Raw genomic sequence first — 144,179 nt, forward strand, 5'->3', positions numbered from 1 at the left:
GTGCCCCCAGGCCTGGAACGCCTGCTCCAGCCCGGCCTGCCCACCCAACCCCCTGCTGCTGCCAGCCCACACCTGGGAACGGCTGAACAAGAAACGCCCCCGGCCCGGGCTCTGCCGGCTCCGCGGGCGGCGCTGGGCGTTCAGGGGCAGCCTGGAGCCGGGCACACTCAGCACCCAGCGCGGTGACCCGAAGGAGCGAGGCCGAGCCCATTCCGCGGGCAGGGAGCTCCCAGGGCTTTTACCGGAGCGCGCCAGACTGGTACCGGGACTGCGGTGCCTACAGCGACCCTCCACCCGGCTGGGCAGCGCTGTGTCCGAGCCCTGCCGCCAGCCGCGCCCCGGGGAGTGTTTTGTTTGGGGTTGTTGAAAAGATACCGTAGGAGCAGCCCCCGAGGGTCCCCCGACACACTGGACCCGTCTTGGCGAGAGGAGCAGAGCTGTGGACCATCCTGGAGCTTTGGTGGATCTGTTCGAAGGCCCAGGGCCCAGACCTGGCACTTGAGTCTGTTGGCCGGGAAGCGGGGGAGGGAGCGGAGGGCAGGGTGAGGTGCTGGCGGGGCAGAGCGGGGGGCTGCCCTGTTCTGTACCAGTTGGAGTTTCCTGCAGGGTTGGCCACGAGGCGATTTCCCCCAGGGTTATTTCATAAGGCTTTTTGCTGCGCACATCGTACTGTTACATGCACTGTCCCAGCGCAGGGCCCACTGACTCCACTGGAAGCAGTGACAGGGCACCAGGGGACGATATCTAAGCTAGTCGATCAACTGTCCTGTCCATGTGACCCCCCGAGTGCCCCCTGGGATTAAAAGGAGACGCAATACCGTGTGCACATGTGATCCGGTGCATTCACTCCAGGACAGCTCAGCTGTTCCTAATGTCACACTGGCCAGACAAACGCTCCCTCCTTAGGGAGTCAGTGTGACACAACCGCCTGTGCAGTGCGCTCTCTGCATCTGACTCAGGCGTGGGCAGTGGGGACAGCTGTCCCAGCTGGCGGGGGTTGGGGGAGCTCTTTTCCTTGTTGAGGAGCTGGGAGACAGAAGCCCTGGAAGGGAGAGGGTGACACTGGTTCAGTGCATTCCACCTCAGCCACGGGGAGATAAAGGGTGTGGGGCTAATCCCTGGGGTGCTGACGTTCCACCCTCCCCTTCACCCCGTGATGGAACGATCGGGGGGAATTCTGGCAGGGGAACTGCACAGAATCTCCTCCCCTGCAGCCACGTGTTCGGTTCTTGGGTTTTTTTTAACATCAGCTAAAGTCCTACTAGTGAAACGAGTCTGATACGCTCAGCTGACCGTGTCCAGCAGGCCTTTGTGGCCTGCGACAGCAGAGTGGGAACAGGTTCATTGTGGACCCAGCGGGAAGCTGCGTGGGAGAAGCTGGCTTTGCACCCGGCATCTGGCTCACTCTGGTGTGATCAGAGATTAAAGGCAAACAGCTTGGAGCGACCGACACAAGTACAAAGCATCCGGCAGCTCAGGTCAGAGGATCGTGGGGCCCATAGCAGAGGGAGAACAATAATACTTTTTACAGTGTCATTTTGAAGGGGCACTGCTGACGTTGACTAGTTCATTCAGTGGCACAGGACACTGCTGTGCTGCGTATTGTGGCATCGGTTCAGGTCTGAATTGCTGACAAGGTTTAGAGTGGGGAAGCGAGGGAATCCTCACTGCAATCAAGGGGGAAAACGTACGACGAATCCATGGAAACCCAGGAATATGCTCGAAATGTGCAAACACAGGCCTGGCAGCTCAGGGAGGCGTGTGGCTGGATCCTGCAGGATCCTGAGTTCCCTCAGCTCCCGCTGGCTGCACTGGGCACTGAGTGTGCTCAGCGCCTGATGGAAGCTCTCTGAACTCTGCAGGATTGGGCTTTAGCATGTCTGAGAAAGAGTCTGATCATTGTCAACAGGCAGCTATTGTGGAGCAGGTAAAACCGAGGCTTTTATAACTGCCATGACGTTCCAGTGGCAACAGTGCTTGTTTCCAGAGCAGGTCCCTAGCCCTGTTTGGTTTGGTTTTCCTTAGGTAAGAAATGTAAAGCTTCCCCCACCATTTACATCCACTTCTCTCCTCAGTAGCCGCCCATTCTGAACGTACAGACAATGGCCAGGTTCTTGAATGCACTGGCAGAACAATGCACTTTTCATCCACCCAGACCTTCACGGAGCTCCCAGTTCTCTCCTGGCTGATGGGCTGGGCCGGATTTACACCCTAGGCACAGCATCTTCAGTGCCCCCCCCCCCCCCCCGCCTACAGCTGGCCTTCCTGGTGCACACAGTTTTAGAGAGGCAATCGCCCCCAGGCACGTGCCCACTGTGCCTAATTGGAAATCCGGCCCTGCTGATGGGATGCGAATGAATCAGCACATAAGAGCGTGTGCGTGTGTGCACACACATGTGGGGGCGGCGTAATGGTTTTTAGAGTAATAGTAAATAATATTACAGCAGAAACAAAGGAGAGACTTAAATATTGCTCATCCCCTATATAATCAACAGCAAACCTGAAGTTCAATGGAAGACCAGCAAATAGATCCTGATCAAAAACTCCTGGCGTAGTCAAGGAAACCCACTGACGTCAGTGGAGAATTGTACAGAGCCAGCACGAGGCTGGGCTGACGTGGGGTGTTGGTGAATTCCATCCAGCCCCGGCTCGGCTGAGCCGTGCCACTGACGTCGGCGGGATCTCTAGTGTGAATCAGGAGTGAGTTGCTTCAACAAGGGTTTGCGGGAGACATTTAGGAAGAACAGAGCGTATTAGAGCATTCAGGAAGTACAGTGATTTATTATAAATTATTATTGCTTAGGAAAGGGTTAGAAACACTTATTAGCCTACAACAGCAAAAAAAAAAAAAATCAGATGGAAGAGAAAAATGCCACTAATTAAAACGTGACTGATTTTCATCCCGATCAAATGCAGCATTGATCATGACGCTGTAGTCTGGCACGTGAGAGTTCTGGTCCAGCGCATCCCTTGACTGGGTCAAAGACGAATTCCTCCTTCTGGGGAATTCCACTGACTTTTTCCTGTTCATTCTGTAAAGACAAGTTAGCGAGAAGTACAAAGCTGCACCCCTCTTCTCACGGGCGGTGCAACAGAGACCAGACAGGGCTTAAAATGGCGCCTTCCATAGTCTGGCTGCTCTGGGTTTGAGGCGTGATGTAAGTCGGGGCAAACTTTCTGGCCTGAGGGCCGCATCGGGTTTCGTAAATTGTATGGAGGGCCTGTTAGGGGAGGGGGTCGTGGCCCAGCCCCCACCTCCTATCTGCCCCCCCCAGGACTCCTGCCCCATCCAACCTCCCCTCCCCCGCATTCCCTGACAGCCCCTCTGGGACCCCTGCCCCATCCACACATCCCCACTCCCTGTCCTCTGGCTTCCCCTGGACCCCTGCTGCCCCATCCAACCCCTCCTCTCATTCCTGACAGCCCCCCCGGGATGCCTGCCCCATCCACCCACCCCTTCTCCCTGGCCCCTGACTGCCCCCTGCCACCATCCAGCCCCTCCCCTTCCTGACTGCCCCCTGGGACCCCTGCCCCCATTCAACCCCCTGTTTCCTCCTGACCACCATCCACACCCCCGACCCCTGACCACCACCCCAAACTCCCCTGCCTTCTATCCAAACCTCCCTGCTCCCTGCCCCCTTACTGCGCTGCCTGGAGCACCGATGGCTGGCGGCACTACAGCCGCACCGCCCAGCTGGAGCCCGGCCATGCCGCCACCGCTGCCATGCAGCACAGAGACCGGGTCAGGCCGGCTCTGCAGCTGCGCTGCCCCAGGAGCTCACAGCCCTGCTGCCCAGAGCATCGTGCCGGCGGCAGAGTGAGCGAGCTGAGGCCACAGGGGAGGGGGACAGCAGGGTGGGGCCAGGGTGAGCCTCCCAGGGCAGGAGCTCTGGGGCCGGCAGGACAGTCCTGTGGGCCGGAGTTTGCCCACCCCTGATGTAAGTAGTGTGACTGCTCTGAGAGCTGACAAACCCTGAAGTGGGGGATATGTCCCTCGGCCCTGCTGAGCTGCAGCACAGCTGGGAAATGCCGTACCTTAACTTGGATCTGCACACAACCAGGGAGACGATCACAGCGAGGACGATGATTCCTGCTAAAACTCCCACAATGATATAGACCAGATTGTTGTCAGGTTCCGGTGTCTTTTCTGAATGAGAAATAGGAGCCCGGTTTAGTACACAGGAGAGGAGTGCAAGGAAAAAGTGCTGCAAATTCCATCTCAGCTCCATGATCCAAACAGCAAATGTGTCTGTCTGACTGACTGACATTGTGCAGATGGGCTTCTGGAATGCAAGCCTGGGAGAGATCCATGCCCACTGCCGCCCAGCACTGGGCTGGAGCATCTCTCCAGCGAGCTACCGGAGGTAACAGCTGTTCCCCATTTGGAGATCTAACTCCCTTCCCTCCAAACAGAGCACCCACGTGTGCACCATGGTAATCTGGCGCACACCCCTTCCGCAGCTACCGGGGTAGGGCTCTGCATAACCCAGCGCAGCAGCACTGGTACCTGGGCGTGATGTGAACTGCTCCCTGGCAGGGAGACTCGGAGCCCCATCACTGTGATGCCACCCAGAAGCAGGTGGGCCAAGGCCTCTCCGAAACCCAGCAGGGTGTGGTGCTGTGAGCCCAGCTAATGGTGACGAGCCGTTCTACTAAGCAGCTCTTCGGCTGGAACGCCTCCACCAAGCACTGCAGAGCATGCATCCTGCTCCATGCAATGGCAGACCTCCCATTGACCTCAAGGGGACCATGATGCCGGGCCTGATCCTGCAGGCGTTACACACTGGAGTACCCTAAAGGGCTTCAGTGGGACTACTCACATGAGCAAGGATTTGCAGGATTGGGCCCTTAGCCCGGTGTGGTTAAATCTAGTGCCCTAAAACTTGTGGCCTCGCTCCACTGACTTCAGCAGAACAACTCCTGATTTGCACAAGTGTAGCTGAGAGCTGTGTGTCCTGTCACGTGGCCTTTCTGTGACCTCTGGGCCACACTGCCCACACTCAGTGCACGAGGTTTTTACTGCTGGACACTTAACCTTTCCAATGACATTCAAAATAGCTTTTTTACCCGGTGTCTCAGCCTCACAGAGAGGCCCCTCGTATCCGTCAGGGCACACACAGCTGAAGTTGGAAGAGCTGTTGCTGTCCTCAATACAAGTCCCACCATTCTCGCAAAGATTCTGCAGACACGGGCCAGCTGGAGAAGTGAGAGAGAAACAGGTCAGCAGCTCAGAATTGCCGACCACGGTGACGCTTCCTGCTGTAGGCTCCAGCAACCAGCCCTGTATTTTTAGGGCACTTCCCTGTGGTGCCTGCCATCCCATATCAGCTCAATTCCGGGTGCTCGTCCTGTGCGCCGGTCGCAATGGTTTTTCTATACAAGGCTGGTGCCCCTGTCCCCACACAGCGAGACAAGCTGGGGGAGGGGATAGCTTTTACTGGTGAGAGAGACGAGCTTTGGGCCACACAGAGCTCCTCCTCGGTCTTCTTCCCGTATATGACCTCACCCACCTTGTCTCTCTACTCTCCTGGGACCAACACAGCTACAAGAACCCCTCACAGTGACGCGTTTCGCTGGCGGACGAACACTCAGCGAAGACTCACAGCACCAGAGACCAAGCAACGCAGTTAGTAATTGACTCACGTAGGTAGCATCCGCGAGTGAAGTTAGCGATGGCGCAGATCTCGCTGCGTGTACACGCTGCCCTGGTGCAGGCAATGCTGGAACTTGTTGTGCACTCACAAGTCTGAGAGCAGTCGTCAGTCACAAACGTTTCTCCAGCCTGGAAGGGAAGAGCTACGGATTAAAGGCATCTAATCAAATCAGCCAGGACAATATGAAGGATGCACTCGGGACCCAACCCTGTTCCCACTAGGTCTATACCAAATGTCCTGTTCGCTTCCGTGGGAGCAGGAGCAGGAGTGGGTCCTGTGCAGCTGGGTAAGGTATGTGCGGAAAGTAAACCAGCAGCCTAGGATCCCCAGTAGCCTGGGAGCCCTAGACCTACTCCTAAGGACACAAGGAGGACCCAAGGGAAAAGGTCCCCCAAGGGTTTGAGATTGAGTGATGGATCCTCACCCCAGCTCAGCGCCCTGCGCAGCCAGGCAACGTCCAATTAGAGCTTGGGACCAGGGATAGCAGCAGCTGCAGCCCGCTGCGCTCCTATCCAATGGGGGCTTATGGCCCGTAGCTCTGTGCCACGCCTCTGGCAAACACCTGCCATGTTCCTGTGACCCGCACAGAGAGCTGGCTTGAATGGTGATCTGTTCGGGCTTAGTCCTTGTGCACATCAGAGCTACAGCATTTCAACTTTAAGCTTCGAAGCAGCTTCCAGGATGTCTGAGCCTGCCACAGAACTAGAGGGTTCGCCTCAGTTTGCAGGCTCAGGCCCTATCTGCAGAAATCTTCATGCAGGGTCTAGTTCTGCAAGATTTTGAGCACATCCCATGTCAGTGCCACCTCACAGGATCGGGCCCACAGCGAGGGTACTAATCCGGACTTTCGTATCTGGTTTTTTACATCTCTGGAACCCCAGGGTGTAATCTTACCCTTGGATCCCCAGGGGTAATTATTCAGAGCAACAATGGGGCAGAATGGACATGGACTTCACAAGCAAGCACATGAGATCCCAAAGGACGCGCTCTCACTGCACTGCTCCGCGTGCTGCCCGCAGGCAGCGTGTCAGAGGAACCTGGCAGCGCTTGCTGTTCCCTTCCTTTGCCTTCCCTCTCTCAAGGGCCCAGAATGTCAAGGCACGAACTGCTGGTGCTGCTAGCCGAGAGCAGCAGGCTGATGGGAACGGGAAGGAATGGAAATCACTAATGGGGAGAGTAATGCTTAATGCCAGGTGCTGATCACCCCTGGCGTTCCTCAGGCACTTCCTACCGTACCGTATAATATGTGTTGAGGAAGCTGCAGCCACACTCCTTGTAGGGCACGCAGTCATAGCCACTGAGAACGTATCCAGGGAGGCATTCGCAGCCTTCGACACAGGGCGACTCGCACTCGGAGGAGGCTGCCAGGTTGCTGCAGGAATCAGGGCATGCAGTCATGCAGCTGCTGTACTTGCTGTTTGTGGGACACTGCATCTCTGCAAGAAAAATCAGGAGAGTCAAATTATATCAGGGTGCTATTACCACAGGGGGCATACACTGAGTCTCGTGAAAATCCCCACTGCTTTTAGCTGGAGAAGGCGTCCTTCCTCCTCAGTCCTGAACCACTGCTATGTGTTATTTAGATATTGCCTTTCCCACCCCAGAGGTGGCTGCATTTCAGGGGTAGGTGAAATGGTCCATATATGTTTTAGACGAAACGGCAAACTCTGATTTCTGGGTCCTATAAAGGGCTCTTCTATTCTCACCACAAGGCGTCTGTGCTCTCCAGTTTTCCAATGCGATCCCGTTCTCCTGACAGGCCAGCGCGTACTGCTCCAGGTGCCGACACAGCACAGCGTTGTTCTCAGCTTCCACACACAGGTCAAAGACACAGCCCCTGTGTGCAACATGAGAAAGCATTCATGCCAAATACAGTACTTACTGCTTTCGCCCGGATTCCAGACGGGGCCCTTGCAACAATGCCCTGGGCACGGCTGAGTAACTTGAGAGAGGGAAAAATGGTGGGGCCTTGGGAAGATGAGGTCATTTGTTCTACAGTGGCTGCTGCTATCATGCAGCATATGCACAGACACCCACGCAAGAAACAGGGACATGAGTATTTCAGAGCAGGGTCATTCCTTCGGCCTCTGTTCCTGTTGGGTGACCGAGCTGTTTCAGATTGTTAATGGGAGACGAAGGATTTCCTAGTGCAGCTCTGTTTGAGAGTACACACCCATGCACACACTCAGGGCAGGTCTACACGCTGCACCGGCGCAGTGAAGATGCGACTATCCTGACGGGATGGGAGAGCCTCTCCCTTCAGTGTAGTTAATCCACCTCCGGGACAGGCGGTAGCAATGTCAGCTTGAGACACTCTCCCATCAATCTCGCGCTGTCTACACGGGGGTTAGGTGGGTATAACGATGTCGCTCGGGGTGTGGATTTTTCACTCCCCAGTGATGTAGTTGTACTGATCTAAGTTTATAGTGGAGACTTGACCTCATACTACCCCCAAGACCCGTCCCATATGCACTGACCATTAACATTGATCCAGAGGTCTAGTTTATTGATTATCTAATGGTCAGAAATTGTGACCCTGTCACCTGACCTCATAATCTTGAACATTGGCCTGATTTTCGGAGTTGTCTAATGCCTGTAATTTCCTCTGACTTCAGTGGGGGTGGAGGCAGGTGCTAAACACCTCTAAAAATCAGGCCCTGACTGAGAACGCAGAGCAGGCCACCCAGGGAGGTTCTAAGGTGCTGAGTGAGGAGTTTCATTATTCGTTAGCAAATGAATAGGGGGCCTGACTCCTTGAACTAAGGCCCCTTCACACCACTCGGGCAGCACAAAGTGGGTGTTCACTGTGTTTGCACATCCGGGGTGTGCAGGGTTGTGGTAGATGTGGGTCCCATGACATTTACGGGCTGACAGAAGGATCCCAGCTGCAGGAGACTTGGCAGGCCTGTGACCGTACCTGTGATGGGATCAATCAATGGGGTCCCCAGAGGTTCCAAGTGAGTTACCTGCAAACTGCAGGATGCTAGCGGAGGCCCGAAACATAACCGAGGAAGTTCTCATTGTAGCCAACAGGGCAAATGACTCTGCTCTTTGGGAGACACCTGCGTGGTGCAGTCAAGAAGTGGCACTGACAGTTTCCGCCTTTTTGGCGGGAGCATAAAGGCTGCATTTTACAAGTCACTAAACATTACAGCTGGAATTTCCAAAGGGGCCTATGGGAGTTAGACACCCGAATCTCACTGAATTTTAATGGGAGTAGGGTTCCTAAATTCCTTTGACTCCTTTGAAAAATCCATCTTGTATGCTGTGTAGTTGTAGCCGTATCGGGCCCAGGATGCTTAAGAGACAAGGTGGGTGAGGTAGTATCTTTTCTTGGCCCAATGTCTGCTAGTGAGAAAGACAAGCTCTTGAGCCACACAGAGCTGAAGAAGTGTGTGGCTCAGAAGCTTCTCTCTCTCACCAAATACGCTGGTCCAATAAAAAATATTTCCTGCCCCACCTTGTCTCTCAGAAATTCAGCTTGCAAGTGTAAGGGTTACCAGTGCAGATGTGTCTGAGCAAGAAAAGAGGAACGCTCCCTTTCAGAGCTAGCTACAGTGCAAAGTCCTCATCCGACAGAGACACAAACACACCCTTTAAAAATGCTCAAGCAGAATCGTAGCTCTTGTTAATGCAAAACTTGGGCCTGATCCTCCAAGATCCTGAGTCGCCCTCAATTTCCAAGGAATACACTGGCAGCACTTCCCAGGATCAGGCCCTGAATGATTATGGAATCTCTCTGAAAACATACGGAGCGAATACCTGGAGAACAGCGTGGGTGTCTCTAAGGTACTCACAGCTGGAAGAACTCGACGGAGACATTGGACTGACACTTTCCAAAGGGACCTTTTGGATCGGTGAGAATCCCACACTTAGAAGTGGAGTTCACAGGGCTCAGCTCACTGGGATTGCAGCCTCTGGCGACCCCTGTGTTTAACTCGACATCATCAAGCTCCTCGTCTGAAATGACTTCTCGCCTGCAATGAAGAACAGATTGGCTGACCATCCGTTTTCTTGGTATGTCCAGCAGTCACCTGAATACGCTCTTGGTAGTACAGTGAGCTAGTGCAGTGCCATGGGCAGGTCTAAGTTTAAGCAGGTAGACCTAGGATCCTGGCACCTCCATTGAAGGAGATGGATGAACACATCACCAGAGGAGTATTATAGCGCCTCCCAGGATCTCTCAGATTCCTGGATTTTAAAGTCAGAAGGGACCGTTTTGACAATCTTGTTAGACGTCCTGCTTACAACAGGCCAGAGATTTCAGCCAGTAATTCCTGCCTCCAGCCCACTAGATGCCTCTCAAGTGGTGGCCACAATGACACAGCTGAACTAGAACAACTGTATCTCAAAGGTACCATCACTTTTCAGTGCCAAGGTGCTAATGGACCATTGGCAGGTGCTTGAAGGCCAACCTGACCCTGTGTATCTGACTCCTGGGACACATTTGGGTCACCCCTGGCCTATATATTGTTTGCTTATGTTCTACCAGACAGCCTGCTGCAACAAGCAATGCTTAACTCATTCCATCTGCTATTTGACTATCAGGGGAAAAAATCCTCTGGGTCAGGGACTTAACGGTGGGTCAGCACCATCCATGTGGCTGGGAAGGGAGCCTAGCTAGGGAAGTGAGGAGGTGCAATGAATTGACACAATCTCCACAGCAGCCTCCTTTGGCAGGGATCACGGCAGTCCCTGGCAGAATCCCAGAGGGAGGGCAGATGCTGGCAATGGTGCCTGCCCTCCCTTGGGTCATCCCGTCCAACAGGCATGGAGGAGTAATTGACACTTTCCTGCAGAAAGGCCTGAGAGTCCAGTTGGACACAGGGTCTGAGTCACCTCTCTATTCCTCTGGGTTTATGGGGTTGACTCCTTGGAAGTCAATGGCATGAAACTGGACCAATGCAGTGATGCCTCAGGCCCATGCTCTCCACACCCAAGGGCACTGTCACTTCCTTACCTTAGCAGTGAGCAGGACAAATACAGAAGTGGACCCAGAGGGAGAAGAAAGATCAGAGATGCACTACACAGTGCATTATCTCCGGGAACATTAACTAGGATTTAATGAACTACCTTTCAGGAGCCAAGTCTGGTCTGTATGTATGTAGGGCCAGTACCTGCGCCGGGAGACTGTTCTTGTGACGGGGACTTTCCAGCTCTCCCCAAACACATCCACGTCCCTCACGCGAGTGCCATCCGGCTTGGTAAAGTCGTTTTTATACTTCCCATCAAAGTTGCCACACAAGCCTTCGACTTTGCTCTTGTAGGTGTTGGCCAGGGTTATATCTAGTGGGGGCCAGAAGGAAAAGCGGATAGAAAGAAACCCGTAGCCACAAGTGCACAGGGGATATGGAATGGAATATCAGGCAGCCCCACAGCAGGAGCCATTCCATAGGCTGCTAATGTGGCAGGTGCCCTGTGCATGGGAGACAGACCTGCGTTCACAACTCCTGCAGGGCTAGGCCCACTTATACGGGCTACATGAAGGAAATCCCTGCTCGTTAATAATAATTACGTTTATTTATAGGGCACCTCTGCCCAAGGGCTGCTACACATCCCACATACTTGTGCACACATCTCATTTTCTCCCCCACACACCCTACAGACTGACATGTACCCTCGACTCACCTCTCCGATACAGTCCACCTGCTCTGGAATGGTGCGTCTACACTGCAGTACAAGACCTGCAGCATGGCCGTGGCTTGCCCGAGTCAGCTGACTCAGGCTTGCGGGGCTTGGGCTGCCAGGCTAGAAATAGCAGAGCAGATGTTCGCGCTCGGGCTGGAGCCTGGGATCTGAGGCCCTGTGAGGAGGGAGGGTCTCAGGGCTGGGGCTTCAGCCTGAGCCCGAACGTCTACACTGCTATTTTCAGCCCTGCAGCCCAGGCCCCGTGAGCTCGAGTCAGCTGACTCAGGCTCTGAAGCTCCGTGCCAGGGATTTTTTATTGCAGTGCAGATGTAACCTAAGGGATCTCCTGCCCTGCAAGGAGAATTCTATTGAATATCATTGAGTTCCTGGAAAACAGACCTTCCTTTCCTGCAGGACAGCTGGGATTTTAAGGCTTTGGGACTATGATTATGTGTATAAACACCCCACAGAGACACACACTCCCTGAACGTCTCACTATAATAATATGGCCTGATTCTGCTCTCCCTTACACCTGCTGCAAATCAGAAGTAAAGATGTTCAAGTCAATGGAGTTATATTCCTGTAAAATGGGTGTAAGGGAGAAAGGCCTAGAGAACAATTCAGGGGAGCCTGCTGAGAAGGGGAGAGGTAGTGAGGGACCCACACTGCAGTCCTGTGGCTTGAGGCAGAGCACCACAACTTCACTGGCGTTTTGGGAAATCAGCAAGGGGGCAGGTCCAACCTATGTCCCATTGCTCTAATGAGCAAACGGGGGGGAGTTTGCTTTTGCTAAACTTTCGCAGTCAGGTTTCGGTTTTGAATAAACAAAACTAGGAACAATCTGGATTCAGGTCCCATTCTACGCAAACCAGTGATGTTCTGGGGGATCCAGACAGAAGGTGCCAGTTTTGCTCTCTCTCTAGTTCCTGGGAAATAACTTGTCACCAGTTATCTGGGATTTCATATTACAGAGAAGAATCAGGCAGTTAGACAATGCAAGTTCACAATTTCCTTTGGGACTGAAGTCTCCTATAGGACATAGGATTCAACGCATTCTACAGTGAGTTCTCTTGGTCATTCTTACCTAAGTTTTCAGCACCATCAAAGCTGAGCGATAAGCCAAAATCTGTCTCCATGTAAATTCTCGTTGGTCTCTGGTATATGCGAAGACCTTCATGAGGCTGGGCAGGGGGGATGGTTTTCACTCCATCCACCTAACAGAGACAGAATTATGTAGAACTCAGTGGACAGATCAAATTCAGACCTGCTCCCAGGGAGGTGTGTAACACCCAGCTAACCTTTCCTGTTTTCATGTTTTGTAATGAAATTTTCAGACAGCGATAACCATAAACAACAGATGTTCGTCTCCTCACTGTAGCTAAATGCTCTATGGAGAGAGGCTGGACTGATCTGAATTTCAGTATTTTCCCACCACTCCAGGAGCCCTCTGGTTTTTGGCTAGAAAAGATGTTGACTTATATTTACATGAGCAGTATGTGCACTAGTACATGATGATGATAATGTGAGGAAGGCAATATAATGATTACAGCATCATTTATGTGCTTTCTCTCCCTTACTAGTGACACCAGATCTCACGGTGTTATTGTGAATCTCACGATATTTGGTATTGTTCTCGAAGCCCAAGCTCCAGGGGGCAGGTAAGCACACAGGAACCTCAGCTTTTAGTAACAAAGAAAGAAGTACATGTGCATCCCCCTGGAGAAAAGCTTGAAAATGTGACCCCTAAATCTTAAAAACCAGCAGGCAAAGCAAAATAACCCCAAATGTATTATTTTTTCAAACTACCCTGATTTTTAAGCCAATCATGTGATTTCTGGGGCCTGATCCCTGATTTCTGCACACTCGAGATTAGCCGTTCTGCCGCTGTTCTCCTCTCTCCTGCGCCATTAGTGATTCCATGCTGGGAAAGCACATCACGCTGTGCCAGGCAGAAATGTGATCCATTGTTGGGAATAGCTGACTTGAGTTCAGAGTGACTTGGGTTCAGAGTGCAGTGTTGTTTATTGACCTGCCTGAGCGAGACTGGGAGCCAGGAACTCAGGGATTTTAAACCCAGCTCTGACACTGATCAGGTCCCTTGGCTTCTCAGCGCTTCAGTTTCCCCATCTGTAAAGTGGGAACCGTTATCCATATTTCCCTACCTCACAAGGCAGCTGTGAGAGATACTTGCTTAATCTTTGCAAAGTATGATGAGAAGCTGAGACGCTGAGAAGCGTTGTGTGCTAGTTAGTTTTCAGAAAAGGATCGAATGCAGTGGTGCATATTCTGTGAAATGCCTATTTAAATACAGCCCTGCGTCTGCACTCAGACACTGTTCCTGAGGCCAGCCTCAGACTTCACTCTGAGCAAACACGAGACAGAGATTCCAGTGGTTACACTTAAAGTCCATTTGGAACCAGACAGCAGCATTTATGATCTTCATAGGTCCATTCAGAGATCACGAGACATTCTGCTGCAGTCTAGAAACCCTAAATGGCATAATCAGCACTCCTTATAAGTGGTTAGGAGTCCCTGTTGATCACTCCACATTTTTTGATGTTACAGGAAAAACAAATGAGCACTAGGAGTGTGCAGCTTAATGCACTTCTTACCACAAGCTGCTTCTTCTGCCTGAACCACACTGTGTGATTGTAAACACTGACACGGATCTCCTGGAGCAAAGAAATGTGGGACACTCTCGGGAAAAGCTTGTTCTTTCCTTCAATGCTGAAGGATGGCAGGCGGTCGGGGATGCTGGAGACAGTCTGAGACAGCATGTACGTATCTTTGCCTTGGAAGTGATGCATCAAGCCATCAAACGTCAGGTAGTGTGGATCTCCAATGACGAGGCACTTCCCAAAGCCTTAGAGAGAACAGTCACATTAGCCTCCAAGGTGTATGCAGAGGCCAGCTGAACAGGGCTGTGTCTGTACTGTGGCTCGGTTTAATACAGGGCTGGTGAGTTTTGACATGCTTTCCTATGAAAGCTACGATAGGTGCTCAGATACCACAGGACGGACACACAGACTCATCCCTGTGCCGAGAGCCAATGGAAGTCCTCTGGTTTGAGTGGTTCACAGGCCTTGTGAGATGTGCATGGCACATACAGTTCCTCTGCAGAGGGGTGAGTCTCACTGGGACAATGTATTGGGCTTAAAATGGCCTCTAAGAAGTGCCAGTTCGGTCATTGCCCAACAGTGGAATTTCAATAAGTTGCAACACAATGTTGGGGCGTTTACAGCTTGTGTCTATGTTTGAAATGACACTTCGTCCGGCTCTGACCCACCTCTCACCTACCTCTCAGTCTTTGTATTTATTACTGTGTTTGCGAGACCTTGCGACCAGTTTTTAATGTGTTGGATAAAAGCAATGAAGGGGTAGGGTGAGGCTGACCCCCATGAAAGCGCACAAAGGAGAAGGACGGGGGTGCAAGAAGGCTTCTCCCCTCTTCAATCTGCCCGGGCAGGGGCCAGCCACAATCCAAATCCCAGCACTCTCCTAAGCACAGGCCACAGGAGTGCTAGGACTGCTCAAATGGGGAAGGGAGGAGGCTGGAGTTTTATCATCCCTCCGCCCTGGTCAGCTGCACCGCAGAAAATATGCCACCCTGCTCTGCAAGTCACAGCTGGGGAATCATTTACTTGGCAATGAAATACAAGAGCGTCTCTAGCAGACCTGGTCAGACACCTGAAAAGCTGATTAATCAAATCAATTATTTGATGAGAAACAGCCCAATCCCTCGACAGCCACATTCAACAGGTAACATTTGTCCAGCTCTGACCCCTGGTGACAGCTTTTTTTCTCTTCTTTCATTGTTCTCAAGCTAGCCATGCACTGGAGGACAATGGAGTAATTGACAATGGCAGGGGTTCGCAGACTTCACATACCAAGTCTCAGAGTGCGACCCCTCTTCTACATTAAAAACACTTTTTTATACATTTAACACCATTATAAATGCTGGAGGCAAAGCGGGGTTTGGGGTTGAGGCTGACAGCTCACGATCTCCCATGTAATAAACTCGTGACCCCCCCAGTGTGAGAACCCCTGGCCAATGGATTCATAGGCACTAGTCTTTCATTCTTTTTTAATGCTCCATTCTCCGCTGTTAGCTGAATTTGACCTTTGGCAGAGATAATATAGGAACTCGTTGCCTTTTGCATCTTTGTTACCAACCAAATAGCAGGTTAGTTTCTATGTAAAAAATACATCTCAATCTGTTGTTCCATTTTCCTCCACAAATTTGATGTCTGTTAGGAGGACACATCATTGGAAAATGAGAAGTGAATTTTCTGTTACAAAAGCACCGGGGGCCAATTCTTGTTTACACTAGCACCCCTTTGCACAGCAGTGGCAGTGTAGCGCGGCCTTAGAGTGGGCAGGTGTCACTGTTACCTCTGCTCCTAAGGCTCCCTTGCACTGGTAAGTGGCTCTCCCTTGTGAAACCAGCAATGGCTGCCTCCTGCTTGGATACACTGGAGTGGTGCCCACCCCCGCCCCCACACCTGCCAGGCCCTAGACGCACCTACCTGTCGGTTTACATTTGTATTTCCCCTTGTTGTTGAGGAAACAGACCTCCCAAGCATCGCAGCCATAGGCCTGGCACTTGATGGTATTGTCCTTCTGACACGTGCATTTGTGGGTGCAGTGGGGTTTTATCCAGCTCTCCCCAGCCTGTGGGAATGCATGCTGTGTTAATGATACAGGACATCGCTCGTCAGCTGTGCAACACAAGGCCAGCAGCACAGGGAGTGAACTGTAATCTAGTGTTCAGGCCATTCCTTGGCTGCCTAATCAAGGCCAAGTCTCATGGCGAGCTCATGTAGGGATACCAGACTCCGCTGGCTGCGGGGGGGCCACAGAGAAATCTTGAGAGCTTAGCTTGTGCCCTGACAAACAAATACAACGTTACCTTTGGATTCACCGCGACAGCCTCTTGTCTTTTCTCTACCCTGCTACATCACCACAGTGACAACTAAGCTGGAGACCTGCTGGTCTTATTACCTTTTGTGTGCTAATTTAGACATAAAAAAAGACCGGGACAAACATCCAGAGTGACCTTTGGCAAATCACCAGCAGCCACATTTTCAAAAGGGGCCACTGATTCTGGAGGCCCCACCTAAGTTACTGTCTTAGTGTGGGGGACGGACTCGATGACCGCTGGAGGTCCCACCCACCCCTATGTTGCTATGATTCTGTGATCCCCTTGGTTCTAATTTGCCAAAGCGCTGAGCACCTGCAACTTCTACTGGCTTCATCTGGACCTACGGCTGCTCAGAAGCTCTGCAAATCAAATCCAAGGTGTCTCCGTTTAGTCACTGCAGATTTATTTCTATTTGACCCACCAAGCAGCAGACAGAAGCTCCAGCAGCTGTTTACAGCTGTTAAAGCCGATAATCACCTGGTACAGAAACTACTTACGCTGTAGTAGTTATCTTCATCGTCTCTGCAGCCACACTCGCTCAGTGGTACACACTGGTCATCGCTAAGCACGTAACCCTCATTGCAAACACAACCTTCTGTGCATTCTGTTGGCTTTTCACAGAGGGAGGATGCATAAATATTATTACATGTAGCTGGGCAGGGAGACGCACAGTCAGTGTAATAGCTGTTGGATGGACAAGGCAATGCTGTGTGAAGAGAATAAAAACAGCGTTATTACAAAGTGCAAGGGAACTTTTCGATGTTCCAAAGCAGACATGCCTGGTGCTGACTGGGAAGGACTTGGGTGGCAATAGAGCAGTAAAGGTTACTTCTTTAGGATGTGATGGTGATGGCATAGTTATGGATTCATGTATTGTTAGAAACAGGTAAGCCTCTCGGAGGCTGTCAATTCAATTCTAGCATGAGCATGTCTGAGTTTGTGGGCATTGTGTCTGCGATGTGCTTTTCTTCAGTCTAGTTCAGTATCACATATAGTCTTGGTCACCATTCAAAAAATAAACATACAAGAAAAGTGTGAGGGCCAGACCCACCAGTGTGCTCCAGCAGCTTTGCATTACTCCAGTGACGCAAAACAGCCAGAATCATGATTTAACTGACTGGCGACATTTGTATTTCTGTCTCTTGCACAAGCTAGCCAGAGCATGTCAGTGAATCTGGCTTTTAATATGCCACAGACCGTCCTTAGTCCTTCCTCTGGCAACGCTCCCATGGATGCCAAGAGGAGTTTTGGATGAGTCATGTACGGACGGCACTGCTAGGCCCAACGGACTCATGCAGTTGTAAGATTCCAAGTGCTCTCTAGTCGTCTTAACTCCCTTCTTCATTCTAGCCTCATTACTATGTCTAACTATGTCCTTTTGGCTGCTCAAACCAACCCACCCCAGAGTGGCTTTTCATAAGGGGCCTAGTTGTGAATGGTGCTGATCACTTTTAACTCCCATTGACTTCAGTGGGAGATGCAAATGTTCAGGATTTGGCCCAACTATGAACACAGGTCAGTGTTGTAACAGAGTCCGAACTGCAGCTAATGACACTGTATCTTCCTGGCATCTTTGATTTGTTAATTAACCACCCAGCTAACACCGCTAGTTAATTCTCACATCAGAGTCAGCCGTCCAAATGCCAGACTGTTCACTCTGAGTCTACTTACGGCAGAATGTGTTGGTCCTCCATTTAATAATGACTCCTTGCTTCTTGCAGGTGTCCACGTAGGCCTGTGTGATGGCACAGAGAGTGGACAGCATGCCATCGTATTTACACATGTCATAGATGCAGGTCTGGATGAAGAGGTCAGGCTCAATCAGATGGTGACATGGTTTGAAGGTGTCCGACTTTAAAACATTGCACTGGTTTTCAATCCCTGGCTTCTCCTCTGCGGTGCAAGGTGGGCCCAGCTCGTCTCGTGTGTCTGGCAAGCAGCTGCAAGAAAGCACAAACACGGCGTGTTTCAGTTTGGAGAGGAACACGCAGGCTGATGCCCAGGCTGGAATGTTGGCTGCTGGTGAGAGGAGTCAAATGAATAGTCCTGGAGGCTGCAGGGGTCTCTCTAGTCACCACATGCCAGCAGCACTGCCGGCTTTCACCACCCCATCAGCCTGTCTCAGCCCTGACACAGAGGGACAACCTCCCCGAGTTGTGCAGATGCAATGCTCGTGCAATCCTTGGCATTTCTGCTGGGACTGCCAGTTCATGCTAACTGGCATGCCCATTAGGGAATAACCAATACCACTAATTCATTTCACTTATGCAGTGACTTCCGATCATTATTGAATTGGACTGGATTTGACCTGACAAGATGCTGGTGAGTAGTTCTGTAGCTCATTGGTAAATCCTTGAGCCACCTCTACACACCCAATAGATTTCACTAAATTTCATCACAGAGGGGAAAAAAGCTTTCACCCTCTGCCTCTGTGACCTTTGAGACTTAAGAACCTCTTTTCTTCTGGGGCAGTGGCCTTGGCTGGAGCCCCAGCAGAATCCCAGCTTCTCAGAGAAGGTGCAGGAGATAAACCAGGCAGCATGGCCAGTGCTTTTTCCTCTACTTGGCATGTTTTCGAGCAGGGACGTGGTTAAAATGTCTGCAAGGGAGCATGTGATCTGAATCAACACAAGCGGGGGGATGAAAAAGAGCCAGGTTTACCCCGCGTCACTGTCAGCTTGCACTTTCCAGCTGTTTCCAAACTGCGTGATGTTCTTGGCCTGCACACCATTGGGCATAAGCAGCTCATCCCCACGCTGGCCGTTATAGTTACCGCACATGCCACAGACCTACAGCAGAAGAGAATAATGTCATAACCCAGGGGGTCTCATCCCACCCCTGCTGCTGACCAAGGAAAGACCTGGGCAAATACTGTGAGAAATCAGTTAGTAACTTGCACAGCGCTTCCCAGTTCAAGCTGTCACTGTAAAATCTTAATGCCTCAATGGGAAAATGAAATGATATTGCAACATATCTGTGGCTCCCTAGGACTTCCTTGCATTTGCCTTGGGAGAGGGCACGCACTCCCCCTAGTAGAGAGGAGGCTAACGAGCTCTTCTGGGCTGAGCCAGCACTAGCCAGTCATATCTGGAAGGCTTGGGCGGCCTGGAGGGAGAAAGCTTAAAAAGGGAAAGCCTGCCATAGACATGGGCAGTGACCAGAGACTGCTGGCTACGGGGACAGATCAGCAAAGGGGACGACACTCGCAGACCTCGCTGCCTCTGCAGCTGCATGGACCCAGTGTGAAGCAGGGCTGACCCAAAAGGAGGAGCTGGAGGCAATCCCTAACCCTGATTAAAGGCACTAAGCCTGCAGAGAAGCCAGACTGCCTCAGAGACTGATCCTTTTTCACTCTGATTCTCCCTCAGTTGTGGAAGGAGAGGGAAAGGGGCCTTTTTGTTTGTTTGTTTTGTTCGGAGAATCCCGTGTGCCACAAAGAGGGGAAGGACTCTGTAAACCACTAAAAACGTGGGGGACTTGGGGTGGGAGGCCACCCATCACATACCTATATAACCCAAGGGATAGTCTCTGTAACTAACTGCCGGCTATGCACCCAGTTCTGTCATTTTCTGTAACTATCTCTTTGAAACACCCGTAGATGGTTGTAAAAAGGAAAAGAGAAGAAAACAGCTTGTGTGTGCAGGCAGCATTGCTGCAAGCAGTAATAATAAAGCAAGAGAAGAAAATAAATTCCAATCACACCGTAAAGCAGAAAAGGAAAGTCCATGCGTTGAAGTGATGCCATTTATTTTCTTAACATACTGAATCTCACCTTGGAGAAGTAAGATTCTGGGAGGCTGATTTCCAAGTGCTGATTTCCATCATATTTCACTAGCAGTCCAAAGTCAGTTTCCACCACCATGTAAATGCCCACATTTCCTATGGACACGCCTCGTAATCGGTTCTTTACCGGAGTTCGGACTCTCTCCTTATTGAGCTGGTGACAACAGACGATTTGTCAGCATAGAACATAGTCGCCTAGTAAAGTTTTTTCTGCTCATAGTTTATTTTCTCCATGTGGTCTGGAGGATTCCCCGACAGAACTTTAGCCCCTTTACACTTCCAACCTTTGAGGTCTCATGGGTTGCAGTGACCACCCTTCTGGCCAAGGACTGGACAGAATTCCTGTGTCCTGCCTTAGCCAGGCAGTTGGAAGGGTCACTGTTGGGGCACAGGTCCCCGCACCTGCAGGGCTGAGTGTACATCTCCATATAATCTCCAGATCCTGGTTAGCTAATCCAAAATAATGTAATCCAGTCTCACCTGGTGCGGCTCTCTGTAACTGTAAGTGTCTAAGCCATATGGAGATGTTTGAGTCATAAGAACATAGAACGGCCGTACCGGGTCAGACCAAAGGTCCATCTAGCCCAGTATCTGTCTACCGACAGTGGCCAATGCCAGGTGCCCCAGAGGGAGTGAAACTAACAGGCAATGATCAAGTGATCTCTCTCCTGCCATCCAAGCTACAGCTTTTGACTGTGAACCCTGGTTCTTTAGCTAGTTCAGGCAGTGGAAACTTATATTAGATCCAGAGATTCTAGGATCAAGTCCTGTAGACAATGACTCATGCAGGGACATTGGTACAGCAGCATATTCAAAATAGGTGCCTCTTGCAGCTGGTGCTGCGAGAAATTACTTCATATCTCAGTATCACCATACTGGGATACACGTGGTGGGTTAGGCAACACCTTTCAACAACTGCACTGCACAGACCGGGATACACCTGGCTATCAATGAAAGGCATGCCTGTCCCTTAGTAAAATGTGAAGATCCCTTTTCCTAAGGCTGTCTTTATGTGATGCTTTTAAGATATCTGTTCTCAAAATACAACGGTTCCACTACGTACCAGGATCGCCTTATTCTTCTGAAGAGTGATTCGGTTGCCATAGATGTCAATGTAAACCTCTTTGAGATACGTGGCCCCTCTCTGTCCTCGATCTTCGTTTTTGCCACTGATGGTCACAGGAACGACACTGCTGCTGTTGCAGACTTGGAGCAGGGTGTAGGTGCATGTGCCCAAGAAGGTGTGCATCACCTTGTCAAAGGTGAAGTAGTGGGGATCTCCTGCCACCTGACAGGATGCTCTCCCTGAAGGTCAAATAAATGTCCAGTGACTTTGGAGGATTTTATAGTGACTTCAGCTAATTAACGACTTCTGTTAGTGTCAGGTGTCATCACTATGAAAGGGCCTGAAGTGGGCTCCAAAGGCCTGATCTTGACCCTCCTTACTAAAGCAAATTCCCACTGAAGACATTCCAGATTAAGGCCAATCACATTCCGGGGCAAATTTTTTGAATGAGATGCCTCAGCTGATCTGCACAAAAATGTACAAACTGGTAGCTGGGCAGTGAAAGGACCAACTGTTACTGCTGCTGTGGGCTCTCTGCACAGTGCAGATGACCTGTGCATACCCCTGAGTGCAACTACTTTACAAAAGCAATTTAGACTCCTGCTATCTTTTAATCTCTCCTTCCCTCTCAATATTTTCCTAAATCGACCCCTTGGAGTTCAGTTTTTTCATTTGTGGCACTGAGTGATTTGGGGCTTGATTCTGCATTCCCTACTCAGGCCAAACTCCAGTGATCCTGCAAGGATCTACACCAGCTCCACTCCCACTGCACGGGAGGGAGCTCAGTGACTGCCAGAGAGGGGATCTGTCTTTGAATGTCTCTCAGCACTGGCAAGATTCAGCCGTCAGCTCCTTCCTGTGCCATCACATAAGGGACAAGGTATCTGGAGAAAGCCCTTCTGGACCAGAAAGGTCTAATTACTGAACTCACATCTGGAACTTTTCGCAGGGAGAACTCACCAGGGGAGTAACAACCCAGCACCCCATCCTGAACACTGCATTTCTCCAGCACTCCACACTCCCAGCCTGTGCATGTGATGTTGTTTTTGCTGTTGCAGGTGCAGCGCTTGGTGCAGGTGTCGTGTGTGAACCAGCTTTCACCCAGCTGTTGGAGAAAGGAGAAGCACTTGAATATATAATAGTATAAGGTCTATCAAGTAATGTCACCCTAGTGGAAAATCAAAGGAATTTGGACTAGTTAAATGCCTGTGATACTCTCCATGCCATTAAGTGCCCCCACAGAAAGACAGTGTGACCTAGGAGATGGTATCCAGGCCTGGGACTCCTGAGACATTGGTTCTAGTCTTGGCTCTGTTGCTAGTTGATCTTAAACAAATCACTTGACCATTCTGTGCCTCAGTTTCCCCATCTGTTAAATGAAACTGACTTCCTTTGAAAAGTGCTTTGAGACCTGATCTTGAACAATGCTTTATACAGTGAAAGCCAGGAATTGTTATTATTTACATGAACAAATATATCTACAGAACCCACTGACCTGAGCCCAGCTGACGTGAATCTGTATTCATTAATTGTTATCAGTTACAGAGACATAGAACAAACCCCAGATTCTTTCAATCAGTTTCAAGATGCTTGGGGTAACTTGCCTGATGATAGTGGCTGTTTCCATCCACACAACCACAGCTGCTCTCCGGCACACAGGTGTCTCCACTCAGAACGTAGCCTTCCTTACAGAAACAGCCTTCCACTGCTAAGGAGCTGCAAGGGCTAAATGCAGAGGGAGTCACGCAGGTGGCAGGACACCTGCTCCCACAGCTCTCGTACTGGCTTCCTCCTGGACAGGAGATTGCTGCAAGGGATAAGAAAAACCCAGATCACTGAAAGGAAAAGATCCCAGAGCAATTCTCTTGAAACTTCCCCTGTTTCTTCCAGGACTGCAAAGGCTTGTCAGAACGCTCTGCATATGGTGACTGCTCTGTGCTGAGGTTTTTCTCCAGGGACAGAGTGGAAACCCTTTGTGCAGGGAATGACAGACAGGCAGGCAGACAAATGATGCCTGGTAGGGGACTGGTTGTATCCAGGGATCGGAAATAGGCAACAGGATACAAGTCCAGCCTTTCACCTATTGACGTGGCTCCGGTGGCTTGTCTCTCGCAGTGCACAGCTGGCTGGTGGCCCATGTATAAGCAGCCTAGGTGGGTCATCAGTGTCCAGTGGCTTTCCACACTCTGACTCCGGAGATTCCTGTCCTTCTGCTGGGACTCCCTCCCAGTGTCCTCACTTTCCCTGCCCTCCACACTCCTGGTCTTCCCCTTTTCCCCTCCTCCTCCCTTCCTCCTCCCTTTTCAGCGACTCCCCTCCCGACAAACCCAACCAAACAACCCAATCCCAGCAGGCCCCTGCCGGTTACAATCCAGACCCCTGCTCGCTCTGTGGGTGTCTTACTCCCTCCCTCACCCAGCACCTGTCCTGCCTAGACAGAGTGGAATGGGACTTTGGAGCAGGGGCTGTCCTCTGCTGCTTATACGGTACCCAGAGCAATGGGTCCCCATCTCAGCTGGGGTCCATAGGTGCTGCTCTAATAGACATAACAAATCATACAAACAATTTAGGGGTAAGGAGACTTTAGTGGGGGCAGAATGCCCCAAGTCCTTCTATTGCAGAGGTTTTTGCACCTTCCTCTGACGCAGCTGGTGATGAGCGCTGTCAGAGACAGGATCCTGAGTTTGCTGGCGCATGGCTCGGTTCTAATAAGGCCCCTCCAATGGGGACCGCTTAACACCTCGATAGCATCTCTCCAGAACAGAGCTGATGCACCCCGTGCACACAAGGTGGGGGAAGGTCGCCCTGCTGCTTCCTGTGCAGCACCTGTTCTATGGGCGACTGGAGCAACGGTGGCCCTGATTCTCCCCTGGCTTACTCCAGCTTTACACTGGAGTACCTCCATGGACTTCTGGGGCTACTGCTGATTCCCACCCATGGAAGTGAGTGGAGATACAGACCCTCCTCCTCTAAACTGCCAGGCTAGTACCTTTCACAAGGACTTAACATTCCTCCTCAACAATTACAAACAGAAGGGACTGTGATGAGTTTCACTCGAGTCGCAGGTACTACAGCTTGCAAGGCAGCTCCCCAGACTGTAGACGCTCTATGTATAAAGAGAGGATTTCAACCTCTCAGGCGCTCTGATTTTACCAGCACTAAACTCAGACAAATTAATACTCAGATGCTTTGTGAGGCTAGATCAGATTCAGTCTGAACATTATACCAAACCTGGCAGAAAGATGTGGAAAAATTGGAGAGTCCAGGGCAACTGGAGAGCAACAAAAATGATTGGAGGGCTGGAGCACATGACTTATGAGGAGAGGCTGAGGGAACTGGGATTGTTTAGTCTGCAGAGGAGAAGAATGAGGGGGGATTTGATAGCTGCTTTCAACTACTTGAAAAGGGATTCTAGAGAGGATGGAGCTCGGCTGTTCTCAGTGGTACCAGATGGCAGAACAAGGAGCAATGGTCTCAAGTTGCAATGGGGAAGGTCTAGGTTGGATATTAGGAAAACCTTTTTCACTAGGAGGGTGGTGAAGCACTGGAATGGGTTACCTAGGGAGGTGGTGGAATGTCCTTCCTTAGAGGTTTTTAATGCCCAGCTTGACAAAGCCCTGGCTGGGATGATTTAGTTGGGAATTGGCCCTGCTTTGACCAGGGGGTTGGACTAGATGACCTCCTGAGGTCCCTTCCAACCCTGATATTCCATGATTCTAGGACCCAGTGTAGAACTGGGCCAGACTCAGGACAAGAGAAAGGAGAGACCACCTTCAGAGCACTGCGGAAGAGGAAAGTCCATGCCATGAGGAAATACAGGAAGCTCTATTTTTAAGGTATCAGAGGGGGAGCCGTGTTAGTCTAGATCTGTAAAAGCAGCAACTTTTTGCTACTCTATTTTTAAAGAAATTGTTGCATTAAAAAAGTTGAATTCCAGAAATTAATAGATATAAATTACAACACTCACGGCACAAAGTATTATGTCTCCATTCTCTGCAGATCCCAGCATTTGTGCACGACTCTGCATATGCCTGCAGCCCATTGCATAGGGACACTGTCTGTCCCTCAGTCTGACACATGTCGTAAACACAGTTTTCCAAGAAATTCTCTGGAGCTACTGTGGCGTGGCAGTCCTTGAAGATACCTACGTAAGTCAAGAAACAAACAGAATCACAGAAAGAGAAGATGGAAGAAGCCAAGCATCACCACTAACCATCCCCCGTCATGGCAAGGTGTCAGTGCTCCTGGGCCGGTGTAGGCTGAGTAGGTTTCTATATTCAGCCAGACCAAAACCTGGAGCTGAAGACACCCAAACACTGATGAGATTTGGCTCTGTTTGGCTTAGGCCTGTCTCTTCCATTTACAGTGTGAGTACAACGTAACTCAAAGTGGATACACTTGTTCTTGATTTACAGCTAGCAACACCCTGCTAGTTACTGTCTCCGGAGGAGGGAGTGCCTAAACCACTTGAGAGACCCCTGTAATAAAGGGGGGGAATGGGGAATGCTGCATTATGTCTCTGCTGCAGCAGAGTGCAAGTCAACGGAAGCTCTGGGCAGGCAGGAGCTGCAGAACTAGGCCCTCAAAGTGCAATTCCCAAATAATCTTCACATCCTGGTGCCATCTCAGTGCAAGATCCAGTCTGAGCAGGTAACTCAGCGCAACCCCTGGGGTTTCTAGTGCGGCTTTTAGTATTGGGGGCTGTACACATTTCAAGGGGGACTCAGCGCTGTGGGCGCCAGGGAGCAGGGGCCAGGTGGAGGCACGTGCATGCTGTAATTTGGAGTGACTTCAATCCGTTTGCCCAGGACTAAGCCACTGCCATAGTACCTGCGGGGTCGGTGATGATGCCACAGGCTGTGTTCTTCCTCGCTTCACTCTCCAGCAGGGGGTCACAGTCTGGTACTGGCTGAGGGGAGCATCTGAGCAAGGCAAGGGAAAGAAAATCTTTTGATGTTTGTTTCTTTATCTCCCCGGGCCAGAACTGCAAAGGACGATGCCACGTCTGCACAGCAGGCACCATTTTATTACAGCCACCGAGCGGAATCCAGGCTCCCTGACAGGCTGAGTTCTGCCCCCACTCCTACAACACAGGAGGGGGCTCCCACTCCTGCACTGGCCACTGTGGGGTGCTCCACAGCTCAGATGGAGTTGAATTAGGGGTGGGACAAGCTGCTGCAGGAACCAGTGAATCTATCTGGCTCCTGACGGGGACAGCAGGTGACCTCCCACCCACCAGCAGGTCTTCCTGGATTGGGAGACAGCAGAGCCTGAAGACAGATGGTAGCAGGCCAGCCACTCACTCCTTGCTTATGGGCAACTGGAGAGGGGGTTCCTGGGTGTACTGGACAGGATGGGAGTTGTGCTCAGCCCTAGCAGGACACTGGCTGGTGGAGTCACGGATGGGCGCCCTGTGGCTGAGTATGCAGCAGGCTTTCCTAGAGCTTTTGTAGCAAAGACCAACTGATTAGCTCCTCTCTGTACATACATGGTGTTATTCTCTGCCACTAGCCAGCTGTCTCCAAGCTCAGTGGAATCTCCTGCAGTGCTGCCATTCGGCTTTATGTTGTCATCCTTTGCATCACCATTGTAATTACCTATAAAAAATGAAAAACGTGCAGAATACTTGAAATTCACAACTTCAGAATGCACATTAGCGTGTGGTTGTCCAAGATATTTTAAGGAACTGGCTAGCGTGTATGTGCACGAGTGCCCTCTCCAAAGAGTAAGAATTGCTCCCTACGCGTCTCAGATGCCGTGCTGTTAACAGCTGATGAAGATTCTACTTTAGATTAAATGGTAGCGGTCTGTGTTTTTGGAGGAAATGGTTTGGCTTTCTGATTGTGTCACATCACACGGTGACTCGGGTAAACAGGTTACAATACAATAAGAACTAACCTGCACCCTTACACTCAAACTCCATCATTTCTGAACCTTAAAAGCCATCTGGATAACAGTCTGGAAATAGGAAAATACTCAAGGAAATGTCATCCGACAGGGAACTTCCAGTCCATCCAGATCCAGGGAGAACCAGAAACCTCACAACACAACGTGCTCTTGCAATTTAATTCCACGTCTTGGGTGTAATTGAAAAGCTCCAGATCATATGACTTGAAGGTTCTCAAGAACAGGGATACTCACCACACAGACCACAGAGCTGCCCCTTGTAACAGCTGGAAACTGAGACCTCTACATAGTGATTGCCGTCAAATCTGACCCAGAGTCCGAAATCAGTTTCCAAGAGCACATAGCCCCCGCTGATCTGGACCTTGATCTTGTTTTCAATCACCACAGGCAGGTTCCTTCTGGTGCCATTCACCTGTACAACACGTTGGGAAAATCTGGTCATGACTAAGTACCCCCATAATTCCCAGTGAATGGCCCATGAATAGTCTAGCCAACTAGTTCCCTGGCAGGACTGTTCTCACTCACACTGGGAATTTGGAGGAAATATGACAGAATGTTCACAGAAAGCAAGTTTCAACTGCCAATGCTGAGTATTCTCAGTGGAAGCCTAATTCTAAGAAGCCACCCGACCAATGAGGAAACAGAAACCCACCAGGAGACCTATACAGCCAATCAAATGTCTCAATTTCTGCAGGTCTCAGTTGAAGGCTGTCAGATTATTAAAATTCTCCTTTTAAATAACACGTCACTTACATTCACTTTCCTGTTCTTCAGCAAGGAAATCTGACTTCCATAGACATCCACGTGCACTGCCTTTACATAGGAAACTTTGGTATTGGAGCCCCTGTGCTCATTGGTGGTGGACACGTCAAAGGGTGGAAGCCCCCTGGAGTCGTTGCAGACTTTGGAGAGGGTGTAAGTGCAGTTTCCCATGAAATGGTGAACTCTGCCGTCAAACGTGTAGTAATGCGGGTCCCCTGAGGCACTGCAGGTGGCACGGCCTTAAAAGGAAGAAATGTGGAGTAATCCCATGCAAATCCCTACCCCGTTACTGCAGCGCTGTCGCTTGCGCTCCACCAAGCACGTCACGTTGGTGCGCGCTTCCTGCTCACGCCACTTGAGAGCTAACAGGAACAGCATCAACCGGGCACAGAGTGGGGAGGAGCCAGGACAGCTGCCCCATCCCTAAATGCCATCTTGCTGTAACTGGAAGTCATCTGCGAGGCTCCCTGGAAACTCAGGGAAGTCATCCTCTCTGATCTGGCTCTTGAACTGGTGATGTGGAAACTAGGCTGAGACCTTCCAAACTCATTTTCCCTTGTGATCAGAGACAAGATCTGAACCCTGCTCTCACAGGGGGAGTGGGGCTTGGGAAGAAGCCAGGAGTGATCACTGGCAGGTCATGTTCCTTTCTGTTTGTGCACTCTCCAGAGAGGAAGCTCCCATGTAAAGCAACCCATTTCACCACTTGAGTAGCTAAGGGACGAACCCAAGGCTCTACTGCAAGTCAGTGGCGTCTCAAGGTAAACTAACAAGATAACTTGACTCCCTGTATCCTGCTTTTGCCAGAAAAAACCACTTCCTTTACAACCAAGACAGTGATTATTCTAATCCGTACGCAGTTCACATTCCTATTCCATACCCAGCAGTGTGATCTCTGAACACACACGAAACTGACAATTGCATTGTGGTTGTGTGCAACGCTCTGGAAATACGTTATGGATTTTTCAACCTGTATTACTTAGAAATGCAGAACCCAGAACCAAGCAATCATTTCTAAAAAGAGCACTCTTTGTATAGGCTGCATCCCCTAGTCCCAGCTCCAACACTACGGCTTTGGTTCTAAGTTGGAGCCAAACCCGGAAGGGACGTAGTTAATGGAAGCGCATAAGATGTGATTAAATGCCCCTGAGAAGAGTTTGCAAGAGTTTGCTCTGTCCGGTCTGACCCCAAACACTAGGGCTGGCCCCAGGTTGTCCTCCAGCAAGACTCAAAAGCTCAAACAAACCTGGACTAGTTCCACACCTGGCTAGAGCTACCAGTTGCTTTACCATGTGTAAGGGGGAAAGGATTTGGGTAGCACCGATGGAATAACACTACCCGAGGGGCTGGTCTGCATTCCAGTTGGACTGGCCTTCCTAAAACGGGATTGTGGAGTTTTCAAATGGTTAGACTGGTCTACACCTAATCTGCATTCTGGCACCAATTTCTCACCCCACATGTGAATGGGCAGGAGATTTGTCCAATATGGAGGAACTCACGTTACCTGTCTGACAGGGCTCTACTGTAGTTGGAATTGCAGTGGTCGGGGATTTTCCTGGCAAAATATACAAAGGAAATAACATTAAGAGGTTGGTCATTGTGTTCTGTGAAGAATAGAATAGGAAAACTCTAGTGCAGTTTTCTGTGAGACTGGAATTCATCGCGTCTGAGAAATGTGGTTCTAGAAACACAGAGCACATGGCATATATCAAAACAGCAACAGCTCTAAGAATTCCTCACAATCAACAGATTGAATGTGTCTCTACCCCCTCCCCCCACCCCCAAGTACTAGGCTGTGAGCAAAGAGAAGGGTTTATTCTCAGCAACAGTCTCCTAGCAGCTTTACCTGTGGTACTTTCTTCTGCTGTGGTGCTTATTGTGTGGGGCGAAGAGGTCTCCGAAGCAGGGGTTGTATCTTGCACTGTTGTAGACTCTAACAAGAGATGATCACAGCGTTGGTTAGTGAGAACCAAGAACCCAGCGTGAGGTTCAGTAACATACATGGGGAGAACTGTGGCCTCTTCTTCAAAATGGACCCTTCATTCTGCATCCCAAATGTTACGTTATCTGAACCCTCATCTGAAAGCAGCCACCAAGTTCACAGCCACCAGGAAATGTCAAGGAGATTGAGAAAGCACTGAGAGATCCACGTTACCTGATGGACGGGTGCCTACTGTAGTTGGACTTGAAGTAATCGGGGCTCCTGGAAAAAGATACAAAGAAATTTACGTTGAGAGGCTGGTCATTCTGTTCTATGAAAAGTGCCATAGGATAACCCTTGGATAGGTTGGATAGAATCAGCCATCAGCTCCTTCCTGTGAGATCGCATAAAGAACAAGGTATCTGGAGAAAGCCCTTCTGGACCAGAAACACTTAATTGCTGAACTCACACATGGCACCTTTTCTCAGGGAGAACTCACCAATGGGGTGACAACCCAGCTCCCCATCCTGAACACTGCATATCTCCTGCGCTCCACACTCCCAGCCTGTGCACGTGATGTTGTTTTTGCTGTTGCAGGTGCAGCGCTCGGTGCAGGCGTCGTGTGTGAACCAGTTTTCACCCAGCTGTTGGAGAAAGGAGAAGCACTTGAATATATAATAGTACAGTATGAAGTCTATCGAGTAGTGTCACCCTAGTGCAGTGGTTTTGAAACTGTGGGTCGGGACTCTGAACTGGGTCGCAGAATGTCAGGCACTGGGTCGTGGCGGCTCTGGTCAGTACCGCCCCCCGGGCTGTTAAAAGTCCCGTCGGCGGTGCTGCCTGGCGGAGGCAGGCTAGTCCCTACCTATTCCGACACTGCACAGTGCCCCCGGAAGCTGGGGGAGCGAGGGCGGGAGGGTTCTGTGGGTGAGAGCCACGTAGAACCGCTGCCATGCCTCCACGTATGAGACAGACGTGCTGCTGGCCGCTTCTGGGGTGCAGCGCGGTCCATGGTGCCATGACAGGCATGAAGCCTTCCTCTGCACCCGGCTGCGCTGCTCACTGGGAGCCGCCGGAGTTAAGCCCGTGCCCCAACCCCGCGCCGCAACCCCCTGCCCCAGCCCTGAGCCCCTCCCACACCCCAAATCTCTCATCCCCAGCTCCATTGCCTCGTGGGCATCAACAATTTTCTTCAACTGGCTCACCAAAAAAAAAAGTGTGAAAACTACCGCCCTAGTGGATAATCAAAGGAGTTGGGAACGGTTAAATGCCTTTGACGCTCTCCATGCTACGAGCTCCTTCCCCAGCGAGACACTGTGGCCCAGGAGGAGGTGTCCGGGACCGCGACAGGTGAGACCTGTGTTCTATTCTCAGCACTGGCCTGCTGGAGGAGCTTATGCAAGCCACCTGACTGCTCAGTGCCTCAGTTTCCCCCTCTGTAAACTGGGCATAATGATACCCACCTCCTTGGTTAAGCGCTTTGAGATCTGCTCTTGCGAAGAGCTAGGAATGGTTAATATTTACATGAAAATTAGATCCACACAGCCCACTGACCTGAGCCCAGATGAAGTTCGTCTCTGTTCATTAATTATGATCAGTTACAATGACACTGAAAGAATCTGGGATTGTTGTTTCTGTTTCTAGGTGCTCAGGGTAACTTGCCTGATGATAGTGGTTGTTTCCATCCACACAACCGCAGCTGCTCTCCGGCACACAGGTGTCTCCACTCAGAACGTAGCCTTCCTTACAGAAACAGCCTTCCACTGGTAAGGAGCTGCAAGGGCTAAATGCAGAGGGAGTCACGCAGGTGGAAGGACACCTGCTCCCACAGCTCTCGTACTGGCTTCCTGCTGGACAGGAGATTGCTGCAAGGGATAAGAAAAACCCAGATCACTGAAAGGAAAAGATCCCAAAGCAATTCTCTTGAAACTTCCCTTGTTTGTTTCAGGACAGCAATGGCTTGTTAGACCACCTTCAAAGCACTGCGGAAGGGGAAAGTCCATGCCATCAGGAAATACAGGACGCTCTATTTTTTAAGAAATTCTTGCATTAAAAAAGTTGAATTGCAGAAATCAACAGTTATAAATTACAACACTCACGGCAGAAAGTATTATTTCTCCATTCTCTGCAGATCCCAGCATTTGTGCACGACTCTGCATATGCCTGCAGCCCATTGCATAGGGACACTGTCTGTCCCTCAGTCTGACACATGTCGTAAACACAGTTTTCCAAGAAATTCTCTGGAGCTACTGTGGCGTGGCAGTCCTTGAAGATACCTACGTAAGTCAAGAAAGAAACAGAATCACAGAAAGAGAAGATGGAAGAAGCCAAGCTTCACCACTAACCATCCCCCGTCATGGCAAGGTGTCAGTGCTCCTGGGCCGGTGTAGGCTGAGTAGGTTTCTATATTCAGCCAGACCAAAACCTGGAGCTGAAGACACCCAAACACTGATGAGATTTGGCTCTGTTTGGCTTAGGCCTGTCTCTTCCATTTACAGGGTGAGTACAACGTAACTCAAAGTGGATACACTTGTTCTTGATTTACAGCTAGCAACACCCTGCTGGTTACTGTCTCCGGAGGAGGGAGTGCCTAGAGCACTTGAGAGACCCCTGTAATAAAGGGGGGGAATGGGGACCACTGCACTATGTCTCTGCTGCAGCTCTGTGCAGGCAGGAGCTGCAGAACTAGGCCCTCAAAGTGCAATTCCCAAATAATCTTCACATCCTGGTGCCATCTCAATGCACGATCCAGTCTGAGCAGGTAACTCAGAGCAACCCCTGGGGCTTCTAGTGCAGCTTTTAGCATTGGGGGCTGTACACATTTCAAGGGGGACTCAGCGCTGTGGGCCCCAGGGGGCAGGGTCCAGGTGGAGGCACGTGCATGCTGGAATCATTTGGAGTGACTTCAATCCGTTTGCCCAGGACTAAGCCACTGCCATAGTACCTGCGGGGTCGGTGATGATGCCACAGGCTGTGTTCTTCCTCGCTTCACTCTCCAGCAGGGGGTCACAGTCTGGTACTGGCTGAGGGGAGCATCTGGGCAAGGCAAGGGAAAGAAAATCTTTTGATGTTTGTTTCTTTATCTCCCCGGGCCAGAACTGCAAAGGACGATGCCACGTCTGCACAGCAGGCACCATTTTATTACAGCCACCGAGCGGAATCCAGGCTCCCTGACAGGCTGAGTTCTGCCCCCACTCCCACAACACAGGAGGGGGCTCCCACTCCTGCACTGGCCACTGTGGGGTGCTCCACAGCTCAGATGGAGTTGAATTAGGGGTGGGACAAGCTGCTGCAGGAACCAGTGAATCTATCTGGCTCCTGACGGGGACAGCAGGTGACCTCCCACCCACCAGCAGGTCTTCCTGGATTGGGAGACAGCAGAGCCTGAAGACAGATGGTAGCAGGCCAGCCACTCACTCCTTGCTTATGGGCAACTGGAGAGGGGGTTCCTGGGTGTACTGGACAGGATGGGAGTTGTGCTCAGCCCTAGCAGGAGACTAGGTGGTGGAGTCATGGATTGGCGCCCTGTGGCTGAGTATGCAGCAGGCTTTCCTAGAGCTTTTGTAGCAAAGACCACCTGATTAGCTCCCCTCTGTACATACATGGTGTTATTCTCTGCCACTAGCCAGCTGTCTCCAAGCTCAGTGGAATCTCCTGCAGTGCTGCCATTCGGCTTTATGTTGTCATCCTTTGCATCACCATTGTAATTACCTATAAAAAATGAAAAACTTGCAGAATACTTGAAATTCACAACTTCAGAATGCACATTAGCGTGTGGTTGTCCAAGATATTTTAACCAAGTGGCTAGCGTGTATGTGCACGAGTGCCCTCTGCAGGAAACTGTAAGAATTGCTCCCTACGCGTCTCAGATGCCGCGCTGTTAACAGCTGATGAAGATTCTACTTTAGATTAAATGGTAGCGGTCTATGTTTTTGGAGGAAATGGTTTGGTTTTCTGATTGTGTCACATCACACGGTGACTCAGGTGAACAGGTTACAATACATTGAGAACTAACCTGCATCCTTACACTCAAACTCCATCATTTCTGAACCTTAAAAGCCATGTGGATAACAGTCTGGAAATAGGAAAATACTCAAAGAAATGAACTTCCAGTCCATCCAGATCCAGGGAGAACCAGACACCTCACAACACAACCTACTCTTGCAATTTAATTCCAGGTGTTGGGTGTAATGTGCAGGTGGCTGGGTGTGTTGGTGGCCCCTGACCTGCAAGAGGTGAGAGTAGATGACGTAGTTTGTCCCTTCTGGCTTAAACTCTAGCACTCCAAATTTCATAGCCCCATTTTCATCCCAGAGAAAAGTGGATGAGCGTCTGGGCTGCTGGATGGGTATTCCACGTAACGGGGTACACTGGCCCTTTAAGCCTAGAGGCAGCCAGAAGACTCCGTTCCAGGAATACTGCAAGGAACAAAGACAAAGGAAATGGCCTACGCCAGAAGAGAGGAAGCGGTCGCAAGGGAATGAGTAGTTGGATGGGAAAACCCAGGACACTACCCCATAAGGGCCCGAGCCCGGTAGCCCTGTAGTGCCGGGCGGGGCAGGATTCCTCTCTCTCCCAGCCAAGTGGGGGGAGCTCTGCCGAGGAGGGCAGTACATATGGTGCCTTCTCCCTCAGAACACGGAGAGGCTGACAGGAGAAGGAAGCCAAAGCCAGAAGGCTGAGCTCCAGCTGGGAAGGGCTGGGAGTGGCAGCTTCACCAGGAGCAGACGGGCACAGAAGGAGAGCCCCGGGTGTGGTAGAAGAGCCAGAGCTTTGCACTGTTTCTTGTTTTGAAACGAACCCCAGAGGGGAGTGCGCACAGCCAGAAGGGGGCGCTCAAAGGGCAGATGCCCTGATACATCCCTGTTGAACCTGCTGAGGTTCAACTATTGCCAGGCTTCTCTGCTGGCAATCTAACTGGTCTCTGCTCGCTCCAGAGGGGAGTTTCTCCCTCGTCACCCACGTGCGATAAAAGCTGGAGTCTCTTTTGCTGTGTCACTGGGTCAGAACTGGGTCTCTTACATGCATCAAACACATGCCTCTGACCTGTGTCTGGCATCTGCTCTATTCTGTCTTGATGGACTCTCAAGGGCTCGCTGTGGTTTCCCTGCTGCACAGCACCCAACACTTGGTTGCGCTTGACAAAGAATGTCAAATAATTGTGGTGATTAGACGTGAAAAGGACGTACACTGGGTTATCTAGTCCATCTCCTCGGCTACTTCAGCATTGTTCCCTAGGGGATATTTCCTAATGCTTTGTCTTGCAGCAGACCCACCTCCACTTCAGCTGGACAACAAAAAGCAGCTCTAAAAAGAAGGCTCGGTGATCAGAGGAGCTATGGCCTGTGCTCGGTCTGTAACTACGACAGTGCTGAGACAGTATGGATCTGCGAGTCCAAGGAACAAGACAGCAGAACAGAATAGCTCAGGACAGCTGGTAAACGGTGACTTGGAAATCTCTCCTTAGCCACAAGAACGGCCTTAAAGTTTTATTGTTGTTTCCAAGTTTAAAGAAATGAAAAGCATAGATTAGGCCGGATAGTCCCAATCAGAGAGAGACAGACACACTGCGATGCAAGTGAGAGAAAAAAAGATATGAGGGGACGTTGACCAGAGGCATCCAGGGCAGAACTGGGATACTATTTAGACTGTAGTTTTGAATGTGAGATTCCTCTCCTGTTAAAAATGACATCTGCAGTTGTCATTTCTGACACTCGAGTTAACTCCTGGGTAACCAGAGTTCTTATAAGTTACGACTGCCAGGTACCCAAACAATAATGGTTCCTTTTCTCCAATGCCCTAAATGGCAGCCCATACAAGACAGACTAGCTTACTCTGGGATAAACATAACACCATACAAAAACCCCAACCAATCCCCAAACTTCATGATTAATTGAAAAGCTCCAGATCATATGACTTGAAGGTTCTCAAGAGCAGGGATACTCACCACACAGACCACAGAGCAGCCCCTTGTAACAGCTGGAAACTGAGACCTCCACATAGTGATTGCCGTCAAATCTGACCCAGAGTCCGAAATCAGTTTCCAAGAGCACATAGCCCCCGCTGATCTGGACCTTGATCTTGTTTTCAATCACCACAGGCAGGTTCCTTCTGGTGCCATTCACCTGTACAACACGTTGGGAAAATCTGATCATGACTAAGTACCCCCATAATTCCCAGTGACACGCCCACAAATTGGCTAGCCAACTAGTTCCCTGGCAGGACTGTTCTCACTCACACTGGGAATTGGGAGGAAATATGACAGAATGTTCACAGAAAGCAAGTTTCAACTGCCAATGCTGAGTATTCTCAGTGGAAGCCTAATTCTAAGAAGCCACCCAACCAATGAGGAAACAGAAACCCACCAGGAGACCTATACAGCCAATCAAATGTCTCAATTTCTGCAGGTCTCAGTTGAAGGCTGTCAGATTATTAAAATTCTCCTTTTAAATAACACGTCACTTACATTCACTTTCCTGTTCTTCAGCAAGGAAATCTGACTTCCATAGACATCCACGTGCACTGCCTTTACATAGGAAACTTTGGTATTGGAGCCCCTGTGCTCATTGGTGGTGGACACGTCAAAGGGTGGAAGCCCCCTGGAGTCGTTGCAGACTTTGGAGAGGGTGTAAGTGCAGTTTCCCATGAAATGGTGAACTCTGCCGTCAAACGTGTAGTAATGCGGGTCCCCTGAGGCACTGCAGGTGGCACGGCCTTAAAAGGAAGAAATGTGGAGTAATCCCATGCAAATCCCTACCCCGTTACTGCAGCGCTGTCGCTTGCGCTCCACCAAGCACTTCACGTTGGTGCGCGCTTCCTGCTCACGCCACTTGAGAGCTAACAGGAACAGCATCAACCGGGCACAGAGTGGGGAGGAGCCAGGACAGCTGCCCCATCCCTAAATGCCATCGTGCTGTAACTGGAAGTCATCTGTGAGGCTCCCTGGAAACTCAGGGAAGTCATCCTCTCTGATCTGGGTCTTGAACTGGTGATGTGGAAACTAGGCTGAGACCTTCCAAACTCATTTTCCCTTGTGATCAGAGACAAGATCTGAACCCTGCTCTCACAGGGGGAGTGGGGCTTGGGAATAAGCCGGGAGTGATCACTGGCAGGTCATGTTCCTTTCTGTTTGTGCAGACTCCAGAGAGGAAGCTCCCATGTAAAGCAACCCATTTCACCACTTGAGTAGCTAAGGGACGAACCCAAGGCTCTACTGCAAGTCAGTGGCGTCTCAAGGTAAACTAACAAGATAACTTGACTCCCTGTATCCTGCTTTTGCCAGAAGAGACCACTTCCTTTACAACCAAGACAGTGATTATTCTAATCCGTACGCAGTTCACATTCCTATTCCATACCCAGCAGTGTGATCTCTGAACACACACGAAACTGACAATTGCATTGTGGTTGTGTGCAACGCTCTGGAAATACGTTATGGATTTTTCAACCTGTATTACTTAGAAATGCAGAACCCAGAACCAAGCAATCATTTCTAAAAAGAGCACTCTTTGTATAGGCTGCATCCCCTAGTCCCAGCTCCAACACTACGGCTTTGGTTCTAAGTTGGAGCCAAACCCGGAAGGGACGTAGTTAATGGAAGCGCATAAGATGTGATTAAATGCCCCTGAGAAGAGTTTGCAAGAGTTTGCACTGTCCGGTCTGACCCCAAACACTAGGGCTGGCCCCAGGTTGTCCTCCAGCAAGACTCAAAAGCTCAAACAAACCTGGACTAGTTCCACACCTGGCTAGAGCTACCAGTTGCTTTACCATGTGTAAGGGGGAAAGGATTTGGGTAGCACCGATGGAATAACACTACCCGAGGGGCTGGTCTGCATTCCAGTTGGACTGGCCTTCCTAAAACGGGATTGTGGAGTTTTCAACTGGTCTACACCTAATCTGCATTCTGGCACCAATTTCTCACCCCACATGTGAATGGGCAGGAGATTTGTCCAATATGGAGGAACTCACGTTACCTGTCTGACAGGGCTCTACTGTAGTTGGAATTGCAGTGGTCGGGGATTTTCCTGGCAAAATATACAAAGGAAATAACATTAAGAGGTTGGTCATTGTGTTCTGTGAAGAATAGAATAGGAAAACTCTAGTGCAGTTTTCTGTGAGACTGGAATTCATCGCGTCTGAGAAATGTGGTTCTAGAAACACAGAGCACATGGCATATATCAAAACAGCAACAGCTCTAAGAATTCCTCACAATCAACAGATTGAATGTGTCTCTACCCCCTCCCCCCACCCCCAAGTACTAGGCTGTGAGCAAAGAGAAGGGTTTATTCTCAGCAACAGTCTCCTAGCAGCTTTACCTGTGGTACTTTCTTCTGCTGTGGTGCTTATTGTGTGGGGCGAAGAGGTCTCCGAAGCAGGGGTTGTATCTTGCACTGTTGTAGACTCTAACAAGAGATGATCACAGCGTTGGTTAGTGAGAACCAAGAACCCAGCGTGAGGTTCAGTAACATACATGGGGAGAACTGTGGCCTCTTCTTCAAAATGGACCCTTCATTCTGCATCCCAAATGTTACGTTATCTGAACCCTCATCTGAAAGCAGCCACCAAGTTCACAGCCACCAGGAAATGTCAAGGAGATTGAGAAAGCACTGAGAGATCCACGTTACCTGATGGACGGGTGCCTACTGTAGTTGGACTTGAAGTAATCGGGGCTCCTGGAAAAAGATACAAAGAAATTTACGTTGAGAGGCTGGTCATTCTGTTCTATGAAAAGTGCCATAGGATAACCCTTGGATAGGTTGGATAGAATCAGCCATCAGCTCCTTCCTGTGAGATCGCATAAAGAACAAGGTATCTGGAGAAAGCCCTTCTGGACCAGAAACACTTAATTGCTGAACTCACACATGGCACCTTTTCTCAGGGAGAACTCACCAATGGGGTGACAACCCAGCTCCCCATCCTGAACACTGCATATCTCCTGCGCTCCACACTCCCAGCCTGTGCACGTGATGTTGTTTTTGCTGTTGCAGGTGCAGCGCTCGGTGCAGGCGTCGTGTGTGAACCAGTTTTCACCCAGCTGTTGGAGAAAGGAGAAGCACTTGAATATATAATAGTACAGTATGAAGTCTATCGAGTAGTGTCACCCTAGTGCAGTGGTTTTGAAACTGTGGGTCGGGACTCTGAACTGGGTCGCAGAATGTCAGGCACTGGGTCGTGGCGGCTCTGGTCAGTACTGCCCCCCGGGCTGTTAAAAGTCCCGTAGGCGGTGCTGCCTGGCGGAGGCAGGCTAGTCCCTACCTATTCTGACACTGTGCAGTGCCCCCGGAAGCTGGGGGAGCGAGGGCGGGAGGGTTCTGTGGGTGAGAGCCACGTAGAACCGCTGCCATGCCTCCATGTATGAGACAGACGTGCTGCTGGCCGCTTCTGGGGTGCAGCGCGGTCCATGGTGCCATGACAGGCATGAAGCCTTCCTCTGCACCCGGCTGCGCTGCTCACTGGGAGCCGCCGGAGTTAAGCCCGTGCCCCAACCCCGCGCCGCAACCCCCTGCCCCAGCCCTGAGCCCCTCCCACACCCCAAATCTCTCATCCCCAGCTCCATTGCCTCGTGGGCATCAACAATTTTCTTCAACTGGCTCACCAAAAAATAAAGTGTGAAAACTACCACCCTAGTGGATAATCAAAGGAGTTGGGAACGGTTAAATGCCTTTGATGCTCTCCATGCTACGAGCTCCTTCCCCAGCGAGACACTGTGGCCCAGGAGGAGGTGTCCGGGACCGCGACAGGTGAGACCTGTGTTCTATTCTCAGCACTGGCCTGCTGGAGGAGCTTATGCAAGCCACCTGACTGCTCAGTGCCTCAGTTTCCCCCTCTGTAAACTGGGCATAATGATACCCACCTCCTTGGTTAAGCGCTTTGAGATCTGCTCTTGCGAAGAGCTAGGAATGGTTAATATTTACATGAAAATTAGATCCACACAGCCCACTGACCTGAGCCCAGATGAAGTTCGTCTCTGTTCATTAATTATGATCAGTTACAATGACACTGAAAGAATCTGGGATTGTTGTTTCTGTTTCTAGGTGCTCAGGGTAACTTGCCTGATGATAGTGGTTGTTTCCATCCACACAACCACAGCTGCTCTCCGGCACACAGGTGTCTCCACTCAGAACGTAGCCTTCCTTACAGAAACAGCCTTCCACTGGTAAGGAGCTGCAAGGGCTAAATGCAGAGGGAGTCACGCAGGTGGAAGGACACCTGCTCCACAGCTCGTACTGGCTTCCTGCTGGACAGGAGATTGCTGCAAGGGATAAGAAAAACCCAGATCACTGAAAGGAAAAGATCCCAAAGCAATTCTCTTGAAACTTCCCTTGTTTGTTTCAGGACAGCAATGGCTTGTTAGACCACCTTCAAAGCACTGCGGAAGGGGAAAGTCCATGCCATCAGGAAATACAGGACGCTCTATTTTTTAAGAAATTCTTGCATTAAAAAAGTTGAATTGCAGAAATCAACAGTTATAAATTACAACACTCACGGCAGAAAGTATTATTTCTCCATTCTCTGCAGATCCCAGCATTTGTGCACGACTCTGCATATGCCTGCAGCCCATTGCATAGGGACACTGTCTGTCCCTCAGTCTGACACATGTCGTAAACACAGTTTTCCAAGAAATTCTCTGGAGCTACTGTGGCGTGGCAGTCCTTGAAGATACCTACGTAAGTCAAGAAAGAAACAGAATCACAGAAAGAGAAGATGGAAGAAGCCAAGCTTCACCACTAACCATCCCCCGTCATGGCAAGGTGTCAGTGCTCCTGGGCCGGTGTAGGCTGAGTAGGTTTCTATATTCAGCCAGACCAAAACCTGGAGCTGAAGACACCCAAACACTGATGAGATTTGGCTCTGTTTGGCTTAGGCCTGTCTCTTCCATTTACAGGGTGAGTACAACGTAACTCAAAGTGGATACACTTGTTCTTGATTTACAGCTAGCAACACCCTGCTGGTTACTGTCTCCGGAGGAGGGAGTGCCTAGAGCACTTGAGAGACCCCTGTAATAAAGCGGGGGAATGGGGACCACTGCACTATGTCTCTGCTGCAGCTCTGTGCAGGCAGGAGCTGCAGAACTAGGCCCTCAAAGTGCAATTCCCAAATAATCTTCACATCCTGGTGCCATCTCAATGCACGATCCAGTCTGAGCAGGTAACTCAGCGCAACCCCTGGGGTTTCTAGTGCGGCTTTTAGTATTGGGGGCTGTACACATTTCAAGGGGGACTCAGCGCTGTGGGCCCCAGGGAGCAGGGTCCAGGTGGAGGCACGTGCATGCTGTAATTTGGAGTGACTTCAATCCGTTTGCCCAGGACTAAGCCACTGCCATAGTACCTGCGGGGTCGGTGATGATGCCACAGGCTGTGTTCTTCCTCGCTTCACTGTCCAGCAGGGGGTCACAGTCTGGTACTGGCTGAGGGGAGCATCTGGGCAAGGCAAGGGAAAGAAAATCTTTTGATGTTTGTTTCTTTATCTCCCCGGGCCAGAACTGCAAAGGACGATGCCACGTCTGCACAGCAGGCACCATTTTATTACAGCCACCGAGCGGAATCCAGGCTCCCTGACAGGCTGAGTTCTGCTCCCACTCCCGCAACACAGGAGGGGGCTCCCACTCCTGCACTGGCCACTGTGGGGTGCTCCACAGCTCAGATGGAGTTGAATTAGGGGTGGGACAAGCTGCTGCAGGAACCAGTGAATCTATCTGGCTCCTGACGGGGACAGCAGGTGACCTCCCACCCACCAGCAGGTCTTCCTGGATTGGGAGACAGCAGAGCCTGAAGACAGATGGTAGCAGGCCAGCCACTCACTCCCTCACTCCTTATGGTCAACTGGAGAGGGGGTTCCTGGGTGTACTGGACAGGATGGGAGTTGTGCTCAGCCCTAGCAGGAGACTAGGTGGTAGAGTCATGGATGGGCGCCCTGTGACTGAGTATGCAGCAGGCTTTCCTAGAGCTTTTGTAGCAAAGATCAACTGATTAGCTCCTCTCTGTACATACATGGTGTTATTCTCTGCCACTAGCCAGCTGTCTCCAAGCTCAGTGGAATCTCCTGCAGTGCTGCCATTCGGCTTTATGTTGTCATCCTTTGCATCACCATTGTAATTACCTATAAAAAATGAAAAACTTGCAGAATACTTGAAATTCACAACTACAGAATGCACATTAGCGTGTGGTTGTCCAAGTTATTTTAACGAAGTGGCTATGTGCACATGTGCCCTCTGCAGGAAAGAGTAAAAATTGCTCCCTACGTGTCTCAGATGCTGTGCTGTTAACAGCTAATGAAGATTCTACTTTAGATTAAATGGTAGCGGTCTATGTTTTTGGAGGAAATGGTTTGGTTTTCTGATTGTGTCACATCACATGGTGACTTGGGTGAACAGGTTACAATACAATGAGAACTAACCTGCATCCTTACACTCAAACTCCATCATTTCTGAACCTTAAAAGCCATGTGGATAACAGTCTGGAAATAGGAAAATACTCAAAGGAATGTCATCCTACGGGGAACTTCCAGTCCATCCAGATCCAGGGAGAACCAGACACCTCACAACACAACCTGCTCTTGCAATGTAATTCCAGGTGTTGGGTGTAATGTGCAGGTGGCTGGGTGTGTTGGTGGCCCCTGACCTACAAGAGGTGAGAGTAGATGACGTAATTTGTCCCTTCTGGCTTAAACTCTAGCACTCCAAGTTTCATAGCCCCATTTTCATCCCAGAGAAATGTGGATGAGCGTCCAATAAGCATCTGGGCTGCTGGATGGGTATTCCACGTAACGGAGTACACTGGCCCTTTAAGCCTAGAGGCAGCCAGAAGACCCCGTTCAAGGAATACTGCAAGGAACAAAGACAAAGGAAATGGCCGACGCCAGAAGAGAGGAAGCGGTCGCAAGGGAATGAGTAGTTGGATGGGAAAACCCAGGACACTACCCCATAAGGGCCCGGGCCCGGTAGCCCTGTAGTGCCGGGCGGGACAGGATTCCTCTCTCTCCCAGCCAAGTGGGGGGAGCTCTGCCGAGGAGGGCAGTACATATGGTGCCTTCTCCCTCAGAACACGGAGAGGCTGACAGGAGAAGGAAGCCAAAGCCAGAAGGCTGAGCTCCAGCTGGGAAGGGCTGGGAGTGGCAGCTTCACCAGGAGCAGACGGGCACAGAAGGAGAGCCCCGGGTGTGGTAGAAGAGCCAGAGCTTTGCACTGTTTCTTGTTTTGAAACGAACCCCAGAGGGGAGTGCGCACAGCCAGAAGGGGGCGCTCAAAGGGCAGATGCCCTGATACATCCCTGTTGAACCTGCTGAGGTTCAACTATTGCCAGGCTTCTCTGCTGGCAATCTAACTGGTCTCTGCTCGCTCCAGAGGGGAGTTTCTCCCTCGTCACCCACGTGCGATAAAAGCTGGAGTCTCTTTTGCTGTGTCACTGGGTCAGAACTGAGTCTCTTACATGCATCAAACACATGCCTCTGACCTGTGTCTGGCATCTGCTCTATTCTGTCTTGATGGACTCTCAAGGGCTCGCTGTGGTTTCCCTGCTGCACAGCACCCAACACTTGGTTGCGCTTGACAAAGAATGTCAAATAATTGTGGTGATTAGACGTGAAAAGGACGTACACTGGGTTATCTAGTCCATCTCCTCGGCTACTTCAGCATTGTTCCCTAGGGAATATTTCCTAATGCTTTGTCTTGCAGCAGACCCACCTCCACTTCAGCTGGACAACAAAAAGCAGCTCTAAAAAGAAGGCTCGGTGATCAGAGGAGCCATTGCCTGTGCTCGGTCTGTAACTACGACAGTGCTGAGACAGTATGGATCTGCGAGTCCAAGGAACAAGACAGCAGAACAGAATAGCTCAGGACAGCTGGTATACAGTGACTTGGAAATCTCTCCTTAGCCACAAGAACGGCCTTAAAGTTTTATTGTCGTTTCCAAGTTTAAAGAAATGAAAAGCATAGATTAGGCCGGATAGTCCCAATCAGAGAGACAGACACACTGCGATGCAAGTGAGAGAAAAAAGATATGAGGGGACGTTGACCAGAGGCATCCAGGGCAGAACTGGGATACTATTTAGACTGTCGTTTTGAATGTGAGATTCCTCTCCTATTAAAAATGACATCTGCAGTTGTCATTTCTGACACTCTAGTTAACTTCTGGGTAACCAGAGTTCTTGTATGTTACGATTGCCAGGTACCCAAACAATAATGGTTCCTTTTCTCCAATACCCTAAATCGCAGCCCATACAAGACAGACTAGCTTACTCTGGGATAAACATAACACCGTACAAAAAACCCAACCAATCCCCAAACTTCATGATTAATTGAAAAGCTCCAGATCATATGACTTGAAGGTTCTCAAGAGCAGGGATACTCACCACACAGACCACAGAGCTGCCCTTTGTAACAGCTGGAAACTGAGACCTCCACATAGTGATTGCCGTCAAATCTGACCCAGAGTCCGAAATCAGTTTCCAAGAGCACATAGCCCCCGCTGATCTGGACCTTGATCTTGTTTTCAATCACCACAGGCAGGTTCCTTCTGGTGCCATTCACCTGTACAACACGTTGGGAAAATCTGGTCATGACTAAGTACCCCCATAATTCCCAGTGACACGCCCACAAATTGGCTAGCCAACTAGTTCCCTGGCAGGACTGTTCTCACTCACACTGGGAATTTGGAGGAAATATGACAGAATGTTCACAGAAAGCAAGTTTCAACTGCCAATCCTGAGTATTCTCAGTGGAAGCCTAATTCTAAGAAGCCACCCAACCAATGAGGAAACAGAAACCCACCAGGAGACCTATACAGCCAATCAAATGTCTCAATTTCTGCAGGTCTCAGTTGAAGGCTGTCAGATGATTAAAATTCTCCTTTTAAATAACACGTCACTTACATTCACTTTCCTGTTCTTCAGCAAGGAAATCTGACTTCCATAGACATCCACGTGCACTGCCTTTACATAGGAAACTTTGGTATTGGAGCCCCTGTGCTCATTGGTGGTGGACACGTCAAAGGGTGGAAGCCCCCTGGAGTCGTTGCAGACTTTGGAGAGGGTGTAAGTGCAGTTTCCCATGAAATGGTGAACTCTGCCGTCAAACGTGTAGTAATGCGGGTCCCCTGAGGCACTGCAGGTGGCACGGCCTTAAAAGGAAGAAATGTGGAGTAATCCCATGCAAATCCCTACCCCGTTACTGCAGCGCTGTCACTTGCGCTCCACCAAGCACTTCACGTTGGTGCGCGCTTCCTGCTCACGTCACTTGAGAGCTAACAGGAACAGCATCAACCGGGCACAGAGTGGGGAGGAGCCAGGACAGCTGCCCCATCCCTAAATGCCATCGTGCTGTAACTGGAAGTCATCTGCGAGGCTCCCTGGAAACTCAGGGAAGTCATCCTCTCTGATCTGGGTCTTGAACTGGTGATGTGGAAACTAGGCTGAGACCTTCCAAACTCATTTTCCCTTGTGATCAGAGACAAGATCTGAACCCTGCTCTCACAGGGGGAGTGGGGCTTGGGAAGAAGCCGGGAGTGATCACTGGCAGGTCATGTTCCTTTCTGTTTGTGCAGACTCCAGAGAGGAAGCTCCCATGTAAAGCAACCCATTTCACCACTTGAGTATCTAAGGGACGAACCCAAGGCTCTACTGCAAGTCAGTGGCGTCCCAAGGTAAACTAACAAGATAACTTGACTCCCTGTATCCTGCTTTTGCCAGAAGAGACCACTTCCTTTACAACCAAGACAGTGATTATTCTAATCCGTACACTGTTCACGTTCCTATTCCATACCCAGCAGTGTGATCTCTGAACACACATGAAACTGACAATTGCATTGTGGTTGCGTGCAACTCTCTGGAAATACGTTATGGATTTTTCAACCTGTATTACTTAGAAATGCAGAACCCAGAACCAAGCAATCATTTTTAAAAAGAGCACTCTTTGTATAGGCTGCATCCCCTAGTCCCAGCTCCAACACTACGGCTTTGGTTCTAAGTTGGAGCCAAACCCGGAAGGGACGTAGTTAATGGAAGCCCATAAGATGTGATTAAATGCCCCTGAGAAGAGTTTGCAAGAGTTTGCTCTGTCCGGTCTGACCCCAAACACTAGGGCTGGCCCCAGGTTGTCCTCCAGCAAGACTCAAAAGCTCAAACAAACCTGGACTAGTTCCACACCTGGCTAGAGCTACCAGTTGCTTTACCATGTGTAAGGGGGAAAGGATTTGGGTAGCACCGATGGAATAACACTACCCGAGGGACTGGTCTGCATTCCAGTTGGACTGGCCTTCCTAAAACGGGATTGTGGAGTTTTCAAATGGTTATACTGGTCTACACCTAATCTGCATTCTGGCACCAATTTCTCACCCCACATGTGAATGGGAAGGAGATTTGTCCAATATGGAGGAACTCACGTTACCTGTCTGACAGGGCTCTACTGTAGTTGGACTTGCAGTGGTCGGGGATTTTCCTGGCAAAATATACAAAGGAAATAACATTAAGAGGTTGGTCATTGTGTTCTGTGAAGAATAGAATAGGAAAACTCTAGTACAGTTTTCTATGAGACTGGAATTCATCGCGTCTGAGAAATGTGATTCTATAAACACAGAGCACATGGCATATATCAAAACAGCAACAGCTCTAACAATTCCTCACAATCAACATATTGAATGTGTTTCTACCCCCTCCCCCCACCCCCAAGTACTAGGCTGTGAGCAAAGAGAAGGGTTTATTCTCAGCAACAGTCTCCTAGCAGCTTTACCTGTGGTACTTTCTTCTGCTGTGGTGCTTATTGTGTGAGGTGAAGAGGTCTCCGAAGCAGGGGTTGTTTCTTGCACTGTTGTAGACTCTAACAAGAGATGATCACAGCGTTGGTTAGTGAGAACCAAGAACCCAGCGTGAGGTTCAGTAACATACATGGGGAAAACTGTGGACTCTTCTTCAAAATGGACCCTTCATTCCGCATCCCAAATATTACGTTATCTGAACCCTCATCTGAAAGCAGCCACCAAGTTCACAGCCCACCAGGAAATGTCAAGGAGATTGAGAAAGCACTGAGAGATCCACGTTACCTGATGGACTGGTGCCTACTGTAGTTGGACTTGGAGTAATCGGGGCTTCTCCTGGAAAAAGATACAAAGAAATTTACATTGAGAGGCTGGTCATTCTGTTCTATGAAAAGTGGCATAGGATAACCCTTGGATAGGTTTTTATTAGACTGCAAATGACCATGTGTGAGAAATGTGATTCTAGTAACACAGAGCATATGACATATACCCAAACAGCAACCAGGATCCAGGGACACGTCATCCACAGAGACCCACGTTCGATTGTCCGTGCCAGTCACACCTTCCAACACAACCTGCAGGAAGAGTGAAACAACATCTTGTTATATTAAGTCTCACAGAATTGCACCACTGGCATTACCTTGATTTCAGATCAATAAGGACACGCGCTTCTTTCCTGCCTTGGGCAGGGCAATTGTAAGTTGATTACCATATATCTACAATGCAGTTTCAGAATTTTTTAAAATATCCTAATTTTGTTCTGTGACATTGTGACGGGTGTACACATACCATTCAGTACTGGCCATGAAAGAGTTAACATTCTCTCTCTGACCACAGACAGTGCCACAGCTCTCTGTCCTCACTGCAGACATTGTCAGGCTGGGCTCTGCTGGAGGGAGTGGCTCTAATATCTGGCACTTTGTCAAAGGCATTGGGAGCTTTTCTGGCAGTGTGTATTGAGACAGGGACTTAGGGAGTCAGAGTGCTTTGCAATATGAGGAAAGTCGGGCTGCAGGCTGAAAAGCTGATTTTAAAGAGTGCTGTGTGGAAGTGCAAAGAGCTTTTTCTTTTCTCTGGATCCATAAGCTTGTGTAATTTTTTGGACTTCCACTGGGCTGTGGGTTCCCTGCCAGTCTAATGACAGGTCTATCAATTCTTGCATTCCCAAATGTGGTATAACACATATAAACATCACAGGTTTCCAATGTCAATTCCTGGCCAGCACCTCTCTCCGACTTAGACTCAGGGACCTTTCTTACCTCAGTAATCACAAAGATAACACCAAGGATGTTTTTTGGTTGTATAATCACCTGAAATCTACCAGAAATGTGCAAATCCACTTCTGCTAAAAGCCAGTTGTCTCCCTTGTTTCCAGTCGTTAGCCACAGCAGAAGGGGTTTGCTGTCCCCTTCCTGAACCAGGTACACCTTCAGTGCCCCATCCTCTGCTACTCCTGCTATGTGGTATCGGAATCGGAAACACGCAGTCTGGCCGGTAGTGCACTGAGGGCTTATTAGCTGGCCGTTCTCCTCTGGGTGGGCATATCGGCTGTCGGTGGATATGTAATAGCCATCTGTGAATAAAAGGGTAGCAGGGAACAGTCAGACCACGTGCACATTCTCCTCAATAGGTATCAGTTACAGCGTATCGAGAAAACACTTGCCACATGATAAATTTCCACAGGGAGGTGTCATGGAGATGCGTCTCCAGTCAAAATCATCAGAGGTGGACTGTCTCCATTCACAGAAGTTGTCATCGAATGAGCAGTTGAAAGGACACTCCCAGTCACTCTCTGAAAAGAAAAGTCATTATTTATTGTGTTATTTGCAGAGACACATATGTAATCAGGTTTCTTCATCACCAATTTCAGCTGGCAGCAATGTTCCAATGAATATTTTCAATGTATTGTCAACCCACTTCAAAACTTTAGATTCTGCATCAAGGACCAAATCCATCCTGACATAAACTAGTGCAACTCCCAACAAATCTATGGCAAAACCTACAAAGAAATTAATTATAATGAGAAATGTACAGTGATCTCAGGAGTAGTATGGCCGAATAACATCCTAAATATCTAACCTTCAAGGAGTCTTTGTGGCACCTTACAGACTAACAAATTTATTTGGGCATAAGCTTTCATGGGCTAAAACCCACTTCATCAGATGCATGGAGTGAGCTGCAGGTTCTCTGCACAGTGCAGATGACCTGTGTTTACTCTGTGTGCGAGGACTTTGCAGGAGCAGTTTAGAGACTCTTAGTATTTTTTAATTTGTCTCTCCCCTACCCCCCACATCAGTATTTTCCTAAATCAACCCCTTGGAGTTCAATTTTTTCATTTGTAGCACTGAGTGATTTGGGGCTTGATTCTGCATTCCCTATCAGTGAATAAACTCCAGTGACCCTGCAAGGATCTACGCCAGCTCCACTCCCACTGCAGGAGAGGGAGCTCAGTGACTGCAAGAGAGGGGATTTGCCTTTGAATGTCTCTCAGCACCGGCAAGAATCAGCCATCAGCTCCTTCCTGTGAGATCGCATAAGAGATAAGGTATCGGGAAAAAGCCCTTCTGGACCAGAAACACTTAATTACTGAACTCACACATGGCACCTTTTCCAGGGAGAACTCACCAAAGGGGTGACAACCCAGCTCCCCATCCTGAACACTGCATATCTCCTGCGCTCCACACTCCCAGCCTGTGCACGTGATGTTGTTTTTGCTGTTGCAGGTGCAGCGCTCGGTGCAGGCGTCGTGGGTGAACCAGTTTTCACCCAGCTGTTGGAGAAAGGAGAAGCACTTGAATATATAATAGTATAAAGTCTATCGAGTAGTGTCACCCTAGTGCAGTGGTTTTCATACTGAGGGGCATGACCATGTGCTGGGTCGCGGAATGTCAGGCACTGGGTCCCATCGGCGGTGCTTCCTGGCTAAGGCAGGCTACTCCCTACCTATTCCAACACTGCGCAGTGCCCCCGGAAGCTATGGGAGCGGGGGTGGGAGGCTTCTGCAGGTGAGAACCACACGGAGCCACTTCCATGCCTCTGCCTATGAGCCAGACATACTGCTGGCTGCTTCTGGGGTGCATCGCGGTCCATGGTGCCATGACAGGCATGAAGCCTTCCTCTGCACCCCGGCTGCGCTGCTCACCGGGAGCCGCCGGAGGTAAGCCCGTGCCCCAATCCCGTGCTGCAACCCTCCGCCTCAGCGCTGAGCCCCTCCCACATCCCAAATCTCTCTTCCTCAGCTCCATTGCCTCATGGGCATCATCAATTTTCTTCAACTGGCTCACCAAAAAAAAAAAGTGTGAAAACTACCGCCCTAGTGGATAATCAAAGGAGTTGGGAACAGTTAAATGCCTTTGATGCTCTCCATGCTATGAGCTCCTTGCCCAGCGAGACACTGTGCCCAGGAGGAGGTGTCCGGGACTGGGACACGTGAGACCTGTGTTCTATTCTCAGCACTGGCCTGCTGGAGGAGCTTATGCAAGCCACCTGACTGCTCAGTGCCACAGTTTCCCCCTCTGTAAACTGGAGATAATGATACCAACCTCCTTGGTAAAGCACTTTGAGATCTGCTCTTGCGAAGAGCTAGGAATGGTTAATATTTACATGAAAATTAGATCCATCCAGCCCACTGACCTGAGCCCAGATGAAGTTAGTCTCTGTTCATTAATTATGATCAGTTACAATGACACTGAAAGAATCTGGGATTGTTGTTTCTGTTTCTAGGTGCTCAGAGTAACTTGCCTGATGATAGTGGTTGTTTCCATCCACACAACCGCAGCTGCTCTCCGGCACACAGGTGTCTCCACTCAGAACGTAGCCTTCCTTACAGAAACAGCCTTCCACTGGTAAGGAGCTGCAAGGGCTAAATGCAGAGGGAGTCACGCAGGTGGAAGGACACCTGCTCCCACAGCTCTCGTACTGGCTTCCTGCTGGACAGGAGATTGCTGCAAGGGATAAGAAAAACCCAGATCACTGAAAGGAAAAGATCCCAAAGCAATTCTCTTGAAATTTCCCCTGTTTGTTCCAGGACAGCAATGGCTTGTTAGACCACCTTCAAAGCACTGCGGAAGAGGAAAGTCCATGCCATCAGGAAATACAGGACGCTCTATTTTTTAAGAAATTCTTGCATTAAAAAAGTTGAATTGCAGAAATCAACAGTTATAAATTACAACACTCACGGCAGAAAGTATTATTTCTCCATTCTCTGCAGATCCCAGCATTTGTGCACGACTCTGCATATGCCTGCAGCCCATTGCATAGGGACACTGTCTGTCCCTCAGTCTGACACATGTCGTAAACACAGTTTTCCAAGAAATTCTCTGGAGCTACTGTGGCGTGGCAGTCCTTGAAGATACCTACGTAAGTCAAGAAAGAAACAGAATCACAGAAAGAGAAGATGGAAGAAGCTGAGCTTCACCACTAACCATCCCCCGTCATGGCAAGGTGTCAGTGCTCCTGGGCCGGTGTAGGCTGAGTAGGTTTCTATATTCAGCCAGACCAAAACCTGGAGCTGAAGACACCCAAACACTGATGAGATTTGGCTCTGTTTGGCTTAGGCCTGTCTCTTCCATTTACAGGGTGAGTACAACGTAACTGAAAGTGGATACATTTGTTCTTGATTTACAGCTAGCAACACCCTGCTAGTTACTGTCTCCGGAGGAGGGAGTGCCTAAACCACTTGAGAGACCCCTGTAATAAAGGGGGGGAATGCTGCATTATGTCTCTGCTGCAGCAGAGTGCAAGTCAACGGACGCTCTGGGCAGGCAGGAGCTGCAGAACTAGGCCCTCAAAGTGCAATTCCCAAATAATCTTCACATCCTGGTGCCATCTCAATGCACGATCCAGTCTGAGCAGGTAACTCAGCGCAACCCCTGGGGTTTCTAGTGCGGCTTTTAGTATTGGGGGCTGTACACATTTCAAGGGGGACTCAGCGCTGTGGGCCCCAGGGAGCAGGGTCCAGGTGGAGGCACGTGCATGCTGTAATTTGGAGTGACGTCAATCCGTTTGCCCAGGACTAAGCCACTGCCATAGTACCTGCGGGGTCGGTGATGATGCCACAGGCTGTGTTCTTCCTCGCTTCACTCTCCAGCAGGGGGTCACAGTCTGGTACTGGCTGAGGGGAGCATCTGGGCAAGGCAAGGGAAAGAAAATCTTTTGATGTTTGTTTCTTTATCTCCCCGGGCCAGAACTGCAAAGGACGATGCCACGTCTGCACAGCAGGCACCATTTTATTACAGCCACCGAGCGGAATCCAGGCTCCCTGACAGGCTGAGTTCTGCCCCCACTCCCACAACACAGGAGGGGGCTCCCACTCCTGCACTGACCACTGTGGGGTGCTCCACAGCTCAGATGGAGTTGAATTAGGGGTGGGACAAGCTGCTGCAGGAACCAGTGAATCTGTCTGGCTCCTGACGGGGACAGCAGGTGACCTCCCACCCACCAGCAGGTCTTCCTGGATTGGGAGACAGCAGAGCCTGAAGACAGATGGTAGCAGGCCAGCCACTCACTCCCTCACTCCTTATGGTCAACTGGAGAGGGGGTTCCTGGGTGTACTGGACAGGATGGGAGTTGTGCTCAGCCCTAGCAGGAGACTAGGTGGTGGAGTCATGGATGGGCGCCCTGTGGCTGAGCTTTTGTAGCAAAGACCACCTGATTAGCTCCCCTCTGTACATACATGGTGTTATTCTCTGCCACTAGCCAGCTGTCTCCAAGCTCAGTGGAATCTCCTGCAGTGCTGCCATTAGGCTTTATGTTGTCATCCTTTGCATCACCATTGTAATTACCTATAAAAAATGAAAGACTTGCAGAATACTTGAAATTCACAACTACAGAATGCACATTAGCGTGTGGTTGTCCAAGATATTTTAAGGAACTGGCTAGCGTGTATGTGCACGAGTGCCCTCTGCAGGAAAGAGTAAGAATTGCTCCCTACACGTCTCAGATGCCGCGCTGTTAACAGCTGATGAAGCATCTACTTTAGATTAAATGGTAGGATTCTATATTTTTGGAGCAAATGGAACTAACCTGCACCCTTACACGCACACTCTATCATTTCTGAGGCTTAGAAGCCATGTGGGTAACACTCAAGGAAATGTCAGCCCATGGGAACTTCGAGTCCATCCAGATCCAGGGACACCTCACAACACAACCTACTCTTGCAATGTAATTCCAGGTGTTGGGTGTAATGTGCAGGTGGCTGGGTGTGTTAGTGGCCCCTGACCTACAAGAGGTGAGAGTAGATGACGTAGTTTGTCCCTTCTGGCTTAAACTCTAGCACTCCAAGTTTCATAGCCCCGTTTTCATCCCAGAGAAAAGTGGATGAGCGTCCGATAAGCATCTGGGCTGCTGGATGGTTATTCCACGTAATGGGGTACACTGGCCCTTTAAGACTAGAGGCAGTCAGAAGACCCCGTTCCAGGAATACTGCAAGGAACAAAGACAAAGGAAATGGCCGACGCCAGAAGAGAGGAAGCGGTCGCAAGGGAATGAGTAGTTGGATGGGAAAACCCAGGACACTGCCCCTGTAAGGGCTCGGGCCCGGTAGCCCTGTAGTGCCGGGCGGGGCAGGATTCCTCTCTCTCCCAGCCAAGTGGGGGGAGCTCTGCCGAGGAGGGCAGTACATATGGTGCCTTCTCCCTCAGAACACAGAGAGGCTGACAGGAGAAGGCAGCCAAAGCCAGAAGGCTGAGCTCCAGCTGGGAAGGGCTGGGAGTGGCAGCTTCACCAAGAGCAGACGGGCACAGAAGGAGAGCCCAGGATGTGGTAGAAGAGCCAGAGCTTTGCACTGTTTCTTGTGATCAGAGGAGCTATGGCCTGTGCTCGGTCTGTAACTACGACAGTGCTGAGACAGTATGGATCTGCGAGTCCAAGGAACAAGACAGCAGAACAGAATAGCTCAGGACAGCTGGTAAACGGTGACTTGGAAATCTCTCCTTAGCCACAAGAACGGCCTTAAAGTTTTATTGTCGTTTCCAAGTTTAAAGAAATGAAAAGCATAGATTAGGCCGGATAGTCCCAATCAAAGAGAGACAGACACACTGCGATGCAAGTGAGAGAAAAAAGATATGAGGGGACGTTGACCAGAGGCATCCAGGGCAGAACTGGGATACTATTTAGACTGTAGTTTTGAATGTGAGATTCCTCTCCTGTTAAAAATGACATCTGCAGTTGTCATTTCTGACACTCGAGTTAACTTCTGGGTAACCAGAGTTCTTGTATGTTACGATTGCCAGGTACCCAAACAATAATGGTTCCTTTTCTCCAATACCCTAAATCGCAGCCCATACAAGACAGACTAGCTTACTCTGGGATAAACATAACACCGTACAAAAACCCCAACTAATCCCCAAACTTCATGATTAATTGAAAAGCTCCAGATCATATGACTTGAAGGTTCTCAAGAGCAGGGATACTCACCACACAGACCACAGAGCTGCCCCTTGTAACAGCTGGACACTGAGACCTCCACATAGTGATTGCCGTCAAATCTGACCCAGAGTCCGAAATCAGTTTCCAAGAGCACATAGCCCCCGCTGATCTGGACCTTGATCTTGTTTTCAATCACCACAGGCAGGTTCCTTCTGGTGCCATTCACCTGTACAACACGTTGGGAAAATCTGGTCATGACTAAGTACCCCCATAATTCCCAGTGACACGCCCACAAATTGGCTAGCCAACTAGTTCCCTGGCAGGACTGTTCTCACTCACACTGGGAATTTGGATGAAATATGACAGAATGTTCACAGACAGCAAGTTTCAACTGCCAATGCTGAGTATTCTCAGTGGAAGCCTAATTCTAAGAAGCCACCCAACCAATGAGGAAACAGAAACCCACCAGGAGACCTATACAGCCAATCAAATGTCTCAATTTCTGCAGGTCTCAGTTTAAGGATGTCAGGTGATTAAAATTCTCCTTTTAAATAACACGTCACTTACATTCACTTTCCTGTTCTTCAGCAAGGAAATCTGACTTCCATAGACATCCACGTGCACTGCCTTTACATAGGAAACTTTGGTATTGGAGCCCCTGTGCTCATTGGTGGTGGACACGTCAAAGGGTGGAAGCCCCCTGGAGTCGTTGCAGACTTTGGAGAGGGTGTAAGTGCAGTTTCCCATGAAATGGTGAACTCTGCCGTCAAACGTGTAGTAATGCGGGTCCCCTGAGGCACTGCAGGTGGCACGGCCTTAAAAGGAAGAAATGTGGAGTAATCCCATGCAAATCCCTACCCCGTTACTGCAGCGCTGTCGCTTGCGCTCCACCAAGCACGTCACGTTGGTGCGCGCTTCCTGCTCACGCCACTTGAGAGCTAACAGGAACAGCATCAACCGGGCACAGAGTGGGGAGGAGCCAGGACAGCTGCCCCATCCCTAAATGCCATCGTGCTGTAACTGGAAGTCATCTGTGAGGCTCCCTGGAAACTCAGGGAAGTCATCCTCTCTGATCTGGGTCTTGAACTGGTGATGTGGAAACTAGGCTGAGACCTTCCAAACTCATTTTCCCTTGTGATCAGGGACAAGATCTGAACCCTGCTCTCACAGCGGGAGTGGGGCTTGGGAAGAAGCCGGGAGTGATCACTGGCAGGTCATGTTCCTTTCTGTTTGTGCAGACTCCAGAGAGGAAGCTCCCATGTAAAGCAACCCATTTCACCACTTGAGTAGCTAAGGGATGAACCCAAGGCTCTACTGCAAGTCAATGGGAAGGAGATTTGTCCAATATGGAGGAACTCACGTTACCTGTCTGACAGGGCTCTACTGTAGTTGGAATTGCAGTGGTCGGGGATTTTCCTGGCAAAATATACAAAGGAAATAACATTAAGAGGTTGGTCATTGTGTTCTGTGAAGAGTACAATAGGAAAGCTCTAGTACAGTTTTCTGTGAGACGAATTCATCGCGTCTGAGAAATGTGATTCTAGAAACACAGAGCACATGGCATATATCAAAACAGCAACAGCTCTAAGAATTCCTCACAATAAACAGATTGAATGTGTCTCTACCCCCTCCCCCACCCTCAAGTACTAGGCTGTGAGCAAAGAGAAGGGTTTATTCTCAGCAACTGTCTCCTAGCAGATTTACCTGTGGTACTTCCTTCTGCTGTGGTGCTTATTGTGTGGGGTGAAGAGCTCTCTGAAGCAGGGGTTGTTTCTTGCACTGTTGTAGACTCTAACAAGAGATGATCACAGCGTTGGTTAGTGAGAACCAAGAACCCAGCGTGAGGTTCAGTAACATACATGGGGAGAACTGTGGACACTTCTTCAAAATGGACCCTTCATTCTGCATCCCAAATGTTACGTTATCTGAACCCTCATCTGAAAGCAGCCACCAAGTTCACAGCCCACCAGGAAATGTCAAGGAGATTGAGAAAGCACTGAGAGATCCACGTTACCTGATGGACTGGTGCCTACTGTAGTTGGACTTGACGTAATCGGGGCTCCTGGAAAAAGATACAAAGGAAAAAACATTAAGAGGTTGGTCATTCTGTTCTGTGAAAAGTGTCATAGGATGAGCCTTGGATATCTTTTTATTAGACTGTAAATTATCAGATGCATGGAGTGAAAAATTCAGTAGGCAGGTAAAAATATACAGCATACGAAAAGATGGGAATTGCCTTATAAAGTTGGGGTCAGTGCTAACAAGGGCAATTCAATTTGGGTGGAGGTGGCCAATTCCCAACTGCTGAGAAGAAGGGGTGATTTTCACTCCATGCATCTGATGAAGTGGATTATAGCCCACGAAAGCTGAAGCCCAAATAAATTTGTTAGTCTCTAAGGTGCCTCAAGGACTCCTCGTTGTTTTTGCTGATACAGATTAACATGGCTACCCCTCTGATTCCTAAATGTCTGAAACCTGTTACAGTCAGATATGCATACTCACTGATATAACTGAGATAGAATCATGAGAGAAGTGTTTAAGTTTCATGCCGAATGTAAATTTGATTAAGCCATATGTATATTGCTTTTTAATATCTGTTGGAGATGGAGTTTTTTTGAAAATGTTTTAGACAATGTCAAGGTGAAAAGGAATTTTTTCCCCTTAATATATCTCCTTCCATTCTCTTCAGGTTTCTAGTGCACAGCTGTGTCCTGGTGCAACCTAATTGCCACTAAAAGTTGTTTTTTTGTTTTCTACTTTTAATCATAATGTTTTTCTGATAGGGATTGTCTGTGAGCACGTATGCATACAGAACAAAATCCGGGCCTGTAAATGCTACTGCAAGATAAATAATTGTTAGACAAAATAAATTACATTAGAACATTAAGTTTCCAAAGTCAAGCACTGTGAAGTTAGGAAAATGCCAAAATTTAGAGTGTCTTCCACCTGGCTTCAGACCCCTTTTGAGTGAGCATTATTGTTACAGCTGGACAAATAAATATTTTTTTTATTCCCTGGAAATTCCAAAATAAAAATAAAACAATATTTTGTTTCTGGCTGAACTGAAAATGACATTAAAAAAAATTCAGCAAATCCAAAAGTAGAAAAAAATTGAGTCAAAACAAAGCAAAACATTTTGGCAACATAAAAAAATGGTTTAGCTTTTCTGGCATTTTGACAAGAGCACAGGAAATGTGGACTGCTCTGGCAAAATAGATGGAGAAGGTGGTTGTGGTGGGGTGCCTCTTTGATAAGCTTTAGCGCAGGGGGCAGTACTATGTATCGCTAATATGTAATGTCCAATAAAAGATATGACTTCATCCACCTTGTCTCTCTAATTTCCTAGGATTGAGATGGCTACAACAACATTGCTATTTGCCTGGATCCTTTCTAAGCCTGTGGGACATATTCTGCCCTCCCATTCATACAGAGTAGGAGCAGAAGAGCTGACCAGAATCTGACGATTGGCGTGACATGCCAATTAACTGCAGATCTTTAAGGAGTCATTTATATCAGAGAAATTCAGCTGAACTTCTGCCTTCTAAATGCTATCCCCCCCCCAAATGCTGTGGGCATTTAATTTGGCATATACACATCTACTGATACTAGGGTGACCCGATGTCCCGATTTTATAGGGACAGTCCCGATTTTGGGTCTTTTCCTTATATAGGCTCCTATTACCCCCTCCACCCCGTCCCAATTTTTCATATTTGCTGTCTAGTCACCCTAACTGATACCAGCTGAAATTTACCACAGATAGTGTCTGCAGCCCATTCTCCCAGAGCGACTCCTGCCGCTGCACAGGCTGCCGCATAGGATTCCAGATCATTGCAGAGCTGCTCAGAGCTTCCTCCTGTGGCACACTGGTCATAGACACAGCTCTCAAAGTACAGAGCGGATGGCACCGCAGAATGGCACGGTGCGAATGGGCCCTCGCGGTCCGTTAGGATTCTGCACCGTTCCTCGGCTGCCTGCTGCTCGGAGGGAGTGCACATTACAGGTGGGATGATAGTTGAATTGCAACTAAAATACAAAAAGCAGAAGGGTTAAATACTCAGAAAAGCGCAGTGATAGTGATAAGGCTGAATTGGACACCAGGCAGCCACAGCTACTGCAAAGCAACCCAATTCCCAGCTTAACACAAAACAAAAACATAAACACCTGTGTTCATGGAATAAAACTAGAGATGAGACCAAAATAAAACTCTGGATCCAAACTCCCCTCCACCTTGTGAAGTTTACCAGTTGGATTAATGTTCAGGTTGGTATCATTGTATATGGGTGATTCCAATATACGTACCCAAGTCTCAGTGATTCCAAGGACAGCAGGTTCCCTTAATTTCCTAATTAAATATATGGACATACTATATATCCCTCTACTCACGGCCACTCGTCGTCAGGCACCCTCCAGCTGGCTCCAAATTCATTGACGTCTGCCACCACGACCCCATCAGGTCTCTTGAAGTCGTCCTGCTGGGTTCCCGTGTACGTCCCACACAATCCGCACAGTCTCCCTTTGTACTTCTCAGTCACTCTTACAAAGAGCTCGTGGTCCCCGTTGAACTGCAGCTGGACGCCCACGTTGGTCGTAACTTGTACGTAGCGTCCGATGAGTGAAACGGTCACTCCAGGAAGAGGAGTTTCAGGGAGAGAGGCCAGGGCACCATTAATCTGAATGGGAAAGAAAGACGGAATGAAACTGGGAAGAAGCACCAGAGTGAAAAGTGTATGTTCTGCACTGTTACGTTCCCAAAGACCCTTTGTTTTTTGGATCTTGCACATAGTGCAGAATGAAGAAAAATATTCTGGGGCACAGACTTTTCTAGACATGGCATATGAAAAATATAAACAAAACCCATTTGTAGAACATTTCTTGGCTTTTAAAAAGCAATGGAATTTATGGAGATATTTACCACATCAAAACTACTCAAGCCCCCTAGCGTTTTCAGGGATCTTCTCTGCACCCTCTCCCCTTTTCGTAAATTCTTTTAAAAATGTGAGCACCAGAACTGGTGTCCGCAGGCCTCTGCTATCAGTCACGGGAATGCCGCACTCACCGCTAAAATCACCTCCCTGCTTCAACTCACTACTTCCCTCGGTGTGTATGACCCCAAAACTACATTTTGTCTGAGTGGGCCCCGCTTACCAGGATCCAGATGGCTCTGTGTGACTGCCCTGTCCTGGTCATTATTTTATTACGTCCTCAATCTTTGTGTCATCCGCTATTTGAACCAGCTCTCCATTTATATTGGCTTTCAGATCATTGATAGAAATACTGATTAGTGCCAGGTCTAGAACTGATCCCTGCAGAACCCCAATAGATGTCACCCCAAAGGATGATGATTCCCCACATCATTACCAGGGTCACGCCACTTGTCACTTTTAACCCTTGGCCCAACTTTCTCACTTTCCAGTCTTCTGGGATTTCCCTGGTCGTCCAAGATTTATTAAAAATGAATCTCAGTGGGCCAGAGATCTCTCTCAGCCATTTGAGAACTCTTGGCTGCAAGTGATCAGGGCCTCCGGATTTAAAAACCTTTGTCTCCAGTACATGCTCTTTTACACCCTCTTTAGTTATGAATGGCCTGGAAAGAAATTCCCTATTCTCAGGCAATATGAATCTCCAATCACGTCACTTCACTAATCACTGGGAGGCGAGAATGAATTTTTATGCTGACTGTACAGGTAGGTGCACTGAGATACAGAAAGGGGAAGCGGGTCACCCAAGCTCAGACAGTAATCAGGACTCCAAACTCCAAGTTCCTAATTCAAATCTCTAGACAGTGTTTGCTGACCTGGATTCTAAGATAGCAAGGGGTCTATTTCCTCTAAGGCACTGAGAGTTTAAGACAGACTGTAGGCTGGTTAAAGCAGATTCACATGACATGAAATGCACACAATGGAATACATTTGGATTAGGATGAGAAAGGTGCTTACGTAGACAATTCCTTTCTTCCCGAGTGCAATGTGGATGCCATCCAGAGTGAGGGCGACGGAGTTAATGGCTGTCCAGCTGGGGCTGCCACGGTGTTCATTTCGGGTGGTAACCCTAAAGCTGCCAGAGGCGTTATCGCAGGTCTCCACCACAGTGTAGTTGCAGGCACCCTGGAAGTGGTGAAGTTTCCCATCAAAGGTGGTGTAATGTGGGTCACCGTAGATGTGGCAGGTAGCGGTGCCAGCTGGATAACATCCCCGCAGGCCAGTTTGAATCTTGCAGATCTCATCTGGACCACAAGACAGCTCACTGCACGTCATGTTGCCATTTCCCAGACACTCACACCGGCTCGTGCAGTTCTCCGTCACGACGCTCTCTCCTTCCTGCAGAGAGACACAGGCAAGAAATACATAAACGAATGCCATTAAAGAGGGTGATGCTGGCAGATAAGTTTGCCACCCGGTGCATTCAGGTCAGTGGTTTCACTCACGCTGTAGTATCTGTCCTGGAACACACAGCCGCACTTGTCCTCCGGCACACAGGTGCCTCCGCTGAGAACGAATCCAGAATTACACGCGCAGCCCTCGACACAGGGCTTGCTGCAGTTCTCGGGGGCGAGGCGATCCAGACATGTGGCAGGGCAGGCAGTCATACAAGGCTCGTAGTGGCTGTTGGGAGCAGAGCACGTGGGAGCTGCAAGTGTAACAAGCGGAAGAGAATTAGAACCAACAAAGCCCCATCGGAAACACACCCCACAGGGAGACAGTCACGCTGACAAGGGTTCTTCACAATCACGTCAGGTCATTAAAGTACAAATTTGGTTGCTGAACAACGACTGGATGCTCCAGATTTGCTACTCACGGCAGAAGGTGGCATTTCTCCAGGGGGGGAGCATCACCCCAGCTTCCCGACACGCATCAGCGTAAGTCGCCAGAGCGCTACACAGGAGCGCCTCACTCCCATTCAGCGCACAGAGGTCATAGACACAGCTCTCAAAGATGCTCTCAGGATTGATCACGGAGTGGCAGATCCCAAAGGGGCCAGGCCTCTTGGTTATCATGCCACAGAATCTGTCTGTTCTGTAGAGGTTCTCCTGGTCTGCAGTGCAGATGTCATCAGGTGGGACAATGACATCACAAGAAGGATCATCATCCTTGACACGCCAGCTGTTTCCCAGCTCATTAGAGTTCTTGGCTTGCTGCCCATCTGGCATCATATAGTCATCCTCTCTCCGATTGTTAAAGTTACCGCACATGCCACAGGTCCTGTTGAAATAGGTGGTGGGCACCTTCACTTCCACCGAGTGATCGGTGTCATAGGAAACCCTCAGTCTGAAATCTGTCTCTAGGATAACGTAGCGTCCACTCCTGCTCACTGTGATTGACCCACCAGCTGCGCGGACAGGAAGGGTTGTTAACACCTCATTGACCTAATGGGAAAAGGAAGGAAACATGCCACGTGATTTCCCCAGAGTGAGGGCCTACGACACTTGTAAGGGAGAAATTAGCCGTCAAATTGACTCATTCATTGCAAATATTCATCTAAAGTTTGAAAGACCAGGAGTCACGGATTCCTGTTCAACAGAGGAGAGTGACAAACGGTCACCTGTACAGAAGGACACAGAACAAAGCTCGGTCCCTATCGGGAATCACCCTACTGAGGAAATGCGCCTTACCAGCACTTGGCTCGGATGGTTTCTGAGAATTTCTATGTGTTGTCCATAAACCTCCACCAGGACTTTCTGCACATAGGACACAGTGGGGTTCCCGCGATGCTCGTTCTTGGCTTCTACGTTGAAATAAGGCAGAGAGCTGGAGTTGGTGCACACTTTGGCCAGTGTGTAGGTGCAGACCCCCATGAAGTGGTGAGTCTCTCTGTCAAACGTGTTGTAATGAGGGTCGTTGTGGACTCGGCAGATCCCGTACGTCTCACGGTAGCAGCCAGGTTCCCCGTTCTGAACCCCACAGTAATAATCGGCTGGGCAGGCTGCGTTAGAGCAGGTTACTTTGCTCCCCCGAGAGGGACATGTGCATTTAGAGGAGCAGGTGTCATCGGTCCAGAATTCAGCGCCAACAGGGTAGTGTTTGCCGTTGTGCCAGCACCCGCACTGACTGCTGGGGACACAGCCATCGTTGTAGAGAAGATAACCACTGTCGCACACGCATCCTTCCACACACGGCAGGCTGCAGCTGGCAGGAGCCATCGGGTTGACACAGGTGGCAGGGCAGGCTGCTGTGCATGCTTCATAGTGACTGTTGGCTGGACAGTCAATTGCTGCAGAAAACAAAAGCTTTGTAATTAGACGAGGAAGTATTATACTAATCAATGCTCTTTGCCCTCTGATCACATGCCAATTATTTCATATGCAGTGCGATGATATGCCAGCTTCAGTTCTCCTTAGTTACAGTATCAGCTGCACCAATTGATGCCATGTTGGTTTCTCGGAAATGAAAACTCCCAAGGTGCTACTGCAACTGCGGAAGAGCATGATGCCCAATGACACCTAAAACAATGAGTAAGCATGTGCAATGCTTTCCAATTGCCCTGGTTCCAAACAATTTATTTTCTTGAGCTATGAAAGCCGTTCCAAACACGCCCATGAAACTCGCAGTGGAAAATCTCATGTTTGCTTGTACTTACGACAGAAGGTAGCATTCCTCCAAGCATCTATCTCAGCTCCCCTGGACCGACAGGCATCCGCGTAAGACTGCAGACTTTTGCAGAGGGAGTCAGGATCCATTTGCAATTCACACTGGTCATAAAAGCAGCCGCTGAAGTAAATGGTAGGATCTAGCACCCGGTGGCACTTTTTAAATGGGCCATTCACATCTGTCAGGAGACCACAGAAAGCACTGCTGGCAATGATTTGCTTATCACTCTCGTCGCAGACTGGATCATGGCCCGTTCCTGGAAGACAACTGAGAGAAAAGAGAGAAGTCCTTGGTTTGTTGGGTGGCTTTCCCTTGACATTTGATACTTATCAGAGAATTCCACCATGAGAGCTACAAACCTGGTGTGATTGGAGACCTGCCAGCTGTTGCCAAGGCTGGTAGAGTCTGCCTCCAGCACCCCATCTGGATTCAGAAAGTCGTCTGCTGCGTTCCCGTTGTAGTTCCCACACATCCCACAAACCTTCTCTTTAAAGGAGCTCAGAAGAGTCACTTCCACTCGATGGTTCCCATCAAACTTCACGGTCAACCCAAAGTCTGTGCTGACCACGACATAAAGCCCGCTGGAGGAGATTTGCACACCCGACGATGGGGCAAAGGGGATGACAATCTCTCCCTTTCCATTCACCTAGACATGAAGAAGGTAAGCCCTGCTTGTAAATAAATGATCTTCCAAGCTCATTCTCAGCAAGCTACTCGGCCTCCCTCCCTGAACCTACCTTCACGACTCCCCCTTTCTCTAGTGTTATCCTCACGCCATAAACATCAACATCCACATATTGGACATAGGACACGCGAGTGTTGCCTCCTCTGTGCTCATTCGCTGCTTCCACATTGAAGTAGGGCAGCGTGCTGTTTCCATCACACAGCTTGGACAGGGTGTAGGCGCAGGTCCCCATGAAGTGATGGGTTTGTTTATCAAAGGTGTAGTAGTGTGGGTCCCCTGACACCACACAGGACTCTGGGGGGCAAAGCACAATAAATCACAGCTTTAATTCAATCACTTCCACAATCGCTTCTCGTCCTGTTAGCATCGGACAACTTGGTTTGGAAACATTCGTTCCAGGCCTGAGCTTTTCACCGGCCACCAGCCATCGTGATTAGAATACTTCCTATTGTACCTGCTGCCTGGATTTCCTGATGGGAATTATGCTATTCACCTAGAGAGACAAGATTTGAAGGCCAAGACAATAACAGGGTTCAAAAAAGAACTAGATAAGTTCATAGAGAATGAGTCCATCAATGGCTATTGGCCAGGATGAGCAGGGATGGTGTCCTTAGCCTCTGTTTGCTAGAGGCTGGGAATAGGCCACAGAGGATGGATCACTTGATGATTACCAGTTCTGTTCATTCCCTCTGGGGCACCTGGCATTGGCCGCTGTCAGAAGACAGGATACTGGGCTAGATGGACCTTTGGTCTGACCCAGTATGGCCGTTCTTATGTTAATAGGGGTGAGGTAATATCTTTTATTGGGCCAACTTCTGTCAGTGAGAGAGACAAGATCTTGAGTATACACAATGCTCTCTTCAGCTCTGCCAGACTAACTCAGAGTGTCACTGTAGAATAGAAGCTGAAATGTCCAACACTTGTCTCTCTCACGAACAAACGTTAGTCCAATAAAGATATGACCTCACCTCCTTTGTCTCTCCAATATCCTGGGATCGAGACGGCTACAACCACACTGTTATTCACCTAGATGATTTCTACACCTTTGGGACATGTTTTGCCCTTATATTTATATAGAATAGGAGCAGAAGAGCTGTGCGGAATCTGACGATCAGTGTGACATGCTAATTAATTGTCATTTATGGCAGAGAAATTCACCTGAACTTGGCAACGGAGGTGACGTGGTGGTTCCTGTAGAAGAGGGAGTGGTGACTGATGTGGGGCTCACTGTTGATGTCGGTCCATCGCCTACAATGAGACTATGTTATAGAAATTTGCTGCAACTCACATCTTCTTGGTCCAGACAATGGTAACGCTGACCATTATTACCACGTAGCCCTGTCCATAAAAACAGGAACTCTGACGTGATGCACTGTACCTGGGCAATATCCGTCTACGAGAGATACATCATCCACTGCTACGTCACTGCGGAAATCTTCACCCCGCATCCCCTCCAGGAGGATCTAGGGGAAGGGGAAGTTGCCAGAGTTAGTTTGTTTCACATTCATTAGATCTTCATTCAAAGCCCCATCATTATAAGAGCCAAGGCAAATGCTTTCACCTACCTGCATATCTCCTCTGTTATACACAGTGACTGCTGCAAAGTTCCACCTATCGCCCTTATTTCCTGTCTCTGACCACACCAGACGGGGTGCTCCATCCTCAGTGACATAAACTCTCAGTGCCATTGCATGAGCCACTCCGTACATGTGATACCAGAAGCGGAAACAATGGGCTCCATTGGCACTGCACACAGGGCCCTCCAAGTGAGCCACAGCTCCAGAGCTGGCCTCGCTCCCTTGCAGGTAGATGAAGTAACCATCTGAAACAAACCGTGTGTTACAAAGGAATGTACATGCCTTAGGCCATGGCAAACAATGACAACACTCCTGACAGCATAAACACCACAGGCACATTTAGATCCTTAACGTAACACAAGCGATATGGAATTCTGTTTCCAATGGGTCTGAGGAAAGCACACACAACTCCATGAGAGACTCCAGACAGTGCTCTCAGCTATTTCCTTTCTATTTGTTTATCCAGTCATCTAGGTTCCTTGCTTTGCAGCCTACAGGGAGATTTTTTTTTTCTTGTAAGAGCCGGTTTCTGCTAAAGAAATTATCTGCTCTCTTCCAAAAGTCACTGATTTGTTGTGATGTCGTATTTTCACCCTCGATACCATTACTCCTATAGTAATCCAAGGGCGCATGTTCATCTGAATGGGAGTCTTCTCACTGACCCCAAGAGCTGGTTTTTGCTAAAGAAATTATCCGCTCTCTTCCAATGAAGAAAGTTACTAATATTTTGTGATGTCAAATTGACCCCACTGGGCTCTGGATCTGCCCCTAGAGGCATCGACTCTGTATTTGACCCAAAGGCCCTTCCAGCCTGCTCCTGAATTGCTTTCCTGCCGGCCCCGTCGTTATACAACAGAGCTAGGTGTAGGCTGCAGTCCCTACCTCCTGTAGTGTGGTCGTACGAGGGTCCTGTGTTTGGCGAGGAGGTTGGCCCTCGGTGTCGTTTCCAATCCAAGCTGTCAGAGACTGACTGTGTCCAGTCACAGAAGTCAGTGTCAAATGAACAGGACATGTTACAATGAGCTGGGGGAACTGGAAAACGAACAGAAGAGAGGTGATATTTCCTGTGATGATCCCAAAGGAGGCTTCTCCCTGTCTCCCAACACTAGCTCCCGGAGCAGGAACTTGCTACACACCTGTCACGTCCGTGGTAGTGAATGATGTCGAAGGCTCCACAGTGGAATTGGTGGCTGCTATGGGAACAGAGATCAAACAGTCCGTCAATGTCATATGTGTGTGTAATGTCATATTGTACCCATGTGGCAGTATCGGGGCGGGGAGATTATTATATTACTGCTATTAATATGAAATAGTTCTATATCCCACCATGGCTGTGCCTTAAAAGTAAGTCACAAAAACTGTTAACACGTAAGAGATCTGTTATGAAGGAAAAGGGATCATACAGAGCTTCTCTCAGGAAATCAGAGACAGAGCTTCTCAAACCGAATCAATAAACTGCCTGTATTGCGAGGAAACAACTAAAACCAAAGGACTTTCTCCCTCAGACTGCAGACATTTTAAAGTATAGCATTTGCCAAGTGGAAGTAGCTATAGCTAATATGCCAGGACAAAAAAGCCAGGAAAAGTAGCACTCAGAAGAAACCTGCAGCCAGAGAGGAAACGTAGGAAAAACATTGGTAAAGGGCTTTTCTTGCTCCCCTGTGGGTACAGCCAGTACAATTGTATTCGAGATGTTCTTATCGGCAAGAAAATTGACACCTTCTACCTTCTAAATACTCATCCCCACAAATGCCGTGGGCATTTAATTTGGCACATACACATCTACTGATACTAGGGTGACCCGATGTCTCAATTTTATAGGGACAGTCCTGATTTTGGGTCTTTTTCTTATATAGGCACCCATTACCCCCTCCACCCCTGTCCCGATTTTTCATATTTGCTGTCTGGTCACCCTAACTGATACCAGCTGAAATTTACCGCAGATAGTGTCTGCAGCCCATTCTCCCAGAGCGACTCCTGCCGCTGCACAGGCTGCCGCATAGGATTCCAGATCATTGCAGAGCTGCTCAGAGCTTCCTCCTGTGGCACACTGGTCATAGACACAGCTCTCAAAGTACAGAGCGGATGGCACCGCAGAATGGCACGGTGCGAATGGGCCCTCGCGGTCCGTTAGGATTCTGCACCGTTCCTCGGCTGCCTGCTGCTCGGAGGGAGTGCACGTTACAGGTGGGACGATAGTTGAATTGCAACTAAAATACAAAAAGCAGAAGGGTTAAATACTCAGAAAAGCGCAGTGATAGTGATAAGGCTGAATCGGACTCCAGGCAGCCACAGCTACTCTAAAGCAACCCAATTCCCAGCTTAACACAAAACAAAAACATAAACACCTGTGTTCATGGAATAAAACTAGAGATGAGACCAAAATAAAACTCTGGATCCAAACTCCCCTCCACCTTGTGAAGTTTACCAGTTGGATTAATGTTCAGGTTGGTATCATTGTATATGGGTGATTCCAATATACGTACCCAAGTCTCAGTGATTCCAAGGACAGCAGGTTCCCTTAATTTCCTAATTAAATATATGGCCATACTATATATCCCTCTACTCACGGCCACTCGTCGTCAGGCACCCTCCAGCTGGCTCCAAATTCATTGACGTCTGCCACCACGACCCCATCAGGTCTCCTGAAGTCGTCCTGCTGGGTCCCCGTGTACGTCCCACACAATCCGCACAGTCTCCCTTTGTACTTCTCAGTCACTCTTACAAAGAGCTCGTGGTCCCCGTTGAACTGCAGCTGGATGCCCACGTTGGTTGTAACTTGTACGTAGCGTCCGATGAGTGAAACGGTCACTCCAGGAAGAGGAGTTTCAGGGAGAGAGGCCAGGGCACCATTAATCTGAATGGGAAAGAAAGACGGAATGAAACTGGGAAGAAGCACCAGAGTGAAAAGTGTATGTTCTGCACTGTTACGTTCCCAAAGACCCTTTGTTTTTTGGATCTTGCACATATGAAGAAAAATATTCTGGGGCACAGACTTTTCTAGACATGGCATATGAAAAATATAAACAAAAACCATTTGTAGAACATTTCTTGGCTTTTAAAAAGCACTGGAATTTATGGAAATATTTACCACATCAAAACCACTCAAGCCCTCTAGCGTTTTCAGGGATCTTCTCTGCACCTTCTCCCCTTTTCGTAAATTCTTTTAAAAATGTGAGCACCAGAACTGGTGTCCGCAGGCCTCTGCTATCAGTCACGGGAATGCCACACTCACGGGTAAAATCACCTCCCTGCTTCAACTCACTACTTCCCTTGGTGCGTACGTCCCCAAAACTACATTTTGTCTGAGTGGGCCCCGCTTACCAGGATCCAGATGGCTCTGTGTGACTGCCCTGTCCTGGTCATTATTTTACTACGTCCTCAATCTTTGTGTCATCCGCTATTTGAACCAGCTCTCCATTTATATTTGCTTTCAGATCATTGATAGAAATACTGATTAGTGCCAGGTCTAGAACTGATCCCTGCAGAACCCCAATAGATGTCACCCCAAATGATGATGATGATTCCCCACATCATTACCAGGGTCACACCACTTGTCACTTTTAACTCTTGGCCCAACTTTCTCACTTTCCAGTCTTCTGGGATTTCCCTGGTAGTCCAAGATTTATTAAAAATGAATCTCAGTGGGCCAGAGATCTCTCTCAGCCATTTGAGAACTCTTGGCTGCAAGTGATCAGGGCCTCCGGATTTAAAAACCTTTGTCTCCAGTACATGCTCTTTTACACCCTCTTTAGTTATGAATGGCCTGGAAAGAAATTCACTATTCTCAGGCAATATGAATCTCCAATCACGTCACTTCACTAATCACTGGGAGGCGAGAATGAATTTTTATGCTGACTTTACAGATAGGTGCACTGAGATACAGAGAGGGGAAGCGGGTCACCCAAGCTCAGACAGTAATCAGGACTCCTGACTCCAAGTTCCTAATTCAAATCTCTAGACAGTGTTTGCTGACCTGGATTCTAAGATAGCAAGGGGTCTATTTCCCCTAAGGCACTGAGAGTTTAAGACAGACTGTAGGCTGGTTAAAGCAGATTCACATGACATGAAATGCACACAATGGAATACATTTGGATTAGGATGAGAAAGGTGCTTACGTAGACAATTCCTTTCTTTCCGAGTGCAATGTGGATGCCATCCAGAGTGAGGGCGACGGAGTTAATGGCTGTCCAGCTGGGGCTGCCACGGTGTTCATTTCGGGTGGTAACCCTAAAGCTGCCAGAGGCGTTATTGCAGGTCTCCACCACAGTGTAGTTGCAGGCACCCTGGAAGTGGTGAAGTTTCCCATCAAAGGTGGTGTAATGTGGGTCACCGTAGATGTGGCAGGTAGTGGTGCCAGCTGGATAACATCCCCGCAGGCCAGTTTGAATCTTGCAGATCTCATCTGGACCACAAGACAGCTCACTGCACGTCATGTTGCCATTTCCCAGACACTCACACCGGCTCGTGCAGTTCTCCGTCACGACGCTCTCTCCTTCCTGCAGAGAGACACAGGCAAGAAATACATAAACGAATGCCATTAAAGAGGGTGATGCTGGCAGATAAGTTTGCCACCTGGTGCACTCAGGTCAGTGGTTTCACTCACGCTGTAGTATCTGTCCTGGAACACACAGCCGCACTTGTCCTCCGGCACACAGGTGCCTCCGCTGAGAACGAATCCAGAATTACACGCGCAGCCCTCGACACAGGGCTTGCTGCAGTTCTCGGGGGCGAGGCGGTCCAGACATGTGGCAGGGCAGGCAGTCATACAAGGCTCGTAGTGGCTGTTGGGAGCAGAGCACGTGGGAGCTGCAAGTGTAACAAGCGGAAGAGAATTAGAACCAACAAAGCCCCATCGGAAACACACCCCACAGGGAGACAGTCGCGCTGACAAGGGTTCTTCACAATCACGTCAGGTCATTAAAGTACAAATTTGGTTGCTGAACAACGACTGGATGCTCCAGATTTGCTACTCACGGCAGAAGGTGGCATTTCTCCAGGGGGGGAGCATCACCCCAGCTTCCCGACACGCATCAGCGTAAGTCGCCAGAGCGCTACACAGGAGCGCCTCACTCCCATTCAGCGCACAGAGGTCATAGACACAGCTCTCAAAGATGCTCTCAGGATTGATCACGGAGTGGCAGATCCCAAAGGGGCCAGGCCTCTTGGTTATCATGCCACAGAATCTGTCTGTTCTGTAGAGGTTCTCCTGGTCTGCAGTGCAGATGTCATCGGGTGGGACAATGACATCACAAAAAGGATCGTCATCCTTGACACGCCAGCTGTTTCCCAGCTCATTAGAGTTCTTGGCTTGCTGCCCATCTGGCATCATATAGTCATCCTCTCTCCGATTGTTAAAGTTACCGCACATGCCACAGGTCCTGTTGAAATAGGTGGTGGGCACCTTCACTTCCACCGAGTGATCGGTGTCATAGGAAACCCTCAGTCTGAAATCTGTCTCTAGGATAACGTAGCGTCCACTCCTGCTCACTGTGATTGACCCACCAGCTGCGCGGACAGGAAGGGTTGTTAACACCTCATTGACCTAATGGGAAAAGGAAGGAAACATGCCACGTGATTTCCCCAGAGTGAGGCCCTACGACATTGTAAGGGAGAAATTAGCCATCAAATTGACTCATTCATTGCAAATAGTCATCTAAAGTTTGAAAGACCAGGAGTCACGGATTCCTGTTCAACAGAGGAGAGTGACAAACGGTCACCTGTACAGAAGGACACAGAACAAAGCTCAATCCCGATCTGGAATTCCCCTACTGAGGAAATGCTCCTTACCAGCACTTGGCTCGGATGGTTTCTGAGAATTTCTATGTGTTGTCCATAAACCTCCACCAGGACTTTCTGCACATAGGACACAGTGGGGTTCCCGCGATGCTCGTTCTTGGCTTCTACGTTGAAATAAGGCAGAGAGCTGGAGTTGGTGCACACTTTGGCCAGTGTGTAGGTGCAGACCCCCATGAAGTGGTGAGTCTCTCTGTCAAACGTGTTGTAATGAGGGTCGTTGTGGACTCGGCAGATCCCGTACGTCTCACGGTAGCAGCCAGGTTCCCCGTTCTGAACCCCACAGTAATAATCGGCTGGGCAGGCTGCGTTAGAGCAGGTTACTTTGCTCCCCCGAGAGGGACATGTGCATTTAGAGGAGCAGGTGTCATCGGTCCAGAATTCAGCGCCAACAGGGTAGTGTTTGCCGTTGTGCCAGCACCCGCACTGACTGCTGGGGACACAGCCATCGTTGTAGAGAAGATAACCACTGTCGCACACGCATCCTTCCACACACGGCAGGCTGCAGCTGGCAGGAGCCATCGGGTTGACACAGGTGGCAGGGCAGGCTGCTGTGCATGCTTCATAGTGACTGTTGGCTGGACAGTCAATTGCTGCAGAAAACAAAACCTTTCTAATTAGATGAGGAAGTATTATACTAATCAATGCTCTTTGCCCTCTGATCACATGCCAATTATTTCATATGCAGTGCGATGATATGCCAGCTTCAGTTCTCCTTAGTTACAGTATCAGCTGCACCAATTGATGCCATGTTGGTTTCTCGGAAATGAAAACTCCCAAGGTGCTACTGCAACTGCGGAAGAGCATGATGCCCAATGACACCTAAAACAATGAGTAAGCATGTGCAATGCTTTCCAATTGCCCTGGTTCCAAACAATTTATTTTCTTGAGCTATGAAAGCCGTTCCAAACACGCCCATGAAACTCGCAGTGGAAAATCTCATGTTTGCTTGTACTTACGACAGAAGGTAGCATTCCTCCAAGCATCTATCTCAGCTCCCCTGGACCGACAGGCATCCGCGTAAGACTGCAGACTTTTGCAGAGGGAGTCAGGATCCATTTGCAATTCACACTGGTCATAAAAGCAGCCGCTGAAGTAAATGGTAGGATCTAGCACCCGGTGGCACTTTTTAAATGGGCCATTCACATCTGTCAGGAGACCACAGAAAGCACTGCTGGCAATGATTTGCTTATCACTCTCGTCGCAGACTGGATCATGGCCCGTTCCTGGAAGACAACTGAGAGAAAAGAGAGAAGTCCTTGCTTTGTTGGGTGGCTTTCCCTTGACATTTGATACTTATCAGAGAATTCCACCATGAGAGCTACAAACCTGGTGTGATTGGAGACCTGCCAGCTGTTGCCAAGGCTGGTAGAGTCTGCCTCCAGCACCCCATCTGGATTCAGAAAGTCGTCTGCTGCGTTCCCGTTGTAGTTCCCACACATCCCACAAACCTTCTCTTTAAAGGAGCTCAGAAGAGTCACTTCCACTCGATGGTTCCCATCAAACTTCACGGTCAACCCAAAGTCTGTGCTGACCACGACATAAAGCCCGCTGGAGGAGATTTGCACACCCGACGATGGGGCAAAGGGGATGACGATCTCTCCCTTTCCATTCACCTAGACATGAAGAAGGTAAGCCCTGCTTGTAAATAAATGATCTTCCAAGCTCATTCTCAGCAAGCTACTCGGCCTCCCTCCCTGAACCTACCTTCACGACTCCCCCTTTCTCTAGTGTTATCCTCATGCCATAAACATCAACATCCACATATTGGACATAGGACACGCGAGTGTTGCCTCCTCTGTGCTCATTCGCTGCTTCCACATTGAAGTAGGGCAGCGTGCTGTTTCCATCACACAGCTTGGACAGGGTGTAGGCGCAGGTCCCCATGAAGTGATGGGTTTGTTTATCAAAGGTGTAGTAGTGAGGGTCCCCTGACACCACACAGGACTCTGGGGGGCAAAGCACAATAAATCACAGCTTTAATTCAATCACTTCCACAATGGCTTCTCGTCCTGTTAGCGTCGGACAACTTGGTTTGGAAACATTCGTTCCAGGCCTGAGCTTTTCACCGGCCACCAGCCATCGTGATTAGAATACTTCCTATTGTACCTGCTGCCTGGATTTCCTGATGGGAATTATGCTATTCACCTAGAGAGACAAGATTTGAAGGCCAAGACTATAACAGGGTTCAAAAAAGAACTAGATAAGTTCATAGAGAATGAGTCCATCAATGGCTATTGGCCAGGATGAGCAGGGATGGTGTCCCTAGCCTCTGTTTGCCAGAGGCTGGGAATGGGCGACAGAGGATGGATAACTTGATGATTACCGGTTCTGTTCATTCCCTCTGGGGCACCTGGCATTGGCCGCTGTCAGAAGACAGGATACTGGGCTAGATGGACCTTTGGTCTGACCCAGTATGGCCGTTCTTATGTTAATAGGGGTGAGGTAATATCTTTTATTGGGCCAACTTCTGTCAGTGAGAGAGACAAGATCTTGAGTATACACAATGCTCTCTTCAGCTCTGCCAGACTAACTCAGAGTGTCACTGTAGAATAGAAGCTGAAATGTCCAACACTTGTCTCTCTCACGAACAAACGTTAGTCCAATAAAGATATGACCTCACCTCCTTTGTCTCTCCAATATCCTGGGATCGAGATGGCTACAACCACACTGTTATTCACCTAGATGATTTCTACACCTTTGGGACATGTTTTGCCCTCACATTTATACAGAATAGGAGCAGAAGAGCTGTGCGGAATCTGACGATCAGTGTGACATGCTAATTAATTGTCATTTATGGCAGAGAAATTCACCTGAACTTGGCAACGGAGGTGACGTGGTGGTTCCTGTAGAAGAGGGAGTGGTGACTGATGTGGGGCTCACTGTTGATGTCGGTCCATCGCCTACAATGAGACTATGTTATAGAAATTTGCTGCAACTCACATCTTCTTGGTCCAGACAATGGTAACGCTGACCATTATTACCACGTAGCCCTGTCCATAAAAACAGGAACTCTGACGTGATGCACTGTACCTGGGCAATATCCGTCTACGAGAGATACATCATCCACTGCTACGTCACTGCGGAAATCTTCACCCCGCATCCCCTCCAGGAGGATCTAGGGGAAGGGGAAGTTGCCAGAGTTAGTTTGTTTCACATTCATTAGATCTTCATTAAAAGCCCCATCATTATAAGAGCCAAGGCAAATGCTTTCACCTACCTGCATATCTCCTCTGTTATACACAGTGACTGCTGCAAAGTTCCACCTATCGCCCTTATTTCCTGTCTCTGACCACACCAGACGGGGTGCTCCATCCTCAGTGACATAAACTCTCAGTGCCATTGCATGAGCCACTCCGTACATGTGATACCAGAAGCGGAAACAATGGGCTCCATTGGCACTGCACACAGGGCCCTCCAAGTGAGCCACAGCTCCAGAGCTTGCCTCGCTCCCTTGCAGGTAGATGAAGTAACCATCTGAAACAAACCGTGTGTTACAAAGGAATGTACATGCCTTAGGCCATGGCAAACAATGACAACACTCCTGACAGCATAAACACCACAGGCACATTTAGATCCTTAACGTAACACAAGCGATATGGAATTCTGTTTCCAATGGGTCTGAGGAAAGCACACACAACTCCATGAGAGACTCCAGACAGTGCTCTCAGCTATTTCCTTTCTATTTGTTTATCCAGTCATCTAGGTTCCTTGCTTTGCAGCCTACAGGGAGATTTTTTTTTTCTTGTAAGAGCTGGTTTCTGCTAAAGAAATTATCTGCTCTCTTCCAAAAGTCACTGATTTGTTGTGATGTCGTATTTTCACCCTCGATACCATTACTCCTATAGTAATCCAAGGGCGCATGTTCATCTGAATGGGAGTCTTCTCACTGACCCCAAGAGCTGGTTTTTGCTAAAGAAATTATCCGCTCTCTTCCAATGAAGAAAGTTACTAATATTTTGTGATGTCAAATTGACCCCACTGGGCTCTGGATCTGCCCCTAGAGGCATCGACTCTGTATTTGACCCAAAGGCCCTTCCAGCCTGCTCCTGAATTGCTTTCCTGCCGGCCCCGTCATTATACAACAGAGCTAGGTGTAGGCTGCAGTCCCTACCTCCTGTAGTGTGGTCGTACGAGGGTCCTGTGTTTGGCGAGGAGGTTGGCCCTCGGTGTCGTTTCCAATCCAAGCTGTCAGAGACTGACTGTGTCCAGTCACAGAAGTCAGTGTCAAATGAACAGGACATGTTACAATGAGCTGGGGGAACTGGAAAACGAACAGAAGAGAGGTGATATTTCCTGTGATGATCCCAAAGGAGGTTTCTCCCTGTCTCCCAACACTAGCTCCCGGAGCAGGAACTTGCTACACACCTGTCACGTCCGTGGTAGTGAATGATGTCGAAGGCTCCACAGTGGAAGTGGTGGCTGCTAGGGGAATAGAGAAAATCATGTTAAGAGATGAAACAATTAGTCAATGTCAGTATGTGTGTAATGTCATATTGTACCCATGTGGGCGTATCAGTGGAGGATAGTACATTATTGCTATTAATATGAAATATTTCTATATCCGACTATGCCTTAAAAGTAAGACACAAAAACAGTTTAAAAGTTTCATCTACTAGAATGAGACAATGTCATAGTGATTTGCTGTAATTCACATCATCTTCTTCTAGACAGTATTAATGCTGATGATTATTACCAACTATATCCCTGTCCATAAAAAGAGGAGCTCTGACATGTGTACTGCCCGATTGCTCACCACACAAACAAGATTCAGCTGTATTGTTTTAAATCATCCCAGAATATTATGTTTTGTAAACATGTCTCCAATAAGTCTCTTTATGAATGGAAATATCAAGAAAATAATACACGCCCCTAAAATGTGGTGTGGTTCATTTCGATGAGATACATTCTAACAGCACCTCTTTACTTACCACAGACTGTCTCTTTTCTCCAGTCTCCCAGACTTATACCTCTACCTTCACATGCTGCAGCATACGCGTCTAAGGATGAGCAAAACTGTTCGGTATTTCCTCCTGTGGCACACTGGTCGTAGACACAGCTCTCAAAGTACAGCTGAGGGGGGATATACCAATGGCAAGCTTCGAAAGGCCCTCCACTTGCCAAAATAACTTTGCAGAATTCTTCATATTCATACTCATGCACAGGGTTGCAGGCTGGTGGTATAACAGGAACTGGATCACAGCTGTGTTGACAAGGGATAAATGTCAGATCTGGTATGTGTTGAGCATTTCTGTTTCAGTATTCAGCAAGGGCATGATTCTGCAAGGAGTTCCCTCAACTCCCGCTGAAACCTATGTGCCCAATTCTGTGAGCTGCTAAGCGCTCTCAACTAGATGTTGACTTCAGTGGAAGCTGATGATGCTCATAATCTTGCAGGATCAGGGCAGATGGGCCAGATTCGCAGAGGCAAGAAGGGACCATTAGATAATCTAGTCTGACTTCCTGCACATTACAGGCCATAGAATTTCACTCAGTTACCCCTGCATTGATCCCAATAACTTGTGTTTGGCTAAAGTATATAATCTAGAATGGCATCCAGTCTTGATCTGAAGATGTCAAGAGACGGAGAAAGACTGTCTAGCTATTTGGATCAATGTAGAATTTCTACAGACCTGGATTCTCTCGCATACCCCGGGCTTAATTTGTAATGAAAGATGTGCCAGGACTCAAGCAATTAGGTCCTGGGGCTCAAGCAATTTCTTTTACTTTCATAACTGATGCAGCAAAAGAAGGCTGAGGGGGGATATGATGGCTCTTTATAAATATATCAGAGGGATAAATATTAGGGAGGGAGAGGAATTATTTAAGCTTAGTACCAATGTGGACACAAGAACAAATGGATATAAACTGGACACTAGGAAGTTTAGACTTGAAATTAGAAACGAAGGTTTCTAACCATTAGAGGAGTGAAGTTCTGGAACAGCCTTCCAAGGGGAGTAGTGGGGGCAAAAGACATATCTGGCTTTAAGACTAAGCTTGATAAGTTTATGGAGGGGATGGTATGATGGGATAGCCTAATTTGGCAATTAATTTGGCAACTGATCTTTGATTATCAGCAGGTAAGTATGCCCAGTGGTCTGTGATGGGATGGGGTGGGATCTGAGTTACTACACAGAATTCTTTCCTGGGTGCTGGCTGGTGAGTCTTGCTCACATGCTCAGGGTTTAACTGATCGCCATATTTGGGGTTGGGAAGGAATTTTCCTCCAGGGCAGATTGGCAGAGGCCATGAAGGTTTTTTGCCTTCCTCTGCAGCATGGGGCACGGGTCACTTGCTGGAGGATTCTCTGCAGCTTGAGGTCTTCAAACCACAATTTGAGGACTTCAATAACTCAGACATAGGTTAGGGGTTTGTTACGGGAGTGGGTGGGTGAGATTCTGTGGCCTGCACTGTGCAGAAGGTCAGACTAGATGATCATAATGGTCCCTTCTGACCTTAAAGTCTATGAGTCTATGAGCAAGCCCAGAGATGCCAGGGCTATGAACTGCCAAGCCTAGAGGTGCTGGGGATAAACCCTGGCAAGCGCCAGCACAAATTAAGCACTGCTCATACTGAAACATTCTCAAAGACCAAAAACAAAGGATGAAAAAAAAAATCAAGTTCATGGCGTGGACTATGGAAATTAGTAAGTTAATATACAGGTAACATGGGCCCAGTTTTCAGTAAGGATGGGAGATTTCACACTGAAATCATCCAAACACATTGGTTATGTCTCTACTGCCTTTTAAAACTCATGGGAGCAAGTCTCAGAGCCGGGGTCTACAGCCTGGGGCTTGTGGGGATCACGCTCCGGCGCTAAAAGCAGCAGTGTCGATGTTACAGCTTGAGCTGGACCTTTGGCTCTGAAGCCCAGGGAGCAGGGTGGGCTTCAGAGCCTGACCTCCAGCCTGAGTTGCAATGTCTATACTGTTGATTTCAGTGGCGTAGTGAAAGCCTGACAGGGCCGCCCAGAGGATTCAGGGGGCCTGGGGCAAAGCAATTTTGGGGGCCCCTTCCATAAAAAAAAGTTGCAATACTATAGAATACTATATTCTCGTGGGGGCCCCTGCAGGGCCTGGGGCCTGGAGCAAATTGCCCCACTTGCCCCCCCTCTGGGCGGCCCTGAAGCCTGAGGGTGTAGACCTGGACTCTAAGATTCGCTGCCGTGGGTTTTAAAATGCCCCAAGAGTTTTCAGCTGAGTTTTTGGGCTTGTTCAAAAGTGAAAATGAAAGGAAATACGGTATGTGCAAATCTACATGATCCAAAATTGACCTCCGTGACACGAAACCACTGGCTCTAGTAATGACAAGGGTTTCCATGGAACACATATCTATACACATATCTTGTATCTTGACCTTATTCCTTTTAAGGGTCAAGTGATTTGTCTGCACTTATAGGTGTCTCCAAGTACTTACATCCAATTGTCATCCTTCACTCGCCAGCTGTTGCCAAAATTATTTGAATCCTGTTCCAGGACTCTGTCTGGTCTTAGGAAATCATCCAGCTGGTTGTCAGTGTATGTGCCACACAGGCCACACAGCTGCCCCTTAAAGCTTTCGTCAGCATGAACAAAAAGCTGTTGGTCACCATCAAACTTCACCTGAATGCCAATAGAGGTATCAATGACCACATAGGGTCCTCTTACAGCTACTGTAATTCCAGGATGCAGAGTCACAGGAAGATCAACTTGAATTCCATTCACCTAAAAAAAAAATAGCACACACAAATAGCTGAGTCAACAAAGCAATTGGTGACAAAGTCAGTGATGTCACACAAATAGCTGAGTCAACAAAGCAATTGGTGACAAAGTCAGTGATGTCTTTTGAGTATGTAAAAACTTGAGAGTTTTTTTTGCAGAGGACCAGAGCTGCAAAATTCTGATCAGAACCAACTGTGGTAGTGGGATCCTAATTTGGATCCATCTATAGTTCATTTTCTGACGTTATACTGTTACCTCTCTATTGGCACATGTAATCTGTTAGTTATGTTAGAGTGAGAAAGACACTACTGGTTTTGTAAGAAAGCAAGGTGAGGAATTTACTCAAAACAGATCCTCTATGTAGCAGTGCTGAACAACATGGAGAGAGAAGTGGAAAAGTTATCCTGGCCTCTGAAAAATTATCCTGGGTTCTGCTTTACTTATGAACATGTGTGTGTGTCCTTTATTGTTTGCAATCCTGGAGGCAAATAACTCAGAGGACTGTGATTCAATATTGATGTAGACAGAACAAAGGCAACTGTGATGACGTGTCCACCCCCACACAAGACTGGAAGGGGTTAAGATGGCCAGGTGTGACAATTAACTCCACAGGTTGCACCTGGATGGGGAGCCAGGGATCAGGGAAGTGATTGAAAGCAGGCTCAGCTGGGCAGGAACAGGTGGGGCTGCAGCCCCTCCCTGTGAAAAGCGAGGAGAGGAGGCTGCAGTTCCTGGAGTGAGAGGGGTCCTAAGGATGAGAGGACAATGGGAGAGACACTGCTGGAAGAGGGCACAATGCCTGGCCAGAGCTAATTTCCAGAGCGGCCAGGAGGAGATGCCACTAGCAGAGAGAGCACCCTGTGACAGCAACCCACTGGTGGGTTTGGGTGTGGGTGTGTGTAAGGTATAATACTTACATGGACCTCTTTGTTTTTTCTCAAAGCAATGTGAATGTTTTTCAATGTGACAGCTACTGAGTTCAAAGCAGTCCAGGCCTGGCTTCCTCTGTGTTCATTCCTGGTTGTCACTGAGAACTGCTCAGAAGAATTTGTGCATGTCTCAACTATTGTATAATTGCATCCACCCTGGAAATGGTACAGTCTCCCATCAAAGGTTATGTAGTGTGGATCCCCATAGATGTGGCAGGTGTTGATGTCCAATGGATAACATCCCAAGATTCCATTCTGCACCTTGCAAATTTTGCTCGCTTCACATGTCTTTGGACTGCAGACTATGGTGTTGTTTCCTGCACAGTTACATTGGCCTGCACAGTTTGTTTCCCAGAAAGTTTCCCCTCTCTGTTAGAGACAAGCAAATACATACAGGTAGAAAGCTGAGTTTGACTGCAAGCTGTGAAATACTGCTCCAAACATCTAGCATACATTAGAACAAACCTCATAATATTTGTCTTTATAGAGGCAGCCACAATTGTCCATGGAAACACACTGTCCACCGCTGAGAACAAACCCGCTGTTGCACTCACATCCCTCCACGCAAGGTTTACTGCAGTTGCTTGCTGCTACTGGGTTGGAGCAGGTTGCAGGACAAGCACTAGTGCATGGATTGTAATGACTATTGGAAAGGCAAGGAAGCGCTGAAAAACAAATAAAAACTCTATAACTCACAGCTGAAAATCTGCATCCAAAACCCAGGATATTTAGCTTTTCAGTAACAACTTATGTTAAGAAAAGTTCTTGAAACCCAAAAGTCCCTATTTCAGGAAGGGAAGATAAAAGAAAAATATAGTTTGTAGCTGAGAAGGACCTTAACAACCAAATACAAATACCCTGAACTCTGGGGAAGTTCAGACCCAAATCAGAATTTTACATCTCTAAACCATATCTAATTACTAGTGGATAAATCTCCATATCAGGGGGGACTGGCATTAACTGACATACTGGCTATAGAAAGGTTCAGAACAGTTAGCCATGATCACTTGACTAAACTATCCTTACACCTGTGTGGGAGGAATTTGGTAGATAAACACTGACAAGACAGTCTAGAGTCAGCTCAGACTGCTGCTGCTGCCCTCTCTGTACCTGTTCTCAGACAGAAGATTTCATTCTTCCTGTTGTCCGTCAGGCACCTTTCATGCACATGACATTCAGGGGTTTTGTAATCTCAAAATATCAGGAGTGAATAATGGAAACTTTCAGAACTCTAAACCATGCAGTACATGGGGAGTAAACACTCTTTTGCAACACTAGAGTAGGTTGTTCAGACATTCGATTCCCTGCAGATACTCACGGCAGAAGGTGGCGTTTCTCCACTGGGGGAGAGTCACTCCAGCTTCCTGACATGCATCAGCGTAGGTCGCCAGAGCGTTACACAAGAGCTGCTCATTCCCATTCAGCGCACAGAGGTCATAGACACAGCTCTCAAAGATGCTCTCAGGATTGATCACGGAGTGGCAGACCCCAAAGGGGCCAGGCCTCTTGGTTATCATGCCACAGAATCTGTCAGTTCTGTAGAGGTTCTCCTGGTCTGCAGGGCAGGGTTTGGGTGGGACAATGACATCACAAGAAGGATCATCATCCTTGACACGCCAGCTGTTTCCCAGCTCATTAGAGTTCTTGGCTTGCTGCCCATCCGGCATCATATAGTCATCCTCTCTCCGATTGTTAAAGTTACCGCACATGCCACAGGTCCTGTTGAAATAGGTGGTGGGCACCTTCACTTCCACCGAGTGATCGGTGTCATAGGAAACCCTCAGTCTGAAATCTGTCTCTAGGATAACGTAGCGTCCACTCCTGCTCACTGTGATTGACCCACCAGCTGTGGTTACAGGGAGAGTTGACCATATTTTATTGATCTAAGACAAATGAATCCATGAAGTTAAGTGTTAGAAATGTGATCTTTAATGGATTTCATTTTGGTGAAACAAAGGTCAGTTTTGTAAAAGAGAATACTACAAAAATATCCTGCATTTGCATTTGCAAATTAAATAACTGTGTGACCAGACATGTAGTTAGTCGGGCCAGTTACTTAGCTGGTGCAATTCACTGGAGCCAATGGAGTCAGGCTGGTTTACACCAGATGAGGAACTGGCACAATATTTCTAATTATGCACATTTCAGGAACAAATCCAGGGCCTTGTTTGGAAGCAACATGTGCATTTGTTTTTGCAGGCATACACTTCATTCCCTCCTACCAGAATTGTGACCGAGAGGGTCCTGGAGAAAGGTGATTTTCTTACACCTGGCCACGCTACTGGCAACGCATACTGTAGTGCTCCTGTCTAATTCCAAACTCCTGTCTCTAAGAAGTGACTGTTTTCACCTACATGCTCCTGTGAATACAACTCCGGTTACAAGTCTTTTATGTTAGCTACCAGAGCATTAGCTCTGCCTAGTGGATATTAATAGCTTCTATGTGTGCCTAGATTTCTTCGATCCATTACTTTGTTACTGTGGCAAAGCCAGATACTCTGAATATCCTTAGCATTACACTTAACATGAAAGTAGAACATTCCATTTTTGCCTAATTCTGCCACGGCTGCATTTCACCTCTGAATCCAAAATGTAATGGATCCAAAAAACTCACCAGTACACGATTTGGTGTTGCCTTAACTATTTCTATGTGTTGTCCATAAACCTCCACCAGGACTTTCTGCACATAGGACACCGCAGAGTACCCTCGATGCTCGTTCTTGGCTTCTACGTTGAAATAAGGCAGAGAGCTGGAGTTGGTGCACACTTTGGCCAGCGTATAGGTGCACTTCCCCATGAAGTGGTGAGTCTCTCTGTCAAATGTGTTGTAATGAGGGTCGTTGTGGACTCGGCAGATCCCGTAAGTCTCACGGTAGCAGCCAGGTTCCCCGTTCTGAACCCCACAGTAATAATCGGCTGGGCAGGCTGCGTTAGAGCAGGTTACTTTGCTCCCCCGAGAGGGACATGTGCATTTAGAGGAGCAGGTGTCATCGGTCCAGAATTCAGCGCCAACAGGGTAGTGTTTGCCATTGTGCCAGCACCCGCACTGACTGCTGGGGACACAGCCATCGTTGTAGAGAAGATAACCACTGTCACACACGCATCCTTCCACACACGGCAGGCTGCAGCTGGCAGGAGCCATTGGGTTGACACAGGTAGCAGGGCAGGCTGCCGTGCATGCTTCATAGTGACTGTTGGCTGGACAAATCAGTGCTGTAAATTGAAAAAGCATCCACATTAATCCTTTAAACTACTGATTTGCAATAATATATTTTGTTCCTTTTAAAAGTATTTTGGGCCAAATACTGAAGACGCTAGTCAGTTTTTATCCTCCATCAAAACTCCCAGTTCACTTTTAGTTTAGCCTTTTGACCGCAAGAAAAGTCTGTCTTTCCTGCAGAGTATTACAGGGAAACTTCCATTGACTATAACTGAGTTAAGGGAAAAAACAAATTGCTTTTCTTGGCTGCTCAACAGGTAGAACGTTTAGGTGGCAGGAGAATATTAATGTGGTTTTTCTATTTATTATTATTGTTAATCACTTAGTTTATATTTTTCTTCCTTCCCAAACTCCTGAATAATGTCACTAAAAATAAAAAATCAAGAGAGAGTAGTGGTTCAGCTATAGATTATATCTGGTTATATACATATATTAAACTCTCACCACCACCACTCCTCACTTCCCCACACCTAATTATGTTGAAAGAACTTTATTAAAATTGTAAAGTAAAGCAATTAAAGGTCAATAAATGCCAGAATTAAGGTTGCCCATGCAGGGCTGGCTCCAGGCACCAGCTTAGCAAGCAGGTGCTTGGGGCGGCCACTCTGGAGAGGGGCGGCAGGTCCAGCTATTCGGTGTCAATTTGGCGGAGGGTCCCTCACTCCCGGTCGGAGCGAAGGACCTCCTGCTGAATTGCCTCAGATTGTGATAGCGGCTTTTTTTTTTCTTTTGGCTGCTTGGGGTGGCAAAATCCCTGGAGCCGGCCCTGTGCCCATGTAAATTTAATTCGGCCCCCTTGTATGTATGCATTATGATAGCGTCTTTAGTTACATGATGATATATTATTTTTTTCTGCAGGACCTCTGCCTCATTCAGTGCACAGGCAGGACCAGCAGTAGCAGGGCATGGAACACACACTTTGCCAGTGGGTTTCCTTTGCTGACAGCAGAGGAATGGTGAGACTTAGGATTTTGGGTTCCATTCCAGGCTTGGGTAGGGAGTGTGCTCTAGTGGGACTCTTCTGCCCACTACCCTGAAGCCTGGCTCCTGCTGTCATGTCCCCTCCAGCCCATCCCTGTCCAGTTCTCTCTTCCCTATCCCCATCTCTCAGTCTCTCCTCATTCCTAGTCCCAGACTCCTTGCCCAGCCAGTTCCAGTTCCCCCGTCTCAACACCTTGTCCTGGTCCCAATCTACACCTTTCCCTCCCATGGTCCAGCTCTTGCTTTGCATTTGAATCAAGCATCCTCCTCCTCCATGCTGCCTGGGCCAAATGGGGTGGGGTACAGAGAGCACAGGAGAGACCGACTCCTTGCTCTCAGTTCTGTGACCTAGCCCCGCCCCGGCCCAGAGCAGCCATTACAGGGAAAGTCCAGCTTCACCTCTGCAGTTCTGGGCAGAAGCCTGCTTAGCTGCTCTTACAGGAGCTGTGAAGAGATGGAGCATGCTCGCTTTCTCTATGGGGAGGATGCATGCGCCGTTTGGCCAGCACAGGGAGCTGTGAGGGACTGGAGCAGGCTTAGTGAGGATAATAGCATCAGAGAGTTTAGCTGATAACTTCTAACAAAGTCTCTACTGAGCATGTGCGAAATGCGATTTTTCAAAGGCTTCCTGACTTGGCCATATTTGGGCAGATTTTCACAGGGACTGCAAAAGGTACATTGCACCTGCCACATTTCACATTTCAAGTTCCCACTTCAAAGCATGGGGGTACTAGAACATTTCAAAGAAGAAGTCTTTAAAATCTTTTAATACAGGCAAAACAACATATTTTTTTTCCTAGCCTCCTTCTCAGAAATGGAAGAACCATTTTGGCTGAAGTTTTTCCCAGGAAAATTCAGCCTGAGGCAGACACCCAGCATGGAAAATTTCAGCCCACGAGGTTAAAGTTTGACAAAGTTATAAGCAACTGAAAACAAGGATTTATAATGGGAAATATCAGGCTACCAACCCCACCTATAATAATCTAAAGTCAGCTTTGATACATACGACAGAATGTTTCATTTCTCCATGTTCCCACAGGAATGCCTGCAGCTTGGCACACATCAGCATATGACTGTAGGTTATTGCAGAGGGCTGCATTGTTCAAATGAAGTTCACACAGATCATACCGGCAGTCTTCAAAATAAACCAATGGATCAGCTACTGAATGGCACTGCTGGAACGGGCCACTTGGATCTGTGATCAGCCCACAGTACTTGTTGCTTTGGATCATTTGTGTTTCATCATCTGAGCAGTTTGGAGTATGGCCAAGATCTGGGACACAGCTGGGAGGAAAAAAGATGCAGAGAAATTCACTAATGAAGTCTGCATGCACTGAAGCCCAAGATGTTTTGCATAATGTATTTACTAACATTCCAGGGCTTACTCCTGTCCAAGCATGAAATATTTGTAAGAAAAAATGTTTCTGCTGATTTTGGGTATGAAACGAATGGGGAAAAAATACACTTGGAATTCAACATAGACATTGCCCTTGTGCCTTTCAATGTCTTAGTTAGAATCTATTTTGATTTGATAAGGGTTTACAAACAGATTTTGCACATGAAAGACACACAGATAGGGCACATAAAAGGCAAAAAAGTTTTCAAGTTTCATGTTTCTAATTAATAGTAATAAAAAATACTTACAGACCCAATTTAGGCCTTTGTGATATTTTTGTTCAAATCCACTCTGTGTCCCAATCAAAACAGCTGTGAAACTTCACAATTACACGAACAATATGAGCATTGATATGATTATTTTTGTATCACAGTTAATAAGCACTTAAAATACCTACTCATTACATATCAATCCGCTAAGGACTAGCGTAATGCTTGGAGTCCTACCTGGAGTCATTATAAATCCGCCAGCTGTTGCCCAAGCTGACCGAATTTGCTTCCATCTCTCCATCTGGGTTAAGAAAGTCATCTGCTTTGTGCCCATTGTAATTTCCACACATGCCACAGACTTTAGACATGTATATACTGGGAAGAATCACTTCAGCCCTATGATCTCCATTGAACTTAACTCTCAGCCCGAAGGCAGTGGTAACCATGACGTACTGTCCACTGAAGGAAATATTTACACCTGATGCCAGTACCACAGGAAGTACCTGAATGGCTCCGTTCACCTGCATGCACAAGAAACAAAAAGGCTTCATTATTTGTCTTTAAAGGGACAAGTCTTTTATAAAGCCTCCAAAGCTGTACCTCCTAATTTAGCTCACACACCCACTTGCAGGCACAGAATCTGCTTATGTGAGAAAACAGGCATTTGTGGGCACATAATAACTAGCTATAATATCTGACTACAGTAGATATTTATGCTGTGCTCCTTGAATGCCTGTTTACTCAGCATTTTGCACATTCAGGTATGTCTACACTGCAATTAAAGACCTGCAGTTGGCCACATCAGCTGACTCGGGCTTGTGGGGCTTGTGCTACTGGCCTGTAAAATTGCAGTGTAGATGTTCAGGCTCAGGCTAGAGCCCAGGCCCTGGGACCCTGTGAGAGGGAAAGATCCAAGAGCCCAACATCTTCTATAGCCCCGCAACCTGAACCTCACAAGCCCAAGTCCGCTGACATGGACCAGCTGCGGGTGTTCAACTGCAGTGTAGACATACCACAAAGTGCTGTGCAAATATTAACTAATTATAGGCTCATGTTCAAATTCTGAATGAGCAAGTTTATGGTATAAGGTTCTTTAAAATCTGAGGCCTAGGATGAGGTTTCAGAATATGATGATTTTAAAAAAATCTTTAATTTTCTTTAAATATTTAAATATATATGAAATGTCAGGAAGTGCAATCAGCAAAGAACAAGAGAAACCAAGTGAAAGGTGCAAAAATCAATAAAATTAAAATATATATTTTAAACCTATCAGTTTGTTTTAGCTGCTAATTAAAGAAATCTACATATAAGCATAAAAAGGGGTCTTCAATTAATTTTACTTTATCCAAACATCATCGTTATATATGAAATCAGTAAAGAAAGGAAGGAGGAAGGCACAAGAAGAGAAACAGCTGGAAAAGTATGTGTAACAATATTCATTTGTGTTTCCTTATATGAGACTGGAAAGGTCTCACTGTACATTTAAACCTTTGCTTGCTTGTCACATATATTACTGTATTACTTTTTCAGAAGAAGCTATTTAATGAAGTAATGTGACCTATTCTTTGTTGCAAGTTTTGAGTCAAATTTACAATTAGTGAGATCTTCATCCCTACACCAGCCCCCTTACACTGGGTTAAGATTGGTATAAAGGGCCCTGTCACAGGATGACTGGCCTTTTGGGTATTTCAATGCTACAATATTAAGGACCTTACAGCACAGATGCAGCTGGTCCATCCGAGACACCTAAGTCAGACTTGGGGACTCATGCTGCAGGGCTAAAAAATGGCAGCATAGATGTTCAGGCTTGGGCTGGAGCCTGGGCTCTGAGACGGTGTCCTGAACCTAATCCCAAATGTCTACACTTCTATTTTTAGCCCCGCAGGCTGAGCCCGAGTCAGCTGATCCGGGCTCAGATACAGTGCTGCAGGTATTTTAATGTAGTGTAAACGTACCCTTTAAAGGGAAATAGGGCACACCACCTGTGCCAGAACTAGCTGCCTCCTGGCCTGCGGGGCCAGGACTAATGGGGTGAGGTGATAGCCTGATGAACACCTGGGCCTCATAAAGAGGGTGAGGGCACTCAGTGAAAGGGGAACTAGCAGAGGCAAGTGAGGATCCTGTAGGTCTGCAAACTACCCAGGTTTTCCCAGGATTGTCCCTTTTTAGAGGTAGCCATCTTGGGAATCCTGAAGTCTTCACTGGACATTAAATGTCCTGAGTTTTGTCACCTCCTGTTGTCCAGCCCATCGCTCACCTTTCCCTCCAGGTTTGCCTCCATTTGGGGGTTGCCCTTGGTTTGGACCCTAGCTGAGTCTGTGCATTGGGGCAGAAGAGAGACGGCCTGCCTTGGAGCAGGATGCGGGATGTTGCCTGTGCGGGAGGCCAGGGATAAGGACACCCAGGCATTCTCCGTGGGCCTGGGGCAAAGGAGCAGAAATGAGGGGCCTGGTGTTAGCCGTTGGGTAGGGAAAGCGGGGCCCGGCTCAGGGACGAGGGGTCCATAGCAGGCTCAGTGGAGGAAGTGGGGCTGGGCCTGGAGACATGAGGTCTCTCAGTGGCTCGTTGGGGAAAGCCGGGCTGGGCCTGGAGACGTCAGGTCTGTCAGTAGCTCGGTGGGGAAAGCAGGGTCAGGCCCAGAGATGTCAGGTCTGTCTGTGGCTCGGTGGGGAAAGCAGGGCTGGGCCCGGAGATATCAGGTCTGTCGGTGGCTCAGTGGGGAAAGCAGGGTCAGGCCTGGAGACGTCAGGTCTGTCAGTGGCTCGGTGGGGAAAGCAGGGCTAGACCCGGAGACGTGGGCTCTGTCAGTGCCTTGTTGGGGAAAGCAGGGCTGGGCCCGGAGACGTCAGGTCTGTCAGTGGCTCGGTGGGGGAAAGCGGGGCCGGGCCCGGAGACGTCAGGTCTGTCAGTGGCTCGGTGGGGGAAAGCGGGGCCGGGCCTGGAGACGTCAGGTCTGTCAGTGGCTCGGTGGGGGAAAGCGGGGCCGGGCCTGGAGACGTCAGGTCTGTCAGTGGCTCGGTGGGGGAAAGCGGGGCCAGGCCTGGAGACGTCAGGTCTGACGGTGGCTCGGTGGGGAAAGCAGGGCTGGGCCCGGAAACATCAGGTCTGTCAGTGGCTTGGTGGGGAAAGCGGGGTCAGGCCTGGAGACGTCAGGTCTGTCAGTGGCTCTGTGGGGAAAGCGGGGCTGGGCCCAGAGATGGGGCTGGGCCCTTCAGTGGCTCTATGCAGGAAAAGTGGGGCCCATCGCTGGCTCAGCACTCTCTGCTCTTACTCTGTAGTGCAACAGCATTTTAAACAGAGCAAGGAGGGAGCAAGTGGCACCAAGCCCTACTCACCCCTTGCTGGCCCAGGCTGCCCATCTCCATGTTCTGGTTTCTTTGGACCTCAGAGGTGGCAACCCTGGGCTCCCACGGGGGGGCCCTGTGTGAAGTCTATAAGGAGCAGAGAGGGTCCTAGAGAAGCTACCAGAGACCCCCTGCGAAGATAAAGGGCGTCCGGGGAGAAAGGCCTGGGAGGCAGAAATCATCCAAGAGATCAAAGGAGAACACTGCAGGGCCTGGGATTAGGGATCTGTGAAAAAGTTAACCCAGAATGGTCTGAGAACCGAGCCCAGAAGAGGGGCTGAAGAGTAGCCCAAGAGGGGCAGATGAAGAGTTTGTTTGGATGTGTGATTGAACTTCTAGTTGGACTGTAGTGACCCTGGAAGTGGATGAACTGGGAAGGTGACCTGGTGGGAGGGCTAGGCCATGGAAGCTGCTGAACCAGGATGGCAGAGAGGGTGCTGGAGCAGAAGAACCCTTGCAGCCATGTCTTGGCTTGAGGGGATGCAAGCACAGGCACTAGGGTAGACAGCTGTAAGGCTGTTGTCCTTCAAGTATCCTCTTGGATGCCCTAGCTTAGGGAGCGTTGGAGTAGAAGGGGCTAATTGTGTGTGGGATACAGCGTGCCGTTCTGCTGTCCATGGAGCAGCCCAGGGAGGCGGTTGTAATTAAGTCAGCTCCTCCAGCCCCTTTCCCAGGCTAATTTATGCTGGGGGCCTCTCTAACCAGTACTTAAAGTGGGCTGGGTCACAGAACTGGGCAAATAAATACATAATTTGAGTAGGGTCACTGGGGGGCAAACTTTAAGCACTGTCTTACCAAGGGTCTGAAAAAATATTTTGGCTAGAATTATGACAGAACCCCCATTTCCTATCACACTTTTTGCACGGCCCTTTAAGCATGTCTCTAGCCCATGGAACAGACTGGGATTGTGGGGTGCAAACGTGGCTTAAATCTACCGTAGCTCACACTTCCTCTGGGCCATGAATTCTATGCTGAGACCTCTTAGAGGCCCAGTGTCTTTAAGTAGTTTTTGAATTTGTAATTATTATTCTCTCTCTCTAGGCATTTATGCCATCATTAAACTGGAGATATCTGACTACCCTACAAACTCAGAGTAAATACATTAAATGGTATCTCTTAGGCAGGGCACTTTGAGGGAAGGTTAGTATTGCTTTTTTTTAAAAAATTGTACGTTTCCCTGTGATTTGTACCATAAACACAATTCTACATTCATGATAAGAGGCTAAAAATATAGTCAGTAGGTAAAATGGAGAGATCCTGACTTTCATTTTAGACCCCAGTTCTTACCTTAACAACCCTGTTTTTACCCAGAGTTATCCTGTAGTCATAAACATCAACATCCACATATTGGACATAGGACACGCGCGTGTTGCCTCCTCTGTGTTCGTTTGCTGCTTCCACATTGAAGTAGGGCAGCGTGCTGTTCCCATCACACAGCTTAGACAGGGTGTAGGTGCAATTTCCCATGAACGTGTGAGACTGCTTGTCAAAAGTGTAATAGTGGGGGTCACTATGCACACTGCAGGTTGCCTCTGCAGATGAAGAATGGAATATCGCTGCATTAATACACAGGCGTGTTCAGCTGACACATCTGAACATCTTTGACTCTGGAGTGTTCCTGATCCATGCAAGAACCATGCTTTGCACTTCTACAGCACCCTTCATTTAAAGGTCTCAAAGTGCTCAACATTAACAAAGTAAGCCCTAAAACACCCCGTTGTGGTAGGGAAATAGTTTTCTTCCACTTTACAGATGGGGATGCTGAAGCAAGGAGAGATTAAGTAAACCAAATCAGTTGCAGAGCTAGGAACAAAACCAGAATTCCTCTTGCAGTTTATGGGCTAGTATGTGAATATGAATAACAATTACCTGTTATCACTGGCAAAGCAGATTCCGGTGTTGCAGTTGATGATGCTGGGGGAGTGGTAGATGGCACCATCACTAAAAAAGATCACCCAAGACAATGAATTATAACTACAGAATCATCACTGTACCCATTCACCAAAAAACACCAGGCTTCATTCTCCTCTCCCTTACACCACTGTAAATCAGGAATATTTCTGCTGGAGTCAGTGGAACTGTCCCAGTGTAAAACTGGTGTAAGTACAAGAGTTTTTAGAGAAGCTTGTCTGATTGTTGGCTGGGTAATAGCCACTGAGCCTACCACAACCTGTACCTCCTTTACTGGAAATGTATTTGCAGTTGGATGTGTGGCTTCTTCTGGTATATCTGTTAGAGCAGTGAAGGTCATATCATCTGTAGGTGTTGGCAGTGCTGGGAATCACAGGTCTGGCAGCAGATGCAGCACAGTAGTAGCAATATTGACACAGTTACAATTTTCTAGTCAGTGGGTTTCTTTATTTCCCCAAAATGATATTTACTCTGTGTGAAAACTCGAGCTGAAAGAGCTGCCTAGTGACAGACAGAACAAGTGAAGGCACCATGCAAGGTGTCTTAACAAGCTCTGCTGATGCTTATGTCTTCGTGCCTGCTACACATTCTAGCTTCTAGCAGCTGGACTTCTCCTAAAATGGATGTTATAGAATGTTGTCCTTGTGTGATAGGAGCCACTAGAGCCAATGTGACCAGGTGGCCAAATTAAACTCATTCCATTGGTGACCTAGTAACATTTCTATTTAAACCTCTGGAATTGCAAAGGTAATGTAGCAACACAGAGAAACACCTAAATCCTTCTTAGCACACAAGCACTTTCTCTTTTTCCTTGCTGAATGAAAGTCAGCTAGCATCATTTGTTGCAGTCCCCTTAAATCATTCCATGGTGAATTGAGTATGCAATAACACACGATGCAACCAGGAGACCTACCTTGAGTGAGTTACATCTGACTGATTAATTTACTGAATATACTCTAACCCAATTATTTATGGATACACTATAGGTCATTTAGATGCATAAATACCTGAATGAGTCCACAAATCAGTGAGTTAGACATCTATCTGACTTAATCTACAAACAGCATTATTTGTAGTCACTAAATTGTGGTACAAAAATAGAAACTGCATATGGACAGGATGGAAATCTTTGAAAAATGATGGAATAATTGTATACAATAATGATAATTAATGCCTATAAACTAGTTGTGCATGCAGCTGGAAACCCATCAAATTCAATTGAATTTGTTCTTTTTTATACAATATAGTTTATAAAAAAAAAATTACTGGGAGGACAAAATGACCAGTTTGAGGTCTAACAAATACTATGAAATGAATAGTATGTGTTAACTGAAATTATTCCAGATATGTAAAGAGCTTAAACCTTAAATGTGAATACACATTTTAAAGAGTTGACTCCAAATGTTCTCAGCATATCTTTGTGTCCTGGCTTTTTGCACTTTCAGTTCTTCACAACCAACATGCTGCTCCTATGAAATCTCTGATTTTGCACATCAAGTGTGAATTTGCATATGCAAATATAGTTTGCACATGTAAATAGCTGATTAATTTCTCTGCACAAACTCTGAGTCAGGAAAAATTGCATAAGCAATTTTATAGGTCATGGGTCGGCAACCTTTCAGAATTGGTGTGCTGAGTCTTCATTTATTCACTCTAATTTAAGGTTTCGCATGCCAGTAATACAATTTAATGTTTTTAGAAGGTCTCTTTCTATAAATCTATAATATATAACTAAACTATTGTTGTATGTAAAATAAATACGATTTTTAAAATGTTTAAGAAGCTTCATTTAAAATTAAATTAAAATGCAGAGCCCCCCAGACCGGTGGCCAGGACCCGGGCAGTGTGAGTGCCACTGAAAATCAGCTGGTGTGCCACGTTCGGCCCATGTGCCATAGGTTGCCTACCGCTGTTATACGTCATGTGGAGGCTTTTTTGAAAAAGTAAGCTTTATTTCCAAACATGGGCTCAAATTCAGCATACACACTCTTTGTATTTGCTTGTACACAAACTGTGTAAACAGGTAGGCATGCAAAAATTGTGTGAACAAAACTAGAGGCAAGTTTGAGTCTAGGACCAAGTCCCTTTCTGGTGGCTGAGGAACACACAATGCAGCCCTGCAGTGCAGGAGAGAATGTGCAAAGGTGTCTTTAACTCTCCTTTACATTTCCTTAGTGCACCAGTATGATCACCCAGCATACTGTAGATCAGCTTTAGGCTGCTCTGATTTGTGCTTGCTGCCAACAAACCCAAAGGGCAGCCAGAAAGGGCAGATGAGCCTGGCCACACCTTATTCCTCTAACAATGCCTCTTACACCAGCCGCAGAGAGGGAAGGGTCAGTTAGGAACTGTTACACTGACTTTGCACCACCAGCAGATCCCTCTATTCTAGCTTTAAGGTTATTTTGTTTTGCTGGTGCAGAAAGAAGAGGAGACTCTGGGTCTAAAAATGTTGTCCCTAAAGATGTAAAGTGAAAAAAAAATCATTAAATAAAAAAATGAAAATCAAGAATAAAACTCCCTGGCTAGTTAGGACAGCTGAGTGGGAAATTAATTTTTTTGCATGAAAAATATTCCATGAAAATGATGTTTCCCCAGAAAAATTTCCATTTAGTCCAATAGGTGTTTTCTATCAAAAATGTTTGGAGAATTTTTTTTCCACCGGTGTTATTGATTAGCATGACCTTTGTCTTCATTAGTAGCCATAAAACTGAACACTCGGAGAGCAGCGCTTTTGTTCTAACTCTTGAGATTACATGTGTGCTCCATCCAGTGGCTGAATAGTGTGCTGCATAGCCTGGGGAAACCAGAAAGTGGCTCTTTCTGTCCAAGAACAATAAGCCTCAAGAGTATTAAAACCCTACTCATTGGAGCTTAAAGAAAACTATTCATTCTGAGGATTTCCGTGCCCAGAATTTAGTCCTTCAACTGCCCTGCAGTTTTATGCTACTGTAAATCTGAGTCATTTTATTGTCATTATAGAAAAAGTATCTTACAGACAGGAGAGAAGCAGGCCCTGTTAAGACCTGGAAATATCTTCTTGCACATATTTTCTATAGTAATAATAATGTTCATTAGTGAGATATACAGTGTTATATATTTTCAAAGTGCTCCATACATACATAAAATTTTAGATGAGATTATTATAAAATGGATGCACAACTGGTTGGAAAATCTGTACCCAAAGAGTAATTATCAATGGTTCACTGTCATACTGGGAGGGTGTATCTAAAGCAGTCCTGCAGGGGTCAGTCTAGCCTCAGTACTATTCAATATTTTCATTAGTGACTTAGATAATGGAGTGGAGAGTAGGCTTATAAAATTTGCAGATGACTTCAAGCTGGTAGGGGTTACAAGCACTTTGGAGAACAGGACTATTCCATAGTTCAGGTGTGTTCAGACCAGGGATTTTGTTTTGGTAGATTATAAAGCTATGGACCAGCCTCAAATTCCAATTCAGAATCAAATTTCCCCAAAGCCCATAATATTATGATCTGAGGGTTTGGGCTGTGCTTCATTTCTACTGATTCATTGTTATTTCTCTGTGTAATGTGACAGTGCAGTGTGTTTTGCAGAGCTCCTATGGGAAGAGTTCTGACTCTTTCTTGTTTTACTATTACATGTTGAATAGAGAGCTCAATGAAACCCCAAGACAAGTGACATTCATCTGCTTTGGAGTTTTATTACAAACCTACATTTGCTGAATTTCATGAAAATGGACTGATTTTCAGACAACCTTGCAGCTCGTTTGGAACAAAATTGAGATGCTGAGGAAGGATTTGGGTGAAAACTAGGGAAAAACCCAATACATTTAGATAAGCTTCATTGTGAATTTGTTGGCTTCCTTTTTATGAGGTTTGAATCTTCGAGAGTCCTTATTCTCTACTGGACTGTGGTATAGTAAACAAGTGGAAAAAAGGGTTGGGAATCATTGAGACATAGGGATAGACTTACCACAGGGCCCGTTCCTGACACCCACATTGTCCACAGCTGTGTCCCCATATTCTGTTAATCCTCGAACAGCCTCAAAAATGACCTAGGCAGGATGCAAAGTGAATCATAGAATCAGACATATTTGGGAGATAAAAAGGGACAGCCTCACAGCCAATGCAGGATCATTCTCTTCACTGTATTTTCTAAGAGTTTTTTCTACTCTATTTTATATGGCTCATGTGAGAGTTGGGGCTTCCCTGACTTTCCTTGGAAAAACATTGTGTTTAAAGCAGGGACTGGAAGAGACACTACAATTCAATTTTTCCTGGTGATAAGTGATACTGATTATTGATTATTAATCTTTTCTAAGATGCTACTTAAGTCTAAGGGCCAGACTTAGATAGCATCCAGCATTTGAAACTTGACTCACAGGCAATTATCAAGTGATCCATCCCCTGTTGTCCACTCCCAGCTTCTGGCAAACAGAGGCTAAGGATATTCAGAGCATGGTGTTGCATCCCAGCCCATCCTGGCTAATAGCTATTGATGGACCTGTCCTCCATGAACTTACTTTTCTTTTTTGAACCCTATTATAGTTTTGGCCTTCCCAACATCTCCTGGCAAAGAGTTTCACAGGTTGACTGTGTGTTGTGTGAAGAAATACTTCCTTTTGTTTATTTTCAACCTGTTGCCTATCAATTTCATTGGGTCACCCCTACGTCTTGTGTTAGGTGAAGGGTTAAATAATGCTTCCTTGTTCACTTTCTCCACACCAGTCAATATTTTATAAACCTCAATCATATCTCCCTCCTTAGCTGTCTCTTTTCCAAGCTGAAAAGTCCCTGTCTTTTTTAATCTCTTCTCATACGGAAGCTGTTCCATACCTCTAATCATTTTAGTTATCCTTCTCTGTACCTTTCCCAATTCTAATGCATCTTTTTTGAGATGGGGCAACCAGATCTGCTCAAAGTATTCAAGTTGTGGGTGTACCATGGATTTATATAGAGGCATTATGATATTTTCTGTCTTGTTTTCTATTCTTTTCTTTTCTATTCTTTTCCTAATGGTTCCTAACATTCTGTTAGCTCTTTTGACTGCTTCTGCGCATTGAGCGGATGTTTTTAGAGAACCATTCACAGTGACTAAAATCTTTCTTGAGGTGGTAACAGCTAATTTAGACCCCATCATTTTGTATGTATAGTGCCCAAGCAGTTCTCAGTTATTCTCAGCCATACAGTTAACACGGTATGAAGTAGTGGTAGTCAGAGGGGCCAAAAGCACTGTAATTACACTGTAATTGCAATATAACTACATTTTGTTTAAGATCATTGTATCGCAAGGTGTAACCAACATTTCCTTGATTTTTGGTACAATCCCTTAAAGCTTGCAAGGGCAAGGCAAAACTTGGCAGTCTTTTCATACTGTACAAATTGGTGTGTTCTCAGTATAATTACCTTTATCCTTCTCTCAGGCAGAAAAGTAACAGTGGTGAAACCATAGATCCAAGAAGAACCCTGGTTTCCCTTCTGACTCCACACCAGATCTTCCACTCCCTCATTCTGAATAATCACTTTCAGCTCATTCAGCTCCTCTGACCCAAACATGTGATACCAGAAGTCTATGCATATCTCTCCAGAAACCACAATTTCAGGACTCGCAATCCTGTCGGTGTCGAATGGGACGAGGTTACTGGCCTCTTGGTAAATAAAATAGCCATCTGCAGGGTGAAAAGAACAAATCAATTGCTAAATCCTTGTGTTTTCTCAGGTATTATTTAAAATTGAATTGTTAACCATTTCTAGAGTGGGTTTTGGACAATATTTAACAGCACAGAGCAACACTACATTACAAATAGGGACAAGAAATGAAAGAGAATACTGTTTCTAGCGGTTAATAGGCAGAATGCAATTACCCAGACCTGAATACAATCTGGAGACCAGAGCTAAAAACACCCCATCTCTTACAAAGAGTGCTATGGAATTTTTCATGACCACACTTGGTCAAAACTATTTCACTGCTAAAAGATGGCATAGTGCCCCCTTATGCCATGCTTGGTTTAGTTCTGACTAAGAGGGAAGAGTGCCAACCACTGAACACTCCTTCCTTCAGCACTTAGTTTCTCCATTAAGGTCTCTGATTATGATTTTGCAACCTGCAGGAAATCGCGACATTTGTTTTCGTTCTGACACAGGATTAAAAGTTGCAATTTTGAAATTTACACAAAACAAAATAGTCCAAAAAAATTCTACTTGAAAATGTTGGAACGTTTCATTTTGACATTTATGATTGAATTGAAACATTTAAATATTTACAAAATTAAAACACTTCATTTGAACACTAAACTGCTTCCCTATGGTACATTGCTTTATATGTCTTGTATTTTTGGCTCCCATCACACTTATTGGCCAGGTACCGCGGCCAGACTACAGCTCCCATAATGCATCGAGTCATGTGATTCCAATGATGCACTATGCAGCTTGGACAGATGGAAATCAACACATTGCCTTTTGAGAGATGTAGTCCTCCAGGGAGCCTAGCCCATAGAAGAGAATAGGGGATGGAACCTCACCTCCCATAAGATAGTTCACCATAGTGAAATGTAGTTAAGGGTTTTTTTTAATTGATTTAAAATTAAATATTTTAGGTCAGTTCAAAAAAACAAAATCATCTGATTCAGGTTGAATTGACCCAAAATAAAATATTTCATTTTAATTTTTCTGATAGAAAATTGAAAATTTTCAGCAAAATCAAAATAAAATTTACAAAACATGCATTTTTCATGAGAAAATCATTCCAAGAGATAATTTTCAGACTGGGTCTATTGTAGTCCAAGTACTAACTAGGTTTGATGCTGTTCAGCCTGTGATTCTGAGAAGGGAATAGCACTAGGTAATGTGGCTGCAGTTACGATCTGGGAGACTGAATCCCTTTTAAGTGATCAGATAGCATACTGATGATATAAATGGACCAACACGGCTACAACAATACTGCATACAATAAATGGATAGCGATAGGTCCCCAGCCCCCCATGTCTCTTGATGACCTGACTACATGCGAACTCACTTTTCTGATCACACATAACCTATGACCGGCTTTTCAAATACTGTATATTTTTAGCAATTCAGTCTTTGTAATCTTTGTAATACTCTGTGCCAGCCTGAATAATGTGTAGTGTCCATGCTGGCTCCAGAGTCATTACTTTTATTGCCATTAATTGATGTGAATATTACGTGGCTACCAAACCTCCCTTGAATAATGTTTTGTACACATGGTGAAGTCTGCGCTCTCCTTGGTATCTACAGCATTATGTATCTAGCAGTTTGCTGCTTTGCTGCATCGACAGAGACTTCCATCCCACTATGGGGCAAGTCAGGTTAATTTGTCTGTGACTGACAGGATGAGAGAATCTTACACTTAGCAAAATCAGGTCTCAATAGGAAAGCAAATTAGTGGCAGAAGGAACATTTTCAAAAGCTGAATGAACCTCGTTTTTTTAAGAAAGGAAGAAAAGCCCAGCAGAGGTCACATTCAGAGGGAAATCAGCAGGGTTATAATTGAGCTCGTACTTCCATCGGGGTAGTCTCCATCTGGACCTGTTCCACTAGTTGGAGTGGCATGTTTGGTTCTTATCCAGGCTCCTTGGTTCACTTCACAGGGCTGGGTCCAGTCACAAAACGGTCTCGAGTTGTTGTTAAAATCACATCTGGTGATGTAAGCTGAAACACAGTGGGATTGAAAGATAATATTTTCTAGGCAACACTGATACATTAAACCGCAGGACAACGGAACAAACTGCACACAGAGGTTGGGGAAGCTCCTTCACTGGAGGTTTTCAAAAGGAGTCTGGATCGCCATCGGTCTTGGATGGTTTAACCACAACAAATCCTGCATCTTGGCAGGGGTGAGACTAGATGACCCTTGCAGTCCCTTCTAACCCTATGATTCTATGGGACATTAACAATACAAGAAAGAGAGAGAGAGCGAGGTAAGTACCTGTTCCAGGATCCCAGGTTCCAAAGCCACTGGTTAGATCTGTTTGTTTGACCCTGCCAAGGAAAATGCTCAGTGAAATCCTTGTGGACTTTAAAAAAACATTCAAAAAAACAATTGTTTTAACCACACACACTGAAAGGGAAAGGTAGAGCCCTTGGTGCTCCTGGGAGATGGCACCAGGAGAACAGATGCCCTTTCCTGGCACATACACTGCTTTAGTTTGTTTGCCAGAACAAAGGCCCCCCTCACATATGTGCCACAAGGTTCCCTTGTGTCTTCACTTTTTCATTGTCATGAGGCTGTGAGGCTGTGTCAGAGATGGGGTGAGTTATTTTCATTATGCGGGAGATACTCAGCTCTATGTCCCCACTGACTGGAGAGGGAACAGGTGCCCCACTCACGGTTAAGGATTGGGGTCTGGATGAGGGATAACTGGATAAGGCTTAGTTCAGATAAACAGGCTGAATCACCACTACCATTGTGTCATCATTTACACCTATGCAAACTGGTGTAAAATATTACCATTTTGATGTGCACGTAGCCAGAATATATCTCATGGCCATTGCTAGAATGCTTGAATTTCCTGCACCTTTCCCACACATCCTACCACCTTTGCTTATCAGCCCTGGCAACCCTTTCCCTAAACTACATTGAAAGCTCCTCCAGGTAGGGACCTGTCCTTCGATTGCCTATAAAGCACCGTGCACACCTGGCAGCACTACAGAAATAATAAAGCGCAGTGCATGATAGAGATGGGCCAAAACCAAAACTGGGGTCCAAGCACCAGCATGGAGCAGGGCAGCAGCAGGGAAGCTGTAGCTCCAGTTAATAACTCCATTGGCTGTGCACCCCATGCATAGGTGTGGGAATGTGCAACAAGCAGAAATGGACTGCAGACACCTTAAAGCTGCAACAATAGCTTGGAACTGGCTCTTCTGGTGCTCTATAGGCAATGAGAGACAGGATTCTGCTCCCTCCATCCAATTTCAATGGTACCCCTTCTTCAAACCCCTTCATTCAGGCCTGAAGTGGGGTGGAGAATTTCTCCCCAAGTGAATACATCACAGATGTGCAGTAAATTGCCTGCCATCAAAATCTAAGCAATGATATGCATAGAAATAGAAACAAATAATGGCATTCATTTTAGTCTATTTCAGCAGAGACACATGAAAATAAAGAAACACAAGGTAACTGGAAGATGCTTCCTGAAGCAGGCTGCCTTACAGCTAAGCTGGAAAAATGAAGACTGAAGATGGACAAACCAAAGCAAACAAAGCCACTCAACCATGGACTCCAGGACCAAGACCAAGCTGGAAGAATATTGCCATTTAAAGCACACTCAGTGTTGTCTTTAACTTGTTGCGTAGCAATTAGATTCCATGGTGATAGGCATTTTAGAAATATCGGGCTATAAAGACAGGTGATTAATGTTCACAGCAGTCAAAAAGAGACTGTTAATTTTATGGACAGTTTGTTCAAAGTCCCTCCCCTCCAGATGTGCCATGGAGCAATCCAGATGTGTTCCAGACCTTTGTCATGGCCAGTAGCCAACACAAAACAAGTTTCAATAGAAGGAAATTATTGCATTATTTTTAAAATAAGATTCATTTGAAAGGACAGAATGAATATTTGCCTTTAAAATTATCCAAAATAGGTATATGAAGGTACACTCAGTATTGTGCTACTTACCCTTTGGTATCCGGCACTGAGAGACAGAATAAAATTAAAATGCATTGTAAGTGCCAGAGTGTCCACATTCTAGAAGAGAGAGTTAAATGTTCTGTGCGATACTCTCCACATATTAATCCACCAACTTTACTATCAGGAAGCAAAAGGGGATGAAGGGCGAAAAACGGAAGAATATATTGACCAATGGGTGGAGTCAATCATAAAAATCTCTTCAGCCAGGTGTCAGCAAGCACAATGCAAATTACAACATCAGCAGAGATTTTTCTGTTTTATAACACTTGCTTTCATGCCCTCTAGGTATGTGGGTTGTCGAAGAAAGCAATCTGATCCTGATTAAGTTCCGAGCTCTAGATAAAACAGGTTCATATTTTTCAAAGGGTGACTTGTTCCTTGTATGGTTAGATAATCCTCTACATTTTCTCTCTCTTCATTTATGGGAGGAAAGTTCTCTCCAGTTTCTATGTTTAGTGTATACAGATGAGGCTTCTGTTAATTATCAGGTTTTCTCTCAAGCATTAATTTGGATTCTACAGGCCAGAACATAAGCTTTCAGTTTACTAATGGACACTGAAATTTCTGGATCAAATTCAGCAGCTTCCTGGAATTGCATGCATATGCTGCAAAACCACTGTGCCTATGTGACAGATAGGGCAATTTCCTGTAATATCCTTGATAGACTTTAGGTTTAAGTAGGATAGGATTATAGGAGTGTAAGGTTGACACTGTATTAAGTTTATCTATTATTTTTGGTCAGGATTATATGTAACCTCTCTACTAGAGGGGAGATGTCATAGATGTGAGACCTGGGAGTTTGACTATATTGAAAATGTGCCCAAGTATGGATTTTGGAACAATAAGTGTTAAGTGGATTTCCTGGGGAAACCATAGGGAGAGGTAAATGCAAATTATCCAACTCCAGTTGTGCAAGAACCCAGCTATACCCTGCGGAGAGGCTTTCTGTCTGCTGATCACTTGTTACAGAAAGTCAAGATCAAAGGCCTGAACTGTATAAAGAAATGGGTGATTTGCCCAGCTTTTGTTCACATTTTGGATCCAAGATGGATGAATTTGTAACCATGGGGAAAGCTCAGTTGCAGGTTTTGAGCCCTAGGTTGGAGCTGGGGATGACCTTTGGTAAGCTTTTTAGTATGTGTGTAGGAACTTCTGTTGTTTTAATATTTTCTCTATGATGCTTTTACCTTAAGAATAAATGTGCTTGCTTAGAAAGAGCTGTGGGGCAACATACAACTACAGGCAATACACTGGGCATAGCCCTCAGAAAGAAGGCAAAGCACAGGCACTGGCCTTTTAGCAGTCTGGCTTGCTGGGTATATCCCAGTGTAAGGAGAGAGCTGTGTAGCCTTAAAATCCCTGATCAAAAAGGAGTGAGATGTGGGTTTATGCCCAAGGGGGTGATGGCTGGGAGCTGAAAACCTTTCAGAGGATGTGGGGAACTACAGACCAGTCAGGGGTGATGGCTGGGAGCTGGAAACCTTTCAGAGTATCCGGGGAGCTACAGGCCAGTCAGCCTCACCTTAGTCCCTGGAAAAATCATGGATCAGGTGCTCAAGGAATCAATTCTGAAGCACTTAGAGGAGACGAAAGTGATCAGGAACAGTCAGCATGGATTCACCAAGGGCAAGTCATGCCTGACTAACCTAATTGCCTTCTATGATGAGATAAGGTGGATAGAAAGCTGGCTAGATCGTCGGGCTCAATGGGTCGTGATCAATGGCTCCATTCACCAAGGGCAAGTCATGCCTGACTAACCTAATTGCCTTCTATGATGAGATAAGGTGGATAGAAAGCTGGCTAGATCGTCGGGCTCAATGGGTCGTGATCAATGGCTCCATGTCTAGTTGGCAGCTGGTATCAAGCGGAGTGCCCCAAGGGTCGGTCTTGGGGCCGGTTTTGTTCAATATCTTCATTAATGATTTGGAGGATGGCGTGGAATGCACCCTCAGCAAGTTTGCAGGTGACTCTAAACTGGGAGGAGTGGTAGATACGCTGGAGGGTAGGGATAGGATACAGAGGGACCTAGATAAATTAGACGATTAAGCCAAAAGAAAGCTGATGAGATTCAACAAGGACAAGTGCAGAGTCCTGCACTTAGGACGGAAGAATCCCATGCACCGCTACAGACTAGGGACCAAATGGCTGGGCAGCAGTTCTGCAGAAAAGGACCTAGGGGTTACAGTGGATGAGAAGCTGGATATGAGTCAACAGCGTGCCCTTGTTGCCAAGAAGGCTAATGGCATTTTGGGCTGTATAAGTAGGGGCATTGCCTGCAGATCGAGGGGCAAGAAGGATGTGGAAAAATTGGAAAGAGTCCAGTGGAGGGCAACAAAAATGATTAGGGGGCTGGAGCACATGACTTATGAGGAGAGGCTGAGGGAACTGGGATTGTTTAGTCTGCAGAAGAGAAGAATGAGGGGGGATTTGATAGCTGCTTTCAACTACCTGAAAGGGGGTTCCAAAGAGGATGGATCTAGACTGTTCTCAGTGGTAGCAGATGACAGAACAAGGAGCAATGGTCTCAAGTTGCAGTGGGGGAGGTCTAGGTTGGATATTAGGAAAAACATTTTCACTAGGAGGGTGGTGAAGCACTGGAATGGGTTACCTAGGGAGATGGTGGAATCTCTTTCCTTAGAGGTTTTTAAGGTCAGGCTTGACGCAGCCCTGGCTGGGATGATTTAGTCGGGGTTGGTCCTGCCTTGAGCAGGGGGTGGGACTAGATGACCTCCTGAGGTCCCTTCCAACCCTGGTATTCTATGATTCTATAATGCCCTCAAGGGACCACAGAGAGAGAAAACAGGTGCAATTGCCCTGAGACTGTGACAACCTAAACTGGGGCCAATAGCATGAGTAATGTTTACATGAAGCTGTGTGAATAATCTTCACATGGGTGATGCATGATGAATCATGCAGGCCATGTCCCCTGACTCCTGGTCTCTCCCCTTATTATTTCTTGGCAGCATCTGCTGAAGTGGAGTCTGCAGGGTAATCTCTCTGTAGCTTTCAGTTTGACAAGTGTCTGTCTGCCAGAACTTGTACAGTGTTTCCTGTACTGGATGGAAAACCTAGGACATATACAGTGTAGAAAGGTTACATAGTGGGTGTGAGAAATCCTGACCTTTCATTTTTGACCATTTTCCCTGTGTGGTTATTTCCCAGTGGCGAAAGTGATTCAGACTTTGTACTTTTACTAAACAGGAAATTATTTCCTCTTCCCCTTCTCAGTACAAGCTATTTTATATAATAAGTAATGAGGAAGACAGCTCCAAAGAAATGGAGGGAACACAGCAAGAGTAAGCAGATTCTGCCCTGGAATGTAGTGGTGACTACATTTCAGTCAGGCATGAATCTGTGTACCTGTGTACAATGGGCCTATATAGGCAAAAGCCCCAAATATCGGGACTTTCCCTATAAATCGGGACATCTGGTCACTCTAACTGCAATTGAAATTCACCCCACTGCAGAGGGCCAGCACAAAGGCCTATCAACTACTTACTTCCTACTTACATCTCAAACTAGGGACTTAAGTGGTATCTGGACCTTGTGTGCTTGGCCCTCTGCACAGGGTGAATTTTACCCTGAATGATTGCCTAGTACAACTCATGCTGGGGTTAGATTTTTTAAACCAGGCAACAGAGTTCAGACCATCTGCAGCCTATATTACAAATTCCCCTTTCCTCCAAAATGGTAACACAGCACACAACACTTATAACAAGGGGGGTGCACAAAGGGGAACTACACAAAAATGAGGAGGTTAGTGAAACAGAAATTAAAAGGTACAGCACCAAAAATAAAATCCTTGCAAGCTGCGTGGAAATTTTTTAAAGACACCATAATAGAGGCTCAACTTACATGTAGACCCCAATTTAAAAAACATAGTAAGAGAACCAAAAAAGAGCCACCGTAGTTAAAACAACAAAGGAAAAGAAGCAGTGAGAGGGAAAAAGGCACCCTTTAAAACGTGGAAGATAAATCCTAGTGAGGCAAATGGAAAAGAGCATAGAGTCTGGCAAGTGAAGTGTAAAAATATCATTAGAAAGACCAAAAAAGAATTTGAAGAACAGCTGGCCAAAGACTCCAAAAGTAACAGCCAATTTTTTTTCAAATACATCAGAAGCAGGAAGCCTGCTAAGCAACCAGTGGGGCCACTGGACAATCGAGATGCTAAAGTAGCACTCAAAGGCTATGGCTACACTTGCAAATTTGCAGCGCTGCAGCAGGGTGTGAAAACACACCCTCTGCAGCGCTGCAAATTGCGGCGCTACAAAGCGCCAGTGTAGTCAAAGCCCCAGCGCTGGGAGCGCGGCTCCCAGCGCTGTCCGTTATTCCCCACAGGGAGCTGGAGTACGGACAGCGCTGGGAGAGTTTTCTCCCAGCGCTGGGGCTTTGACTACACTTAGCGCTTCAAAGCGCTGCCGCGGGAGCGCTGCCGCGGCAGCGCTTTGAAGCGCTAATGTAGCCATAGCCAGAGACGATAAGGACATTGCGGAGAAACTAAATGAATACTTTGCATCAGTCTTCACTGTAGAGGATGTGTGGGAGATTCCCAAACCTGAGCCATTCTTTTTGAGTGACAGATCTGAGGAACTGTCCTAGATTGAGGTGTCATTAGAGGAGGTTTTGGAACAAATTGATAAACTAAACAGTAACCAGAACCTGATGGTATTCACCAAAGAGTTCTGAAGGAACTCAAATGTGAAATTGCAGGACTACTAAATGTAGTCTGTAACCTATCATTTAAATCAGCTTCTGTACCAAATGACTGGAGGATAGTTAATGTGATGCCAATTTTTATAAAGGGCTCCAGGCCAGTAAGCCTAACTTCAGTACCGGGCAAATTGGTTGAAACTATCGTAAAGCACAAAATTGTCAGGCACATAGATGAACATAATTTGTTGGGAAATAGTTAACATGGTTTTTGTAAAGGGAAATAATGCCTCATCAATCTACTAGAATTCTTTGAGGGGGTCAACACGCATGCAGACAAAGGAGATCCAGTAGATACAGTGTATTTAGATTTTCAGAAAGCTTTTGACAAGGTCCCTCACCAAAGGCTCTTAAGCAAAATAAGCAGTCATGGGATAAGGGGAAAGGTTCTCTCATGGATTGGGAACTGGTTAAAAGATAGGAAACAAAGGGTAGGAATAAATGGTCAGTTTTCAGAATGGAGAGAGGTAAATAGTGGTGTCCCCCAGGGGTCTGTACTGGGCTCAGTCCTATTTAACATATTCATAAACGATCTGGAAAAAGGGGTAAACAGTGAGATAGCAAAATTTGCAGATGATACAAAACTACTCAAGATAGTTAAGTCCCAGGCAGACTGTGAAGAGCTACGAAAGGATCTCACAAAACTGGGTGACTGGGCAACAAAATGGCAGATGAAATTTAATGTAGATAAATGCAAAGTAATGCACATTGGAAAACATAATCCTAACTATGCACATACAATGAGGGGGTCTACATTAGCTGTTACCACTAAAGAAAGAGATCTTGGAGTCATTGTGGATAATTGTCGGAAATCATCCACTCAATGTGCAGTGGCAGTCAAAAAAGCTAACAGAATGTTGGGAATCATCAAGAAAGGGATAGATAAGAAGACAGAAAATACCATATTGCCTCTATATAAACCCATGGTATGCCCACACCTTGAATACTCTGTGCAGATGTGGTCGCCCCATCTCAAAAAAGATATGTTGGAATTGGAAAAGGTTCCGAAAAGAGCAACAAAAATGATTAGGGGTATAGAATGGCTTCTGTGTGAGGAGCAATTAATAAGACTGGGACCTTTCAGCTTGGAAAAGAGGTGACTAAAGGGGTATATGATAGAGGTCTATAAAATCATGAGTGGTATAGAGCAAGTTAATAAGGAAGTGTTATTTACTTCTTCTCATAATACAAGAACAAGGGGCCACCAAATGAAATTAATAGATAGCAGGTTTAAAACAAACACAAGAAAGTATTTTTTCACGCAATACATTGTCAACGTCTGGAACTCCTTGCCAGAGGGTGTTGTGAAGGCCAGTGCTATAACGGGGTTCAAAAGGGAACTAGATACATTCATTGGGGACAGGTCCATCAATGGCTATTAGCCAGAATGGGCAGGGATGGTGTCCCTAGCCTGTTTGCCAGAAGCTGGGATTGGGTGACAGGGGATGGATCACTTGATGATAACCTGTCTGTTCATTCCCTTTGGGGCACCTGCCACTGGCCACTGTCAGAGGACAGGACACTGGGCTTGATGGACCTTTGATCTGACCCAGTATGGCCGTTCTTATGTTCTCACCCTTCCCCTTTCTCAGCAATGAGAACAATTTACTGGGATCCAGCATGCCATATCTGTCAATTCTATTTTGGGCTCTTCTGTTAATTGTCCTAAACATTTTCTCTCCTCTTTGCCTTGATTGCTGTCATGTATGAAAAGGGCATCACCATATCTATGACCTGATCCTTTGAAGATCTCGGCTCCCTGAGATCCTACTGAATGTGACCCTTAGGGCTTGGCTACACTTACAAGTTGCAGCGCTGGTGGAGGCTTTCCAGCGCTGCAATTACACCCCGTCCACACTTGCAGGGCACAACCAGCGCTGCAACTCCCTGGTGCGCTGGCTGACCCATCCCGGCAGGGGCAGGGGGTGCAGTGCAGCTGCAGGGAATTCCTGTTCAGCCACTCTGCTCATCAGTTTGCACTCTACTGCTCTTGCCTCAGGTGACCCGAGCCCAAAAGCGGCGTTCAACGGTGCTGAGCATTTCTGTGAATGCCACAAGCACTTTGGTGTCACACGTGGCAGGAGAATCGATATCGATATCATCGTCAGACTCCTCGCTGTCACTTTGGAGCTGCAGAGTAAAACAGAAAGACACTCACAATGGCGCCAAACGTTGCCGAAAGACAGAATGCTGGGATGTGAAGCGATGCCACGGGGGCGTTGGAGGAAGAAGGAATGACCCACACACTTCCTTCCCTTCCCACAATACTCGCAAGCGGCGAAAACGCGGAAAAAACGAGGTGTTCTGTGGGATAGCTGCCCACAATGCACCTCTCAATACAGCGCTGGAAAGTGCTGCAAGTGTGGCCACACTGCAGCGCTGGTAGCTGTCAGTGTGGCCACACTCCAGCGCTGGCCCCTACACAGCTGCATGACCAGCGCTGTAACTCCCAGCGCTGCAACTTGTAAGTGTAGCCAGACCCTTAGTGAGGGCTTGAACACTCATGCACTAGCTATTACATAAATCTGCAGTGCTCGTAAATCCATTATCACCATATTTAGATAAGATAGTGATGCCACCAGCTCGGCCTTTGCCCTATGGAATAGACACATGTTGGCAGGCAAAGGTAAACATAAAGAGGCATAAAATGTTGTTGCTATGGAATAAAATGTTTGTTGTTGCTCAGCAAAGATAAAGTGAGGCTCTGCTCTGACAAGGGTTTCCGTGAATGAGGGAACTTGGGAGTTTCTGATTACTGTCTCTCAAGGACTTGCAGAACAAACTTGCTCAATTTATGAGTACACAAGATTCTTCCCTAACTCCCAGCTCTCCAAACTCAAGCTGAGATTGGAAAGTCAGGCTGGATTTTTTTTTCTGACTAGCTAGCAATAAAGATTTTTCCGATGGGAATTTAACAATTCTGATGAAGCTATGTGAGCCACAATAGAATTTAGCTCTCTCTCTTGTAGCTGTCTTGGCTTGTGCAGAGCTGACAGGAGAGAAAAGCAGTAATAATTATTTTTGGTCATTCAAATAAGTAGATGGGACACTGAATATAAATAGGTAGCAAAACTGTTGAGCACAGTCACTTCTCTAATCACAACTGCACTTTAAAGTCAAAGACCATGGGGTTTTTTTCTCCTTCAAAGGGTTTGTAAAGTCAGTTTGTACTAAAGGTTGCGTGGTGCAGTGTTAGGGTGACCATACGTCCTGTTTTGGCCAGGACAGTCCCCTTTTTAAGCCCTGTTCCAGCCTTCCTGACTTTTTTGGCAAAACTGTGCATTTGTCCCATTTGCTCTTGCCAACTGATGGCAAGAGCAAACTGGACAAATGCACAGTTTTGCCAAAAAGGTGGGATGTGACCCCTAGTGGGGCACAGAGGAGTGTGTGTGTGGGGAGAAGCAGCAATGCCAGCCCTGCATGGGAGGGAGGGCCCAGGAGAGTGGTTCGGGTGGGGCCAGCCCCGCGAGGTGGGGCAGCAGAGGGTTGTGGGCCAGCCCCATGTGTGCAGGGGAAAGAGGGGCCTCAGGCTGGCCCCACACACTGGGGGGGGAGGGACCTCAGGACAGTCCCACGTGCACAGGAGGCAGAAAGGGTTCAGGCTGGCTCTGTGTGGGTGGGAGGCAGGGAAGGCTCAGGCCAGTCCCCTGCACGGCGGGGAAGCAGGGCCTCAGATCGGTCCCGTGGTGTTTCCTGTTTTCCTTTGGGAAAATATTCACCCTAGCAGTGTATTGATTATCACACCGGGCCTGATTCTGATCTCACACCGTTTGTGTATTAGTGTAATGCCATAGAATTTAGGCAAGTTGCTCTTGATTTACCCTGGTGTAAGTGAGAGGGACAAGGGCTTCATTCTGCGTGGAGCTGCAGTAGTTTCAGCAACTCTGGCTTTGCTCTGCAGTTTCATGACTCCTGAGTTTTGCTTTGAATTTCAAGTTCATCTCTGAAGTTGGGTGACCTCTGCTGAAACAGATTAAACCTGCCTGGTACCTCCTCTCTGTAGTCCCTCTACCCTCCAAGGCCCAGAGACCCCTCACTTACCCGGGCCCTGAACTGCACAAACCTTTGTGACCAGCTGACATCTTCTGCCCATCCCACATCTTCTGGTGGTGACTGTTTGGCCTCCTCCCGCATTCCTTATCCTCTGTGGGAGTCCAGGCAGCCTCCCTACCCCTCCTGGATCTTCTCAGGAAGGGCCACTTCTCCCATCTGCAATCTTTTGGACAAGCTTGCCTCCCTCAGGTCCCTAGGATATATTAATTTCTACAGCAATGGGGAATCCCTCACCCTCAAACTTCCACTGCTATTGCAACACCTACAGCCATACACTGACTGCAGCTGCTTCCTGGGGCATTGTGGGTCCCATTTCACTTGGTTTCTTTCCAATTAAAAAAAATGTCAATTTCTGGTTAAAATCTAACCCTGAAGGAGAACAGCAGCAGCTGTGCACACCTCACTTCCAGGTCTGGGACGGAACCCAGCTGAGATATTGCTGTGCTGAGCAAAAGAGAATTTCTGTAACTCCTCACTTAACGTTGTAGTTATGTTCCTGAAAAATGCTACTTTAAGTGAAACGATGTTAAGAGAATCCAATTTCCCCATAAGAATTAATGTAAATGAGGGGTGTTAGGTTCCAGGAAATTTTTTTTTGCCAGACAAAATATATATATATACACACACACACACACACACACATATATAAACATATATATATATATATTAAATTGTTTGTTTAAAACTTATACTGTGTGTGTGTGTGTGTATATATATATATATATACACACACACACACACACACACTAAAACTTATACTGTGTATATGTTTTAAACAAACAGTTTAATACTGTACACAGCAATGATGATTGTGAAGCTTGGTTGAGGTGGTGGAGTCAGAGCGTGGAAGAGGGTGGGATATTTCCCAGGGAATGCCTTACTGCTAAATGATGAACTAGCACTCGGCTGAGCTCTCAAGGGTTAACATGTTGTTAATGTAGCCTCACACTCTACAAGGCAGCACGAATGGAGGGAGGGGAGACAGCATGGCAGAGAGAGACAGAGACACACACCATGTGCAGGGCTGTCCCTAGCTATTCTGGGGCCCTACGCAGCCCCCCCGCAGGGGGTTTGTGGGGCCCAGGCCTCTGTGGTCAGGGGGCTGGCCCCAGGCCTCTGGGGGTGGGGGCTGGCTTGGGGGATGGGCAGAACCACCCCCCAGCACTCACCAGCGGCACAGCTGGGGCCGGGCAGCTGCACTTCCCACCACTGTCAAGTGCAGGCCTGGCCCTGCTTCAGTCCTCAGGGAAGTGGGGATGGAGCAGGGGCGGGGAGGTGGTAGGAAGAGGTGGGGTGGGGTGGAGCAGGGGCTTTGGGGAAGGGGTGGAGTGGGGGCAGGGCTGGAGTGGAGAAGGGGCGGGAACCATGGGGAAGAGGCAGAGCAGGGGCTGGAGCAGCATGCAGCTGCACAGGGCACCAGGAAATTTGGTGCCCCAAATTACCTAGTGCCCTACGCAGCTGCGTACTTTGCATATGGGTAAGGATGGCCCTGACCATGTGTCTGAGAGACAGAGGCACATTTCCCCTTTAAGAATGCTGACACCCCCCCCCCCCCCCCCGCACTCTAAGTTTATGACATGGCCTTTTTAAGTAGATCAGCAAGTTTAGACAGCAGCTGCTGCCAGCAAGCTCCCTCTGTTCTGAATCCTGTCGTGTCCCCCCCCACACACACACACTCTGTAGAGATGGGGGCAGGAGCAGGGGGAGGGGGCCACCCTGACATTAGCACCCCTCTTCCTCTCCCCCCCCCTTTGCACAGCAAGCAGGAGGCTCCCAGGAGCAGCTCCAAGGCCGAGGGCAGGAGCAGCACAGGGCAGTGGGGGGAGGGACAGCTGAACTGCCAGCAATTGATAGCCTGCTGGGTGGCTGCTGTACAGGGAACTTAGGGGAGCTGGTGATGGGGAGCTGCTGGTCCACCCTGGTTCCAAGCCCCTCCCCCACCCCGACCCCGCCTGGCCACCCCCCAGCTAGCTCCAACGGGCTGCTCTTTCTGCAAGCAGTGGACAAAGCTGGCGGCTGCCAAACAAAGTTATAAGGGAGCATTGTGCGACTTTAAACAAGCATGATCTCTAATTGATCAGCAATGTAACAACGTTAACTGGGACGACTTTAAGTGAAGAGGTACTGTACTTTTTGCCAGAGTGCATGCTGTATCTGCAGAAGTTGAGAGGTTGGGGAGAATTAACCTCTTGCTCAGTCTGCAGACTCACCTTGGAAGTTAGGAAAGTAGGAAACCGTTGTAAAATCTATTGATATTTGGCCTTTGCTTTACAAGTATCACAGCTAGTCAATGTCAAATGAACTGAAATGGGTGTACTTGTTTCATCTGCTAATTTAGAGGGAGTGGTCAGTGTCATGATGGTTCATTGCACTGCATTATGTTTACCTTAGATAGGATGAGTGATCGCATATGTAGTAAAATAAGGCGTTGGTCTCAGGAGCTGAGTAAGGTGAGCGGTGAGGAACTCATTTAGGAAAAATTCCATGAATTCGGAGGCCTTGAGATATATCCATGTTTGCAGACTTTTATTTACACAGAGATCTGCATGAATGAAGCTTCATGCAAACCCTCTCTGACCCAAGCAGTTAGTCTAATTTTAGGGCCCTGGGGATGTTCCTGTTGGCAGTAGTGATGGAGTCTCACATTTTCTTTGATGCAGTCTTGTTTACTGACAAGGAATGTACAACGTCCTGCTCTTCCGAACACAGGAGGAACCGAGCAAAAGGAGCAACCCCAAGTTTACAGCCCCAAGCCTCTGTAGCCAAAAGACCCCAAAACTCACTCTTTAGGTTTTTCTAGGATCGCATGGCGCTGACAGGCTATCATTTAGCTTTCTTGCTTTTTGCCTCTGTATCTCTGTTCTTGTCTGTCCCCCGTCTGTTCTCTCTCACCACCCACACACGGTCACAATACTCAGTGGAGTATAATACCCCTGTTTCCATGTGCTAGTTTCTATGCAGATTTATTAGGTGTGTTGTGGCCTCTTACATGTTACTTACAGCTGTCTCAAGGGTCTGTTCACACATTGGCTTGAATTCAACCCATAAGCACACAACAATGTCTTCCCCTCCTCCCTCCTCCCCCGCCCACCTCAGCTTTCTCCATCATCCTACTGAGACCTAAAATGGTAATACCCCATAATCCATCCCAAGCAGACAAAATAAATAAAATGTAACAAATTACAAATGCTACTAGCTTAACTATTTAGATATATATGGTGTCTTTCTGCCAGGATTGTTTCACATAACCAACATAAGAACTTTATTTCCACCCAAATCTCTGGGACTTTTCTTTCTCCCACCAGGGAGGGGCAACTTTCAGCCAGCCCCTGTGAAATGCCTGTTACTTCTGTGGAATTTGCTGGCTGAGGCAGACACAGCCCATTCTGTTCAGGTGAGGGACTCATGACTGTCACAACTTTCCCAGCTTCAACTTCTCTGATTCAGGGGGCAGCTGAAATTCTGTTACCCAACTGTAGGCACTAGCATCTGTTTCCAATATAAAAGTAGTTTTGAAACATGGATAGGCTCAGTCCCAAGAGCCTTCTTCAACTCTGAAAATGCTGTATCACACCCTGCTGACCACTCAGATAATTTCCCTTTCTTACTATCTTCTGCTTGCCAAAATTTTCACCAATGAGTGAACCTGACAGGTAATGATCAAGTGATCTCTCTCCTGCCATCCATCTCCACCCTCTGACAAACACAGGCTAGGGACACCATTCCTTACCCATCCTTGCTAATAGCCATTAATGGACTTAACCTCCATGAATGTATCCAGTTCTCTTTGAAACCCTGTTATAGTCCTAGCCTTTACAACCTCCTCAGGCAAGGAGTTCCACAGGCTGACTGTGCGCTGTGTGAAGAAGAACTTCCTTTTATTTGTTTTAAACCTGCTGCCCATTAATTTCATTTCGTGCCCCCTAGTTCTTATATTATGGAAACAAGTAAATAACTTTTTCTTATTCATTTTCTCCACATCACTCATGATTTTATATACCTCTATCATATCCCCCCATAAGAAAGGTGACCATTTATATCACTGTTGTTACCACTGTTACCCAATTTCCATAAATCTTATACAAAGTGTATAATGTTGTAGTAGAAAGAGAGCCTGAGACATAAGCCCTTGTATCAGAAGCCTGGCATGAGGCCTAGGCCTGAACTAAAGTAGTGGTCAAACCTTGCTAATATAAAGCAAAGTCAGCAAGAGACAGGCTGTGAGCAGGCTCACAGAATCTGGCAAGAATAGGGATGGTATTGCAAAAACACACACATTCCTGAGAAGTGCTAAGCACAGGACACTCACGTAAATACATTCCAGAAGGGTGGTACCAGAACACGTCCATACCAAGTTGGTACAAATTTGGGCTGTCAATTAATTGCAGTTAACTCATGTGATTAACTAAAAAAAAAATCATCATTAAAAAAATTAATCACAATTAATTGCAGTTTTAATCACACTGTTAAATAATAGAATACTAATTGAAAAGTATTAAATATTTTGGATGTTTTTCTACATTTTCATATATATTGTATTCTGTGTTGTAATTGAAATCAAAGTGTATATTTTTACTTACAAATATTTGCACTGTACAAAGTTTAAACAAAAGAAATAGTATTTTTCAGTTCACCTCATACAAGTACTGTAGTGCAATCTCTTTGTTGTGAAAGTGCAACTTACAAATGTAGAATTATTTTTTTTTTGTTACATGACTGCACTTAAAAACAAAACAATGTAAAACTTCAGAGCCTACAAGTCCACTCAGTCTCACTTCTTGTTCAGCCAATCACTAAGACAACAGGGCCGGCCCACAACATTTTGGCACCTGAGGTGGGGAGCTCAAATGACACCCCTGTGCCCCCTCGCTTGGGCCAAAACTTTGAAAGGTCTCAGTTCTGCCTTCTTCCTGTTCTACTCCTCTCATGGTACTGCTCTGCTACCTACCCCAATAAAGGAGAACTAACAACTTAAAATGCCTAGTTAAAAAATGTTAAGTAACACTTAACTTTCAAACGCTTGAACAGTAAATGTAACTTTTCTTGTCTGCATAGTAAACACTGGCATTTTTATCTGTTTGAATAACCAAAGTGCTGCTTTCCATGCCTTCTTGGTTGCAAAGATTTGAACTGCTTCCTGAAGGTCCACAGTCTGGGCCAGCTTGTGCTCTATTGATGTGGTTGCAAGGCCGACTAGCCTCTCCTGTGTCATTGTGGAGCATTGATGTGTTTTTATTAACTTCAGCTTGGAGTAGTTGCATTCTCCACTGGCAACTGTTACAGGAAGGGTTATAAGTATGCGCAGAGCAACAAAAGCATTTGGAAAGAGGGTGGTCATCTTATTTGTGCACATATATTCCAGAACAGCCTTTGGAGTTGATCCTGCTGAAATGTATCTTGAAAAGGCTTTCAGTTCATCACCTAAGTCACTCACATCAATATCGTGCAAGTCAACATGTGACAACGCTGTCTCTAGTGCCCTGCATTGCTGGTGTAGGTCTTCTTCAGGTATAGTGAGGATTTTTGGAATATCATACAACATCCCAAATATACTGCTGTGTTTCTTGAGCTGCATGAAATGTTCTTCAACTGACTGTATTGCACAATCTAGCACCTGGTTAAAGAATTCAACTTTGAATTGTTGTTTGGGGTCTCTTATGGGATTATCCCGTGCCTCGTAATCAAAATGTCATAGTCTTTGGTGACTTGTAGTCTTGAATGGGTGGGAAAATAGCTTCAGTATGAAGTTCCTCTGCCAACTTCTGTTCACTCTTCAGAACATTTTGAAATCCCTCAACTGACCGGTAAGACTGTAGGTATGACTTTGCTTTGTCCAGTTGAGAACTGCATGGGACAAAAAAAGCTCGAGGGTTTAACTCTCGGATCCGTGTCTGCACTCCTCTGTTCTTTCCTCTCATGTTGGCACCATTGTCGTACCCCTGACCTCTCATGTCAGCTATTGCAATTCCCGTATCTTCCAGCTTTTTAAGAATGCATTTGTCATACCAGCTCCTGTAATATCAATGTCAATACATTCTAAAAAATGCTTTCTGACAGTCACCATTGCAGGGACATTTTCAGTGGGTTCTGTTGTTGTTACAAAATGCACCATTAAAGTCATTTGTTCTGTATGGCTGATATCAGGTGTGTAGTCCAGAATAATAGAATAATATCTTGCTGACTTCAGATCTGCCACAATCTTCTGTCTGACTTTTGTTGCTAGTAACTGTATGATCTCATTTTGAATTTTTTCCAAGGTAGTGGTGTGTGTACATTTCTTGGTTGGTGACTCTTCTTAGAGGCTCCTGGAGTACAGCATCAAACTCAGCCATCAGCTCAATGATTTTAAGGAAGTTTCCATTGTTTGGCACATACAGCTGATCTGAAGTGCCACGCAGTGCTAGATTTTGGGTAGCAAGTATTCTCACAATGGCAATGAGCCTTTGCAGAACATTTTGCCAGTAAAGGGAGACTGATGCAATCCTCTCTTGATGCTGATCATCTATGGCAGCCTTTAACCTTAAAGGTTAAAGCATCTCAAGCTCTTTCCACTGCTTTGGATTGTTATGAAGCAGAGCCCGTCATTAGCATAGACCCAAGTCCCCTGGAATGGTGGTTGAACCATGAAGGGACATGTGAATCTTTAGCGCATCTGGCATGTAAAATATCTTCAGGCACTGGCTACAACAGTGCCATGAGAATGCCTGTTCTCACTTTCAGGTGACACTGTAAACAAGAAGCAGGCAACATTATCTCCTGTAAATGTAAACAAACTTGTTTATCTGAGTGATTGACTGAACAAGAAGTAGGACCTCTAAAATTTTACATTATTTTTGAATGCAGGTTTTTTTGTACATAGTTCTACATTTGTAAGTTCAACTTTCATGATAAAGATTGCATTACAGTTGTTATTAGGTTAATTGAAAAATACTATTTCTTTTGGGTGGTAGCCATGTTAGTCTGTATCAGCAAAAAGAATGAGGAGTCCTTGTGGCACCTTAGAGACTAACATCGGATGAAGTGGGTTTTAGCCCACAAAAGCTTATGCTCAAATAAAGTTGTTAGTCTAAGGTGCCACAAGTGCTCCTCATTCTTATTTCTTTTGGGTTTTTTACAGTGCAAATACTTGTAATCAAAAATAAATATAAAGTGAGCATTGTACACTTGGTATTTTGTGTTGTAATTGAAATCAATATTTTAGAAAATGTAGAAAAAATCCAAAATATTTAAATAAATGGTATTCTATTATTAACAGTGCGGTTAATCATGATTATTTTTTTTAATCATGCGACTAATTGTGATTAATTTTTTTCATCGCTTGACAGCCCTAGTACAAATACATTCCTCAAAGATAACAGTAACATGTTGACTTCTCTTAAAGATACAGTCAGGATGACAGTGTGATGGATAGAGATGTTTTGATCGAACCAGCATGTACAAGGAATGGGTGGTAACTAACCACATCAGAGGGGCCATATGTAACTTGTTTTTATTGGTGTATAAAATGAAGTCAAAGGGAATGTCTTTGGCCAGCCTAGGGGGCAGTGGAAAGTCCCACAACTGACTGAGCTGGTCCACTGTGGCAGGCATACACGTTAGTGGTCTTGTAGCGTCTATAGCAGCTTTTCTGAAACTGGGGTCCCCGGACACCTGGGGGTCCGCGAGGGACTCCAGGAGGTCCATGGGCTATGCTGATCAACTCCTCCCCCTCCCTCCCTCAACTCCTTCCCCTCCCTCCCAGCACCTCCTGCACGCTGGAGAGGAACTGTTCAGCAGCATGCAGGAGGTGCTGGGAGGGAGGAGGAGGAGTAGGGATGGGGTACACTCGGGGAAGGGAGGAGAAAGAAGCGGGGGGGCAGGAAAAGGGTGGGGCTTGGGGGAAGAGGTGGAGTGGGGGCAGGACCTGGGACTGAGCAGTGGACTTGGAGGTCCACGAAATATTTTAAATCAAAATGGGGCTTCTCAGGTTGCTAAAGTTTAAGAACCACTGGTCCATGGGATACTAGGATCTTGCTTTGTTAACAATAAACCTGACCAAGTTCCTTCGCTATTAACGAGTCTGTGGTTATTGGGCAGTTTGATCCAGGTCTGCTGTGCCAACTATCTGCGCAGAGCTGGGACATCAGAGAGCACACACATACATAGCTAACATCTGATGACACATGTCAGGTGTCAGTGTAAACATTAAGTATGATTATACAGTTTATATGCATGTATCAGCTTTGTCTCTGAAGTTACGAATATTGGCTGTGTACTTGTATCTTAAACCTGTGTTGTATTCCTGGGTGACACCCTCCAGATAAATTTACACCAAGACCAGACAGCTATATGATGGCCCATCAAAGCCACTCAGCTCTCACAATGGGCTATAGAAGAAACTCATCCCACCCAGATATCTCTTCCTGAGGATGTCTCAGACAGTGAGGAGCCAATGGCCACTCCCTGTGACACAGGTTTCAGAGTAGCAGCCGTGTTAGTCTGTATCCGCAAAAAAAACAGGAGTACTTGTGGCACCTTAAAGACTAACAAATTTATTTCAGCATGAGCTTTCGTGAGCTACAGCTCACTTCTTCGGATGCATAGAATGGAACACACAGACAGGAGATATTTATACATACAGAGAACATGAAAAGGTGGAAGTATGCATACCAACAGACAGAGTCTAATCAATTGAGATGAGCTATCCTTTTTGAAGTGATAATTAAGATGGCCCATAGAAGGTGTGAGGTGGGTCATTACACCAATTGAATCTATTTCCCTATGTTAAGTTCTCCTCACACCTTCTATGGGCCATCTTAATTATCACTTCAAAAAGTTTTTTCCTCCTGCTAACGATAGCTCATCTCAATTGATTAGACTCTGCCTGTTGGTATGCATACTTCCACCTTTTCATGTTCTCTGTATGTATAAATATCCCCTGTCTGTGTGTTCCATTCTATGCATCCGAAGAAGTGAGCTGTAGCTCACGAAAGCTCATGCTGAAATAAATGTGTTAGTCTTTAAGGTGCCACAAGTACTCCTGTTTTTTTAACCTGTGACACCGGGTCACACAGTAAACCCTGTAAGGGCATGTGATATGCTCATGTGACCCTGGACTCCATCTTGGGACAATACATTTCCAGGCACATGGCAGAGGATAAAAAGACCATGAGACACCTCCATTTTGCCTCTTTTTTGTTCAAATTCTATGGACTGTGGATTCACAACTAAAAGGAGCATCTTGAACTATGGACTGAAGACCCTCCAATCTTGTGGACATTACCAGAGAGGCTTTACAAGCCAGCTGTCTGTTCCATCACTGCTACAAAGCTGATATAAGGACTTTGGGATCATTTGTATGTATATGATCTATTAACCACTGATAACGCAGTTTCTGTTTTTATTCAATCTTTAGTTTACTAATGACTGGCTAACAGGATGATATTTGGATTCATATTGACCTGGCACTAAGTGTTTGACCCTTTGAGATTAGAAAGAACCTCACAGATGGTGGATGGGTTTTCAATAACCTCTCACCACATTACACTTGGTTATCTGGATGGGATAGGGATCTTCAGCTTAAAATGATCTTGATGTAGAAGTCCCTCCAGCCTGAGCGCACAAGCAAACAGCCTCTCTGGGCACTCCTCAAGATGGGAAAGGAGACCTACCCTCTGAAAAACCAAAAGAGAGGGCTCAAACGTCTCCGCAGAGAGGTCCGCAAAAACAGAGGCGGTCTCCTGAAAGGTCACTACCTCCAGTGCCATCTTACTTTTGGGTGGGCACCTATGACGCTCCAGGCACCTCTGGCATTGCCGAGGTCAGAGCAAAATAAACGGAGTTGAGGCACCAACAGAAACCTGCCTCTTTCATGGCACCGAGCTCACTAGTACAGGACTTGGCACCAAATGTCTCAGGCACCTTGCCTCCACCCCCAGCACCAACAACTCAGTCAGCACCAGAAGACAACACAAAATCAGCACCAATGGCACCAGCCAAACAACAACACCGGTCGGCACTGACTCCATCAACGAAAGGGAAGACACCCACAGCACTGACTACTCAGAAATCCACACCACAGAGAGACTTAGAAATCTCACCGGCATCAAATTCACCAATACTTGGTGCCAAGGGCTCCCCCACAGGCTCCAGAGGAGATCACAGCCCACAAGACATGGCATGGTTCTCCAGTGATGAGGAGGAGGAGATGCAGGGACAATACCCCCATCTCCATGTCACTCCTCACCTCAGCCACATGGACCCAAGTCACCAGATGAACCAACCATGGTGCAGACCCCCATGGATGTACCCTCCTATGGCTTTCCCAATACAATGAGTGCATTGGGAACCATAGAGCTCACATAAGGGTCAGCATTCTAGACCGTCCATAGTGCATAGACTTGAACTGCGCTCTAACCCAGCGTCTCCCACACCACAACCCTTGGAGACACAGGAAGGGGGAGAGGACACAGAGATGGGCACAGACCATGACACATCTCCTGTACATAATTCATCTTCCTTTCCAGATGAGGCGATTATGCCCCCACCGCCAATCACAGTGGATGACTTTAAACAGTTTCAAGAGCTGTTCAAGAGAGTTGTGCAAAGCCAAGACATCCTGCTAGAGGAGCTAAAGACAAACCAGCACAAGCTGGTACAAATACTGCAACCTGCATCTACCTCTAAGGCTGCTCTTCCCATCAACGAGGCCCTCTTGGATCTTGCAGAGACAGTCTGGTAGACACCTGTGGAACAAGCAGTGTTTTGAAACAATGGCATTGTCTAGACAAAGCTAATGAAAGCAATATCAGTAGTTTATTCGTTTATTATTAGGTTATCATGTAGGATACTTATGATTTCTGTTATCCAGATAAGAAGAGCTGAGTAATTATACACATGATTCAGAAAGAGAAGTGTGTTGCTATTCTACTGAAACTTCACTCATGATCCTAGGAAGCTTGATGTGTCTGCTAAAATGATCATGGATTTATGGAAAACAAATCCTGTCAAACTAACTTGAGATCTTTTTTTTTTTATAAGATTACAAGTTTGGCTGATAAAACCTACAGTGTTGACATAATGTACAAAGGCCTGGTCTACACTAGAAAATTAGGGTGGTTTAACTACATCAGTCAGGGATGTGAAAAATCCACACCCCTATGCAGCATAGTTAAACTGACCTACAACCCTGTATAGATAGTGCTAGGTCAATGGAAGACATCTTCTGTTGACCTAACTACCTCCTCTCAGGGAGATGGATTACCTATGCTGATGGGAGAAGCCCTCCATTAGCATAGGTAGTGTCTACACTAAACTGCTACAGTGGCTATGCCGGCACTGCTATAGTATTTTAAGTATAGACAAGCCCTTTGACTTCTGTAAGGTATTTGACTTGGTACCACATGACATTTTGTTTGTTTGTTTTTTTAAATAGAACAATATAAAATGAACATGGCATACATTAAATGGATTAATAACTGTCTAACTGATAGGTCTCAATGTAACCGTAAACAAGGAATCATCACTAATTATTCTGGTCTATTTTCTTTGGGATCCCACAGGGATTGGTTCTTGACCCTATGCTATTTAACATTTTTATCAATGGCGTGGAAGAAAACATAATAATCACTGATAACATTTGCAGATGACACAAAAATTTGGGGAGTGTTAAATAAAGAAGAGGACAGGTCACTGATTTAGAGCAATCTGGACCGCTTGGTAAACTGGGTGCAAGCAAATAATATGCTTTTTAATACAGCTGAGGGTAACTATTGTAGATTGCCACGGACTCGCAGGGGCGAAAGAAAATGCAGGCCTGTTATTTACCAGGCTGCACGTGGCAACAGACTATATTGGTAAGGGATGCAAGGAGAGTGTGGGTCACGATGCAAACTGCAGACACACACACACACACACTAAACTTAATCAATTTAAAAGTTTTATTGGGGATAATTACAAGGGGTAAGGGAGCAGTGTATGATTAGCTAATAGAGTTAATGAAACTTAAAACACACAATGACTAAAATATCTACTAACAATATTTATAAACAAAGATGCAGCATTTAGTAATAACTGATACTTACAAATACAAACCAACGCATAACGACCGGCAAACGTAGAAGCTCTGTTTGAAACACGTGAGCTGAGAGAGAGGCTTCGAGGTGATCAGGCTCGGTTACGGGCATACACAGGATACACGGGCATACACAGGATTCGTTTTTCTTTCTCCTCTCCCTGCCTGCACATGGCAGGCAGGCCATAAAGTACCCACAATGACATCATAGAAGTGTCATAGGGGACGGGGCCCAAAACCTGTTTGTGTTTGTTTCTGATTGGCACAAGCGAAGTTAACACCATGTAGGGGAGCAGGTGCCTTAAAGTCTGGCTTCGCCCCCAAAAGGTGAGGAAATGCATATTGTCTTAGAATGTGTTTAACACTGAATGACAAACGAAGAGGCCAGGGCAATACTGGTATGGCAAGTTCTACAGGACGCAGACAGGAACTCATCTCAACAACTATATACATCTAGGGGGTTATGATGGGTAATCAGCTGAATATGAGTTCCCAGCATGACACTGTGGCCAAGAAAGCTAATGCAATCCTTGGATGCATAAACAGGAATTTTGAAGAACTAGAGAGGTAATTTTAACTCTCTATCTGGCTCTGGCATGACCGCTGCTGGAATACTGTGTTCAGTTCTGGTGGTCAGAATTCAAGAAAGATGTTGATAAACTGGAAAGGATTCAGAAAAGAGCCACGAGAATGATTAAAAGATTAGAAAACATGCCTTATAGTGACAGGCTGCAGAAGTTCAATCTATTTAGCTTAACAAGGAGAAGGTTAAGGGGTGATTTGGTTAGTCTATTGGTACCAACATGGGGAACAAATATTTAATAATGGGCTCTTCGTTCTACCAGAGCAAGATATAACACAATCCTATGGCTGGAAGTTGAATCTGGACAAATTCAGACTAGAAATAAGGGGTAAATTGTTTTACAAGGAAAGTAATTAATCACTGGAACAATTTACCAAGGGTTGTGGTGGATTCTCCATCACTGATCATTTTTAAATAACGATAGGATGTTTGTCTAGAAGATCTGCTGTAGGAATTATTTGAGGGAAGTTCTCTGGCCTGTGTTATGCAGCAGGTCAGACTAAATGATCTCTCTGGTCCCTTCTGGCCTTAGAATCTATGAAACTAACAAAGATAACAATGCTGACATGTGAAACGCTCTCATTAGACTGCTGTGTTAATACCTCTTTGAGATGAATGGGTACAATCCCAATGTCTTTGGGTACATCGACACAGCACACTAGTTCTGGCAGTATGTACGGTGCATACTATGCATACCTCCCTAGCATGGGTACAAGTAGCAGTTTAGACAGTGAGGCGGTGCTTGGACAAATAGAATAGAAACATGCCTGAATTCTGTGGCCATGTACCCAGGCATTTATCCTACATAGTTCTCTACTCGCCCAAGCAGTGCCTAGCTATTGTTAGCAATGGAGTGTCCTACTGCTTCCTTTTTTCCCCATCTCATCGAGCTGCTGGAGCCTTTCCCCACTGCAGTGAAAGGCTCTGGCAGTGCAGAAAGGCACTCTCAGATAGGAAGCAGCTCCCAACTGCCAAGCCTTTCCTAGCTGCCAGAGCCTTTCACCGACACATGTAACTACGTGTGGCAGTGTGGATGCAGCCTGCTTTTCATTGTGATATGTAGCTACATGTACTCTACACATTACCACAAGGAGTGTGCAGTGCAGACATAGCCTTAGAGTTATTGTTTTGGTCTGTCTGTTTGCATGCTTAAGGTTTGTGAAACAACTAAACTGACTAACGTAGCTATTTGCTTCCAAAATGAAATGAAATCACGTTTGTCTAGATGGGGAGTTATATTAGCATATTATAATGGTGTGGCTGCAATGGGACAGTGGGAAGTGGGGCATGGGGATGAGTATCAGGAGAACAGGGGGAGAGGCACTTATCAGCCCCACGTTCTCCCATTATGTGTGCCCAGATCTGGAGGGCTCTGGCTCTTTCAGGGGTGTCTTAGTCCGTCTTGCTGCTCCCCATATATGTGCCAGGATCTGGGGGGCTTGTGCCCATCTACGTGGTTGTACCCTCCAATCTCCTCTCATGGAAGCTGGGTTCTAGGGGTCTTTCCTTTTTGGGAGGGTCTGAGGCCCCTCCTTAGACCCCTCTCCCCGTGTGAGCAAGAATCTAGAGAAGTCCTGCCACTTTGGGTAGGTGCTGAGAACAGCGTACTTCATGCATATCACATTCTCTAAAGCACTCAGGAGGGGAAGGGGAACCCACCCTGATAGGACTAGAGCAGTTCACATCTCTCAGAGCTATTGTTTCATGCTGTATCATCTCCAGCGGGGCTCTCATTCAGCTGAGACCATCTCATTGAGATGAATGGGCCCCTTTAGACCTCTCTGAGCCTCCTATGCTGTAGAGCAGGGCCAGTACAACCATTTAGGCGACCTAGGCGGTTGCCTAGGGCACTAGGATTTGGGGGGCGGCATTTTCTTCAGCAGCGACCATTGCGGCCGGATCTTCGGCCACCCCAGTCACTGCCGGCATTTAGGCGGAGGGAGCTGGGGCAGGGGAGCGCGGGGAGGGCCGCCTGCAGCAAGTAAGTGGGGGGACAGCATGCAGGGGAACTCCCCACCCCAGCTCACCCCTGCCCTGCCTCCTCCCCGAGCACACCATGGCTGCTTCACTTCTCCCACCTCCCAGGCTTGCGGCGCCTAAGCTGATTGGCGCCGCAAGCCTGGGAGGCGGGAGAAGTGAAGCAGCAACGGCATGCTCGGGGTGCTCGTGCTCGGAGCAGGGGTGAGCTAGGATGGCGGGGTGCCTCAGGGTGAGGGGTGGGGAGCTGCCGCGGGGGAGGTGCCTCAGGGCAGAGGGGGGTAGCTGCTGCGGGGGGGGGGACCTCAGGGCAGGAGGGAGAGGTGCAAGGTGGAAGTTTCGCCTAGGGCGCAAAACATCCTTGCACCGGCCCTGCTGCAGAGGGGTGTGTAGAGGAGCCCTTTCCCTCCATCATCCCACTAGCCTTCCTGTTTGAGGAACGATGCTTCAAAGAGCTCTAAAATCCATGTGCTTGAGGAGATTTCCTTGACGTTTGCTGTGCCTCATGGCAGTGCAGATGTGGGTCACTCACCCAAACTTGGGTTTATTTGAGCTAGGGCTTCTGGAGATATAATTAGCTTTTTTTAATTTCAAAAAGTTTCTAGGTGGGTTTCTTTTGCACAGAGCTGGAGATCAAACTAGTGGTGTGATGTGGGTCAAAAATGGTTTCAGTTAATCAGTTTTTACGCAGGGTAGTATACTACACCTACTACTACTACTGGCACCTACTAAGTCTTTGAGGGATCCAAATTATGAACAGTGTTTAAGAAAACATTCACTTCATGTGCGTAGCTATGCAGTCTGGAAGGATGACAGTGCACATGTGAAGTGCACGTGACGGATTCTCTGCAGCCCCTTTATGATTGCGTGGGTTGCTCAAGGGAACATGCCAACACCACTGCCCCAGGGAACTCCCTGCCACTGACATCTCTCGTGTGGACTCTGTACTCCTGTGCAATAAAGATTTAATTACCAGATTGTTATAACAGTGTAATTTATTCTATGTGGAAGTTAACTGTGAATAGAGCAGAATGGTCAGCAGCCGTTCTAACCACAGTTGTTATATCCAGTGGTAAAATGGTGCGTGCGAGCATGCAGGTAGGGTGGGAAATGAGGATGTGTTAGGCCAGTCTTGGATTGCTTGTATGAGGAAAATCTGTATTTTACTAGCACGGGGGCGCAGATTAATGTTGTGTTTCCAAAGAGGCATAGTATGAGGGTTTGGCAACTCTGTCAGATCCAATGTGTGGATTGTGGGAGAGTCCTGGGTCATGAGGGAGAGCAAGGAGTGCACCATGATGTGGGCATTGCTGACTACAGGCTGAGCTGGGTGGAGAGATGACTTACATTGGCATCATGTTTCACCCTCACTGCGATGTCTAACCAGTGACTTAAGAGGTTATGATCTACTGGACATTGTGGGATTCACTTGGGTGGAAATGACCTGAGCATTTATTCCTGGTTTTCTGCTCATATGACATAACAGCAGATTTGAACAGTATCAAAGGTTTTTGTGTAGGAGCTCTGATAGTTTTCTCTGGTTATAGCTGAGCATATGAATAATTGCTACAGCGATAATATAAAAGTTAGTAAGTGTTGGAAGAACATTAATTAGAAATTGGAGTGTTCGTGGGTGACCAGAAAATGTGTGCTGTATGGCATAGAAACATTACAAGCTCTGCCATCTTACTGTTACGTCTAGTGGACAGGGACCAGAGGATTTTTCTCTCAAACATAAAACTGTAATTTTTTTGTCTGATTTCTCTCACCAGCCCTAGAACAAACTGCCTAGGGAAGTCTTGAAAGCTTCTTCACTAGAGGTTTTCAAAAGAAGGCTGAATAGCCATCTGTCTTGGATGGTTTAGACATAAGTCCTGCATCTTGGCAGGGGATTTGACTAGATGACCCTTGCAGTCCCTTCTAACCCTATGGCTCTATGTTTCTATAGAAGTGCACCCTCCAAACATTCTGACAGCTGAGCAGGAGCACCATTCCGCTCCAGGCACTGTGTGTGAATGGGGTTATAGGAAGGGGAGAAGTAACAGCAATAGAAATGTTTGTATATCAGGGAGTGAAGACTTCACGAAGCTGCATTCCTGCTTGCAGTAGAAAGGGCAGGAGGGACTGAATAGGGTAGTCAGGAGGGGCCAGGATAGAGGGGGAGAATGCAGTGATTAAGTCAGGGGCACGGCTGAGGAGGGGTGCCAACGCCTGGTGCGCGTGGTGGGTGGGATGTCTGACTGGCTCAGTATTCATATACAGTAAGTGATATGTACTGCTGCCTAAATGACTACTAGCTTCTACCATATCTTTTTCTTTTTTTTTTTTAACCTAGGAAATTCAATGGCAAACCTCTGTGAATGGAGAATTAAGGTTGCTTGATGGTATGTCATCCCCTTGCAGAATACTGAGTTGAGCAAAACACAGTTAAGGTTCCCATGCCATCTTTCATCAGCATCCCTGCATGCCCCATTAACACTGTACTAAGTTCTCTGGTGGGCTGGGTGGCCCGGTGGTTAGCCTCCACCCACTAGTAGAGAGAACCTGAAGCACTGGACCTGAGACCTGAACCACAGCCAGAAAAGCCAGGCTATGTTATGAGCAAAAGTCAGGCCTTGTCATTAAGCAAATACTTGCTTACAAGTTCACTGTCAGGTACATGACCTTAGCTAGTGTTGCTAAAACACAAAACACAGGCACACCTAAGAGGTATCAGGCATTCATGTAAACACATTTCTAGAGAAGGTGCAGGAAGAGACCGACCCTGTAAGAATAGTGAATAGGGATGTTTTGTTTGAACCAGCAGGCACAAGGTGTAGGGTTGGTGACTAATGATGTCAGGAATATAATACCTAAGTTGTCTGATACAATGTATAGAAGGAGAAGTCATAGGAGGGGCACCTCTGTCCAGCCGAGGGAGCAGCAGAGACTCCAGCCGCTGTCTGAGCTGGCCTATTGTTGTGGGCATACGTCTGCTAGCGTTCCTGTAACCACGGAGCCAGGGTGCTAGGCCCATGCTTCATCGACAATAAGCCTGACCGAGCACCTTCACGCTGACCCAAGCCTGCGGTCTTTCTGGGGGTGCTATTGAGGTCTGCAGAACCAGCTATTGGCTCGGGGCTGGGATGGAGAGAACACAGGCGCACAGGCTCCAACCCAGGGCCCTCATAGGGGCAACAGCGTTCGGCCTCCAAGGGGGCTCTGAGTTACCCTCGCTGGGTCACTTCGTACTGCCACTTTCCCCTCTCAGCTTCTGGTCCCAGGTAAAGGTCCCAGGAAAAAGGAACCAACCCATCAGCCCTCTACAGGCTCAGTAGATAGTTGTGGTCCCTCAGGGAGACTGCTCTGGCGCCTTTGGCAGGAGCCTGCAAGGTAGGCCTGCCTTCCTCCTCTTCTGAGCTGGGTTGCTTTCTTTTTTTCAACCTGTCTCCAGTTGGCACATGCCCTGCCGGGCTATCTGGGGCCAGCACTGTCCTCTAACCCCTTCCAGTGCAGGCTGGGGTTTGTATACCCCCATCTCTCTCACACCTTCACTGGGCCAACCTCACAGTTGCTGAAATGTACACGCTCTTCACCTCCTCTTACAACCCATTCTCTCTCAGCCACAAGATTCCATCAAACACTGTTAAAGGACTAAAAGTAAAAAAGGAGTTTGCTCATGCCACCTTCCCTCTGCCCTCTTTGGGCAATGCCTCAATATACACAAACATATACTCGCACTTGGGAGTACAAGATTCCAAGTTCCAGGTCCTGGTGTACATTCACACACTTAGCCGGCTCCCCAGAAAGAACATGAGACCTGGACAATAGAAGAACCCCTTCACAGCCTCTTACAACTCCCATACCCTTACTCACAAACTGCCATCTCAACCTACACGTCCACTTATCCATCACTGAAGCATCAGAATCCTTTCCTCTTCCACCTCACTGCTGACAGTATCCTTTGCAATAAAAAGGTCCCCTGCTACTGACATAACCATCCGACGAAGGGTATTCACCCACGGAAGCTCATGCTCCAATATGTCTGTTAGTCTATAAGGTGCCACAGGACTCTTTGCTGTTATAACCTACTAGCAGTTCTCAATCCCCTGGGGGGCTGCAAGCAGGTTTCACAGGGTCCACCAAGCATGGCCAGTGTTAGACTCACTGAGGCCCAGGGCAGAAAGCCAAAACTCTGCTGTGCAGAGCTGAAGCCCAGGGCCCTGAGCCTTGCCACCTGGAGCTGAAGCCAAAGCCTGAGCAACTTAGCTTTGTGAGGCCCCCTGTGGTTTGGGGCCCCAGGCAATTGCCCTGCTTGCTACCCCCTAACGCCAGCCCTGGCTTTTCTATGCAGAAAACCAGCTGTGGTGGCACAAGTGGCCCATGGAGTTTGTATAGCATGTTGGAGGGAGCTCAGAAAGAAAAAGCTTGAGAACCCCTGACCTACACAATTGTGCACAGAAATGATGATAGTGCATCCTGAAGGTACATGTGCACCTCTTCCCTTTCCTCAAATCCATCAAAGGTGCAAAACATACATCTCCTCATACCACAATCACAGCTCTGTCACACTCCTCAAAGTAACCCACAGATCTCAAACATCTCTACCAAGCAGAGTGCACTACCGCTTCCACCATTCAGTATAGCTACAGCTGACGCCGACCACACTCCCTTTACTTGGTGTGCATGCAGATAAGTGCTTAGACTGCTCTCATACCCCAGCTCGTTACTGGCAATGCGTTTGTAATAGAACCCCTGGGCCCTGCTAATCATAACGTACGCAATTCTCCAATGAAATGATTCATACTGGATCCTGAAGGTACACATGCAGCTCTTCTCTTTACTCATGCACATCAGAGGGTGCAAAACATACATCTCATATCATCACAACTCTGTCATACACCTCAAAGTAATCCACACGTGTTCTCATACGGACGTACCCCTTTATCAAGCAGGCTCAACTGCCTGTACCATTAAGTGTAGTTACACCCAACACCCTGACTGCACCTGGAGTGTGTGCAAATAATTATCATTGGCTACTGCTCCCGGGGAACAGAAGGAAGGTAGCATGGGCAACATTTTCCTTTTTGTCCTCTAGTAAATGTTGAAATCTATGGTGAGAGTGAATGGGTTGAAACAGGAGGCGAAGAGCTTGTATATTTCAGCAACTGTTGGGTTGGCAGAATAAAGATAGGTGTGTCAACAGGACATATTTGGGCATTGCTTAATGGGGGCAGAGTTAAGGTTGCAGGGGCAACATTAACTGTGCATTTTCTGGTTTTCAGATATTTGCAGAACACTGAATTGAGCAAAGTTTAAAGGGGCAATATACTATCAAGAAATCTTAATGCTGCATTAATGTAGTTTTTTATACTGAATATACAAATTATTCCCAACCCTGTACTCTGTGCCAGTATATAACAGCATAGTTTGACCCCTGATTACAGCATGAGAATTAGAGGAGAGAAGACAATCTTTCCTTTGACAAGCCAAAATCAGACAAGAGGCTTGCCTGGATGGTACAAAGTACATCAGTCCCATGAGCAGTCGTGCCAGCTTCAAACAATGAAAAATCATGAGTCAGGTCTCAGAAATCATGAGTAGCTTAGCAATCATAACATTTATTTAATGTGTGAGCATTCTTTTTCTGTCTGGTTTTTGAGACATTAGCGTACAGTCAGGCCACATTTTTCAAATTTTTTTCTCCACAACCATGAGAGGTAGAAACTTTTTTTCTTAAAAAGCAAAAATTATTGACTGAGATTCTCAGATATTCACTTAACTCCAGAAGTCGAGGCTTATAAAAACCACCAAATTTCACAAGATAAAAGAAAGTAGTCAGCAGCACTACAGGAGTATCTGAGTAAATTGCGGGCAAGGGAGGTGGAGAAAGTTCTCAGATTTTTTAGCTCTGTAGGCAAAGCAGGCTGTAGACATGGGATCCTGAAAACCCTCCCTTGATGCTCCTCCTGTTGCTTTCAATGGGAAGCGTATGGATGCAGGGCTTGTGGTCTCCAATGCTGCCTTAGTTTTTGCTGAGGATTCCCTGAAGTCTTGCTAGAGTATTCCTCAAATATTTCATGCTTTATTTTGGGTCTGCTGAAAATTCTGTAGCTTCTGATAAAACTCCCTTTGACTTTAAAGACTAAGGTACTTTCACATAGAAGGATGACTAAAAATATGTCCATGATGACAGAGGAAATGTTCCTGAAGGTCATTTACAAGAAACAGTATTATTTACAGCCAACATCACCACCTCACAAACAGGTGTGGTGATCAGTGAAGGTTGCAGTTGAGAAAAAGAACTTTCATTATAGCCCAAGTTCTTACACTGGATGATGCTAAAACAAATCAAGAAAAAAAGAAAGCCAAACACTATGGTTCCTTAAAATCTTAAATTTAAAATTTTGCAGCTGTACAATAAACAGCTAACTATTACTATTAGCACTTAAGGTTCAGATGCTCAGCTAGTGTAAGTTGTCCTAGCCCCATTGTCTGTAGTGGAGTTACAATTTACACTAGCTGATGATCTGGCCATTATATATGGCGGAACATTATACTATGGCTGTACACCCACAGATCTCAAAGCCATTTACAAGCATACTTGTATGATCTAAAAAGTACAGTCATCTAAATTTGACAGATGAGAACAAAGAAACAATGAGACTAAGGAAGGTCACACACAAGAACATAGCTGGAAAAAGAGCCCAGATCTCTCAACTCTTCTTCCTGTATCTTAACAGCAGGTTACCCCTTCCTGTATTTTCAAAGCACCCTACAAGCATTTATTTCCCATGGCAAACAGTGGTCCTGTTCCTGAGATGGAGAGTGCCCTCATCTCCAATTTACTTCCCTTGAAGCACCCACTAAGACAGACAGCATGTCCTTCCAATGCCCCACAGAAGCAGGAAGCTATTAGCTACACGTTACAGGCTTGGGGGGAAGGAGTTCAGGAGGACTGAGCCAACCTCTTATGGGAACTGGGTGTAGCCCCAGCTGTGACTCATGAGTTGTCTTGCAGGTGGTGAGAAAAGACCAACAAGCAGCTCAGCTGGGGTAAAAGCTACTGGCTGGCCAACTTGCTCCTGCAGGAGACCTCAGGCCAGGTGAGTCTCCAGTGAGGTCCCGCAAGGAATGGTTCTTGGTCCTGCACTAACACATTTTTATCAATGAACTGGAAGAAAACATGAAATTGCTGACAGTTTGTTCATGACACAAAACTTGGGGGAGTGGTAAATAATGGAAAGGACAGGTCGTTGATAGAATGCAACCTGTGTTGCTTAATAAGCTGGGTGCAAGCAAACAATTTGTGTGTTAATACAGCTAAAGACAATTCTGTATATATGACATTTTCTGTATTTCTGTCTCCCAGTTCTTCTTTCTATGACCATTTATTTGTGGATTTAAATTGAGAGAGCATCCAAAAGGTGCTAGATTCATTCAAAATACACAGGAAGGCACAGCCCCTGACCTGTAATGTGTACAGTCTAAAACTAGTTAACTTCCCTGTTAAGAAGATTTTGCCTGAAAAAACAGATCTTCATTGCTTAAGAGTTCCTGTATTATAAGTTCTATAACTAACTTGACAGGTCTCTAAATGAAACTGTAAATAGGGAATAGTCATCGAGCAGGTGTGGTTCTACTGGCATCCCGAAGGGATCAGTTCTTGGCCCTACACTATTTAACCTGGAAGAAAACATAAAATCATCCCTGATGAAGTTTGCCAACGACACTAGGATAGGGGGGAGTGGTAAATAACGAAGAGGACAAGTAACTGATGCTGAGCGAACTGGATCGCTTGGTAAGCTAGGCAGAATAATAATATGTATTTTGATGAGGCCAGATGTAAAGTCATACAGCTAAAACCAAAGAATTTAGGCCACGCTTACGGGATGGGGGACTCTCTCCTGAGAAGCAGTGACTGTAAAGACATGGTGGTTATTAGGGAAGTTGCGGACAATCAGCTGAACATGAGCTTCCAGTACAATGCTGCTGCTAAAAGGGCTATTGTGATCTTTGTGTCTATATAAACAGGGGAAAGGTGAGTAGGAGTAGGGAGGTTCTGTTACATCTGTATTTAACACTGGTGTGACCGCTGCTGGAACACTGTCTCTAGTTCAAGAAGGAAGTTCAAAAACTGGAGAGGTTCAGAGAAGAGCCATGAGAATGATACATATTGAAATGCTTTAGAAAAAATAGTATGTGATCATATAAAGACTATCATAATATGTACCCACAAGGGAGACAAGTCAAGCTTGAACAGGCAATCAATTCTGGCATTTTTTTAAGTTTCTGAGAGCTTGAGTTTGTAACCTTAATAATCGTTTAATGTAATGTAGTTTCTTGCATGTAATTTCCTGTTTGGTTTTTTTTAAAGCAAATTAAAATGAACAAAAGGGACTTTCATGTGGTATCATATTGTCACCTATTTGGGTCATCAGCAGGACTGGAACCTCTAGATCCACCACCTACAGCTCTGCAAATTGATAAAATGAAGTAACAGATAGCAGTACTAGCTTGTCATCCTCTGTGCGTCTCACAGCTATTTGTTGACAGCAGAGGAATGTTGGGATTAAGGAATCTCTGGTTCCATGCCAGGTTCTGGAGGGGAGTGTGCTGTAGTGGGCACAGGCTCCTTTGCCCATTTGCCCCCTAAGCTTGATCCTTTCTGCCCCTCTCCTACAAACTGCCCGATCCTAATCCTGTCTCTTCCCCACCGCTGGCTCCTCGTCCCACTCCCATTCGCCTCACCTACACATTTCTAGGCTGCACTCCTCAGACTTCTCATCTCACTATCAGTTTCCTTGCCCATCCAGCCCTAGTCCTTCACTCCAGACTCCACATCCCAGTCTCCTTTCATAGACATTCCCAGTTACCTCACCAGCCTCAGTTCTATCCTTTCTCTTTCTAACTTACCTAATGTCGTCTCCTCTCTCAGATCATTGTTCAATATCTCCATGTACCCCCCAACTCCCTGCTCCACTCTCAACCTCCCCTGGCTCTCAGTCTGCTTGCCCAACCAGTCACTCACCTTCTACCTCAACTCCCAGTGCCAGTTACCCTCTCCCTATCAGCTCCTTGCCTCCATCTAATTTTCCTGTCCCCTTGCAGGTCCAGCTCTTGTCCCCTCTGCATTTGAATCTGCAGCTTGCTCCTCCTTGCTGCCTGGTAATCACCTTTGTATTTAAAAAGATCTCCTGTCATTCATCTAAACCATCACTACAGCTGAGGACTGGAGCCTTTCAGCATTCATAGCTACGTATGATGTTATTTTGTTAACTCTCCTCATTTGGTTACCGTTTTCTTACACTAGCTTCTTACCAACAGATCTAAACTATCTGAGAGCAGGTCTCAGGTCACTAAACCTTTATACACTTAATATCTTTGAAGATGCCCTTGTACAACTGCACAGCCCTCATTATGAGTCAATTTATTATCTATGAAATCAGTCACGGAAGTTAGAGAAATAAAGGGGATTTCCCCTAGGTGAATGCTACACTTCACTTGACACTTCTAAACAATGCCCTTTGAAATCACATGACTTTGAGCCTTGTTATTGAAGACTTGATCAAAATAACGTTAGCCTTATCAATGGGAATGTGAACCAAACACTTAGTCAGTCAATTTATCTGTTTATTGAGTTAATGGAATGGGGCAGTGGGTCCAACATTCACTCTCTGCTCACTGTAATTTCAATAACTTGATTTGGAAATCCATTGTCAAAGCCATATTTTGAGATATAGCCCGCAGAGGACACAAGCCATATTTTGACACTGACATATGGCAGAATGGCCTCCAGAATACTCATGCATTTCTCAGTTTTCCATGAAGATTCAGCATCAGTTAGTTTAAAAAGGGGCTCTTTGCTGCGAAGGCCACATTCGCTGTTGGATCATGCTCTGAGGTAGTATAAGTCCTTGAGGAAAGCAGTTGATTAAAATACAGTTTGAAATAATAAAATTATAGAAACATAGAAGCTGGAAAAGGTAAACACTTGTTACCCAGAAAGTTAGTCCACCCAGTCTCAGGGCATACTGCCTGGGTTTGTGATCCTTATAGGTCTTCAGGCTTAGATAGGGACATATAGGCATAACTTTATGTAGCTATAGATATATAAATAAAACACACTGGCCAAGATTTCAAAAGTGACCAGAGGTTTTAGGTGCCCAGCTGAACACATCTTAAGGCGACCTACTTTTCAGATGACAAATATTCAGCACTATCTGAAAAATCAGACCCTTTCAAGGGGTCTACACTGTGGCTTCTTTTTGAAAATCATGGTCATAACTTATGTGTAATGGGAAGGAGCCATAGGTGTCTGAAGTGCTTTGAGACACTTCTGGGTGAAGGAGGCTATAAAACTATAGTAAAGAACAGATACACACAATTTGTTGGGGAAGAGTCAACAGTTTTGGTAAAGGGAACTCATGCCTCATCAATCTATTGGAATTCTTTGAAGGGGTCAACATGCAGATGGATAAGGGTAATGTAGTCAATCAGTGTAATATACTAGAATTTTCCATAAGCCTTTGACAAGGTCCCTCACCAAAGGCTCTTAAGGAAACTAAGTAAACATGAGATAACAGGGAAGGTTCCCTCATATAGCAGGAACTGGCTAAAAGATAAGAAACAAAGGGTAGGAATAAATGGTCAGTTTCCACAGTGGAGAGGTGAATCACAGGGATCCCCAATGATCTGTACTTGGACCTGCGCTGTTCAATGTATTCATTATGATCTGGAAAAGGGAGTGAACAAGGAAGTAGCAAAGTTTTCAGATAATACAAAATTACTCAAGAGAGTTAAGTCCAAAGCTGACCGAGAAGCGTTACAGAGGGATTACACAAAACTTGGTGACTGGGCAACAACATGAAAGGTGAAATTCAACATTGATAAGTGCCAAGTAATGTGCATTGGAAAAAATAACCCTAACTACAGATATAAAATGATGGGTTCTAAATGAGCTGTTATCACCCAAGAAAGCGATCTTGATGTCACTGTGGATAGTTCTTTGAAAACTGCAGCTCAACATGCTGCAGCAGCAGTAAAAAAAGGCTAACTCGAGGTTCTCAACCTTTTTCTTTTGGAGGCCCCCCCACAACAACTCCACAGCCCAGTGTGGGAAGGGGGGGCTCTAGGCTCAGCTGCATGGGGTAAGATTTCTGCCCCATGGGACTGGGAGGACTCAAGGTTTTTGCCCCACAGGGCGGGGGACTCGGGGCTTCTGTCCCATGGGCAGCTTCTGCTGGGGCTGGGGGCTTCCACCCTGCAGGGAGCTTCTGCTGGAGTTTGGGGTGCCTGGGCTTGAGGCTTGTGCTCCAAGGGGGTTGGGGACTCCATGCTTCAGCTGCTGGGGGTTGGAGCTCAGGGCTCTGAGCGGCCCGGTTTCATGGATCCCCCGAAACAATTCATGGTGAGAACTGCTGTGCTAACAAAATGTTATGAACTATTAGGAAAAAGGACAGATGATAAAACAGAGAATATCATAATGCTACTATATAAATCCATGGCGCACCCACACTTCAAATGTTGTGTCCAGTTCTGGTTGCTCCATCTCACAGGGATATAGTGGAATGGGAAGAGGTTCAGAGAAGGGCAACAAAGATGATCAAGGATCTGGAATGGCTTCCACAGGAGGAGAGACTAAAAAGATTAGGGTTATTTGGCTTAGAAAAGAGACAGCTAAGGGGGGTTATGATAGAATTCTATAAAGTCATGAATAAAGTGGGGAAAGAAAGTGTTATTTACCTTTTCCCACCATTAAAAAAACCAGGGGTCACCTGATAAAATTAATAGGCAGCAGGTTTAATACAAACAAGAGGAAGTATTTCTTCACACAAAGGATTCAAAAAGGAACTGGATAAGTTAATGGAGGATAGGTCCATTAGTGATGGCAATTAACCAAGATGGTCAGGAATGCAACCCCATGCTCAGGGTGACCGTAAAGCTCTGACTGCCAGAAGACAGGTGGGGAAGACTGGGGTGGATCACTCCAGCTGCCCTGTTTTGTACACTCCCCATGAATCTCTGGCATTGGCCTCTGGCAGAGACAGGGTACTGGGCTAGATGGACTATTGGTCTGACCCAGTATGGAATTCCTTATGTCTTTATAGAATGTAACTTGCCAGAAATACCCTGAAGGTCTTTTGGCTCAAAAGATAGATAACTTTTGATCTGAGATCAAGTTTGTTCATCCATTTGCAGCAGGTTGCTTAAAGGAGTCTTCATGTTAATGGAGCACATTGAGCAACAAATGCTGTCACTGAATTCCTGGATGACCTTTATAGCATTTCAAACTGTTACAGCTATCGTTAGAGCAGAATTACACCTCTTAAAGGTTTTATAGTCTGGGTATTGCCAGCAGGGCACATTTTTCTTCCCTGTGGAGTAATATGGACTTCTATGAATTGTTTATAAACAGATCTGTAGGTTCTCAGCCCTAATTGGAGTTCCCAGAATACCGACACATTTTGCCTGTCATGAACACACTTGAGAGCTCACTGGAAGGATTGCCTTGTGGTTAAGGCACTGGATTGCAAGGCAAGAGGTCTGGGTATAAGTCCTGACTGCCACAGACTACCTGAACGACAATAGGCAAGTCACTTATGTCTCGGTCCCCTATCAGTAACGTGGGGCTAATTATCCTTCCTTTCCACCACCCCCGTCTGTTTAGATTGCAAGGGGGTAAGGATTGTGTCTTACTGTGTATTTATAGGACACTGTGGCCAATGGGGGAACCTGATCTCAGCAGAGACACACGTAGTCTCTATCTGGAAAGAAGGTTGTGACTGCTCCTTCCTGATATAGGCTAAGCTGGATTGCTGGAGCATTATGCACTCCCGGAGAATGCATTGGAAAGTGCAGTTTGAATTATTGTCTTTAATTTGGAAAAACCGACATATAGTTTGGATCCATGATACCTTAAAGATAAACAGGCTCTCTGCCTAAGCACCATCCCAGTGGAGATAAGCCAGGCCTGTCCAGCTAGATCTGAACAACAGGGAACGAGAGTTCTCACCAGAGGGCCCCAACTTGGAATTCAGGTCCCCTGTCAGTACAACAAGATTCCACTGATCTTCAGGGCCATGCGCATGGATCATCTTTTGAGTTAAGTTTCTGTCCAAAGGTGGGATTAATGCAGCTGGTTGCTGGGATATACAGGGTTTATTTTTGTCACTGTTGTGTTTGCCTTGTATTTATGTACCTGCTCAGAGGTAGGCTAACATTCTATAAACAGAAAAAGTAAGAGCCATAAACTAACATTTATCACAGTCCAGGGCAACTGCCCCGTATTTCCCTCTACAGTACAGCCAGGGCTCCCCTGGTGGTCAGCTGTGCTGGGTGAAGACCTGCATCTCTCTTCCTTCTGACCAGGGTATTCCCAGGTTGAACAGTTCCCCCTCTTCACTGTGTTATTCCCAGCAAAAGCCAGTCTGCCTAAACAAGCCTGCTTCACTTCTCCCGTCAGAGATGGCACACCGTGTAATTGCCAACAGCTGTACGTTACCGCACAGCTCTTCCTAGGCAAGACTGTTTTATGGTGAGGTAACAGCACTATGGAGAAAACGCATTAAAAACATTACAAGAACCTACCCACTGCTACTAAGCTTGCCAGAGATCCCTCCCAGTTTCAGCAGGGGCTGTGGTGGTGATTAGTCCTTCATACCTCAGAAAGGGGGCTCATTAGAGGCTCAGCTCAGAACTCACACACTCCTGAAAGATTTTGTCCCTCCTTTATACACTGGAGGCCTTTGAGCTGAAGTTTACAGGAGGAGGTAATCAGTAGACAATGGGATTCTTTCCCCTGGTGTAGTTTCCAAAAGATGGATTCATAGAATCTCAGGGTTGGAAGGGACCTCAGGAGGTCATCTAGTCCAACCCCCTGCTCAAAGCAGGACCAAACCAACTAAATCATCCCAGCCAGGGCTTTGTCAAGCCTGACCTTAAAAACCTCTAAGGAAGGAGATTCCACTACCTCCCTAGGTAACCCATTCCAGTTCTTCACCACCCTACTAGTGAAAAAGTTTTTCCTAATATCCAACCTAAACCTCCCCCTCTGCAACTTGAGACCATTACTCCTTGTTCTGTCATCTTCTACCACTGAGAACAGTCTAGATCCATCCTCTTTGGAACCCCCTTTCAGGTAGTTGAAAGCAGCTATCAAATCCCCCCTCATTCTTCTCTTCTGCAGACTAAACAATCCCATTCAAAGTGAGTCATTTGCATTCTCCTCACCTCCAAGTATTTCCTAGGAAATCCACTTCACACCTATTGTCCAAAAAGGCCTTTGAAGTTCCCAGCATCTCCCAGAGATTGTGTTAATGCTACTTTCCTGATAATGAAGTTCCAGACAATCCCACAATAGTGCACAAACATTTGCAATTGCAGTACAGTGGACCCTAAAGGTACTAAACATAATTCCATAAGGTTGAACTTAATTCCATCAGGTTTGCCCAGGATATTGCGAGATACTGTCATATCTGTTACAATAGTGACTTCTCTGTAGCCCAGCAATCCCTGCCTGCAGAAAGTGTGTCTATAAAGAAGAAATGAAATGACAAAGGATTCAAACCCCAAATATGGGATGTTGCCTTAGCGTGCTAAGTGCTGTAGGTCTCCTCCACACCTTCCTCGGGAATTCCCCTAGAGAACCCTAATGACCTCTGACTCCCAAGCTGGAGTTTGAGCCAAGAAAAGCAAACATTCTGAGAGGCAGCACGCAAGAATGTGACCCAGCAGGGTGGGGTGGTTTTCTATTTCCTGATTGGTGGGGCTAACCAGAATTGATCACGATAGTATTTTTATTCTAACATCATGAGTACCTGGTTTCTCCCCAGCTGACCTGTCTCTGTGTACACTGATTTCTAATAGATTCCATTCTGTGAATAAGTGGAAACTCATATTTCTATTTGTGTCCAGCAATCCTTCCAATATTCCTGCAATGAGAGATTCAGGCATTGTTTCTGTAATCTGACATTTATTCCCACTACAGAGTTTTTTCCTCGTATAGATAGATAACTAAAAGATCAACAAATCTCTCATATTTCTGGTTTCATGAGTATTTGTCTCCATTTAGAGAGACTGGGCAAAAATTCATGTTAAATCTAAAAATCAAAAAAAGAGTCCTACAAAAAGTGGAAACTAGGTCAAATTACAAAGGATTAATATAAAAAGTCTGTAGGGACAAAATTAGAAAGGCCAAGACACAAAACAAGATCAAACTAGCTAGAGACATAAAGGGTAACAAGAAAATATTCTACAAATAATTAGAAGCAAGAGGAAGACCAAGGACAGGGTAGGCCCATTACTCAATGGGAGGGGGGGGCGCGAAATAATAACAGAAAATGATTAAAGGTCTAGAAAATATGACCTATGAGGGAAAGCTGAAAACATTGGGTTTGTTTAGTCTGAAAAAGAGAAGACTAAGAGGGGACATGATAAACTTTTATGTACCTGAAAACTGTTGTTACAAGGAGGAGGAAGAAAAATTGTTTTTCTTAACCGCTGATAATAGGACGAGAAGCAATGGGCTTAAATTGTAGCAAGGGCGGTTTAGGTTGGACATTAGAAAAAACTTCCTAACTGTCCAGAGTGGTTAAGCACTGGAATAAATTGCCCAGGGAGGTTGTGGAATCACCATCATTGGGGATTTTTAAGAGCAGGTTGGACAAACCCCTGTCAGGGAGGGTCTAGATAATACTTAGTCCTGCCGTGAGTGCAGGGGACTAGACTAGAGACCTCTCGAGATCCCTTCCAGTCCTACGAGTCTATGAAAGCTATGAAAGGGAAAGGTCTGAATGCACCCACCTGAAAACAGACTTGTTCACCTAGCATAAAAGGACTTCCCTCCCTGCCCCCAGCTTCCCTTATTCCAATACTGCTGTGCAGGTTTATTCTAGAGAGCATTTCCCATCTGACTGCTAGACTATTTTTTCCCTCTGAAAGAAGTTGCAATTAGGAAGATGTTAGGCCATGTCTACACTACAAAGTTAAGTGGGTACACAGCCACCAGAGTTGTTATATCGCACATGCACACTACGCTTGTGTCAGTGGTGTGCGTTCTCACCAGGGGCGCTTGTATTGATGCAGAGTGCAGTGCACCATGGATAGGTATAGCACTCTGCAACTCACCGCCAGCCAGCACAGGGTGTTTGGGGCAGTTTTTGAAATGCCTGATAGGGCCAAAATGAGTCGTACTGGGGTCAACTTCCCATAAGGCAGTGTTCTCTATCCCATAATTTCATATGCATCCCATAATATTTTGTGCCATCTTTTCAAAATCCCTGCAGGAGGAGTGTCCATGGTGCAGTTCCCCACAGATGCCCATGCAGCTCTTACCATGGACAGGTTGCGGCCCCCCAGCCAGAGCTAGATCCAGGTAATAGCTGCGTGCAGGCAGCTGTGGGGAGCCGCAGACCCTCCTGCCCTTGGTGGGGGGTCTGCGAGCCGGGGACATAGGCTGGAGGCTGTTCTCAACCCCCTCACTCCAGGCAGGTGGAGGGTCCATGGCGCGGCTCCCCACAGCTGCTCACGCGACTCTTACCACAGCCAGGCTGCAGCCCCCCAGCTGGAGCCTGACCCAGGTAAGAGCCACACACAGGCAGTTGTGGGGAGCTGCAAACCCTCCTGCCCTGGGTCCACAACTCCCGGCCCACTCCGACTTCCGGCTTGGCTAGGGGCGGGGCCTCAGGTGGAAGAGGAGGGGTGGGGCGGAGGGCCCTGCCCCCCCCCACTTTTGGGCAGGCTCTGCCACCCTTGCAGAGATGTACAATTGTCAGTGTATTCACGATGGAAATAGGAACTTAGGATACCAAACTCACTTCTCTAGATCCCCAGAAGGAACAAGCACTACTTCCTCTTGGGACTGAGAGCACGACGCCAGTCGCAGCACCAGCCATAGTGAGTATGACCCTCAGGGAAGGGGGCGAGCTTAGGGAAGTGAGAGGGGAATCGGTCACATGTCTATTGTTGTATAGGGCAATGGAACTCACTACATTTTTCCACAGTTGGTGGTAAATTTAGCTCAAATCTCACTCCAAAGGGTAGCAGGTGTTATGAAAGAACTGGATTTGACATAACCCACATCCCTCTTGGACACTTAGCCCACATAAACTGGAAGGAAGAACACCACAGAGTCAGGAAAAATCTGGCCATGGCTTAGGCAGATAGAACAAAAACATCTGCATATTTCCAGTGTTACTAACTAAAACAGATAATGTGAAAGGACAGATTCAATGAAGGGTGAATAGTGGACCTATTATGAATAGGAATATGAACGAGAGGCTGCTAGGCAGCTCTCTAACACCACATTCTACAGGCCATTACCCTCTGATCTCACTGAGGGGTACCAAAAGAAACTATACCATCTGCTCAAGAAACTCCCTGAGAAATAAAAGAAAAAATCTGCACAGACACACTCCTAGAATCCTGACCAGGGGCATTCTAACTGCTACCCAAGATCCATAAACCTGGAAATCCTGGATGCCCCATCATCTCAGGCAGTGGCACCCTGACAGCAGGATTGTCTGGCTATGTAGACTCTCTCCTCAGGCCCTATGCTACCAGCACTCCCAGCTATCTTCGAGACTCCACTGACTTCCTGAGGAAACTACAACCCATTAGTGATCTTCCTGAAAACACTATCCTGGCCACTATGGATGTAGAAGCGCTCTACACCAACATTCCACACAAAGATGGACTACAAGCCATCAGGAACAGTATCCCTGATAATGTGATAGCTAACCTGGTGGCTGAACTTTGTGACTTTGTCCTCACCCACAACTATTTCACATTTGGGGACAATGTATACCTTCAAGTCAGCAGCACTGCTATGGGTACCCTCATAGCCCCACAGTATGCCAACATTTTTATGGCTGACTTCGGACAACGCTTCCTCAGCTCTCGTCCCCTTATGCCCCTACTCTACTTGTGCTACACTGATGACATTTTCATCATCTGGACCCATGGAAAAGAAGCCCTGGAGGAATTCCACCAGGATTTCAACAATTTCCATCCCACCATCAGCCTCAGCCTGGATCAGTCCACACAAGAGATCCACTTCCTGGACACTACAGTGCTAATAAGCGATGGTCACATAAACGCCATCCTATACCGGAAACCTACTGACCACTATACTTACCTACATGCTCCAGCTTTCATCCAGACCACATCATGCGATCCATTGTCTACAGCCAAGCTCTAAGATACAACTGCATTTGCTCCAATCCCTCAGACAGAGACAAATACCTACAAGATCTATATCAAGCATTCTTAAAACTACAATACCCACCTGCTGAAATGAAGAAACAGATTGACAGAGCCAGAAGAGTACCCAGAAGTCACCTACTACAGGACAGGCCCAACAAAGAAAGTAACAGAACGCCACTAGCCATCACCTTCAGCCCCCAACTAAAATCTCTCCAGCGCATCATCAAGGATCTACAACCTATCCTGAAGGACGATCCCTCACTCTCACAGATCTTGGGAGACAGACCTATCCTTGCTTACAGAGAGCCCCCTAACCTGAAGCAAATACTCACCAGCAACCACACAACAAAAACACTAACCCAGGAACCTATCCTTGCAACTAGGCACGATGCCAACTCTGTCCAGATATCTATTCAAGGGACACCATCATAGGACCTAACCACATCAGCCACACCATCAGGGGCTTGTTCACCTGCACATCTACCAATGTGATATATGCCATCATGTGCCAGCAATGCCCCTCTTCCATGTACATTGGCAAAACCGGACAGTCTGTACACAATAGAATAAATGGACACAAATCAGACATCAAGAATTATGACATTCAAAAACCAGTCGAACAACACTTCAACCTCCCTGGACACTCAATTACAGACCTAAAAGTCGCAATTCTTCAACAAAAAACTTCAAAAACAGACTCCAACGAGAAACTGCAGAACTGGAATTAATTTGCAAACTGGACACCATTAAATTAGGCTTGAATAAAGACTGAGAGTGGATGGGTTATTACACAAACTAAACACTATTTCCGAATGCTAATTTCCTCCCCTACTGTTCCTCACACCTTCTTGTCAACTGTTTGAAATGGGCCATCCTGATTATCACTACAAAAGTTAATTTTCTCCTGCTGCTAATATCCCACCTTAATTGATTTGGCTCATTAGATTTGGTATGGCAACCCCCATCTTTTCATGCCCAAATAAATTTATGCCCAAATAAATTTGTTCGTCTCCAAGGTGCCACAAGGACTCCTCATTCTTTTTGCTGATACAGACTAACACAGCTACCACTCTGATAGCTGACGTTGGTCTGGGTGCCAGTGTCTAAGTTTTTTGTTGAAATTGCTTTGCTGATAAGTAGAATAATGAATTATTATTCACTGTTGCTAGGGAGATTGCTAGCCTATTAGAGAGGCCATTATGAGTTATTGCCTTTGAGAAAACCTTTAACGAGTTTAGTTAGAGTGAGTCTTTTGGAGGAGCTTGGGAGAGAAGTTCGAAGGGGTTCTACAAGTAGGAGATTGACATGAAACTCCCCAGCGGCTAGGAGAAACGCTGGCCACCAGAACCCTGCTGCTGAATCACTCAACACCACCTCAGACTTTGGGTAACTATATTCTGGGGTGTTCTAGACTAATTACTAGGTTTTGATATGTGCTTTAGACTCAATAAAAAAGGATGTTGGGGTGAAAGGACTCTTGTGTGTACCAATCATTTATCAGACAGGAGCTGTGTCCACATTGATTTGTGTCCTGACACCGCCTGGAAAACACAGATTAGTTACCAGAGCTTTGGGTCCAGAAAACCCCAGGTAACACAGACAGAAAGAGCACAGCTGCTGCTGGCATCCCGGTGCCACCCAGGCCTGTATGGTGCTAGCCTGTGTACTGCAATGGTGCCTGCTGAAATAATTGCTGAATGATGTGGGAAAGTGTCCTACCTCAGAGGAAGAAATAAGGTGGTCTTCCCCAGAAACTTTTGGCAGAGGATTACAGAGTACCTCCATGAAAGTTTTGTCGAGATCTCTACAGAGGATTCACAGGACATCCCGGTGCACACAAACAAACTGCTCCGTGAGGCCTGCTTCTGTGGAAGTCTAGAGGGGAATGAAAAGCAGATAGCAACTCTGCCTCTCTTGGTTGTTTCACTACCTCTTCTAGCAGAAGTTAAAAAAAAAAAGTAAATTAAAAGATGCATCCTGCTACTTTGGGGGTTCCATCCCTGGAATTTCTAAGCAAACTGCATACTTACCAGAAGTCGCTTCCCCTGTATGAGGCTTGCCCATGTTCAACTGTCAGGACTGGCTGGACTGCGGTGGAGTCTATGAAGGGCCAAAATTCCAATAATACGTAAGTAAGATCTTGACCAGAGTCTCTGTTAGGAATCTTTCACATAGGCCCAAACTCCACGGCCTGGTCTGAGGCACGAGGCCTAGTTACCAATGGACAATACACGGCTAAAGAAAATCTGGGATAAGCAGGAAACATTGTGTGTTCAACTATACATAAAATAAGCTGAGACCACTTAACTCCAGGTGGAGAGCAGTAATGGGGAGGCTTATCATGAGTTATAGGCATATAACTCACTGAGAGGGCCTTAAAGTCTGCTCCCTGGTCAGGAGAAGATAACTGTACATACTCCCCGAATGCCGACCAGGGTTCAGGGAGAGGCCTAACATGACAGCCTGAGTTATGCCAATCCTAGTTCGCAGGAACGCATTGGTAAACCATACACGATTGTCATTGCTGTGTACTGTTTACTGTTCTTTTTGCATTAAGACCCTCCAGGAATGTACCTGTGGGCCAATCTGTCTGGAAAGAGCCACTGTCATTCCTATGGACCTGAAATCAGGATTTAACTTATACATTGTAAGAGGAGACTTTTGAGGGATAACACCTGTGTATTAGCAAACGTTAACTTGAGCTATGGGCGGAGCCATTATGTAATCTTTTGACTATTGGCTTATTGTGCTAATTTTGTCTTGCTGCTAGAACCTATTCAGGGGCTCGGGAACTCCCACCCCATCGCTTCTCTCCACCCATTGGCACCCTAAATAAACTATTGTAATCAATAGTTTAGCAGTGTCTCACTGAGCCTAATAAGCAAAGTGATACTCCACCAGTGCTG

The 144,179-nt window shown here is 47.0% G+C and overlaps 1 protein-coding gene and 1 long non-coding RNA gene across 2 annotated transcripts; both read right to left on the bottom strand.

Annotated features, from left to right (window-relative positions):
- Window positions 1-2,753: 2,753 nt before the first annotated feature.
- Window positions 2,754-96,612, bottom strand: LOC120372032 (IgGFc-binding protein-like). Its single transcript, XM_039488715.1, has 87 exons — window positions 96,591-96,612; window positions 95,476-95,738; window positions 94,043-94,124; window positions 90,047-90,118; window positions 89,465-89,709; window positions 85,071-85,354; window positions 84,235-84,512; window positions 81,642-82,240; window positions 80,346-80,910; window positions 79,493-79,692; window positions 79,016-79,396; window positions 77,815-78,101; window positions 75,330-75,601; window positions 74,767-74,823; window positions 74,513-74,662; window positions 73,619-73,875; window positions 73,432-73,516; window positions 73,212-73,301; window positions 72,106-72,347; window positions 71,728-72,014; window positions 71,358-71,635; window positions 70,393-70,991; window positions 69,580-70,147; window positions 69,209-69,411; window positions 68,721-69,101; window positions 67,173-67,459; window positions 66,541-66,812; window positions 65,739-65,795; window positions 65,485-65,634; window positions 64,591-64,847; window positions 64,404-64,488; window positions 64,184-64,273; window positions 63,078-63,319; window positions 62,700-62,986; window positions 62,330-62,607; window positions 61,365-61,963; window positions 60,551-61,118; window positions 60,180-60,382; window positions 59,692-60,072; window positions 58,139-58,425; window positions 57,507-57,778; window positions 55,770-55,817; window positions 55,460-55,546; window positions 55,121-55,171; window positions 54,323-54,570; window positions 53,804-53,981; window positions 52,062-52,170; window positions 51,422-51,513; window positions 50,566-50,742; window positions 50,129-50,331; window positions 49,013-49,157; window positions 38,264-38,311; window positions 37,955-38,041; window positions 37,613-37,663; window positions 36,109-36,356; window positions 35,590-35,767; window positions 33,245-33,353; window positions 32,587-32,678; window positions 31,742-31,918; window positions 31,305-31,507; window positions 30,142-30,286; window positions 29,877-29,924; window positions 29,568-29,654; window positions 29,226-29,276; window positions 27,713-27,960; window positions 27,194-27,371; window positions 26,541-26,649; window positions 25,883-25,974; window positions 25,020-25,196; window positions 22,657-22,859; window positions 22,013-22,157; window positions 21,050-21,291; window positions 19,976-20,140; window positions 18,865-18,992; window positions 17,875-18,143; window positions 16,701-16,909; window positions 15,809-15,953; window positions 13,895-14,145; window positions 12,367-12,496; window positions 10,772-10,940; window positions 9,452-9,631; window positions 7,361-7,491; window positions 6,891-7,090; window positions 5,644-5,782; window positions 5,068-5,196; window positions 4,036-4,147; window positions 2,754-3,032 (listed from the first exon to the last, which is right to left on the bottom strand). Exons 1-87 carry the CDS (start codon window positions 96,610-96,612, stop codon window positions 2,876-2,878), a joined length of 17,832 nt encoding a protein of 5,943 aa, XP_039344649.1. The 3' UTR covers window positions 2,754-2,875.
- A 987-nt stretch (window positions 96,613-97,599) lies between these two features.
- Window positions 97,600-99,827, bottom strand: LOC120371783. The gene is made up of 3 exons (XR_005584577.1): window positions 99,704-99,827; window positions 98,015-98,067; window positions 97,600-97,737 (listed from the first exon to the last, which is right to left on the bottom strand). It is a non-coding gene; the product is annotated as an uncharacterized LOC120371783 (long non-coding RNA).
- Window positions 99,828-144,179: the final 44,352 nt, after the last annotated feature.

This window comes from Mauremys reevesii, linkage group 9, assembly GCF_016161935.1.
Source record: "Mauremys reevesii isolate NIE-2019 linkage group 9, ASM1616193v1, whole genome shotgun sequence".
NCBI classification, from domain to species: domain Eukaryota; kingdom Metazoa; phylum Chordata; order Testudines; family Geoemydidae; genus Mauremys; species Mauremys reevesii.

Excerpts from the sequence above, each read along its gene's own strand:
- LOC120372032 (XM_039488715.1), bottom strand. The coding sequence starts at position 96,612 with ATGGTGAACTATCTTATGGGAG. Across the intron at positions 51,514-52,061 it reads GTGGCAGAGAATAACACCAT|ATGCTCCCCTCAGCCAGTAC; the intron begins GTATGTACAGAG and ends TGCCTTGCCCAG. Across the intron at positions 5,197-5,643 it reads CACTCGCGGATGCTACCTAC|CTGGCCCGTGTCTGCAGAAT; the intron begins GTGAGTCAATTA and ends TCACTTCTCCAG.